The sequence below is a fragment of the Malaclemys terrapin genome, chromosome 6 (assembly GCF_027887155.1).
Source record: "Malaclemys terrapin pileata isolate rMalTer1 chromosome 6, rMalTer1.hap1, whole genome shotgun sequence".
In the NCBI taxonomy this organism is placed as follows: Eukaryota; Metazoa; Chordata; order Testudines; family Emydidae; genus Malaclemys; species Malaclemys terrapin.
The window spans coordinates 91386822-91531000 of NC_071510.1; the positions used below are offsets into that span (position 1 = coordinate 91386822).

Consider the following 144179-nt stretch of genomic DNA (forward strand, 5'->3'; position numbering starts at 1 on the left):
TTATGGTGTCTTTAAAAAGTTTCCATGCAGCGTGCAGGGATTTCACTTTTGGCCCTGTACCTTTTAATTTGTTTAAATAACTTTCTCATTTTTGTGTAGTTCCCCTTTCTGAAATTAAATGCTACCATGGTGGGCTGTTTTGATGTCCCCCCCCTCCCTCATTGGGATGTTAAATTTTATTATGTTATGGTCAGTATTACCAAGCAGTTCAGCTATATTCACCTCCTGGACCAGATCCTGTGCTCCACTTTGAACTAAATCAAGAATTGTCTCTTCTCTTGTGGGTTCCAGGGCTGACTGTTCCAAGAAGCAGTCATTTAAGGTGTTAAGAAACTTTCTCTGCATCCTGTCCTGAGGTGATGTACTCAGTCAATATGGGGATAGTTGAAACCCCCATTATTACTGAGTTTTCTATTTTTATAACCTCCTTAATATCCCTTCACAGTCACTATCACCATCCTGGTCAGGTGGTTGGTAGTATTTCCCTACTGCTATATTCTTATTATTCAAGCATGAATATCCATAGAGATTCTATTGTACAGTTTGGTTCATTTAAGATTTTTACTTCATTTGACTCTACGCTTTCTTTCAAAAGTGTTATAAGAACATTCCCAAATACCCACTGATACATTGCACTATTTACTGCAATGCAATGGATTGTTAAATGAGTCTTTTCTTGCAGGCAACACCATTCAAGATCATGGTAAAATAAAAGTCAAACCTGGAGTTTTTTTAAGAAATTGCCTCTACTCCCCTTTTATTTATGCCACTTTAATAAATATTCATTTTTTTTCAGCCACCCTCACTAGGCCATTATTGATCAGTTTATTTGCTGTTCTACCAGCTAATATGAACTAATTTCCCCAGATTATTTACTGTGTTTTTAAGACTCACATCCCATTTGCTGCACCATTTTTCAATACCTGTTGGCAACATTTTGTACAAGAGCTGTGCAGGAGATCTCACGGTCCCAAAGCCAGGGTACTGATGTCTTTAATCAATTTTTCCTTACTTGCATCTTGGTGCTCAATGAATGCTTTAAGTGATGCTGCACTTGCTGCATAAGGCTAAGGTCAGGTGACCTGGAATGGGGCGTGCAAATTGATAGTTGAGTGATGAGTGGAGGGAGGGTGAGAGGTTGTTTGTTACTAACTCCAAATAAACACTTTCTCAGCCTATACACTGAGACAGCCCTGTACTTGAACTTTTCCTTAACAAACCTTCCCTTCCATCCATCTTCCCAGACCCACAGTTGTTGTGGGGAAAGATTATTATGCTGAAAACTTCAAATAAATACTGCCTTAGCTTGCTCGCTATTGAACTGAGAGTTCAGATTGATCAAGGTAAATTAGAGAGGTTAGAAACATTAAGGGTAATGTAGAGAGACTAGAAACACAGAGAAAGAGAGAGAGAAAGGGAAACCTATCAAGCTGCTTTTACATCCACTAATTCTGCAGAGGCTTTGGCACATTATGTACCTCCCTTCTCAATAAACACAGTGGCTGGAGTATTCTTTGAATTATCATCTACATGTAAATGGAGGGAGTAGGGGCTCAAGGGTGCCCATTCCTAAAAAAGAACTGTGGAACATATTGCTAGGCATCACAGAGTATAAAGCATTAAAATATATTGAAGGTAGATATAGAGGGAATTGGCCTACAGGGGATGATTTTAATGTATATTATAGTGTCTTTAGAAATAGGGTTGAGTAGGTGCACAAAAAGTACAGCAGTTGCCTTAATTATTTTCCCCTCAGAAGTCCTGCTTCACAATCCCTGGAAAATAAGTGAAAAAAGTTTTCCCAAATGCTTCCAATCACATACCAGAAGAAACTCTTGTCCAGGCATCCTCAGCAGTGGCAACTGAGTTGAAAGGACATCCAAGCAGCACTGTTACTAGCAATAATTCCAGCAGCATTGATTCTCCACCCATGTTTAAAAAAGATTAACTCAAACTGGAACGGGTGCAGAGAAGGGCGACTAGGATGATCAGAGGAATGGAAAACCTGTCGTATGAAAGGAGACTAGAGGAGCTTGGGTTGTTTAGTCTGACAAAGCGAAGGCTGAGGGGGGATATGATTGCTATCTTTAAATATATCAGAGGGATAAATACAAGGGAGGGAGAGGAATTATTCCAGCTTAGTACTAATGTGGACACGAGAACAAATGGATATAAACTGGCCGTGGGGAAGTTCAGGCTTGAAATTAGACGAAGGTTTCTGACCGTCAGAGGAAGTTCAGGCTTGAAATTAGACGAAGGTTTCTGACCGTCAGAGGGGTGAAATATTGGAACGGCCTTCCGAGGGAAACGGTGGGGGCGACGGACCTGTCTGGTTTTAAGATTAAGTTAGATAAGTTTATGGAGGGAATGGTTTAATGGTAAAACATAGTAGCCAAAGAAAACCAAGCAATGGTACGTAAATAGTATAATGGCTAACAGGGGTCAGGCTAGAGACTCTTGCCTACATGCTCGGGGTCTTACTGATCGCCATATTTGGGGTCGGGAAGGAATTTTCCTCCAGGGTAGATTGGCTGAGCCTCTGGAGGTTTTTCGCCTTCCTCCGCAGCATGGGGCAGGGATCACTAGCAGGAGGGTCTCTGCCGATTGAAGTCACTAAAACACAGGATTGGGGACTTCAACAGCAGAGTCCAGGGAAGGGGTAGGGATGGTTTTGTGGCCTGCAGCATGCAGGGGGTCAGACCAGATGATCATAATGGTCCCTTCTGACCTTAAAGTCTATGAGTCTATGAATCCATAGGTAAAGCAGATCATATGGTCAGGGCTTTGACATGTGGCCAGTAACCCAGTGTCACATTCCTAGAATCTAAGATATTTCAGGTGTCAAGATAACCTTGAGCACAATCCTTTGATGGACTGTGCACCTCCTGTATGTTTCTCGGTGCCCTGGCTTCGAGTGAAATGGGTGAGAGCCAAAGGCAATCTTCATATAATAGGAAATGGCCTTAAAAAAGCCCTCATTACTAATGATATCTACAACCTAGTGGCAAGACAAGTTAATTTGGATTGCATCTGTGGGATTAAAGGCTGTCCTCTAAATGTCGTGCTAAAGATAATGCATTGAGTTAAGCAAAGAGTGATAAACCTAGCCAACACAGCCTGTCAAAATGTTGTGAAGTAAAGATATTTCATTGAAAAAATGGCCTATTATAAAGATGAAAATAGTCATGAAAACATTGAAATTTTCTCAAAATTTACCAGTTTTGGACAACATTAGTTGTTGATTGGGATTTGGTGGTATTCATTGCCATTTTTGATAGGTTATCTTAGTCACATGGTGGAAATTCCCTGACCCTGGGGGCTCCCTACCAAAAGTACTATGGACACAAGGATAAGGTAATTTCAGCCTCCCCCACCATACGCAGTGGAATTTTTCCAGGGCACTTGCCCAGCAGCATCCGATCTCACCAGCAGGAGCAGCTGGCAGGAGTCTTCACAGCCTTCTGACATCATGATTCACTAAACTCTGCACCTTGGACTCTGGGTGTTCTTTTTTTAGTTGCTCTGCTGCCATTAGTTGTTGGTTCTGCCCATCTTTTACTGCAGCTGCCCACCTTAGAATCCCTGCCAAAATGTGCTCCCTGCCCTGCTTATTACCCTCCTGCCTGCTCTCCTTTCTATCTTCCACTCTCTCATTTCTACTCCAATGAGTACCCCTTGAAACATTCTTAGAATATAAATATACCCAGTGTATAGATACACAAAGAGCACAACTTAGCATTGAACTAACATGATGTGGCCACTGGAAAGCCTAACCGCTTAATTTTTACTTACACACACACACACACCCATTCCTCTGCCCTCCGCCCTTGTCTTTTTAGCCAGAACTGTATGTCCTTTTAGGTTTGCACAGTGTCTAATAGATTGTTGGCACTACCATAAGAATAGTAATAATGAACAGTAATGATGATGACCGTGGTTTTGGATCTAACATGTCACAAGAAAATCAAGTCACGCTGCCATGAACAAAACAAACTGTCATGATTTTGGAACTCTCTGGTAGTTTTGTATCCAAGTCGTTAGTTGATTACAACAACTACAATGACTGAATTATCACAGTCTGTATGCTTTTCAGTGCCTCAGCAGTGGTCCTTTCAAATGGAGCAAATCTATTTTTGCCAGAAGTACGTAAAAGACCTGCCAGGCTTGGTTGGCACACAAATGTCCACTGACTATTTGAGAACATGCATATCGCCCACTGCCACTAATGCAAGCCCTGAAAACACATGCTCACGTGTTCATAAGAGAAGAAGGGAACAAAGATATTTTTGTATCCCCTTTATGAAATACTGTGATGTGCTTTCTCTAAAATCCAATGTCCCCTGTACAGCATTAAGGATGCCAGCTATTCAGTTTGTGCTTATGATCAGTAATAAAAATAAAAATTAGAAAAAAAAAGCTCTTAAGATTTGATTCTGGCCCATGTAACCTCTCTCTTCTCATAGGAATCATCAGCTTTTACATTGTAACAATGAGGTAGGAAACATGGCCTTCTTGCCTCTAAATAGGAAGACTAAGAGGTGAAGGTGCAGGGGACCATCAGGAAAATTACCTTTGAAAGTCAGGTTGCTATCAAGTAGATTTAGGTCCAACATGTAGGTTTTATAAAATCAAGAGATTAGATTAGACTGCTAGATATAGTATGGAGAAGGGCTGGTAACCATGTTAACAGTGTGAGACACCTTGAAAGATTTCAGTCACGGAGGGGAATATCATCAGTGTGCTCAGTGTGGTTTTGAAGGTTATTTTTTCAGTACAATCTTAACCTAAATACACTCTCCCTGCTGTTGTAATCTGTATTTGTTGGCCACAGATTCTTCAGTGAAAGAAGATGGAACACTGTTCTCGCCTGCATTTCACATTTATTAAAAGATTTCATCATCTCCTGTGTAATGTTTGCATCACAACACAAATCATCAGCTTGCTTTGACCCTGACACCATTTTATAGGCTTAATAATAATAAATCTATGTCCTGAAATAGTTTCTGCAGATTACAGCAATCAATCAAAATTCAGGGAGCCTTAAACCATTAATGTCATCGGCAATGATCCAGCACCCTGGGAATCCATCTAAATCAGCCATTATTACTGAAAATGCTCCTTAAGATAAAGATAGTATTTGGGAGCATAAATTGCAGTTCTGTATTTATCAGCCATTAAGGGATGATTTTCAGTTATTTTTTTGTATCTGTTTAGAACAAGATGTTGCTGAAACAATACCTTTTCTTGCTACATGCTGCTATTAATATTGTAAGAGAAAAATACTTTGACTATATGTTGATGCTTGGAATACTTAATCTCATTTTAGTATAAGTATTTTGTACCTAGAATAGTCTGTAGATCTGTTGAAGGAAAGGGATAAGGGCCCCAACTCCAGATCTGGTATACAACAATAACATTTTGAGTTCAAGGCCATGCTCCAAGGAGATGCTGTGCTACTGATGTTTACAGTTTAGAACAGTTTCATGGTTAGGAGTTGTGGATTTGGATAATCATCATACAGGGCCCAGAGCAAATAAAACTTTCACAACTTTTTGCTGAGTGACAAGTTTATAGGGGACCATATCCAACATTTCTCTAATCCATAGAGGTCTCTATCTATTTTAGAGGTTTATACTGCCACCCGTTACGAGCATATCTGAGTGCCTTCCACATTTAAAAAAAAAAAGTCAATAAAAGCTAGCACAGTCCCCCATGGATTTAAAGTCTCTGGCATTTCTCCCCCAAGCCAAGCTTAACCCTGAAAAGGGAGAATTTGTTGATCTGATTTTTTTTTTTTTTTTTTTTTTTTTTTTTTAGGTTTTATTAATTTACTTTGTTTTTTGGTTGATTTGTTTCAGGGGATTTCTGGTTAGTTGTGTCTTTTTGGACAGAAGAGGTGTAAGAGTTGTGAGTGTCATTTGTATGGTGGAAAGTCCTTTTTCAAAGAGAGAGGTTTTGGAGTGTTTCCTAAAGATGGTCAGACTGCATTCACCTGATCTCCTCTGGAAGATTGTTGCATGGCTCCTTGATGGAGAGTGCTTTGAACCTAGCTCTCACATGCATTGTATCAGAGGAGCACATCTGTCATGGTGGTTCGAAGTTCTATCTTTAATGTAAATAGGGCTTGATCCAGTAATTGCTTTGAAGATTAGAATCAAAGACTTAAATGGCTTTGGAAGCTGACTGGGAGCAGGTGGAAGTACTTGAGAAAGGGCTGAGGTGCTCGAGACAGCCTAAACCATGGAGAAGACAGGCAGCTGCATTCTGTACTAGCTGGAGCCTGTACATCACCGTCAGGTACAGTGAATTACAGTAATCCAGTCTGGAGGTGACCAATGCATGCTAGCAAGCTGGAGGTGACATAAGGCAATTTTAGATACTGATGCCACCATGATCCTGATGCCCAGCAGGAAATGTAAACAATTTAATTAATCTATGCACTTCTAATGCATTCACCATTGCATGGAAGTTAGCAATGAAGTTCAACATGAAAAATTGCATCTGTTACCCACAGATGCAATTACAGTCTGCTATTTCTGGTCATGTGTTTTCATAGACAGAGCAAACATGTCATTACTGGCTGAATAAGTTGTCAGATGAAAGGAATCAAAGAAAAGAATACATGCAAAGCTTGTATGAGAGAGCACCGTGTGTGAGACTCCCTGCATAGCAGCAGCTGTCTCAAACTAAATCACTGGCAGACAGGCTATTTTACAAATGAGGGTGGACTACATAGGAAAAGAACGTATGATTCCATAGTAGCATTCTTGTCTTACCTGGTGTTACTATATTTCTGAAGTTGTTATTAGTCCACGAAAAATCTGGCTGGTGTTCTGAGTATTTTTACAGTAAGGCTTGCATAAAAATTGTCTCTTGCATTGTGCTGTGAAGATGACCAGGTTCAGGGTAGGTCTACACTGCAAAAATGTGCTTTATTATTTGGGCTAATTAAAATAGCAGTGAAGAGACAGCAACTTGGCCTTTACCAAAGGAACATTGCTCAAGTTCAAACCCAGGCTCCCCTATAGGTTTTAACTAGAGCTACTAATGCGAAGAATTTCCACAGCTGAGTACCCGCAGAGCTTAGGACTTTCTCACTGCTTCCAGAAGTTTCTTCCTGGGTTCTATCCACACTGATCCATATGTTCACCACCTGAAGATCAGTTTATTGAAACTCACTTAGCATGGGGATGACTGTGAAGACCATACAGAAACTGCATCTGATATAGCATGCAGCATCTCACCTCTTGGACAAGGAAGACCCAAGACAGCTCACCATTCTTTGATTAAATGAAAAAGCAATACCATTTACGGGTGAGAAATGAGCAGGTGCCCCTTTTCTCATTAGTAATGTGATGATAAATAGTTGGCTAAGGGCGTGGTGCTATAAAGAGGGCTTTGGGATGTATGGCCACTGGGAGGCTTTCGGGGACAGACACCTGTTCTCACGGGACGGACTTCACCTGAGTAGGGAAGGAAATAGACTTCTGGGAGGGAGGCTTGCTCATCTCATCAAAAGAGCTTTAAACTAGGAATTTGGGGGAGACGGCTGGGAGATGTCCAGTTAATCTCCACACCAGATTATAACATGGAGAGGGAGGACGATGAGATAAGAACAGATATAGCCGGGGGAAGAGATTGGACATAAGGGGGGGGGATGGATACTAGACTAATAGGTCATACTAGCAGTACGGTGTCCATACCAAATGGGATAACAAATGTGAGAGAGGCCAGACGGCATAAATTAAGATGTTTATACACCAATGCGAGAAGCCTAGGTAACAAAATGGAAGAGTTGGAGCTCCTGGTCCGAGAAATGAAACCGGACATTGTAGGAATAACTGAAACGTGGTGGAATGGTAGTCATGACTGGAGTACAGGTATGGATGGGTATGTGCTGTTTAGGAAAGACCGGATCAAAGGTAAAGGTGGGGGAGTAGCATTGTATGTCAATAATGAGGTAAACTGTAAAGAAATAATAAGTGATGGAATGGATAAGACAGCGTCTGTCTGGGCAATACTCACATTGGGTAAAAGAACTACTAGAGCCTCCCCTGGGATAGTGCTTGGGGTGTGCCGGGATCTAGCCTGGATATGGACAGAGAACTCTTTAACGTTTTTAGGGAAGTAAATACTAATAGGAACTGTGTAATCATGGGAGACTTTAACTTCCCGGATATAGATTGGGGAACAAATGCTAGTAACAATAATAGGGCTCAGATTTTCCTAGACATGATAGCTGATGAATTCCTTCATCAAGAAGTTGCTGAACCAAAGAGGGGGGATGCCATTTTAGATTTGGTTTTGGTGAGTAGTGAGGACCTCGTTGAGGAAATGGTTGTAGGGGACAACCTTGGCTCGAGTGATCATGAGCTAATTCGGTTTAAACTAAATGGAAAGATTATCAATTAAATCGGAGACTGAGGTTTACGATTTCAAAAGGGCTAACTTTAATAAATTAAGGGGACTAGTTAGGGAAGTGGATTGGACTAACATATTTAGGGATCTAAAGGCGGAAGGTGCCTGGGATTATTTCAAGTTGAAGTTGCGGGAGCTGTCGGAGGCCTGTATCCCGAGAAAGGGAAAACGGTTCGTAGGCAGGAGATTTAGAGCAAGCTGGATGAGCAAACGTCTCAGAGGGGTCATTAAGAAAAAACAGAAAGCGTACAGGGAGTGGAAGATGGGAGGGATCAGCAAAGAAACCTACTTATTGAGGTCAGAGCATGATGGAATGAAAAAAGCCAAAAGCCGTGTAGAGTTGGACCTTGCAAGGGGAATTAAAAGATGGAGTGGAGATTAAGGATAATCTAGGCATGGCACAAGATCTAAATGAATATTTTGCATTGGTATTCAATGAGGCTAATGAAGGGCTGAGGAATAGTGGAAGTGAGACGGATGGGAATAAAGGAGTGGGGGTTGACATTACCGTATCCGAGGTAGAAGCCAAACTCGAACAGCTTAATGGGACTAAATCGGGCGGACCGGATGATCTTCATCTGAGAATATTAAACGAACTGGTGCGAGAAATTACAAGACCGTTAGTGATAATTTTTAATGAATCTGTAAACTCGGGGGTGGTACCGTTTGACTGGAGAATAGCTAATGTGGTTCCTATTTTCAAGAAGGGGAAAAAAAGTGACCCGGGGAACTACAGGCATGTTAGTTTAACATCTGTAATATGCAAGGTCTTGGAAAAAATTTTGAAGGGGAAAGTAGTTAAGGAACTTGAGGTCAATGCCAATTGGGACAAATTACAACACGGTTTTACGAAAGATAGATCGTGCCAAACCAACCTGATCTCCTTCTTTGAGAAAGTAACAGATTTTTTAGATAAAGGAAATGCGGTGGATCTAATATACCTCGATTTCAGTAAAGCATTTGATACAGTACCACATGAGGAATTATTGGCTAAATTGGAAAAGATGGGGATCCATGTGAAAATCCAGAGGTGGATAAAGAACTGGTTAAAGGGGAGACTGCAGCAGGTTGTACTGAAAGGTGAACTGTCAGGTTGGAGGGAGGTTACCAGTGGAGTTCCTCAAGGTTCGGTTTTGGGTCAGATTTTATTTAATCTATTCATTACTGACCTCGGAACCAAATGTAGGAGTGGGCTGATAAAGTTTGCGGATGACACAAAGTTGGGAGGTATTGCCAATTCGGAGAAGGATTGGGATATCCTGCAGGGGGATTTGGATGACCTTGTAAACTGGAGTAATAGTAATAGGATGAAATTTAATAGTGAGAAGTGTAAGGTTATGCATTTAGGGATGACTAACAAGAATTTTAGTTATAAGCTGGGGATGCATCAGCTGGAAGTAACGGAAGAGGAGAAGGACCTCGGAGTCCTGGTTGATCGCAGGATGACTATGAGTTGGCAATGTGACGTGACCGTGAAAAAAGCTAATGTGGTCTTGGGATGCATTAGGCGAGGTATTTCTAGTAGGGATAAGGAGGTGCTGGTTCCGTTATACAAGGCACTGGTGAGACCTCATTTGGAGTACTGTGTGCAGTTCTGGTCTCCCATGTTTAAAAAGGATGAAATCAAACTGGAACGGGTACAAAGAAGGGCCACTAGGATGATCCGAGGAATGGAAAATCTGTCGTATGAAAGGAGACTCGAGGAGCTCGGTTTGTTTACCTTAACCAAAAGAAGGCTGAGGGGGGGATATGATTGCTCTCTTTAAATATATCACAGCGATAAATACCAGGGAGGGAGAGGAATTATTTCAGCTCAGTACTAATGTGGACATGAGAACAAATGGATATAAGCTGGCCATTGGGAAGTTTAGGCTTGAAATTAGACGAAGGTTTCTAACCATCAGAGGGGTGAAGTTTTGGAACAGCCTTCCGAGGGAAACAGTGGGGGCGAAAGACCTCTCTGGTTTTAAGATTAAGTTTGATAAGTTTATGGAGGGGATGGTTTGATGGGATAAAGTGATTTTAGTCAATAGGTCAATAACGTGCCATCGCTGGAAATTAGTAACAATGGTGAATGATGGGATATTAAAAGTTACTACAGAGAACTTTTTCCAGAGGGTCTGACTAGAGAATCTTGCCCGAATGCTCGGGGTTCAGCTGATCACCATATTTAGGGTCAGGAAGGAATTTTCCTCCAGGGTAGATTGGCAGAGGCCCTGGAGGTTTTTCGCCTTCCTCCGCAGCATGGGGCAGGGGTCGCTTGCTGGAGGATTCTCAGCGATTTGAAGTCTTTAAATCATGATTTGGGGACTTCAACAGCTGAGTCAAGGGAGAGAATTCTTCCAGGAGTGGGTGGGTCAGCTTTTGTGGCCCGTATCATGCGGGAGGTCAGACTAGATGATCATAATGGTCCCTTCTGACCTTAGAGTCTATGAGTCTATGTGAATTAATACCAGGATAACATATGTAAAATCATAATCAAAGAAACATGCATTTAAATCATTACCTTTTCTCCTCCCTCTCCAGTCTGGCCATTTTCTAAACTGGCACACCTGACCCTTCCTGCCTTTTATATTTGACAACTAGATTGATATCTTTCAAAAAAAGACACGGAGTTGTGACCTCGGCAATGTCAAATCCTTTTATATACCATGAGATGCACTGTCCTACTGCTCTAGCTGAACAATGTGGCTGTTAATGGGGTCTACCGCTGTGATCGGTAGTGCAATAAGCTGTAAATGTACTCTTTTATTTTAGTTTTTACTACGTAAGTAAAACCAGCTACTGTAAAAGCTTAGAGCTGTTTGAGAAAATGGGTGACAAAACCATCTGTGAATGACGTGGGCCTTATTGTGGCTGCAATCTTGCTATCAAAATGACATTTAAAGAATTGCTCAGTTAAGGGGGGTGAAGGGGAAAGCAGACCTAGGACTAGATAACTAGCTCATGTACCGTATGGAGTGGAACGGCAAGGACTAGCAGCAACATTTCTATTAAGCTGTCTTTGTGGAAAGTCTTCCAGACTTGCTGAAGGTGAATTGAATTGAAGAGAGAGCACACACACAAGAAAAGGACTCTCTTGCCATCCACATCTGGTCTGGTTTCATTCTCAAATAATAACAGTATTTTCATTTGGGGGGGTAGCATGGTCCAGTGGGTAGGGTGCTGGACCAGGAGACCTGGATTCTGTTCTGGCCTCTGATGTTGATGTGCTATGTGACCTTGAGCAAGTCACCCGGCCTCTCTGCTTCTTTTCCCCCTCCCATCTATAGTCTGTCTTGTCTATTTAGACTGTAAGCGCTTCAGGAGAAAGACCATCTCACACTGTGCACTTGTGTGGTGTCTAGTGTAAGGAGACCCTGATCTCATTTGGAGGCTTTAGGTGTTATTGAAAAACAAAGAACAATAATAACATTAAAAGCACTATAGTGCCTACTAAGGTGCTTGGGATGTTACAGATAGTTAACCTGCAACATAAAACAGAACAGCTCCCACTATCATAGGAAAATCGGCAGGGAGGGAAGTTTGGTCCTACACAGGCACCAAAAAAAATCAACTAAAATAGAAAATACCTTTGAAAAAAATCAATGCCCAATCCTCTCTTACAAGATGGGCTGAGGTGGAATTCTAGTGGGATCGAGATCCTTATCTGCAGGTCACCACCTCATAGGTTTGGTGCCCTGCTGATCTATGTGCAATCATGAAACCCCTAATATATGGGCAGTTCCAGGGCCAGCTCCAGGCACCAGCGAAGGAAGCAGGTGCCTGGGGCGGCCAAGGGAAAGGGGCGGCACGTCCGGGTCTTCGGCGGCGGGTCCCTCAGTCCCTCTCTTCCTCTTTGAGCTGCTGCCAAAGTGCCACCGAAGAGAGGGATTGAAGGACCCGTCGCCAAATTGCTGTCAAAGAATGGAGTAGCACGATTGAGCTGCTGCCGATCACAGCTTTTTTTTTTTTTTTTTTTGCTTTGCCGCTTGGGGCGGCAAAAAAGCTGGAGCCGGCCCTGCAGTGTCAGAGATCTGCCAGATAAAAACCTAATCCCCAAATATGAATGAGACCAACTTCTTTCCAGGTTCCTTTTTACAGAACAAGAACGGTCAATGAATCTCTGAGTTCTCCCAACAAGATTAGTGGAATTTGAATCCCTGAGAGTTTTTAGGAAGAGGAATACCTGTACTCAGAATAGCTGTGTGCGCCCAAAATCCCTGCTGACAGTAGGTCCCACAGGAGCATTATCTTATCTGCCTGAAAAGATAAATGGTCATTTGCTTTGAGTGGTATTGCTATACAGTCTAAACAGGAAGAATGTATTTCAGTGTTAGGACATATTGGTGTGTGGCCTGTGTGGTGTGTGGACAATTTTGTAGTTATGTACATTTAGGCTACGTCTTCACTGGGGGTAGGGGGTTGATTTAAGATACACAAATTCAGCTACGCGGATAGCGTAGCTGAATTCGACGTATCCGAGCCGATTTACCCCGCTGTGAGGATGGCGGCAAATCGACCTCTGCGGCTCCCCCATCGATGGCGCTTACTCCTACCTGCACTGGTGGAGTACTAGCATCGATTCAGGGATCGATTGTCACGTCCCAACAAGACGTGATAATTCGATCCCCAAAAGATCGATTTCTAAACACCGATTCAGGCAGGTAGTGAAGACGTAGCCTTAGTCTTTCCCTTGACTTCTGACTTCCCTGTTAAGGGTTTTTCCATTTGATCTATGAACTCTCATCTTTCACCTAAGCAGTAGTCTGATACGCTGACATGGACACAGTCGATGAAAGAGGCTCTTCCTGAGTGAAGCCCAAAAGAAACAGCTCCATACAGGGTGTCTATGTAGGAAGGGCACTACAACTGGATGGTGTGGTGCTGGCACATAACTTCAGACGTGATAGAAATAGTTTGTGGTTCCTGTGAGGAGCAGCACAGATTGTGCCACTTTGAATAGACTGAGGCTGCATTCAACTGAAATGATCAGTGGTGGTGGTGTTGTGTCAATGACAAATGTATCACAGTACATATATTAAGCCCCAATCCTTCAAACACTTAAACATGGTCAATAAGGAGTTCCATGGGACTCCTCAGAGGTAGTTAGGCATGTGCACAAATAGCTGCAGGATTGGGGATTTCTTTATAAAATGTGGGTGTAACGCCGACATCAGTGCCGAGATCAAACCTGGAACCTCTGGAGCTTAATACATGAGCTGTAATTGTGTGAGCTAAAGGACAGCTCTCTCTTAGCCAAGGCTGTAGCAGGCTCATCAATCTCTAGCTAGTCTAGCTGCCACCAAGCAGGCATGGGTTACATAGGCACAGTACAACCCCAGAATTACTTATGGTTCATGAGCTCTGGGGCTCCAGTCACTCACTGTAGGAACTACTAGCAATGTCTCAGTTCTCAGAGTGGTGCAAGATTTAAACAGCACAGTAGGTAGGCCCAGCAGAAAGCCTACTGGATTCCACAGCCAATGAGCTGCCTCCAGGGACTGGGAAACAGGACCACATAGATCCCTAAGAATCTACCACTCCTGGAAAATGGAACAATCCAATGATAAGAGGTTGTGGTAGTCCAGAGCCCATTAGAAAAGGTTGTTGGATGGAGGGAGAGACCTGGGCACTGTCAGAAGACTGTGTGGAGAAGGATACCTCGAAAATTTCAGAGAACCAAAGCAAACATCTAGAAGTTTGCTTATCCCTAATCCTAAAACATCAAAAATGACCTCATTGAAATATCACAACCCCTTTTTGAATACAAGAGATTGGATAATGAATACCTGATACATGCAACCATGTACAGTACTATAAAGAAAACATAATAGGGAAGTGAGGAATGTTCAGATCCAACCATGTCCCATACAAGTCACAAGACCCTGCTCCAAAGAACTTAGTCTAAATGTGATAAATTGTGATTATTCAGATAATGTCATGATATTCTCTTGCACTAAGTAAGGAGGGGGAGGGGACCCCTGTTATTCGGAAGAGACAGGTAATAGCAATGGGGGATTGGGTTATTAGAAAGATAGATGGTTGGGTTTGTGATGACAGAGAACCACATGGTGAATTGCCTGCTGGGAGCGAAGGTCGCAGACCTCTCAAGACATCTAGATAGACTTATGTGCAGTGCTGGGGAGGAGCCAGTGGTTGTAGCACGTGTAGATACCAATGACATAGGGAAAGGTAGGAGAGAGGTCCTGGAGGCCAAATTTAGGTTTCTAGGTATGATATTAAAGTCCAAGACCTCCATGGTAGCATTCTCTGAAATGCTTCCAGTTCCACACAGGGTTAGAAAGACAGAACTGTGGGGTCTCAATGTGTGGAAGAGACAATGGTGTTCAGAGGTGGGATCTAGGTTTATTAAGAAATGGGGAACCTTCTGGGAAAGGAAAAGCCAATACAGGAAAGAAGGACTCCACTTAAATCAAAATGGAACCAGATCGCTAGCATGTAAAATTAAAAAAGGTTGTAGAAGATTTTTTAAATGAAGGGCTGGGGAAAGCCGACAGGTGCAGAGGAGCACACAGTTTGGACAGAGACAACCATAGAAGTCGATAAAGTACGGGTAGGAACTGAAGAGAAACAGTCAAATGAAAGAGTATCCCATTCAATCACATCACATGAAGGCAGACAACTAGATATTGACACATTTAATAAGTGCTTGCATCATAATGCCACTATATAAATAAATGGTGTGTCCACACCTTGAATACTGCATGCAGTTCTGGTCGCCTCATCTCAAGATATATTAAAATTAGAAAAAGTACAGAGAAGGGCAACAATAATTATATGGGTGTGGAAGAGCTTCCGTATGAGGAGAGATTAAGAAGACTAGGACTGTTCATCTTAGAAAAGAGACGCCTTAAGAGCGATATGATAGAGCTCTATAAAATCATGAATGGTGTGGAGAAGGTGAATGAGGAAGTGTTATACCCCTGTACTATGCGGTGCTACCCCTGGCAATGAGGAATCTTACCAAATGCTGTATGAAAATTTAACTACTGAACATCCTCTACATTCCCCACTTCTCCCATAGCACTAATTTTTTTTAAAAAGCCGAACAATTTATTTCAAGCCAGTCCATCTCATAATTCCATGTTTCTAATCAAATTATGCTTCTGCTGGCTTTCTTTCAGTAATCCTTATAAATTGTTTCTTAGCTAAGCTGATTTGTAACAAATTCTCCTCCATGGGATCAGTTCTGGGCCCAGAGCTCTCAGTCCCTCCCTTCCAGTTCTGAGCTTTTGAGGGTCTCAACCGTTCCTCTTAACGGGGCAGGGGATTGCTTTGACTCAAATTAGACAGGCATAAATTGTGCCATATTGCTAAGTGATTCCACATGTGAAACCTGCTTCATGTGGTTTCATTGTCAGCTTTACAACAGTACTTGGTTTTCATTTGATTCCAGAGCTCACCAGTAAGGTAACTACTGAGGGAAAGGCAGGCATCCCCTGTCTCGGGCTGAATGTGTTGCTGCCGTATATTCTCAGTTCACATTAGCCCAGGGAATGAGGGACTGGGACTAGGATTCAACCCCAGGTCTCCACATGGTATTACAGTACACTATCATTAGGCCATGGGGATAGCCTTTGCTCTGTCTTTTAATGGTTCCTTCAGTCAAGGCAAAGGAAGGGATCATCATCCCCGGTTGCGGTGGGGTTTGGTAGTATCATGGGTTTGCTGAGCTTTGAGGTCAGGGCTGATGCTACGCTGTTCTTCTACAAGTGCTGTAGTGCTTGGCATGCCCCTCCTGACACCGGGGACCCCTCTAGCTGTAGCTGATATTTTGGAAGTACTGGAGTCGGTGGGAACTGCTCCCATTAACTTTCTCATTTGTAATTTCCCATTATGTACAGACTGAGCATTTCCCTCCTCAAATCAGCCTGTGGCAGTGAGCTGAGGAGATCAGACTTTGCTGAGACAGCAAAAAAGAAGGCATGTGACCAATTGCAGTGACAAGCTTGCACTGGGTAACTTATCAAGTAGTCAGCTGAATTCCCTGCCCACAGCACTAGTCAGCTATTGCAGCCAGACACTGTGCTTGAACCCACAGAAAAATTCCAGGTACAGAAAAACCTTTTAATATCCCCAAGTTTTTACACAACAAACAAAAATAGGCCAAACTCACCACTCCTGTAAGCAGGGATAACTGCATTATTCAACTGAATTGCATCCAATTATGCCAGTAGTGAATTTGTTCCAAGATTTGTGCCGATGTGAGTTGTAGGTACTAAGTCCCTTTTTACCAATCTGTAAGTGACTATTCTAATGATTATATTAAGCACCTGAGCATGCCCAGTGTAAATGGTGTTTTCTAGAAATACATGAAGAGTGTTCTGATCTCAGTTCTCACATGGTTTAACAAAACGGCTGTGCCTTCTCATTAATAATCGCCCTTGAGTCATTACATCTACTGTTTTCTCTCTCTTTCACACACACACACACCAAAATTATTTGAGGCTGTCAAATGAAATTCAGGTAACAGAGTGGAACCTGGAGTTTATCAAATGAAATTAAGTTGAAACACTCCCTTTTGTGATAGATCCTCAATTATAGCTTGAATTAGTTGCCCCGGCTCTCCCCATTCACTATTTATGGGCACTGAAATATTTGACTTAGGCCTTGTCCACACAAACATTTAATTGTCAGCCACCCTGCTTTGAAATGGGACTAGATCAAAGCAAACTAACAAACAGTTAATGCATGTCAGCAAGGTGCACCTGGACAGCTGGCCCATAGCAGGCTAGTGCAGGGTAGAGCAGAGCTTGGGCCCCACTATGCGAGGTGCTGTATGCCTAGTAAGACACAGGCCAGGCCCCAGAGAGCTTAAAATCTAAACAGACAAGATAGAAGAAGGATGGGAGAAAATAAGCACCTATAGTTTGCAGATGAGGAAATGAGGTACAGGGAGATTAAGCGATTTGTCCCCTAAACTCAGACAGGAAATTTGTGACAGAACTGAGCATCCAGTGTTCTAGCCACAAGATTAAACTTCCTTCAATGTTAGTCACGTTGCAAGAGGAACACCACCCTCTTTTCTGTCCCCTCCAGATAGTAATTTGGGCTCTTTCTAAAATTAAGGGGAAAATCCTCTTGAAGTCATGGGAGTTTTAAAGACTGCAGGCTCAAGACCATATTAATTTTAATAGAGAATGTTATTTCCTTTCAGTTTGAGCCTTGCATACATGGGTAGGCAATTACTCATCTATTATAGGCTTCCACAGACTGGATGACAGCTACTGAACTCTTGGCTTCAGATTGTTTAGATAAAGCAATATCTTAATTCTTCTCCCCCATTCTGTTAATGGGAAGAACAGCAGCTGGGAGGAACATTTGCTGTGGGTAGTGTGTAGGCTGCATTAGGGATCAAGCATTTAAGCACACCATTTCAACATTTATGCAGAACCCATTTAGATTTCAGCTGTGAACATGTTTAATCTTGTTTAAAACTGAGCCTCTTAGAATGTAGCTGCAAAAGCTGAGAAATACTAGAAATTAAGCTTGCATTTACCTTTGAAGCAAAAGGTCACTGCAACTCAGTAAAAACACACCCTTATCTGTTTGTGTTGACAAATAGCGCAATCCTAGCACTTGTAGCTATGGTTGAGCTGGTACTTTTATTGTCTGCCCTTACAGTCAAGAACTTGTATCTTTCAGGAAAAAATTATGTATGAGATTGAAATTTCTCATGAGCCAGAGATGGAATTTTGCCAAACAGAAAAAAAGTGTGTAATTTTATTTATTTACTTATTTGTTTAGTGATAGATTTGAACCAAAATCCTAAAAGAAAACAGAACCCCAAAATTTGGAGGATTCAAAGTCTAAACAAGGCCATGAATCTGAATTTTGCAGCTGTCCCTAGACACACAGTGGAATGGTGTCCCTAGCCTCTGTTTGTCAGAGGATGGAGATGGACAGCAGGAGAGAGATCACTTGATCATTGCCTGTTAGGTTCACTCCCTCTGGGGTACCTGGCATTGGCCACTGTCCATAGACAGGATACTGGGCTGGATGGACCTTTGGTATGACCCAGTATGGCCGTTCTTATGTTCTAATGGACTGAACCAAAATCCCCTGGACTCAGGAGGAGTTCAGAATCCAGGTGTGAATTTAGTAGCTTAGACTCATCTCTAGTTTGCCAGAAGCTGGAAGTAGACAGCAGGGGATGGATCACTCGATGATTACCTGTTCTGTTCATTCACTCTGAAGCACCTGGCATTGGCCACTGTCAGAAGACAGGATACTGGAGTAGATGGACCCAATGGTCTGACCCAATATGGCCATTCTTATTTTCCTAGTTGCCACCAGTTTTATTTTTAAATTAGCCATGGACTTAGCTCTCAATGAGCACAAATGCCTTAGCTATATTTGAAGATGTTTGAAACACCTGAAAAATCTCGAATTTCTGAACCAATGTGGGTAATACCTATATGCACACAATCTGGGGCTTCCCACAGGTTTTATGTTTGATAAGACAACACACTCGTCTGAAGCTCCAGAACCAGTGGGCCTGCTTTTCAGATCCTTGGAGGCTGTGAAGCAGTAAGTATGCAATTTTTAGATATTTCCAAAAAATTTAGATCTGTACAAAATAGGTGTGCAGCTGCATGAATTTCAGTTATGTACTGAATTATAAAATACATCCTATCTACATGTAAGAATCTACAATTTGTTCCTTTTTACTAGAGGAAATGGAGACCTCCCTCTGCCCCGACCATCAACAAACCACTTCCTCCACCCACCTAGCTCCGCAAGAAGACTCTTGAGAAAGAGATAACCTTCAGCTGTAAGAAATGTCAACCAACCTTGACTCGGTTGGGGAAAATGTAATTTGGCCACGTGGTACTAGGGCACATAAGTTAAAAACATACGTTACACTAATACAGAATTTTGCATGTGAGCAAGAAGCACTAATAACATTTGAATGAGACCCATAACTTAGGTTTCCTTACTTTCATTCATGTAAAACTTCAAACATACAGTATCAATACATTAGCCAGAGCTAGTTGAAGTACAGAAACACTTGAAAGATTGTCTCTCTCACCAACAGAAGTTGGTCCAATAAAAGATATTACCTCACCCACCTTGGCTCTATAATACAGAAAACATGTCAGTAGAATTAATATTACTGTTACTTGGCAAATACTCTATTGGTTGAATAGTGTTTGAACAGCTGTTGTTCAAATATACCAAAAAGAGTATTAATTGAATAAAGTATTAATCAAAAAATTCATCCATCAAGCACTTTATCTGACGAATACTCTTCAAAACAATTCTACCATCAACCTAGGTTTCTGCATTTAGAGCTCCCATTCAAACAAATGGGAGTCAGATTGAGCCTTTAACATATTGCATGTTTCTTTAAGCCTAGAAGGAAAATCAGTGGTTTCTATTACTTAACAATTAAAAATTGCAAATGCCAAGCAAAAAAACAGAAACTGTAAATATATTTACCCAGCATGTAGACAAGTAGATAAATCATTTTAATTTAACAATAATAAAAACCTTTTGAAACCTGGCTGACATCCAGCCCTGACTATAGGGACTGAAAATGATTCTTATTAGATTGTGATACAGGGATCTAGGTAGATGCAGTAATCCCAGAGAAATTCCTGTCTCTCTCTCTCTCAGCCCCCCAACCCCACTTATAATGCATATTAATCCATTTCCAGAGCATGTGTTCATACCAGAACATATATGATGGGACCATAAGAATCTGGCATTTTGAGTACTGTATTCCAACTAACATCATTAAGGACCTTTGTTTTCAGATCTGGCATCTTTAAATCAGTTTACCACAACCAGTGTTCCACACCACAAAATCCACGATTCCTGGAGCCACTGAGAAAGGCAGGATGGTCCAGAGCCTAGGAATTGTGAAGTCTAGGTTCAGCTACCTGCTCTCGTACAAACTTTCAATGTGACCTAGGGCAAGTCACTTAAGCTCTCCATGCTTCCGTTCCCCATTTGTACAATGAGATAATAGCACTGCCCTATCTCACAGGGTTGTTTGGAGGATAAATCCATTATGGGTTGTGAGATGCTCAGCTAGTAGAGAGAGAAGGGCCATATAAGAGGACCATGCATTCAGTGGCCTGTTTGTTACTGCTGAATTCACCTGCTTTTTATTTCTGATCCAAGAGCTCTAGATATTCAGCTGCTACTTTTTGGCAAATATAAGCCAAAACCAGAACCTTGAATTTTGGTTGGGTCAAGATTCAAAGCCCCCAAGTATAAGTACTCCATTCTAGTTTGGGTTCTGAATTAGATTCCAGTCTGGAAGGGCTTATTTTCCTGTTCTGGGTTGGATGCAGCTGAATTCTCCAGTGAAATCACATGATTTCTGCCATCTTATGTCAAAATCTCATGAGAGAAACTGACAAGGTTATGGTACTTTAGAATTCAAACCTGAACTCAAAACTGAGCCCTAATTAAATTAGATTCAGAGATGCCAGAGCGAGAAGGGACCATTGCAATAATCTAGTCTGATCTCCTGTATAAAACAGGCCACAGAACTTCCCCAAAATAATTCCTTTGAACTAGACCATATCTTTTAGAAAGACATCCAATTTTGATTAAAACATTTCCAGTGATGGAGAATCCCACACAACTCTTGATAAATTGTTCCAATGATTAACTAAACTCACTGTTAAAAAAATTACACCTTATTTAAGGTCTCAGTTTGTCCAGCTTCAACTTCTAGCCACTGGCTCATGTTATATCTTTGCCTACTAGACTGAAGAGCCCATTATCAAATATTTGTTCACCATGTACGTGCTGTAGACTGAACAAGTCACCCCTTAACCGTCTTTCTGTTGAACTAGATAGATTGAGCTCCTGGAGTCTATCACTATAAGGCATGTTTTCTAATCCTTTAATCATTCTCATGGCTCTTCCCTGAACCCTCTCTAATTTAACAACATCCTTGTTGAATTGTGGACATCAGAACTGGATACAGTTCTGCCGCGATCACACCAGTGCCAAGTACAGAGGTAAAATAACCTCACTATTCCTACTCAAGATTTCCAAGGATCACATTAGCCCTTTTGGCTCTAGTGTTGCATTGCAAACTCATGGTCAGCTGATTATCCACCATGGCACCCAAATCTTTTTGAAAGTCTATGTTTCCAAAGGCCTTGAACCTCAGTGCTAACCTAAAACTAATCCAGATGTAGATACAACATCTTCAGCTGTAATGTTATGTAAAGAGCCAAGGAGTCAAGTTGGTTGGAGAAGAGAGTCGCAACACTTTTATTAACTGCATAAGCATACATCTCAGACTGAGCCTGCTTAGGTTTTGCAATCAGTAGGCCCACCCAGGGCACATTCAATGGGTAACAGAGGTACTAGCATTGTCACCCCCAGATTAGTAATAAGTAAGGGTAAAATTTTGTCACAGGGATTTTTAGTAAAAGTCACAGGTCATGGGCAATAAACAATAAATCATGGATGCCTGAACCGTGCTACACGACCTGGAGCTGACAGCCCGAACCTGGCCGCCTGGGCCTTATGTCATGGAGGTCACATAAAATCACAGAATCCGTGACCTCCATGACCAACTCATAGCCTTAGTAATAGGATATGTAACTTTACATCATTTCTATTTATCTCATCTCTATTGTCCAGTGTCCATGATCAGAGCTGAAGTGTATTACAACAAAAGGATAGGAAGTCAGCAACCACCAGTCACTGATTATGCCAAATATCTGACTACAGGAATGTCTAATGTACAGATTCACCTATAACTGTAAACTGATTAAAGATGCTAGTTTGTAAAGCGGATCCTTAATGGAGTGTGTGTAATGCCTGAGATAACTAAAAAAAATCCAAGCTCGGTCTTTGTAAATGATGTGAGCAGAAAAGTAGCAGCCTGGCCTGTGGAGTTTCCATTCTTTGTACTCCCATTCAAGCAGCTCTCACAGTACTTTGAGGTGTAGAAACGGGAGACTTGAACAAAAATTGGAAGTGGAGTGAATTCCAACAGCTCATATTTCAGTGGGGGAGCTTTCTCAAGGCTCTAGAACCTAGAAAGATGGGAGCTGGTGGAGAGCTGGTAGGGCTGAAAAATCTGTAAGGTACTTACAATCTTTCCTCTGCTGGGGAGCCCACAAATGGCCAGTTCAGTCCCAAAAGTAGATGGCCAAGGGATATGCTGATTCAGCAATTTCCAGTGACTAGAGATTAGGGCTGGAATTTTCAAAGGCGCCTGAGGAAGTTAGGTGCTCAACTCCCAATGAAATTCAATGGGAGTTGGTGCCTAGCTCCCTTAGCATTCTTTGAAAACCCAGCCTGAATCTGCCCATCACTGGTGGAAAGATGATGTGGTTGGATAGGGGGAACAGAGGGCACAATGTGGCCTGCAGAACATTACTGATGGTGAGGCACGAGTCAAAGAGAACAGTTTGACTTTTAGATCCCAGACTGAATTTGTGCAGCTGGCAGTAAACTGAGAAGAATCTGAAGTGGAAGTCATAGGCACACCATACACATCGAATCCAGACATGCTGTTTCAGACCGGAACTGTACTTTAAAGTCACTCCAACTAAAATGGCCACGAGTGCGTAGATGCACTGTGCTGCTGAACAGGCCCGCGATTGCCTATTTTGCACATGTAGCTTAATCACTCTTTAAGTGCCCTGCAGTTCTTAGGATTAGAAGGCGCTGGGATCATCAGTTTTCTTCATTAATGTTCAGCCACTTTAAGAGACAAAGTAATTTAAAAAGAAGTGGTGGAAGAAATTTAAAACTTGTTATGGGGCATATTCATCTGGGGAACTTAACGCCAGCTCTACCTTTATGTGCCCAGACCCATGCTCCTGATTCAGGCAACACTCCCCCTTACTTCAAATGCAATGTTTCCAGCTTAGAAAGTGCTGGATCATTCCTAAAGTTGCACTCCTGAAATGAGCTCAGCATGAGCATCAGTGCCAATGTGGTTCTTCAGAGTTACAGGAGGAGTCCGTTTATAATGGAGCCCACTACAAGAAGCAGGACCTACATTTGTTCTTTACTTTGGGGTATACGGTGTGAATGTGATCATGCTGGAGAATAATCAACTCTCAAGCCAACCTGAAAAGGGCAAGGGGCATCTGGAATACACTTGTACTATCTCTTGACACTATTAGTTTTGACAAGATGGGTCTTCTTTCTTCCTGTATATAACATCTGATAGTGATGCCTGGCTTATAAAGGAAAATTGTTTTTGAATTCATGAAGTTGTGGGAGGTCCAAAGGAGTGAAGAATAAATTATAGGCAAATTGGTTATTTGCAAACTTCACCTGGAAAATTGTCCTCTATAGCTATCATAGATTTTAGATCATAAGTATTTTAATATTATTTGATCTTGTACAAACGCTCTTATGGGTTTTCCCCACAGGACAGGACAAGAAGTAATGGGCTTAAATTGCAGAAAGGGAGATTTAGGATAGGCATTAGGAAAAAACTTCTTAACGGTAGGGTTAGTTAAGCACTGGAACAAATTATCTAGGGAGGTTGTGGAAGCTCTGTCAATGGAGGTTTTAAGAATAGGTTGGACAAAAAACCTGTCAGAGATGGTCTAGATCAGTGGTTCAATATTTCCATTGCTAATAACTGAAATTTACAGATACACAAAGCAAGAAAAATGTTCTCAAAGCCGGTCTGCCACTTGTTCAGGGAAAGCCCCTGGCAGGCCGGGCTGGTTTGTTTACCTGCTGCGTCCGCAAGTTCAGCCGATCACGGCTCCCACTGGCTGCGGTTCACCGCTCCAGGCCAATGGGGGCGGTGGGAAGCGGCGGCCAGCACATCCCTTAGACCGCACTGCTTCCTGCTGCCCCCATTGGCCTGGAGCGGTGAACCGCGGCCAGTGGGAGCCGCGATCGGCTGAACCTGCGGATGTGGCAGGTAAACAAACTGGCCCGGCCCGCCAGGGGCTTTCCCTGAACAAGAGGCGGACCAGCTTTGATATCACTGCTTTAGATAATACTTAGTCCTGCCTTTCAGTTCAAGAGACTAGACTAGATGACCTACTGTGGTCCCTTCCAGTCCTACATTTCTGTGATTCTATGAAAATAGAAAGTACTGGGCAAGCAGTGGAAAGTAAACTAGATTGTTAAAGTATTTTCAGTTTTAATAACTTAAGGTGTTATTAATAACACAGCACTGGACATTTAAAACACCAACACAATATAGCATTCCACTTAAGCCAATCTGGATTCTTTTTCTGTTTACCTTGGCTTCCTCTAACACTTCCCCCTCCATGGCCTGCCCCCACAAAGAGTTTTTTGGGTTTATCCACCTGCTGTTGTCTTATAAAATATAGAGAGTGTAAACTTCTAGCACAACAGACTGGTAGCTCTAGGCACTACTGTAATACAAATAATAAAACCTGACTCTTAACATCCATTTTTTTAAAAGCCATTCCCCTTTTAATTTTTTTTTGAAAACCATAGTCAATTCTTTTTTCAAAGTTCAAGTATGAGAGGCCCACTCACTCTTCTAGGCTTTAGGGATTGTTTTTATTTCAAAATTTACATGTTGCCTAGCACAAAACAATGGCAAACAACACATTCCAAGGATCTGCCACCAATAATTAAAGGAATCCTGGGACTCAAAGGTTATTAGATTTCAAGGAGCTTCAGAAAGTTCAAATTTTTCCTGTGTACACTATCCCTTATCAGTATTAGCAACAGCTGCTTGCAAAATAGCTTTGGCCTGTTTGTCTCAAGCCTTCCTAAGGATCTCAATAGATTTTTCACAGTTACCACCCCAACCCCGCAATTCACTCTACCTGCACAGCGCCCTGTTGAAGTCAGTGGGGCTCTACATGGGCACAGCTGTTAATTTCAGGACTGGGGACTTAACTTTCATTTTACTAGCGGTTTCTTGCAAAGTGACACTCTTGCCTAATACAATTTAAAGAGTTTTCTCTACTACAAAGTAGAGTCCTGCAGCAGGACTGGGATCCTGGCGGTACTGCAGGACCCACTGCCATAATAGCAGGAGCAGGATTAACAAAATAGTTCCGCACAGGGCTCTACTACAAAGTTCACTGTAATTGTAGGATGTGTGTAGTACTATATTAAGAAAATGCTACAGGACCTGCTGTCTTCTTGCATTATCTGCATAATGGGTGCATGGGGAATCTCACACTGCCAGGCTGCCTAAGGTAGAGAACAGTCAGGCTGATTGGGGGTTTGACTGCAGAGATTTTCAACATAGGTTTATCTTCAATATCCCCCCACCCTGTATGCCTGGCAATGGACCCTCGTGACAACAAAGAAAAGCTGGAAAAGCAAGCAGCTTAAGTTCCCTTTGGCTAAGGAGGGAAACATAGATATGGTGAGTAGTAAACTGACCTCACTAGAGAAACTCAGCAGTGTGTCTTCTCATTCAGTCATCTTTCCTCAGCTGACCAGGATGACGTGATTTGGCAAGAGGCTATATTATTACTTACAGATAGGCTTGGAAGGGTTACCTTTTTAATCAGTAAATGTTGGTAAAAGTTGATTTCATTGCACACACATACACAAACAGACAAATATTTCCATTGCTAATAACTGAAATTTACAGATACACAAAGCAAGAAAAATGTTGCTTGAGAACTTAGAGTTTGATTTAAGGCTATTTCCTTTGGATATTTTGACATGTGATGTTGACAATTTGTGTTTTAGCAGTTATAAAGCTTTAACTTTTTGAATCTCAGGGTCTACTGTTATAAATAATTGTCGAACTCCCCACATTATCTCCTCCCACAATAATATCCCACAACTATGAAAATTTAAAACAATAAAAATAAAAAATGCTTAAAAATAAACAGATGTTATTTGTCAGTTATAAAAATACAATTGAATTCTGCCAAGCCTACATATAGAGCACCACAGATGTGCATGTACATTACACAACAGACAATGATAGAATCCCTGCCCCTAAAAATGTACAGTCCAAAGCCCTGATCAGACATGCCCACGATAATTCCATGGCTTGTTTTGGAATCAAGAATAGAAACAGAGCAGCAAATTCTCCCCTTACACTATTTATCTCCATTAACTTTAATGGAGTCACAGTGATATAACTATGAGGAAAATATGATCTTGAAAGTTTCAAACATAACCTCCTTCATCAGTGAAAAATGAATACAAGAAACACTGACATGAAACGGGCTGACCTTCATGTCACAAACTAATCATGTCTTATGCTATATTCTTCATTATAATGATATCACACAACATTTGACAGGGTTAAAGAGAAGTTAGTTTCCTATCCACCGCCACATGTCTCTGAAGTTATCCAAATTTACTGTCTTATCGAAACAAGAGAGGGGGAGAAATTTGTATAAGATCAAATATACAGGATTGGATTAAATTCAGACCTTATGTAAGCAAGTGCAACTCCATTTGGCATTAAGAAGAAACCATTACTAAACTATCTTACTTTGCATTTCCAGAATATCTTTCCTCTGAGGATCTATAAGTTCTTTACAACCATTAAGCCTCACAACATGCTAGTGAAGTATGTGAGTGTTGCTATATGCATTATCTAGCTGAGTAATAGCGAGGCCTTATCCACCTCTGATAAGTGACATGTCCAAGATCACACAGCAACTCAGTATTAGTCAGGCACAGACTCTCAGAAGGCCTGATTTCTCATCCCCTACTTTGACTGCTAAATGACACTCCCTTCAGGCATGTCACTGAAACATATGACACTTAGATGATTGAGATGCACTATTTCCATGTGACCACATCTGCAAAAGATATTGGGGGACTTGTAATGCAAAACTATCTTGATAGATGTGATGAACACAAAGTTTACTGCTGTCAGGATCATGAGAAGGGTCGTCAGGACTAAGGGTCAGAGCAGGGTCAAACATAAGGCTAAGAGTAGCATAGGATTTCATAGTCAAGCTCCAGGCTGGGGTTGATACCACGGATCCAAGTCTGAGTCAGGCATCAGGGGCCAGAACAGGAGATGAGGTCCAAATTAAGGCAAGGTGAAAGCCAGGCATTCAAGAGCAGAAATGAATGTGGCAGCTACAGAAGATCCATACTGCTGACTAGAAACGTCCTGGATCACTGCAGCCTGGCACACCCCTTGAGGAGGGACATTCTGTGATTTGTGTTTGCAGCAAGTCATGGAAAGTGGAGCAAAAGCTAATTACAGCTACCTTTGGGTAGCAGCACGCAGCTGTTTGCTGCCTAGTTGCTCTACAGGCCCATGTTTGAGACCCCCTGGCCTTTATGTGTAGTCTCCTTCCCTGAGCACCAGTTGCTGGTCTGGGCTTGTCTAGGCTGTCATGAGGTCAAGGCCATAGTCTTGGAACTCTGGCTCCCAGGATCACTCTCCTGGCCCACAGCCCTCCTCGCCTACAAGGTACCAGAGGGAGCTGCATTTGATTTTTGAGTCCAGCATCTTGTGGACCTCATAATTGTCATGTCCTTGGACCCACATTGGAGGGGGCAGTGGTTGGGCCCAGTGAGTGAAGGGTTTCTCAATGAAGGGTTTTAGCAAGGATATGTGGAACACTAGGTGGATTTTGAGGGATCTGGATCATTGAAGTCTTATGGTCAGTGTGTTGATTACCTGGATGATGGAATATGGTATTGGTAATCCAGTTTACAACATAGCCAGTCGATGCAGGGGTGTTTGACTGAGAGCCCACTTTGCCCAATGGTGAATGCCAGGCCTTCCCAGCGTCAGCAGTCAATGTGCTGCTTGAAATCTTCTTTGGCCTGTCCAGATGTGCCTTGAGTTCGTCTTGGATCTCGTGGATCAGGCGCACCCAGTCGGTGGCTGCAGGATTGGTGGAGTTCACAGGTACAGCCAACTGGAGATGGGGGTGGAAGTCACAGTTTGCATAGAACAGACTCTGCCTGGTGGAGACATGATCAGCACTGTAATAAGCAAACTCTGTGCGGGGTAGGAGGCTTGACCAGTTGTCTTGATGGAAATTCATGAAGCAGTGCGAATATTTTCTAACACTCAATTCGCTCATTTGCATTGACAATCAATTTGTGGGTAAGCATGGACCCTGAGCAATCTTCCTGGGAGCGGGCAGCCCATTATCTCCAGTACCCTCCGGGATATGCTGGGCAGGGAGTGACCCACTGCCTGCCTGGTGCCCCAAGGTAGGCCTTCACCGTAGGCTAGGAAAACTGTCAGGATCCTGACAAGGGCAGTCAGGACCAAAGAGCAGAGTCAAACAGAGGCTGAGAGTAGCAGAAGAGTTCGTAGTCAAGTTCCAGGCTGGAGTTGATACCCTGGATCAGAGTCCAAATCAGGTTTCAGGGTCCAGATCAGGATGCAAAGTCCAGGTGAGGAGTTTAAGTGCAGGAATAGTCACAGCTGGTATAGAAGATCCACAGTGTTGCCTGGACACCCCTGGGATTCATATAGGGCAAGGAGCCATGAGGCTGCTGCCTGTCAGACCCCTTGAGGTGGGACTTCCTGTGGTCTCAGTGTGCAGTGGGTCAGTGAGTAGTGGAGAGGGAGCTGGTTAGAGCTGCCAGAGAAAGAGTAGTGTGCAGGCGTTTGCTGCCTGCTCGCTCTGTAAGCCTGGGTCTGAGATCCACTGGGTCTTGGAACTGCCCCCCGAACTAGCAGCCTAGCTAGAGCATAGCTTTCATAGTGAGAACAGAGTGCTGAGGAAAAGGAAAGTGTCTGGCTAAAATAGGGTGATCACCTGGCTAGTATTTGACCAGCCTGGACAGTTTTTTTTAATGGATTTGCCAGTTGCCAGAAAAATAATTTAATCTGCCTGGATTTTTTTTATGTGGGTCTAAAGATTTTCATTATCATCACAATACACTGGGATATCTAGTGTGAAAAATTTGTGTCCAGTGAAAGATGCTGCAGTGTTCCCATGTCCACAGTTTAAGTGATAACAGATCAAAATAGTTGAAAATACAGCAGCTGTCTGCCCACCAACACCCAAGCGCACCAGCCATGTGTGTGTGTGAGGCTTTGAGTCATGTGAGAGTGAGGAGTTCTTTGATGTTACCAATCTTATCTGTATGTGTTTTCTCACTAGATATGATAAGTGGCTGTTGAAGTGGGGGAGTTGCAGAGTTGCCTTGTGGTTGGGGTTATGGCGGGTTTGCCTTGTGGGGGGTGGGGATGCCAGTTTTTTTGCATTTCAAAGGATAAAACAATAAGCATTTTGCCAGTTCTGAACACATTACCTGTTCTTTCCATTATTCTGCAGCTTCAGACTAAAATTAATGATTAGGAAAAGATACATATTCTAATTAAACCTATGTCCAGTATTATTGTCACTAGCCAGTTACTATGTGTTCAAATGACTACGGGTGGGAGGTTTTAGTGTGCTGCTGTGCGTTAGCCATCAGGTCTTTCTTCTGTACTATTTGCATGTGCTTAAATTAGTGGCCTAAATTCCATCTTTAATAATAGGACAAATGTCATCTCTCCAAAATATAAGGAATGAGTGGTAAGAAGTGGAAGGTTCTCATAATATTGTTCTGGCAATAGACATGGCTGGGCATGCGCATAGTTAATATTCCTAATTTTTCGAGGAAACCTCAGTGCCTTTCTGATCAGTGGGTTGACGACATCAGTATCCAGTAGGAGGTTAAAGTGCTAGTCTCCACAAAGATCGTCCAAAGTTTGAATAGTGGTTGATCAATCAGTACAGCTGTTTACATACTGTAAGAAGTGCCCCTCCACAGCTTCTATTTTTGGCAGTCCATGTATCTGAGGGCATAGGTCCTTTGAAAGATCAAGATTCAGGACTGTTCTGTACAAGAATTTTGTCCTCATCAGGACTCAATTAATGAAATTTTTTTGTTGTGTCAATATCATTAATACAGACCTTCTGTTGCTGGTGTGATTAAAGTCTGATTGGGGCCATGTTTAAGCCCACTCTCCTTGACCAGAGGGAAGGGATGAATATTTATTGTCCTACTTTTAGCCAGAGAAGCTGACAGCACCTTCCTGTATTTACTGATTTCCTTTTCTAGTATCTTAGATTCTAAATAAGCCTCATACGTGGATGGGCCAGTGGCTACAACAGAGCACTGAGAGTCAGGCCATCAGGTTCTAGTCCTGGCTGTGACACTGACATCCCCTCTGGCCTTGGGCAAGGCGTCCAGCCTCATAGACTTCAGAGACTTTCATAGATTCATAGATTCTAGGTCTGGAAGGGACCTCGAGAGGTCATCGAGTCCAGTCCCCTGCCCTCATGGCAGGACCTAATATTGTCTAGACCATCCCTGATAGACATTTATCTAACCTACTCTTAAATATCTCCAGAAATGGAGATTCCACAACCTCCCTAGGCAATTTATTCCAGTGTTTAACCACCCTGACAGGAACTTTTTCCTAATGTCCAACCTAGACCTCCCTTGCTGCAGTTTAAGCACATTGCTTCTTGTTCTATCCTTAGAGACTAAGATGAACAAGTTTTCTCCCTCCTCCCTATGACACCCTTTTAGATACCTGAAAACTGCTATCATGTCCCCTCTCAGTCTTCCCTTTTTCAAACTAAACAAACCCAATTCTTTCAACCTTCCTTCATAGATCATGTTCTCAAGACCTTTAATCATTCTTGTTGCTCTTCTCTGGACCCTCTCCAATTTCTCCACATCTTTCTTGAAATGCGGTGCCCAGAACTGGACACACTACTCCAGTTGAGGCCTAACCAGTGCAGAGTAGAGCAGAAGAATGACTTCTCGTGTCTTGCTCACAACACACCTGTTAATACATCCCAGAATCACGTTTGCTTTTTTTGCAACAGCATCACACTGTTGACTCATATTTAGCTTGTGGTCCACTATAACCCCTAGATCCCTTTCTGCTGTACTCCTTCCTAGACAGTCTCTTTACAAATCCATGCTGGCTATTCCCTATCACCTTACCACCTTCCAAGTGTTTGCAGATGATTTCCTTAATGACTTGCTCCATTATCTTCCCTGGCACAGAAGTTAAACTAACTGGTCTGTAGTTTCCTGGGGTGTTTTTATTTCCCTTTTTATAGATGGGCACGATATTTGCCCTTTTCCAATCTTCTGGAATCTCTCCCGTCTCCCATGATTTTCCAAAGATAATAGCTAGAGGCTCAGATACCTCCTCTATTAGCTCCTTGAGTATTCTAGGATGAAATGCATGGATTTGTAAAGAACAAATCGTGTCAAACCAATCTGATAGCTTTCTTTGATAGGATAATGAGTCTTGTGGATAAGGGAGAAGCTGTGGATGTGGTATACCTAGACTTTAGTAAGGCATTTGATACAGTCTCGCATGATATTCTTATCGATAAACTAGGCAAATACAATTTAGATGAAGCTACTATAACGTGGGTGCATAACTGGCTGGATAACCGTACTCAGAGAGTTGTTATTAATGGTTCCCAATCCCTGCTGGAAAGGCATAACAAGTGGGGTTCCGCAGGGATCTGTTTTGGGACCGGCTCTGTTCAATATCTTCATCAACAACTTAGATATTGGCATAGAAAGTACGCTTCTTAAGTTTGCAGATGATACCAAACTGGGAGGGATTGCAACTGCTTTGGAGGACAGGGTCAAAATTCAAAATGATCTGGACAAATTGGAGAAATGGTCTGAGGTAAACAGGATGAAGTTTAATAAAGACAAATGCAAAGTGCTCCACTTAGGAAGGAAAAATCAGTTTCACACATACAGAATAGGAAGAGACTGTCTAGGAAGGAGTACGGCAGAAAGGGATCTAGGGGTTATAGTGGACTTTAATTCCCTCTGTTCAGTAAAGCAGTTGGAGGGCTCTAAATGTAAAGTTTCGGCAGGGCCGGCGCAACCCATTAGGCGACCTAGGCAGTTGCCTAGGGTGCTACAATTTGGGGGGTGGCGACCGCGGCGGTATTTCGGCGGTGGGACCTTCTGCTGCCTCTGTAGGGGGCAGCATTTCGGGGTGGGACCTTCCGCCGCCTAGGGAGGCAGAAAAGCTGGCGGCGCTCCTGAGTTTTGGAGTAGTACATCATCCTGAGGATGTACTAGCGTACTGTACTATACTATCATAATGGTCTCTTCTAGCCTGAACATCTATGAATCCTTTAAAGGGAACCCCTGCAGTACACCAAAAGCATTCCTCATCCTCACAAAGGAGAGGATCCAGGACAGAAGAGCAAAAGTAAAGTAGTGTCTCCGGCTGAGGCACCTATCAGGCGGCTGCAGTTGTATGGTAGGGCCCACAAGTAGGGGCTGTAGTAGAGCTTCCTCAGGGTTGGCAGTTTAGAATCAGGCAGCTCAGGCTGCGGGCCCCAAAACAGGTTTAATTTACCAGCTGTGACTCGAAGAACCAAACAATCAGGGAGCTAGAAGGAAGGGTGCAGATTGGCCACAAAGAGAATGAAGCTGCTGCGGGACTCGGAGGAGAGGACTCTTCTAACGGGCAAGGAGGATGCTGGGATGGGGACCTCATTCCACCTCATTTTAGTGAACTGTGTCTTGACAAGTGTTTAAAACTGCTCAAAAAGTAGAGCAATAGCATAAAACACAAGCTGCCACTGCTGCTATCTTTTATTGCTTCCTAGCCATTGATTTCACAACACCAATTGGCAGCAGCATGAGGATGAGTCATATGTACCTTCAGTCCAGTGGCTGGCTGACTGCAAGTCAAAGGTCAGATTGACTGGTGATTACTGTACTTGAAATGTGTTTGGGGAAAAGGAAAGGTGGTTAAGGTCTAACTGCTGTTGTGCACATGCAGTACACCACTCCCCCCATGCTTTCTCACATAGTCTCTACCTGTTTTTGGTCCTTTGGCTCCTATAGTTTAATGTGGAGTGTTGCCATTTATCTGCTCCTTGCCTAGTTGGCATAACTTGCACTATGCCTACCACTAGCACTGCTGCTTAATGCCCAGTTGATTAATGTTGGCACTTGAGTTGCTGGGCCTCTGATTTATTGACTTAGAGCAATGTACTGTAGTCCTCTGGTTTTATGAACATCGATCTTATGACGACTAGTTACATGAGCCATTTTCCTGCCACCAAAGTCATCTTTCTTCCCCTGAATGTGACTTCAATCCTTCAGCCAATGTTCAAGCAGGTGTACAGGTTTGAAAAGAGAGATTTGATAGCAAAGAAAAGATGCAGTTCTCTCAAAGAAAAATCAGGCAGACTGTAGACCTTTGTTACCATTCTTTATGTACACTTCCATTGAACAATTTATTAATGGATGCATCGATCTACTGTAATTTTGAGCTGTTCAATTTTATGAACTTTTTGATTTTATGAAGTCCTCAATCCCCAATTAGTTCCTATATAGGGGTTCTATTGTATAGGAAAGAAAATTCACTTAATTGCATCAGTGTTTGAACCAGGGGCATACGCAGGTTAGCTTTAGGGAAGGAAAAATGGACAGGAAGGAGGGTTAAGGGGGAGGGACTAGTCCCACAGTATCATTCTTCAGGGTGCTTTATTGAGCATGTGCAACTTCCAGAAATCACACTGTGTATAATCTTTTAATCTGAAGGTGGCAACAAATGAAGGGTTTACCATTTCTTCCTTTTCTGGGTCCATAAACTCATGGAAAAGGGACTAGTGTGGAGGACTCTCTCATGTACCTTATGTTGCACAAATTAGACATTTTGTGGGAGAGGGAGGTTGGCATTCCACGAGAGAGAGAGAGAGATCAAAATGGAAAGGCAACATCTTTGCAAATTTCCAATGTCTGCCAAGGACCACATCTACACAGTTCAGCAATATGCTTAACCAAAATCATTCCAATAGTTGACAATAAAATATTCTGTGGTTCAAGATAACAGCATATAAGTTTATATCCTGAAGTTGGATCTTGTGGAAGTTCATTGTTTAGAAGAGAAGCTTGTGTTAACGTGTTCTGGTAGAAGAAATGAGAGAAGTTTGCTATGTTTCTAGTTTTAGCAGAAGGCAACTGCAGTGTGTGTGATCAGTTTAAAAACCCAACCAGACTCGATATTGAGTGGAATAAAAATTTAAGAGTAGCCCATAGTAAATATTTTAAATAATAATCTCCAATACATGTTTGCGATGATTTGGGGAGTCTATCTATATACAGCTTCTGAATTCTGGTTGATTTTATGACATTGCCGCATCACTGACTACTTCAAAGAAAATCCACAAACGGGAATAAAAGGAAAGAGGTGACAAAGCAGAGGTTTAAAAAGAATAAGCAGGCTTGGGGCAAGGGAGACGAATAGAGGGGCATGCTTTTATCCTTTTTGATGGTAAGATCAGCTGAAGTAGGACAATGAGAGAGAGAATCTCTCATTCAGAGGAGAAACAATGTGCAGGATGTGGGATCCTGAATACTCTATAGGACTCTGATCAAATCCCAAACAACCTTCAAAAGTGGGGAGGTAATTGGGGCAGGGAATGACATACAGGTGTTTTTGTCTAGATCTGTATATCGCTTGTGCTAACGTAAAGTGTGTTAGAAACCCTTTACAAAGCCTGTTATGTGCTTCAACTAGCACGTGTCTCTGGCGAGAGAAGCTGTAAACCAGAGTGCCCACAAGGTTCGAGTTCTGCTTAAGCTACTGCAGTGTTTTGGGGGATCACCACAAGTCACCTAGGTGCCATGGGCAACTGGATAGCGAGGTCTGACTTCTGAGGAGGAATAACAGTCAGTGTTTATGCCCAGGCAATAGTCCAGAGAAGCCAAAGAAAGAGATGGTTTGGGTAGGCTCCAGGATTAAGGGACGGTTATGAGAACATGGGTCCAGCATCATGGGACCCAAATCATGGGACCCTGGTGAGGGTCCAGTAATGGGAGCTCTACTAGGGCTGTGAAAACATTCATAACTTATTATTTGCATGCTGTGATTTCTGGAGGCCCCAGTATGCAAATATAATTTGCACTATTTGTGCAAATTCTAGAATGGAACATTTACTATGGATAGAACTGTCACCTGACCTCCCCAGATAAGGTTATAAGCCTTCAGACATCTGGATTTTTTGTTTGTTTGTTTTTGTTTGTTTTGAGATGGAAAGAAAATCTTGATTGTTTTTCCCAAGTTCACCCTCTTTTACAAAGTAGAGACAATTAGACATTTCCCACTAGCAAAGTCTGGAAGAAAACAACATTGACTTTTTCCCTCCTTTTTTTCTCATTGTTTTTTTTGTAGATGATTGTGTTCATGCTGCTAGGTTAAATTTGGATACAGGGGATGAAATACTGGCCCCACTGAAGTCAATGGCAAAACCCTCATTGACATCAGTGGAGCCAGGATTACACTGAAGGTATAGGGAACAGGTTTATAACTCATGAACCTTACATTGATTTTGCAGTGTCACTGATCTAAGATAACTACAATTTTTGGTGTCATTATATGCACGATACTACTTCAGAGCTCTTCAGTAGCTATTGTCACTTCACTATGTTAGAAGAATAACTAAGAATGAGTATAAATCATAAGCTAACTAGTTCCCTTCACCAATATGCACTTTCAATTCTCCTCTATAAAGTGGGGAACAAGCACACCGTAGGAGTCAGTGATGTAACTTGTTGAATTAACTTCTCAAAAATTCCTTAGTGAGGCCTCGACAAATAAAATGCAGTTTCAAAACAATCTTTATTCTGTTTGAAGACCTAGTACAATTTTTAAAGCAACTTAAAAACAAGACACAGCTCCATCAAATCTATAGCTTGAACAAAATTTCAAGGAGGCACATTTTTATTATTGCCTTGTAAAGGCAATTTACAACCCATCCTACCTTCCATCTCCTCCAAGACCATTTTTTAACAAAGTAATTTTAATGTTTTAAAGACATTTAACAGAACAGAGCTTTATTTTTTAAAACAAGAATACAAAAAATAGCAGCATCTTGGGCAGCTAATGCAGTCTCATAGGGACAAGTGCAATGTAACTATCAACTCACACACCAGTCCAGTTTAGCCTTCTATGATAGTAATATTTCATATTTTTTTTTGTACAGAATGTTGCATTTTGGAATCTTGTCCCATGGGAGGCATTGTGCATTGAGCTGCCCATTTCTAAAGTGACCCTGAAGAAAAATAATATCAGGATTCACTTTCCCAACTGAATACCATGCATAGCAAAAGCACTGTGTTATAACCGGCAGAAGTTTTCCCAACCAGAAGCATCAGAAGGATTTCCCAAGCATTATGGTTCATTGCCAATTACAAGACAAAGTCACTCCTTTTCTACAGAACAGCTGGCATTAAACAGAAGATTTGGCTTTACAGATTTTTTGATAGATAAGTGAACCATCCGGATGAGTTATTTTTAAAAACAGAACTACACAATCTTCTCACTTTATTTGGAAACAACTTTCACCTAAAAAGTTGTGTGTGTATGTGTGTATTTTTAAACAAAGGAATGAGTGACAGCATGTGCTTGACTGAGCAAAATGACTGTGTTTGGTGAAAGATGCACCTAGATTATGATCCATTCACACACACCCGCCCCCCAAATCCAAGCTTCAGTTTAAAGAAACAATAATTTGCTCTCACTTTTCTTGTGGTCACATGTACATCTACCTTTCAGCAGCCTTGTAAAAAGTACTGCGGCAACTCAGAGACTTAAGTATTCAAAAACTTTAATCATATTAGATGGGAAAATTACCGCTGAAATGACATTAAAAGCACCATGTTTCTTCTGTTATATCAACCTATCTTTGTTTCATGTTCATATGAAGTTTGAGTTTCCAGGTATATTAAAGCTGGTTTAGTTCAACCAAAGTGAGTGGATCATACAATATATGAAGGACATAAACCTCAACAATTAAAAAAGGTGTTTGGCAAAGCTGCAGTACTGTACACCTCACTTTGCAGAGTCCACGCATGGACTAGGCACCACATCAAACCAACTAAAGCCCTATTTTGAGGGTTTAAATGATCCTTAAGTAGTGCATAGACCTTGTGCAGGCTAAATTTCACCTTAAGATGCCTTAATGAAAAAATCTTCTCAGCTTTGTGCTTGTTTGTCCTTGTTTGTGCAAGAGAAGACTGGGCCTGATTCTCACATATACTAGTTTTTCTCCACCGTAAGCACAGATCCTCAGGTAGTGTAAATCGGCCTAGCACCACTGAAGGCAATGGACCAACCCAATGTATCCCAGCTGAGAACTAGGCCCACTGACTTCTGTGGACATGAGAGGAAAGTCAGGTCCCAAATGTCTAATCACTACCTCCTTTCCTGAAAAGTGTTTTAAGGGACACATCAATCCAGGCTATATACATTTTGCCTAAAGAAAATAAATGCAATACTTTTCCTCCAACATGTTTAACATTTTTAATTTTTGTTTATCCTTACAAGGATATTTTGACATACTATGAAGGTTGCTTAACTGCTGTATACTGGATGGATTTGAATTTTGAGCTCTGTTGAATGACATTTAAAGCAGAATAATTGGTGAAGTAAAGGAAAGGCATTACAAAAAACAAATTCAGATTGTCTCACTCTGAGAAGTCTGCCTGGGAAGGAGAGATGAACTGTAGGCTTGTACAACTGGAAAAAAATTCAGAATGATTTTGAAATTTTAATTGTCCTGAGACATTAATGATGGTTGAGCTTTGCTCCCTGATATGTGAAAGATTAGGTTCTGGTAAGATAAAATACATTCCACAGAAAAGCAAAGTCAACAGGTTAAAAAAACAAAAACCAAATAAAAACAAAAACCTCACAACATCAGAAATGAAGAGGTAATGTAGAAATAAACCACAGGTGACAAACTAATTGCCTAACAGTATTTCTAAAAGGTAAAGATTTCTAAATAAGTACTTAATACTTCATTTTAAAAGATGTACATTCTTGAAAGGGGGGCAATAATCAGAGAACTCAATGGGATTTATTTCCACCATTGTGCATGCAACTAACTCCCTTTAACAATAAAGGGCGTTCCACTTGTAGTTCAAAGAAAAACAAATTAATATCTCACCTGGACTAAAAATCTTCAAGATTCCTCTCAGACATCATTGCCCTATTAATCCATAAAAAGCGAAGTAGCAGCATGAATTTATCCAATGTTGTGAGTGGATAACCATGTCAGAAACCCACAGTGAATAACCCTTTACAATTTTGGTAAGTGGGACACTGACATCCTTTGTTTCTTTAACGAATAGAAATCCTGTAACTCTTTGGTACCTGGAATTTTAAATTTGTTGTTTTAGATGACATTACCTTTCAGTAAATAAGTTTGTGAAAATAACAAAAAATCGTAATGTTAAAAAAGCAAGGTTTTCCCATCTGAATTTACTTTATCTTGTACTCTATTGTTCAGAACAAACTTGGGGGTCTTTTTCTACTAATACAAAAAACAAACATTTTAGAGAATCTTCCTTCATATGCAACAAAGAGTCGTGTGGCACCTTATAGACTAACAGACATATCCTATACGTCTGTTAGTCTAAAAGGTGCCACAGGACTCTTAGTTGCTTTTTACAGATCCAGACTAACATGGCTACCCCTCTGTTCCTTCATATGAAATGAAAGGTATCTTGACATGCTGACAAAGTCTACTATGGTAGGTCAAGATGCTGGATTTACTTTTTATGATGGATTTACTATGTGGATTGAGCTTGAAATCCAAACTGACTACTATAGTACCCAGTTTTTCATTTGTTCTTCCATAGTAACACTCAGAAGAGGATGCACATTTTTTTTCTTCCAAATACAAAGACAATCGGGACAGAAGTTCAAAAGGCTTTAAGAAGCAAATATAGCGTGGTACCGTATTCTAAAGGTATCCTTGAAACAATATTGTTAGACTCAGTGATACTTTGTAATGCTCATATATTTTTATTGAATAAAGCAGCTTTGAAGCTTATCAGGCACTGCCCAACAAAATATTTAGTCCAAAAAAAAAAAAAAATAAAAAAAAATAAAAAAACCAACCTTTTTAACCTTCTATACAAGGAAAACTGTAAAATATTCATAGTTTTAATTCTGAAGCCAACTTTTACTGGCATCCTGTACATTTCTTAAAAAAACACAACAAAACAAAAAATCCCGAACAATAAAATGAATATTAACAAAAAATAATACTCAGGAAAAACATTTTCAGGCAACAAAAAACAGAAAAAAAGCTTATCCTGTCGGTATACTTGAAAAAGAAATATAACCAAAAGAAAATTCAGTATTGCATAGCACTGTCTAAGGATTCAGCTTTCAGCAAACAGAAAAGAGAAAATAGAAGCAGTTTGGTATTGATAGTTTCCATTGATGATAGTTAGTCATCCACTATGTACATTTTTATATACCATATGCCATTGAAAGTCCCATTCTCTTCAGTCTTAAATATGTTCTTAACACGGGATTTTAAACATCTAAACAAAACACTTCCTGGCACTTTGCTACTACATCATTTCCTCTGAACAACATACTGTAACCGAAGTCTTTTTAAAGTGTCCCTTATAAGTGAAAGTGCCATTCTGCTACATATCATTCATCAGGAAACGAAAATCCACAATGCTCTGTGCCCGGATCCACTGAGTACAGCAACACCAAATCTGAACCTCGCCATGACTGAGAAATTCCATTAACAGAATTACACAGACCTGTTGCCCCTTGGGTCTGCAGAATCCCACATTCTAGCTGGTAAAGCTTCAAAGAGATCGTAAACAAGCACCATGGTTAAAGGCCTCTATGTTCCTGCAGGGAGATAGGTATAGCATTTCCCTCTCTTGTTGTGTTTTTCTTTTCTCAATAAAAAAGCACTTTAGATTAGAAACATACATTCACAGCTTAATACTGTGATCTCTCCCACTGCAGTTGTCAAGAAAGCTCTAGTCCCATCTGAAGACGGACAGCTTTGATACTGCAGCTGAAATTCACAAATCAGGCTGAAAGGAACCTTCTCTCTCCAGAGGCCTCAGTGTTGTTGATTTTTTTGTTTTAAAACAGAGTATTAAGGTCTTCATCGCCTCTGCTGTGCATATACTGGGTAGGCTAGTGTGACATTGAGAGAGTCATTGTGCTGCACGAGTGATGTGTGTTGGTAATGTAGCACCAGTTCTTTAAGAGAGCTGTACAAGTTATATGGCTCTGCAAATCCATACCCAGTAGGGGTTTTGTTTATGACACAGTGCTTTACTTCTCCATCCACCCTAAAGGGAAAAAAATAGAAAGGTTTTTAATTGGTCAAGAAAGCAGTTTACATTTTAAAAAGCAGGCTAGAGAATAGTGAATTGACAGTGAACATATAAATGTTGGTAAATATACAAAATGACAGTATGCTACATTGGAATAATTCCATTCATCTTAAATCTAACCAAATTCTCAGTGCGTCATGCTTTACACACTGTTTTGATAGGCAGAAGGTACAAAGAACTTAGTGGATTGACAGCCAGTAGTTCTATGCTGTCATTCTCCATCTTCGCTCTAAGGTCCATCTGTGGGAACTTCCCAGGGCTGAACTTTGCAGGAGGGAGAGGAGCAGCAATGAGGGTAGATGATCCTATGCCTAACAGCCCAGTCCCAAGCCTGCTGAAGTCAATGGGATCAGGCCCTAACAGGATATCTGCTCATCAGCCAGGTAAACTTACTAGCAACAATTTTTTTTGACCTCATTGTCACCCCTATGCTTTACAAACAATGCAAAAAATCAGGATACATACACAACAGAGCAGGCGTAGCAGCCCTGTTTGCTGCTCTCCCGAACAAGGAACGTTCCATCCCGTTTTCCCCGCAGCAGATTTTCAGCTTGGCTTCTGTTGATATTTCCCACATTCCACGTTCGCTCATCATGATGGGGCAAATCCTCATCATCTTCCACCATAGAGTATTGGCTGTACAAATATGAAAAGAATAATCATAGAAATGTAACACTCGCAGGACCTCAAGAAGTCATCAAGTCCAGCCTTCAAACACAGACTTTACAAGGGCTTGTCCAAGATTTTTTGAACTCAGGATCTCTCACACCCAAAGCAAGAATCATATGCCTACACCAGCAAGCCACATTCAGTAGTGTTACAGTGAAGAAACTAGGTACAGGCAGCAAGACTTGAAAAACCCACTAGCAGGAAGGTGAGTACAGGGGTCCAAGCCATATAATTCTTCTGACTTTAAGTTTTCATGTAAAAATAAAAACATTATTTCTAGCACTACTGTGCAGATACCCTTGTAAATATGAAAGAAATATAAATGGAGGCAGTGTTATCTTCCTGAGTCTTCAGACAGCGCTTCAGTGCTTCTGCTGCTGCTCCTAATTTTGGCAAACAGCAGGCCCAGCAAACTGAACAGCACTCTGGGTCAATTTCATTGCTGATGGTCAGAACTCTGTGGTCAGCAGTGAAATGGTCAGGAATCATGTCAATTTCATGCTGCTGTTTGGGAAAGTTAAGTGCAACAGCAGAGACAGGCAACTGAATTATTAATTTTGGGAAAGAGACCCAAAAAATATAAAAGGTGTATGGAAAGGGCAGAATAATAGACTTCTCTCTCCTCTCTGCTGCAAATGGGGGGTTCTAAGAAAGGTACAGAATAGAGGCTCTTCCCTCCCCATGCCTTCAAGCACTGAATAAATACGGCTTCTCATTCATCCCCAATTCCTTGATTCTAGTTAGCCTCAATCTGTGCTACAAACATCAGTGTCCACTGTTGGAATTCAGTTTCTTTGGAAGATTCTGGTTTCTCTCACTAATGAACACCATCTACCTTCCTTATCCTGCCACACCCCATTGTCCTCATTTGTATTTCTACCACTCTAACTCCAGCCATCTCCTAGACAGGGATCCCAGTTGTCTGTTTATGCTCATTTTCAATGTTTATTTTGGCTATATTATAACTTCAGAAAACAATCTGAATGGTGTCAGCATAAATTTAGGCAGAAATCAGATGGCTCATTAACAAGGAAAGAAACAAAATAAAAAAAAGCTATTTTTTCAATGTTTCATTTAATATTTGGATCCTATGTTCCCAAACTGTGGCCTTGTCTGCACTAGCCTTATTTTGGAGAAATCTCCAATTGGTTCTAGCGTTAAGAATAAAATCATAGAACCACAGGATTAGAAGGAACTGCAAGGGTCATCTAGTCTAACCCCCCTGCCAAGATGCAGGACTAGTTGTGTCTAAATCATCCAAGACAGATGGCTATCCAGTCTGTCCTTGAAAACCTCCAGTGATGGAGCTTCCACAATTACCCTAGGCAGCTTATTCCATTGTCCTACTCTTCTTACAGTTAGGAAGTATTTCCTGAGATTTAATCTAAATCTGCTATGCTGTAGTTTGAGACCATTGTCTCTTGTCCTCCCCTCTGTGGCAAGAGAGCAAAATTTTTCTCTATTTTTTTTTATGGCAGCCTTTCAAGTATTTGAAGACCTCTAATATGTTCCCCCCCTTAATCTCCTCTTTTCCAAACTGAACATACCAGTTCCTTCAGCCTTTGCTCATATGGCTTGCATTCCATCCCTCTGATCATCTTTGTTGCTTGTCTCTGGATCCTTCCCAGTTTCGCCACACCCCTTCTATACAGCAGTGACCAAAATTGGACACAGTACTCCAACGGAGCCTAACCAGCACTAAGTAGAGTGGTACTATCACCTCCAGTGATTTGTAGCACTTTATTGTCTTTATTGAATTTCATTTTGCTCTCTATCCCTACATCCAGGTCATTAATAAAGATGTTAAAAAACACCCAGAACAGATCCCCATGGAAACCCACTTGAGATCTCCTTTCAATCTGACACCATTCCATTCATAGTTACTTTGTTTGTGGTTGTTTAACCAATTATTTATGTGCACTTTGGTGTATGGTATGACAGAATTCTTGTCATAACAATGATGGGAGGGCCAATGGAGACTGGCTGCCTACATTTTTACCACCTTATCTTCTACCTGTGCTCTGAAAGGTTAAACAACATGGTTGTAAAAATGTCTGTGCCCTGTCTATCCAATACTTCTATGACTGCCAATCCTAGTGGAGCTGCACCAGTTCTATAGCAATAGAAGACAACTAAGAAAAGCCAAACCACTATTTTGGACAAAGCTAGAGTGGAACCATAGAAAAACATACCACTGACCATGCTGCTGCTACCTTTGACCAAGAAAGGCAGTGTAGAAGTTAAGGACAGGAAGCAACACAGGGTGATAATGTTAACATGATATGTATTCCACTGACACCCCTTCTCACATTCAGGTTTTATTTTTTTTTTTAAAACTATTGATTCATGAAGTTACTTTTTGCATTCTTCTGTTGGTTAGATTTGGTTTTAAAGGGAAACTAAAATCCATCACTATAGCCACTTCACATAGCCTGGAATACTCAACAGTTACATGATCAGCACTTTTCACCCATGATCTATGTGTGGTGATGATCCAGTGGCCAAAGCAAGTTAAAAACCTGTACCCAACTCATTTGCTTTAATGACAGAACAATACCTGCCTCCACTCAGAAAAGTCATAAAATGGAATATAAAGGCAGAGCAGATCCACGCTCTGGATGAGCTATTCCATTCTGTCCATTTCTGGTGATGGTTGATACTATACCACCACCAATACTTTGCACTTGTAAAGAGTCTGTCATCAGAATTTCTCAGAGAGTGTTTTATAAATATTAATTCAGCTACATAATACCCCTCTGAGGTATTTATATCATATGATCCCCATTTTACTGACAGGAGCAGCAAGGTTAGAGTTTAAATTCAAGTCTCTTAAGAGGTCAGTGATGGAGTCAAGAGCCAAACCCAGAATCCTAGATTCCAATTCCTCATTATAGTCACCTGATCAGACACGTCTCTTAGGTATTTATAGAAGAACAAAGGATAAGACTGGTGCCCTTGCTAATATTCTCAGTAAAACAGATTGTCAGGTCCAAACCAGTATCAGATATGCTCAGATTCTCTGGCATAGCACAGTGTGTCTTCCTAGAGTCATTGAACTAAACATGCTTAAACTCATTACTGTGTAGAATTATTTGATTTCAGGAATATTCAATTCCTTAAATACTTACTCGTCTGTATTTTCATTGCCCAGCCATTCATTTAACTTCTTTTGCCGAACACCTTTTTGAGTCAACCACCTGGAAAATAATTAAAAACAGGTTTATACATTTTTTTAATTGGCAAAATTTGGACATTATGGGAAAACAATTCTTCATAATTCATACATGTACTTACATCAAGTACTGGTCTCTTGTCTTTCTCAGCTGTATAAGGTCTGGTTTAATGCTGTTCATACGTTTGTCAATCTCTCTATATTCAGCTGCTTGCTTCTTTAAATCCTCTTCTAGTCTACGTCTGCTGTCCACAATTTCACTTATTCGAGACTTCAACTTCTCATAGTTGTGCATTATTCTGAAAAGAAGAATTAGGTTTGTTATACTTTGTTAGATCCTGGTACATAATCCAGGTTTCCTATTTTCACTTGTTAACAGCTAAGACCAGATTTATTTTTCAAGATTCAGTTGCAAAATTTGCAAGCTGTCACCCACTGCATTTCAGATTTATTCCCTTGATGTTCCTTCTCATGTATGGACTTTGTATTTTTTTTACTTTGTCTAAATCACACACATTTTAAATAGATAAGCATTGGTACCAACCTTTGTATTTCTTTTTCATTTCCTTCCCGTTTAAACTTTTCAATATACTCTTTGCTGTATCTTTCTTGTGTCTGGCACTGCTCTTCAAATATTTTTATTGTTTCATTAAACGCTTCAATAGCCGTTCTTTTCATTTGAATTTCCTGAAAATAAAGTAATCATCATTATAGTCCCTATAAAATTGAAGGGATGATTTATTGGCCTATATCTCTGGAAAGGTTTAAGCTATCTTGTAGCAAAATGATTGTACTTTAATATCCCTGAAGCAACATGTGTATTGTTTGTGGACTCATCCAATATCTGAAAAGCAAGCTTTGTACAACTTAGAATCATAGAATATAAATTATAAATAAATTAATGGAGATATCCCATCTCCTAGAACTGGAAGGGACCTTGAAAGGTCATTGAGTCCAGCCCCCTGCCTTCACGAGCAGGACCAAGTACTGATTTTGCCCTAGATCCCTAAGTGGCCCCCTCAAGGATTGAACTCACAACCCTGGGTTTAGCAGGCCAATGCTCAAACCACTGAGCTATCCCTCTCCCCAAATATCAAGGTTGGAAGGGACCTCAGGAGGTCATCTAGTCCAACCTCCTGCTCAAAGCAGGACCAATTCCCAACTAAATCATCCCAGACAGGGCTTTGTCAAGCCTGACCTTAAAAACCTCTAAGGAAGGAGATTCCACCACCTCCCTAGGTAACCCATTCCAGTGCTTCACCACCCTCCTAGTGAAAAAGTTTTTCCTAATATCCAACCTAAACCTCCCCCACTGCAACTTGAGACCGTTACTCCTTGTTCTGTCATCTACAGGGATGCTGCTTTCCAAGAAAGGCAATGACCATACATAGAATTATCTACTACATTTGTTTTATATATTAGTTTTATTTTTGCAATGGGAGCCTTTCAACACTGCCCTCACTTCACCCTTTGTACCCCTACAGATATAGTTGGGACTCTTGAAATACTCAGCTGATCTGAGTGATTTCTTGGGTTTTCACCCACACCTCCAGTATGCTTCAAAATTACCATCTTTTAGGTATGTTTCTTGCAGATTCCAGAAGGCACAGTATTCATTCTGCAACTATAAAATAGTGCCACTCCCTTGGCATTCCCAGGCTCTGTAAATTACTAGTAAATATGAGAGAGGTGGGTTGCTATTCATTCCTGCACTGTGTCTAGTTGTCATACCCATGCTCCATACATTTTGCACATGATACTTTTCTCTCGAAAGAAATTCTAAGGTATTGTGGTAGTTTTAATTCGTGCCTTCAAGGCATGGGGATCCAGACCCTACAAATGGTCAGTATGCAGAGCTGCTGCCAAACCAGTAGGAGTTCCTCATACTGTGTGTTTGCAAGAATGGGTACCAACCTATGGTTATATTGTGCAGAGGGTAACGGCTCAAACATGAGTAAACGATTCCAACTTACTGAACTCTCACATCAAGCAACTTTTGTCTTTTAAAAGAAGAAAAGAAAAAAAGTATCTCAAAGTTAACATTAGCGATTTATATCAGTGTCCTCTTAAAACCAAACAAGAAGTCCCGCACTCTACTAGTCCTGCTTCAAAGATAACTCACCTGAGATGTTCTGGTGTAATCTTCATAGAGTCTGTCATATTCTCGACTCTTTTCTTGGAACTGAGTGTTATATTCATGTAATTTCTTTCCCACTGCTTCAATACTGTCCTCTTTCACAACTTGATCCTGGGAGGATAAGCAGAAGAAACTATATCCAGTAAAAAAACAGTTACACAGTACAAATTTTCATAATAAAATTGGTTACGAAAAAAGTGACCATTGAAAAGAAATACAATATAACTTGACATTTCTCTTACAATATGGAGAAGAGATGTACTGAATGCATATAATATGCACATTTGAAATGGAATTAAGCAAAAAAGACAATTTTGCACTGTCAGCATGATGCTGAAAATGATATATTTCATCATTAAAATTGTCATATTTAACCTGGTAAGTTTATTTCTTACTGAGCTACCTACAGTATTTAAAGTTTGTATTATCTGATGTACAATATGTAAAGTTGCTTTTTTTTTAAGTCTTAGATCCAGTTTATTCTTATCTCAAATATTAATTGAAGTGAGTTTCTCCATATTGAATGGCTCTACATGCTAATAACTTTTCGGTACAAAAGCAGAATAAAAAGAGAATAAAAAATGTTACCTGCTGGTACTTGGATACTGGATAAAGTAATTTTACATCCAGTTTAGGATTATACTGGGCTAGAGACTCATTCCGGTAGTGGTTTATTAGCTCAACCACAGAGTTGAAAGTTAATGGGTCGGAAAAGCCGTACTTCCCATCTCGGTGAAATATTTTGATTAATTTGTTATTTCCCCCTTTCCTGTAAATAAAGTTTGGAAAACAGTCAGCCATACTTCAGATGCTCTTGCCAAAAGAAAGTAGCATTTTTAAATGCAGCTCTGTAAAAATATATTCCAATATCAGAATCTAGCCGAGTATTTTACCTTAGTGTAAGTGTGTAGTCTCCATGCATTTTGGTAGAAGCATCTCGTACCAAAAAGGTACCATCAGCAGTGTCACGAAGCTTCTCATTTACTTCTTCCCTAAAATGAAAGCAAAAGTAACCAATGACTACCTCTTACTCATTTCCTCAATGTAATCTGTCATTTCTCCCTCTATCTTTCTTAAAACAGAAATACATCTTTGCCTTTTTCCATCAGCCTTCTCTATCTCCCTAAGAACATTACATTCATTTAATAGTTCTACTGGTGAAAAAATGGAATATAAAAATGCTGTACCCAATACCCTCCCACTGCTGGAACAGATTTATATTTATGCAAAGTTCTTCCTACTTGTTCATACAAGCCTGCACAATTGGAGCATCCAGTGACACCCTACTGTACCTATATATAGTAAGGTTAAAAATGTTGCTTATATACAACATTTTTTAGTCTGGTTTATTAACACAACAGTATTGTGCCTCAGAGTTCTGGTCTTGGATGCAAGAAGGGGGGAAAATGATGGTTCTCAGGGTTGTCCTTTCATGCTAGTGTTTCATATAGAGGTCTTAAAATAATAGAACTTACAAAGAATTATATTTTTGGACATATTGCATTCTAACTGACTGTCAGTCACTTTTTAGTCATCTTTGCAACAAAACCATCTATGGTATGTTTGTGTTGGAAAATGTTCTGAAAATGGTTCTTAATACTACAATCATTCTTCTGTAGTTAAGTAGAATACAAAGAGAATATAGCAAATACATACATGCCTTTTTCTCTCTTACCTTGAGATATCTCCCCAATACCATTCAGCATCTTGTAAAGACATGTTGTTATTCATACCGTTGTTAATTACAGTATTAGGTTTTGGTGGTTTAGGAGGCAGTGCTGCAGAGGAGGGGGGAAAAAAAGTTGTTTGTAGCCTAGCTGCAAATTAAATAGTACATGCCTCAAAATTTTAATTTGTGCTATGATTTACAACAATCGTTATGTCAAAGCAAAGCTAAAATGATTGCAAAACACACTGTTTCTGTTATTGGCAATCTTTGAAAGATACCAAATAAATCAAGATATTTTACTGGCAACAAACGTAATTACACCATAAGGATGTACTATACCAAAAGATGTATGTTAGTTACTGAAGAATAAATTTCAAGCAAAACACAACCCCCAAAAAAGCATTTTTGGGCAAAATGTTTAAACTGAAGTTTGTTTTCACCTTAGTCCACCTCCTACAACAAATGTCTATCTTGAGATCATTACAAATAATAAAACATGTCAAGCTTCATTTTTATTTTTCCTCCCATTTAATTATCCAAGAGGAATTTTGCTCCTTTCTTGTACAAGAGCTGCTGTGGGTAATAAAAACAGCAAAACCACAGCAATACTGTATGTTTTAGGGGGGAGGAATTGAGTTTCTCTGATCCTCAGCATTTTATACAATGATCTGCTAAAAACCACTTTCAGGAACCCATCTGTGACCCAAATATCCCTAGTGTTAATCTTAGTATTTGACAGGATAAATTGTGTTCCAAATGCCAAGTCTGATTAAAAACCACATCCCCTTTTCTCAATGTCAAAGCTGCATACGTACACCACTGGGTGCCAAAAAAGATACTGCAGCATTTCTGTCTTACTAGCTAGGAGGACAACATTGGAATCAGCATTAAAAATGAAACAAGGTTTTGCGTTCTATAGTAAATTTTACATTCTGTATATGATTGTTTGTATAATATGCTTGACTGCAAAAGACAATGTTTTTATAATAATAAAAAGTGGGTCAGGATAGTATAACAATTCCAATATCAAATGACTAAATGATACGAAGTGAGGAATTAAGTTATTGTTAGATTTTAAAATGTTTTCCCCAAGACAATCCAGCATACTGATGTGTAATCACTGTATCAGGAAATATAAGTGTATTTATAAGATCTCTTGTCAGTCATAATATAGAGCAGAAATAGCAAAAATAAAAATAAAAATGATGCAACATTTTTAGTATATATTAAACAGGACTAAGACTACATATGAGAAAATACAATCAAAACTGAAACACCTGAATTCAATTCAATTCTTTTCTACAGGCTATGATTCTAATTGCTACTTCTATTCATTAAAACCACATTTTAATTCCAATTTATGAAAAAAATAAAATAATTTGCATCAATGACAAAGTAAGTAAATCCTAAACATCTAATGAGGATTTTGCAGCAGCTATCATAAAGACCAAAATGAACTAGGCTTTTACAATAAGACTGCAGTATTACCTGGTGGATCCATTTCTATGTAAAACATCAAGTCTGTGCCACAATTTATATCTGTCTTGGGATATTCTATATCCAGTTCTTCCATATTCCAAACAGTGTTGTACATTTGTATGAGTTTCACTGAGTAAAGCTCAGTTATAAGAAAAAAGAATCAGGCTCTCTTTGTAATGGTGTCTTGGAATTCATTTTAAAACCTATAAGGGGCTGCACTGTAACCTATTACATCATAATCCTCAGCCAATCATGTCAAAATAATGTCACCAGACCACTCCTGTTTCATCATTTTGTTCTACACTAATCTTAAAACAATTTCAGTTTCAGAAAGACTCTACATTTAAACAGAATTGCAATATATGAACGATGTTATACACAAACAGACTGAGTATGTTCTCCTTATGCTGATTTTTCCATTTTATTTTTCTGACTCTTTGCAGCATGGTACATTCCACTGCTGGCAGGTTGACAAAGGCTGATATGCTGCAGCACGTAGCTTTTTTTTTTTTTTTTTAAATACATATAGTGGATCTGTGTTTACAGATAGGCAGGTAACTTCTCAGTTTCAATAGCCCACTAAGTTACCTAAAGATGACCATTCAAGATCCTTTTTAAGCCTTTTGTACCTACTTTACATATTAAAAAAAAAGGGGGGGGGGGAATCATGCACTCCAAATATGTAATAAACAGAAATTGCACTTCTAAGCAGTGCCGAGTTTTCAACTTTTAAATGGTCCCAATGCCCTGATACATTCTATATAATATCAAGTGTCTTGTTTCCTTATCATTCTGTAGTGCAATACAATTGTTAAACATTTTCACTTTAATTTTGAAAGCTAGAAATAAAATATTGCAATCTCATACTAAAGATGTTAATGATTTTTTTTTTTAAACCAGGGCAGTGAACCAAACTAAGCAAAATCTTGAAAAATGACTCTTCTGAACATACAGAGCCTGTCAGTCAGAATACATGATTTAGTCTGCCTTTTCCCATTGTTTCTCTGGCCCGCTTTCATTATTTACCATGCTAGTTATTTTCTGAAAGCCGGAGCCATTGTCATTTTCTTATTTATACATCTGACTTTGTATCAGCAGGAGCCTCCTGCTATTGAAAAGTATTTCTTCTCAACCATACTGAATATGAAAAAAGATTTTTTGACTATTACTCTCTGAGCCTCCTCTAAAGAATACTATTAACGCAGCAGTGGGCTACTATGCATAGCACTTATGAATGCTTTAATATTCACTATCCTCTATCTAGGCAGAAAACTAGATACCAAAAATATAAGTAACTGAAGCAATTCAGTCATCTTAAGAAATCCTTTTGACCGGTGTATAGCTAAAATCTGCACATATTATACTAATACTTGTTATATACTTTAAAATGAACAAAATTATTTGCATCTCCTCAATATTGCACCCACATCCCGACCCTAACTATCCCGTTGTAGTTTTATCCTTTTAGACAAGTACTAGCATGCAAAAAGATGGATACAGTACCAACATAATCAATACTTGTACATGCTGGTTTGCCTACACATGATCATGCTTAAGCTCCTCTTGAAGTAGCCTCCCTCTCTTCCCCATTTAGGTAGACAAGCACCAAAGATTTGTTCTATTTTCAGAGGGTAACAGGATACGTAAGATGCTCCCAGACACAAGTCCAAACATTGAACTTGAGGGTTTAGCCAGCCCACCTACTCCTCAAGCAGTTGAGTTGCCACAGTACATTACTTAAAGTAGGTTATGAGAGATTTCCTACAAAGAATATATTGCTACATTTAGTCTAATAGGAGGTTAGTATGATTTTTATTTAAACTTCCATCAAAAACTGCTATCAGGAAAAAAAAATTCTGCCCACTTTTCTTTTACCATTGGCCAAATTTTAGAGAGCCAACTTGTAAAATCAGGTTACTGCTCAGCCCAAACTAGTCTAGCTTGCTGTGGCACCATATGGCAAACCAGAACAGGCAGGATACAGACAGACAGGTGATTTTCCACTGTCCCAGCTTAACCTGGAACGTTATGACTGGTGATCAATTATAATAAAGTACTGAAAATATATACACCCGTATTTCTATAAGGACTTGGGGGGGAAATGCATACACATTCAAAACCACTTACTTTGTAAATTATGCATTGCAATGCTCCCCCTTGTAATACTTGTATCCAACAACCTGAAAAGTTCAGATAGCAATTCTTTCACATAGAAAAGTCTTTTCAAAAAATTCCTTTGTTAGGACACTTCTCTGAATAAATTAGGTGAACAGTTCTGAAAAGACGCTCTGTGCTTTCCAATTAACACTCCATAAAATCCACTCGAAAGAGCTGTAACATGAAGTCAGAAAATCCAAGCCCCCTCTTCTATTCTAAACAAATTAAACTTCTGTGCTGTGCAACGGGTATCCACACATTTCTGGTTCATCATTAAAAAGTGAACAGGATTTTAGTACTGTAGAAAAAACCTCAGTAGCTTGCCCGGCTCCCTCAGATAAAGATCTCAGTTTCATGATTAACTTGGGCAGGTTCAAATATTTGCTGAGCCAGGGATTTCAGATGGGGGAGGGGGGAGCTAGAGTCAAAGTAAAAGTTGTCATCAGCTAACAAATGGCCAATGCAGGAGTAACTTTCTCATTTCGCCAAGTAAATGAGAAGACCATTGTAAGTGAATTTAAAATAGTCTCTGTAACAGGCTGCTCAATGCAGTATTAAAGTAACCGAGTGTCAAGAAAAGCACTATGAGCAGCCAAATACAGGAAGTGGCTGAGTTAGTTCAGAAAAAAATAGAATCAAAGGCTTCCTTGTAAAGTTCTGTACCTCTCAGAACAGCCCAGTGCAAAAGTAGCTTGTTTGCATGCCCTGCACCACCTCCCACATACTTACAGGACCACAACTACAGGTGTTGATTGAAGACCCTTAGAATGAAGTTCTAAACTGTTTAGTCAGAATAACAGAAAGACAAGGTGGGGGAGGTAATATCTTTTATTGGACCAAATTCTGTTGCTGAGAGAGACAAGCTTTCAAGCTTATACAGACCCGAAGAAGAGCTCTGTGTAAGCTCGAAAGCTTGTCTCTCTCACCAACAGAAGTTGGTCCAATAAAAGACATTACCTCAGCCACCTTGCCTCTCTAATATCCTGGGATCAACATGGCTACAACAACACTGCAGTCAGATTAATATTAGTTTAACCACTAGACAGACACATGTCTATGTCCATGGTGGTTTCCAATACCAGATACATATTCTCTTCATTACTTGGTGAGACAAAGGTTGCTTCATGGGCATGTGGTGCAGGAAGGTGACTGGGACAAACCAATCTTCCAAGTTTTAGTGTCAGGTAAAGTATGCATGCTTGATGAGGGAGGGGAGAGGGAATTAAAGGGTCAGTTTCCCCCTTCACTTACATGGCTTCACTCCTTTATCTTCAGTAGTGAAGACAGTTAAGTAACCACTTCAATTGTTACACCGAAGGAGATCAGGAGTTAGTGAAAGGAGAAACAGGCCTCCAAAGGGCTGGGGCTTAAGACTTCCTGTTTCCTTTACCACACCATAACTAGTATTTCTCCTAATTAGCTGTATTCCTTGGGATCAATTTGGGCTCCTCTACATTTGTCAAAAATGCTACTGCAACACCAACTCCTGTCCCCCAAAACAAAAATACACCCATACACCCAAACTACACAGAAAAAAACCTATACATCAATTTTCCAATTAAGTGGTTTCACCTACAACAGTTCTTTGCTTTTGTTGTTTTTTTCCCTTTGCCTACTAAAGGATAGCCATTTTTACTTGCCCCTTGAAGCAGTCTTGTCTGGAAATAACATGGCATATTTCATTTGGATGGTAATCTGTCTTTCTGTACTAATGATCAAACCGTGAGAGAACAGAAAAACCTAACATTTGGTAGTAATTGATATGCACTCTACTATAGGATTTTTTAAAAAATATCTAGCCAGTATGATTTATTAAACAGTGCTGTGGAAGGCTCAGAGTTTTGGAGCCATCAGAGAAGTCCTGATCTTAGAGCTGGCACAGACCGTTCACCTGCTGGAGATGCCACTTTCCCTTTTCAAGGAGGTGGGAGTACAGCATGCATCACACAACCTCCATCAACCAGCCACAGTACACTATGGTATTCCCTCAGGAGATCTGAGGAGGAGGAACAACAGCCAAACCAGCACTGTAATTAGCACACAAACAAGGCACAACTGTTGAAATTTCACTGTGGAAAAGCGGTACTAAGTCTAATTTTTGTTTAGGCTCCAATGACCCATGCAAAAATGAATTCCCCCTCATCCCCACACATGCGATTCAGGTGTGTGTCTCCACATGAATATATGAACACACATGCATTTGCACACTACAGCTGAATCTGAGACTTTACTTATCTTTACAAGTTACATCACCTCAACTGGTGTGCAGTTTATAGCTTTTACAACTGCTGAAAGATCAGATTTCATACTAATTCTTATTACACGATTGCTGCTACTTAAAGTGGTTTGCATGCAAGACATACAATGTAAGAAGCAGGACTGATAGTTGGGCATGGGGATGAGTTGTGTACAGTTAATTGGTATATACTTGTTATAATAAAGTACATGTGGTTTTACAATAATTACAAGGCATTGAGAAACCTAAGCTCTACATATTGTCAAAATTTAAATAGAACAACCTTGTGTTGCCAAGGCTGGAGATTAGTTAACAATGTATTTTGACTTTGTTAAATTAGGTGTAAACCGCATGATTTTTATTAGCTTAGGAGGGGAGCCCTCTGCTGGATGAAAAAGAGAATGTACAACAGCTATAATTGTGAAAAGTCAAAACATTCTTAGCATAGGCCACAATATTCACAGGACTATTAACATTTACAAAATAATGTTGAATTACAAGAAACATATAGACTAAATCTATGACACTGCATGTAAAGTGCTGACAACTGATAACAGTCTTACTTTTTTTTTTTTTTTTTTTTGGTACCACAACACACTACAATACAGTTATGAACTAGGGGGCAGATTCTGCACCAGTGAAGTCAGTGGAAGCTTTGATACTGATTTCAATGGGAACAGGAGTGAGCCATATATTTTCCTGCTCTGTTTATTATTGTACTAAACTCACCTGAAACAACTAGCATCAGTTACAGAGTCTGTATATTTCATAACATTTAAGCTGGAAATCTCTCTAATGCATTTACAGCTATAAAATCAGAGAATTTGTCTTTCAGCTTTGCCATTGACATTTATGACCACACCACGAACCAACATTTCAGCAAGTGACAGTTTGTGTATAAACCAGAATTGTGAGAGAGTCTCATTACCTCATATGTTCTTTTACCTTGGACCCTATAAAAACAGTAAAATCTGACATTTCACACCAAAGTTTGTAACATTTGTCACAGGAGGCATCTTTCACAAATGTTTGCAAGCCTGGAATAAACTGGGATAATAGCCTAGATAGAAAAGCCAATGTCACTGATGGGGGACAAGGTGGGTGAGGTAATATCTTTTATTGGACCAACTTCAGAGGCAAAATTTCCAGCTTACCCAGAGCTCTTCAGCTGTGTAGCTTGAAAGCTTGTCTCTCTCTCCAACAGAAGTTGGTCCATAATAAATATTACCTCACCCACCTTGTCTTTCTAATATCCTGGGACCAACACAGCCACAACTACACTAACATCTTTCATGACCTGAAAAATCAGCTGGCTTCTTATACTTGTAGGAACTTATAGCCCCAACTCCCAAATACTCTCTTTAAATATGTACATGTAAAAGGACACGCTCCTTGATATTTTTTAAACTGCACTATAGTTAAAATGCTTTTCTCCTAGCACTGTTGTTTCATATGGCACATGTAAGGAACACACACCTTTTTCATGATGCTATAACCGTCATTTCAATGTCAAAATTCCCAGTGCCTTAATCAAGAGTAGAAGCAATCTCTCCCTCTCCCTCCACCACCTTTATATTTTTGTTTAGTTGATCAAATTTGGATGTTAAAAAAAAAAAAAAAAAAAATTGAAAAAATCTGGTAATTCTAGTCAAAAGACTGAATAGCTAAACAGAACTAGAAAGGGACAATGTAATACAGAAAATGGAACTGGTTAATAATTATTTCAGCCACCAGACATTGGGCTGGACATATTGGCAGGGTAAGGTTATGTGATTGTGTTAAAAAAATATCAAAAATGGGCCGACGGAGAAATCCTGTTTTTGCCTTAGGATACTCATCATCATAACTACAGATGAAAAGCTGCACATGGCTCAATTTAATATACAAGTCCTATTTTTCGTACTTCCCATGGCTGCATGGAGAGAAAGAAAGTTTGTATTTAAAAAAAACCAAGCAATTAAAACAGAGGTGGGCAAACTACTGCTTGCGGGCCACATCCGGCCTGCAGGATTGTCCTGCCTGGCCCTTGAGCTCCTGGCCAGGGAGGCTGGCTCCCGGCCCCTCCCCTGCAGATATACCGCCGCGCGAGCAGTGCTCTGGGCGGCAGAGTGGCGCGCTCCTGCAGAGCTGAGCAGCAGCGTGTCTAGCTCTGGCGGGGCAGCACGGCTGCCAGACATGCTGCTCTGAGTGGCATGGTAAGGGGGCTGGGGCTGGGGGGTTGGATAAGGGACGGGGGGTCCCAGAGGGCAGTCAGGGGAGCAGGGGGAGGTTGAATGAGGCAGAGGTTAGGGTGGGGGTGGTGGTCAGGGGACAGGGAACGGGGGGGTTGCATAAGCGTGGGAGTCCTGGGGGGCCTGTCAGGGGGCGGGGGTGTGGATAGGGGTCGGGGCAGTCAGGGGACTGGGAGCAAGGGGCTTGGATAGGGGGTAGGGTCCTGGGGGGCGGTTAGAGGCAGGGGGTCCCGGGAAGGCGTGGTTAGGGGACAAAGAGCGGGGGGGTTGGATGGGTGAGGTTCTGAGGGGGGCAGTTAGGGGGCGGGAAGTGGGAGGAGCAGATAGGGGCGGGGTCCAGGCTGTTTGTGGGAGGCACAGCCTTCCCTATCCAGCCCTCCATACAGTTTTGCAACCCCAATGTGGCCCTTGGGCCAAAAAGTTTGCCCACCCCTGAATTAAAACATCTGCATCGTGTACATGACACAACTAAAATTCACACACAACTCATTTTAGACGGACGTATATCTTGCCAGGTTAAAAGGCAACAGGAAAGAAAGACAAACAGAAAGGCAAAACCAAATCACTTTATGAAGAAGTCTTAATCTTTTTTAAAAGTAAGATTTTTTTTTAAAAAGTCCTTCCATTTCTCATCTTTGAAATTCTTTTCACTAGGTGTTGGCACAAACTGCTCATGACCAGGAAAAAGATTGCTGAAAGTTGCCTTTCACTTTTTTAGGAATCTTTCTTTAATTTTAACATCTTGCAACATCCCTGGTTGAAGCTCAAGCCAGAGATGTTAAAAGGCCTGATTCATAACTATATTGCACATGAATATTCTGCAACATACCAGATATTAGAAATGAACTTTGACAGTGGGTTTTGCATATTTTTACATACGCTTAAGGTGTTCAATTTTTAGACTTCAGTTATGATGCAATGCATCATAACTATCTAGAAATGACAGCTTTTCCATCCAGGAGGAAAAATGTCCAGCAAATTAAAGATATACAAGAGAAGGAGATACTTTCTTAGAGACAGTCAGAAGCACATGGATGCATTTTTATAAGTGTCATCTCAAAATATAACACATATAAACCCCAGTTTATTGTACTTTTGTCTGGTAGAACATTTACATTGTTTAGGGTTTATAGGGCACTGGGAGCCAGCATTGTCAAATAAAGATGTCAACAGTAAACCCCTACCTTGGTAAATTGCAAATTCCCCTTCCCCACGTATAACCATTACAATTCAGCTAGTGTCAAGATGTTTGTAAAGCAATTCAAGTCAAAATTCTCTACTTTAGCTGCCTAAATTATATGAAGGGCCAAATTTTCATAAGCGCTCAGCTCCCATGTAGGAACTTAAATGCAGCGTCAACTGAGAACAATAAGGAACTGCTGGGGGTTGGGCACTTTTGAAAATCTGTCCCTAAATCTTCAAAGTGAGCTGTGGGGACTCTGCACTTCTAAACAGATGACTCGATTTTTCAGGAGCCCAAGCAGAGATTTGGATCCTAGACCTGCAAAGATTTACTCATATGCTTCTGAAAAATATTCAGGCATGCAAAGTTAAGCACAAGAGAGAGTGTTTTCAGGAGCAGGATTGAAAGGAACTAACCAGAGACTGCCAAGTTTGAAAATTTTGGCCTAAATCTTTTGGCTACATATTAATGAATGGGCAGATATTATATTTAACAGAAGAATAATGTACAGTATGGTAATTACTACACAGATTGTCCTTTTGCCAAGTATGGACTTTGAAATATAAAGATAAGAATGGAAGTTGTTATAACAAATCCTATCAAAATGCAGAGTTAAAACCTAGTAGCTAGGGTTACCATATTTCAACAATCAAAAAAGAGGACGGGAGGAGCCCCGCCCCCGTCCTGTCCTAGCCCCGCCCCTGCCCCTTCCACTCCCTCCCACTTCCTGCCCCCTCAGAACCCCCAACCCTCCCCCCCACTCCTTGTCCCCTGACTGCCCCCTCCTGGGACCCCTGCTCCTAACTGCCCCCCAGAACCCCACCCCCTACCTAAGCCTCCCTGTTTCTTGTCCCCTAACTGCCCCCTCCTGAGACCCCCCCCACCTGTACCCTGACTGCCCAAAACCTTACACCCCCAACCCCCAGACAGCCCCCCCCAGAACTCCCAAACACCCCCCTGTTCCTTGTCCCCTAACTGCCCCCTCCTGAGACCCCCCCACCTGTACCCTGACTACCCAAAACCTTACACCCCCAACCCCCAGACAGCTCCCCCCCGAACTCCCTGACCCATTCAACCCTCCCCCCTGCTCCCTGTCTCTTGACTACCCCCACCCCCCGGAACCTCCCTGCCGCTTCTCTGACCCCCGGCCCCCTTACTGTGCTGCAGAGTACAGCGGGGGAGGGCAGCAGGGTCGGAGCTCCAGACAAACAGCCGGTGATCTGTGAGTGCAGGGAGGGGGAGGGAGAGAGAGGAGGGGAGTGGTGTCAAGTTTCAGGAGAAAGTGCAGGAAGGGCTCTGGCTCTGGCTGTCGGAGCCCCGGCTGCTCTGTAAGCCGCGCGCATGCTCTGCATGGAGGGGGGGAGGAGGGGAAGTCCGGACACTGACAAATTCCCCCCGGACGCTATTTTTAACCCGAAAAAGCCGGACATGTCCGGGGGAATCCGGACGAATGGTAACCCTACTAGTAGCCAGGGCTGGATTAATGGAGAGGCCAATTAGGCATGTGCCTAGGGCCCATATTCATGGGGAGACCAAAAATCATAGGCCACAATCCTTCACCTGCTTCTCTTTGCCCTAACGAGGGGACACAGACCACTTGTAGAGCACCCTTTGCCCTGACACGGCAACCCTAATCCTGGCCCAGTGTTGAGGGGAGGCACAGGGAGGAAGTTGGAAAGCAAGCCCACCGCGCAGTCACCCTGCAGATTGGGGCTGGGCCTGGCTCCCCGCTCTTGTCACAGCGTGGGTCTGGTTTGGCCTCGGTGCCCCTGCAGCATAAAGGTGCTGCAACCCTGCATGTCAGGTTGCAACATCACTCGCTCAAATCAATGTACGGTGGGGTTGGAAGATTCCTTGTTCCAACACTCAGAGAAGTCTGTACCAGCTCTTCCAGTTCTTACCCAATCCTGCAAAACCTTACTGCTGTGATCTCTTTACTGTACTTTGGAAGCAGAGAAGGAGGAACACTAAAAAATGTTCTGTTCATCGTGGTAATTTCTTTTTTAAAGTACCCTTTGCTAATATTACTGTAAGCCAAGGCTTTCAGCTTCTCTATATCAACACGTGCTTGCTTTGCTTAACTGAGAAAGTCGCGCTGCACAGCAGCACAATTTCCTTTGCACAAGTCTAGCAACACTGCCTCGCCCATACTAGGAAAAGGAGGAACACTTGATTTCAAATACAATCTGTTGCATAAAGTTTGCTAACCTTTGCTCTTGGTTGTTTGAACTGAGTGCTAGCACAGACAGTGAAAAAGTGTCAACTAGCTATCCTGAACCAGTTTTGATTCTGCCTGCACTAATAAGAATGTGGATTTTAACAGACAAATCTTTCCACGTACCTGGCTGAAAAATGCACAAAGCTAAACAGAGGTCCAAATTTGAGGTCTTTAATCAGTCCTCATTGGGCACAGTTCTTTTGAGGAAATATGCCTAGAAAGGCTTGAGTGAGAGCTGAGAAAGGACTTCAGAATTTGCCCGCTTTTAATAGTAAGGAATGCAAAAGTAAATATATACTGCTTCTCAAGTATCTCACATTCTTGATTTTTCATACAGTGTTCAGTAAGAGGTAATACAAATTCTAAGGCTATGAAAAAATCTGCACAAATTATTCAATGCAAAATGATTTCAGAGTAAAGGATAGTTCCTTGAAAACAAAAATTAACTTCTTCTGCATATCTACTTACTTCCATAATTTTATTACTTTAATACATTTGTTCAATGAGCTTACTTAATTTGAAAAAAATAATAATAATGGACATTTAACGGCCATCAAACTGATTTTTGAACTATTTAAAAATCATCCATAACCAATTACTTTTTAAAATCCAAACTGTTTTTACCTGGTACAGGCTGTCTCTCATTCCATTCACTTGTGATTAAAACTTCTAGGATTTTTACGAGGTGTTCAGCATTATCAGAACTGTAAAATGTAATGGAAAAAATGTAAAGGCTTACATAAATGCCTTTAGAAAAGTAATGCAAAGATAACAGCATGAGCATGATTCCTATACATGAATTTATTAACTATTTTGTATAACAAAGCCACATATCATGGTTACAATATACTAGATAATTAAGATGTCTCACATACCTTCCTAACTGGAATTTGAAAAGCAGAGGGCTGAAAATTTCAGCTAAGGATCTTGCATTCAAGAGATTTTTGCTGGAGGTTTGACAAAGTCTGAAGAAATGTCTAAGCAAATATTGGAGAGTGAGCCAATACTGGTGAGGTATATTTGGAGACCTGATGAGTTTCTTCAGCAACTGAGCATATTCGTCCGAGCTCTGAACTTCTGCAAGCAAATAGAAAGTAAAATGAAACCATTAAATGGTTCCCTGGTAAGTATCAATTTTACAGAAAAAATATTCTGTCCTTCAATAGAACCCAGATTCTTGTTTCTTCTTTTTCAAAAGTGAAAAACTCAAGTGACAGAAGAAAACAACTGAATAAATGTAAAATGGAAACAGAACATTCGTTTGGTAAAAACCACAGTATGTGCAGTGCGTACTGGTAGAAGTCTGTCTTGTGTTTAGCGTCACACATGATTGGGTAATTCTGAGATGCAGTAGATAAGAATCACAGGTGCTTTTCTAACTTTGAAGGTTACCAACCACAATGTCCTGCCTGTAGAACATGCAACAGTACTAGGCCCACATACTGAAAGTTGTCAACTGTACTGTCTGAAATGACCACTGCCAAAGATATACCTTATATTCATGTAATTATTACTTTGTATTCCATAACTGCCAATGGACCTCAGAACACTGTGTTCTCTAATACATTTACTTTGTCAGCACTGATAAAAGGTTAACGATTAGCTCTTTCTGCACACAGATAAGTCCTTGATTTTTTTTAACCAGTACATGCACAATTATTCGTACTTACTAAATGCATCAAGCGGTGTAATATCTTACAATTTTCATTTACATTTATATTGTCAGGTAATTTCAGCAGCTTTTATCAAAACCAGCTAATGTATAATAAGTGAGGAAAAGACTTATTTTTGTTTTATGAGCACCACCTGTTGTGGTGTGCAAAAATCTTCCCGCACATTTTATGTAGGCTGAGACAGTATCAGCCCCTTCATGCTGGGTACTGACAATCCTAATAAACCTTCCTCCCCCTCCCCCTGTGAGTGGAAATATTTTCACATTCATACCTTGAGCTCCTGAAGTCATTTCACTGTAAACAGATGCTGGAATGACAGAATTTGGCAGGTCCAGGAGATACCTCTTGAGAGCATCTGATAAGATCTGCACATCAATTGGCTCAAAATCCACTGATGAGGCATCTGAAAAAAAAAAAAACCCAGACATATGCAATTTAAAAATTTCTGAGGACCTTAAAATTGTCATTTCATACCAAACCAGAACAGATAACCCAAATCTGACATATGAAGAACAATTTGTAAGAAATCTCTGAAAACATCTAATCAAGTCTTTGCTAAAATGTTTTATTTACAATGTGCAGTGAATTCCCACAGTAGATACCAAAATTGTTCAGCAATACACTGTAAAGTTAAGGGGTCAGAGCCTTCTTCAATCATTAAGAGATTCTGACTAATAAATGATAAGATGTAAATTATGCATGGGAGTCAATATCCAATCCAGGAAAATATTTATGTTAAAATGTTATAAGTAACACAAATTCTATTACCCAAGAAATGGCTTTATAACATGCTTGAAAATTGTCTCATGTCCCTTCTAGTGGCTAATCTACATACAGACTAACAGCATACTATAGCTGTCACTTGATAAAATTACTACTATAGCTATAGTAGTGGTGGTTTATATATTGGTGACGAAGGTCCTACGTTCAAACTCTGTAGATGGCCCATAGTGAAGGTTGTTATACCTTCACTGGTATTATTTTTGAAGTGACCAATGTTTAAAAACACCTTTCTTTCTTTATATACCAACCTTGTAAATTATATAAGGAAGACCCTGGATTCTGCATACTTTTCAAATGTTACTATAAAGTTACAAATTATGCTTGTGGCAATATTTGTAATATTGTTATAAGGCTGCAAGGTTACGAGACACCTGGATATTTTTAACAGGTTTATGTTTTACTTGTAAATATTTTGTGTAAACACTACTAGCAATCCATACTTAGGGCTGGGTACAAATGCAGTATTTCTATTGATAGCTGATTAGCAATTCAGGCCCTGAACCTGGAAACATTTATGTGAATAAACTGAAGCACATGTAGATATATTTGCAGAATTGGGTCCTTGGTTTCTTAAATAGCAGTTAGAATTTACACACTTGTAATGACCCCTGGCCTGCTAGTGTAATTGCGACTTGGGATAGAATATTCTATTGAACTTTATCACTTATAGGATTGTCTGTTAACACTGGTTTAGTGAATGCAAGAAGTGAAAATAAAAAACAAAATTTTAGAAGTGTTTATTACAAGCCAGACAGGTTTCCTGTCAGACATGAAGCTCTCACAAAAGTTCCCAAATGCTCCCAAATCCAGAAAGTTCCAAAGGGCCCAATAATTTGGGGTGGGGAATAGGGGAAGAAAGGAAAATAATTTTTTAAAAAGCCCAGTCTATCGGAGCAAGAACTCAAACTACATTAGTCACTGTGGCTTTTATTCTCTATGCTGGATCAAGTCTGGGTTCCACTGGTCCAGTGTCTGTAAGAAATATCTCAAATTACTGGAACGAGAGCTTTAGTAAGAGCTGGACCTATTTGCTATACAGCAAGCTATTTGTTGTTGCTGTTGTTGTGACCTTTCTATTTTTGATCACCTTTACTGGCTTGATCCTGGAAGATTATGAGCTCTGCTCAACAGGAATGAAGGACAGTCAGTTCCTCAAAGGCTAAAGCCTTATTTTCCTGTTTTCCAACCAAATTAAATTTTGAAGAAGAATACAGGCAAACCCCAGTTTTACAGTGGTCTCAGGATACAGGTAGATCTTGCAGATATGAGATTCTATATGGATTTTGAATAAATTAAGAAATTCAGGTATTTGTGGTTTGGAAAGTCAGTGCTGAAAACAAAAATATTAAGAATAAAGCTTCTGTTGCTAACCCCACAATTCCATACCTTTCTCTACCATCATTTGAGATCATAATGCCAGCTAGATTTAAAACATAGTGAACTCAAAAATCATTTCCTCCTCAATTTTAATCTTTAATTACTTTTAATTACTAAAATTGAAAGAGTAGAAAAATTACTTCCTTTTTTAGAGTTTGCATATTTTGTGCCTTTGATAACATGGCGTGTAATCAGTTTCACTTCCAAGCCTCATGCAGTGGTATGATGCCCTTGTACCCTCATGCACTGCTCTGAAAGGGGAAGTTCATACAGCTTGCAGAAGCTTGGGTAACACTCCCGCCACAACAGTAGAGCTCCTGCTCTTCCACAGTTTGACTGGCTGTTGCTCTGGAACTATTTCTCATTTAGATGGTTAGGTTTTATTAAATTTTTAAGAATCACAATTTATCTGTGCTAAAGGAGACTGGAGGCAAGGGTGCTGGGACAATTAGTATAATGGGGGTGTTGAGAGCCATTGAACCAAACTGTAAACCGTGTATATAATGGAAACCACTTCAAGCCAGGGGGTGCTGCTAAACCCCTAGTTCCATGTATGTCTTGAGGTGAGAGGACAAGTACCCAGGTGGGTATCTCCCCACCCCACTAGGCTACTGCAGGGGCCAGAGAAGGGAGAAGCCAGATGAATATCTGAAACCCCAGGACTCTGGCACAGGGGAGGAGAAGAGAGAGATAGGAGTTGGGGAAGCATGTTGTACTTAAAGGGGAAATGGAGGAATTCTACTGCCCTGATACGTAGATCCCTGCACAGAGTAGCATTATCAGGTAGGTTCTCTTCCCTCACTCTCCAGCATCTTAAAATATCAATATCCCATCTCCTAGAACTGGAAGGGACCTTGAAAAGGTCCAGCCCCCTGCTTTCACTAGCAGGACCAAGTACTGATTTTGCCCCAGATTCCTAAGTGGCCCCCTCAAGGATTGAACTCACAACCCTGGGTTTAGCAGGCCAATGCTCAAACCACTGAGCTATCCCTCCCTCCCATCACCACAGAACCAGGCAGGGAACATGCAGCAGAGCCAGTAGGCTTCCCTCCAACTCCTTCTATTGGGCCAAAGGAAGCAGAAGGCTGAATGTATTAATGTATGCACAACATTGTGTGCAGCTGTACATGCATAAATAAAATTTAGCCCACAGCATTATTGGGACAGTGCATCTTTATCTTGCTTCTGAATGAGACTCCTTTCCTCTCCCAAAGCCCTGCTTTTTTTGTCCTCAACAGTTAAATTACTAATCAACATTAAACTGATTATTCTTGGACAAAATACCAGTATAATGGGGACTTGGAGAAAAATATTTATTCCATGAAAGTGGAAAGGTTAATATTACGGCAAATGCAATGGAATAAAAACTAATATCAACTAAGCATCAAATTATATAGTTTGAATAGGGGGCATAAAAAAACCCCCGTTCAATCTTAATACAAAAACTATTTTGTACTTTAAGAACAGTTGTACCTACCACACTCAAAAATTTGTCTTAGTTCTGCAATACTGCTTGACCCTTGTGTTCTGTACAAAGTTGAACATTCCAGACCTTAAAAACACAATAGATTGGATACATGAACTTAATATCCCTTGTGCCTTTATATAGGAAACAACATATTTCTATTGTCCTCAAATAATCATTTACAGTATAAGTTAGTATCATTCTTATACATCATGACAAAATACTGTATGCTATTGATTTTATAGGGCAACAATATAGCACACAGGAAAATATATCATGCCTGCAAACTGCTGGGCCAGCAGAAGCTGCCAGCCAAGAAACAGTAGAAATACAGTCAACCCTCATTTCCCCCACTCCCCCTCAGCCACTCAAACAAATCGCTGTGCGCTGGCTTTAGGAGACCAACACCAGCAGAAGGAGAAGTGTGTGCTAGCCAAGGTAAAGGTTTGCCTGCAGTGGAGCAGAGTGCAGTTCAGTAGGAAACACCGAGCCCTTCCCTGCCACTCTACGTACCTTTCCAGCTAAGGAACAGCTGGCCCTAAACCCTCTAGGAACTACTGCTCCCTTGTGCATGTTCTATTGCCCCATCTCTCCCAAGTGCCTTCATAAGGCGAGAAGAGATGGGATGCAGGGAGACCGAGAAAATGAAGTGGAGTTGTCCTACCAAAAGCGGAGAGACACTCAGGGCCTGCCACCCCAGCAATACAACTTGAGCAGAGACAACAAACACGGCCTGCCTCAAGGGGAAAAGAACAGTTGAAAAACTGCTCGAGAATAAATAATTCCTTACACTGTGATAGTGTGTGTAATCCAGAGCCAAAGGGCTATTTTTCTTTTTGGGGGGATACTTTACTGTTCTTACCCTAAAGCCAATCGGTATCTGGTTTTCTGCATATTTATTTTATTGACTTCAGACATACAGAGCACACACAGTATGTAAGCTGTCAGTACTGGGCGGTGTTGCTGCAGATATGTTAAACAGTTGCCCTGTATTAGCACCATTTCAGTGGTGGAGGGAGGGATTCCTAGGTATACTCTGTAAAGCGCAGACATCCTTCCAAATAAAAGCCACCATAATAAATGTACAATTTTTTGCTCTATATTTTATATTAAAGAGCATGCCCAGGGATACAGGTCATGTATGATTTAATAACATTCAGTATGGTCTCCTAGAAACAGTAACTGACTATGCTGGTTGCCATTAAACTCTGGCTCTCAGTACTGGCATCAGCAGCCCCTGATCCACCCATCAAACGTTTGTGTCTTCCCAACCCTCAAAGTGTTGACACTGGTAGTAACCAGGCCACAAATCCTGTCTTGCCCTCCCACTCCCAGCTAAATGGCCATTAGGAGAGCAGGGAACAGGGGGCATCTCCTGGCCACATAAGGTTGATGAAGGTGACATCAGCATCAGAAGCTGGGGAAAGAGACAAGGGGATTAGGAAGCAAGAGATGGACGGAGAATAGGTTATTTAAACAGGAGGGAAGAGAAGCAAAGGACTGAGAAGGCCAGCAAGGATAGGGAGGAAGGGAACAGGACAGAGGGGGACAGCTGGAAGTATGGGAAGGGAGAAAAGTCAAAGGGCATACAACAAATACGGGCTGATTGAACAGACAGTAGCAATAAAGGACTGCCTTTTGGAGGGCAAAAAATACCTCCCCAAACTTAGCATTTTGAGATATTTTCCCCTGCTATCTCATGGCAATGCGTTTCTGCAATTACTCTTGCTGCCAGTTGATATTTGTATTATATTATTCAAAACCTCAAAAATCTCTCTTTTTGCTCTGTAGCAGGTTACCAGGTGTCAGGTGGTATAAGCTATGTTATTACCTCTATAACCCAAGTAACCTCTGTTGAGCACATACCAACAAGATAAGGCTCTGACTAGATTTGCTTGAATACCAATTGAGCAATGTGATACATTACAAACCCTTGGTAGGAAATGTACAAACTCTGGGCCTGATCCTGCAGTCCCCATTCACAAACATCACTAAAACACTGGCAGACTGTTCATCAGCATACCTTTCTTTTCAATAGCCTCCACTATCTTGATAAGAATTGGTGGAGCGACGTCAGGAGGCAAAAATTGCTCTGTAAGATCTGGAAGTGTAAAAGCTGTTAAAAAAAATCAGTTAAGCTACAATTAGATGCAATTTCAGTTTATGAAAGTCATGAGATATAATGCAACTGGTTAATTTTTAAACACTGAACAAATTCATTTTATCAGCTGTGAAAGTCCATGTAGACATTTTGCTCGTCTGTTCTGCATGCAAATTAGAACACTACATAATTACTTACCAGTAATTTAAAAAAAACAACCCTCACATGCTAAATATCACTGTTATATTTACACTAAAGACAAACATCCAGTACATAATTAGCAAAATCCTAGTAACTGTTCCCTAATTTGTTTATCTTATTTTTTTTCTTTTTTAATTAAGCAAAGACGTCCACTTCATGACATTTTGTACCTCCAATATTCCAACCCCGCACCTTTTGTATTTACACAAATCCATTTTCCAAGACTGAATAGTGATGATAAACAATAACAATAAGGAAAATGCATTTTTATGACACCTTCATTCAGAGAATATAAAAAATGCGTTATAAATCACTAATAAATTTTTACTACTGCTGTGAGGAAGGTAAGTAAAAAAAGTAAAAAGTGTAGAATCCACACAGAAGCCATATAGAATCCATATAAAATTCTTAAAGGTGGATAAAAAAAGAACAGTTCTCCTATGGTGCACCAGATGAGGGAGCTATATACATATCTCCTTGCAACTGCTAATCTACTGAATGAAACACATTTCTATTGGTATGAACTCTCTGCAGGAACAACCAACATGTCATATTAATGCGAAAGCTCAATAACAGTTGCAGTTTGTTTTAATTTTTATAGGTTCACAATATTGACAATATATGCCCCGTGGTGCAGAGAGAGCCTCCTGTTTTGTACAATGATCAATAAAGAATAAAAATAAGATATTCTAAAATGAATCTTTTGCAAACTGAAACAAAGCTGCATACTGATTTTATCCAAAGTCAAAAGCAACAGAGGGTCCTGTGGCACCTTTGAGACTAACAGAAGTACTGGGAGCATAAGCTTTCGTGGGTAAGAACCTCACTTCTTCAGATGCAAGAACCTCACTTGCATCTGAAGAAGTGAGGTTCTTACCCACGAAAGCTTATGCTCCCAGTACTTCTGTTAGTCTCAAAGGTGCCACAGGACCCTCTGTTGCTTTTTACAGATTCAGACTAACACGGCTACCCCTCTGATACTATCCAAAGTCAGTTCACACACAATGCAGTTTCTTTACTGAAAGAACAAACTGAATAAAAGAACGTTCTCGCTCTGTGATAAATGCAAAGTTTAAAAGTTTAAAAGCAGTTGTGTTTAATTTTTGGAAAGCTTGGACGTTTACAGAAAGATATTCTTATTAAACAGCTGCCAGCAACAGATTATGACAGATTATGATGGATAAAGATGAATTAATCACTGGATTAGAAATTGGTGGTTGCCTAGGGACCAGTGATCATGACCTGATTAAATTCAATATGGGCAAACAGAGGACAGTCCCAAGCAGTAATATACATATCTTATGCTTTAAAAGGGTTAATTTCACAATGCTGAAAAATATTATGAACAAAATTTATTGGGAAGAAAAATTAAGACAGAAAAATGTGAATGAAAATTGAGAATTATTTCAGAAGAGTTTATTAGATGGCTAAAAAGCCATGATTCCACAAGCCATGATTCCACAGAAAGGACTATTTTGGTTAAAAGTCCATCCTGGTTCAGTGGTGAAGTGAATACAGAAATTAGAAATAAATGAGTAATATATAACAAATGGAAAAAACAGGGAAAACAGATACCAATTGATAGAATTTAGACATTATGAAGTATAGAATATTGATAAGAGAAGCATACATTAAATGGATTAAGAACTGGCTGACAGAGCTCAAAAAATAGAAGGGTGGTGGAACAATTTGTATCATGGGGGTGCTGAAAGCCATTGAACCAAACTGTAAACCTTGTATATAATGGAAGCCACTTCAAGCCAGGGGGTGCGGTAGCACCCTTCACATTCTTAGTTCTAGCACCTATGAAAAGTAGTTTTCAATGGGAAATCATTATCAAATGGGGGTGTTTCTAGTGGAGTTCCACAGGGAACAGCACCAGGCCTGACACTATTCAACACTTTCATCAGTGACCTGAAAGTAAATATAAAATCACTGTTGATAAAAATTTGCAGCTAATACATAGACTGGCCGAGGGGTAAATAATAACAAGGATAAAGCAGCCAAACAGAGTGATCTGGTTCACTTGGTAAGCTGGGCCCATTCAAGCAAAATGCATTTTAATGTAGCCAAATGCAAAGTTTTATATCTAGCAACAAAGAATGCCGATCATATTTACAGAATGGGGGACTGGATCCTTGAAAGCAGTGACTCGGAAAAAGATGTAGGGCTCATAGTGGACAAGCAACTGAACATGAGCTTTCATTGTGATGCTGTGGCATAAAGGGCCAACACAGTCCTTGGATATATAAACAGGGGAGTAGTGAGTAGAGGGAGATGATTTACCTCTGTATACAGCATTGGTTAGACCAATACTGCATACAGTTCTAGTGTTCACATTTTAAAAAGGATGTTGAAAAATTGGAAAGAGTGCAAAAAAGAGTCCCAAGAATTATTTGAAGGCTGGAGAAAATGACTTACAATGAGACTTAAAGAGCTTCCTCTGTTTAGCTTATCAAAAAGAAGATTGAGAGGTGGCTTGATTGCAGTGTGTAAGTACCTTCACGGGGAGAAAATACCAGTTACTAAAATGCTGTTTGATGTAGTGGAAAAAGGCATATGAAGAACCAAATTAGAAACTAGGCACAACTTTTAACGGTGAGGGTAGTTAATCACTGGAACAAACTACCAAATGAAGTGGCGGATTCTCCATTTCTTGATGTCTTCAAATAAAATTTACGTCTTTTGGGAAGATATGATTTAGCCAGACAACTAAAAGTGCAGGGCTCAGTGCAGGAGTAAATGGGTGAAATGTAATGGTCTGTATATAGCAGAGGTCAGACTAGATGATCTAATGGTCACTTCTGGCCTTAGAATTTATGAATCTGCTATAATAAATGTACATTTATTCAAAGAATATGACAGTGTCAAATCAAAGGCTCTGCCAAGAAAATCCTCAAATTACAAAATACCAATTGCAAGATATAATCTAACACTACTACTACTATTAATAAGTCTCATTCTGATGTTTGGAAAGTCAAAGGCATAAAATCCCTCCCAATATCAAGGTGAGAATGTGTTTTAAAAATAGAGATTACATTTTTTCCATGATGAAAATAACTTTTTGCCCCCTTAGGCAGTTAGTTGCATTAATTACTACTCTCCCACCTCCCTTCTGCCAAGTCATGAAATGGCATGAGCTCGGAGCAGAGATGCTCACCTCATTCTTCTAACTGAAGGCAAGATGCAGAGCTATTACACAAAACTGAAAGGAAGGGGAGAGGAAAAAGTGGATGGTAGGGGTAAATGACATCCAGGATGAAAGGCTTGAGGAGAGAGCAGGGCAGGGAGGGTCCAGTTACAGATCTTAACCCACAATATACTCTTTGGTTCATACAACAGAAGGAATTAGAGTGTTACACTACGTCAAATTAAGCGAGCAGTGCCAAGAGACTATGATAATAGGCACATTACAAATGCCTATTTAGAAAAATTAAGTTGTCTTTAGGAAAAGGAACACCCTTTCAACTAATTTCTAACTTGATTTTTGTTTCTGAAAGTTAAAGGTCTAGTTTAGGCAGACCAAAAATGAAAACCTATGCTTCTGGTGTCCTCTGAAGGCTTCATGTCATGGGAGGAAGCCACTGGGAAGGCAGAGAACTCTCTCAGAACACATGGTTTCTTTTCAAAAGGGCAAAGATGGAGGGACACAGCCTCCAACCTACTTCAAAACTGAAAGCTTCTCCAGACCCTATCTTACTTCCTTTGCTTTTCACTTACATTTTAAGCAGGTGACTTATGGCAACATATGTAAGCATCCATGAGGTGACAGCAAAATGTAAACAGAGTCCTCTGTCATGTCATTCTTATGGAAACAGAAGCAGACATTAGGTCTACTACCCATTTCCAAAAATACCCTGAAATGCTAAAGGCTTTATATCAATGATGTAAAAACCTGTCTGAGACATAAAACCATTCTCTTCCAAAACAAAAGAAACACTACCCCCTCGCCCCATCTTTTGATCTTGAAATCTGCCCTGCTACAACAAAGCTGATTTTTCAATGGGACTTGTGCTCCCAATTCATTTAGACACTTTTGAAAATTCCACCCAAATTCTTGGGTTGGTCACCTAAATCCATCTTAAGGCACTTAAGTAGCTTAATTTTTTCCCACAGATCTTAGCTACTGGTGATGTTCTCAATCAGGGGGAGGTGCTGGTGCTTAGCACCTCTGAAAATCAGGTCATGGATTTTCCAGTGCCCATGTAAAAGTGCTGATGATGACCTTTCAACACACATGCAGTATCTGAAGCATATGCCTAATTTACAAGCTATTTGACCTGTGCTCAAATCCTCTTTTGATACATCAGTATTGGATTATAAAGACTTCAATGAAAAGGAAACACCATACATATTTACATATATAATATACACATTTAGAGCAACTTTAATCTTTTTGAAAATTAACACCCCTCCCCCCCATACTCCTTCTCAAATGAAAATGTTTGTTTTAAAGAGAAAAAAAACATAATATAATAAAATATAGAGAGCTTGGAGGATTTTGGTTTCATTTTTTCCCACAGCTACAGATAACTATTACATTGGAGAAACTGATAATTTTGCAAATACTTAGAATATTTTTGAAACCACAATAATACTGTTTCATAATTGCATAAGTGATCAAATATTTTTGAATTCGTGACTATTTGGGCTACAAATCCCCATTTCAATAATAATACACAACAGAAATAAGGAGTTTATAACAAAAGGCTATAAATATAAAGGAAGTTTTTTAAAATGTTAAGTTGTCTTTTAATACGCTGATAAAAGGGAAATTTAACTGAACAACATAGACGCACAAGTCATCAACATTGACAAAATGTCACAATATAAAAGTTTAAGAGATACCATTTAAAAAAAAATTTTTTTTTTAAACAATTCTACAATTTTCTATTCTCTGCTGCTACATATGCTATTCAATGTATTTCCTTTATAAAATTCCCATAGCATTATATTGTCACTGGTAATTTAGTCTTTCTACGTTTGGCACAAGACAGAAAATTATAGTCATTTCAAGATGAAAGACCTCAGAAAACATATGTCTGCCAGAATAGAGACTTTACACCACTCTCAGAACTAAATGCCAGTTCATAACAGTTACACAGAAGAAAGCCAAATGTATGCACAGTGCCCTTCACTTTTAAAATACTGAAAGGAAATGGCAGTAATTGAATTGGAAAAAATATGACCAACTCTGGAAAAAAAGTCTCTGCTTCAACTTCTGAAGCCATAAAACAAGTTATCATTAAAGGACGTCCTGAACATGGATTAGATGTTCTAGAGCAAAACACAGTACACATCAGGAAATTTACTGTGGGAGGGAAAAACCCTTTTAAGCATGCCATTTTCAGTGAAAGTACAAAGAATCAAACCCTCATGCAACCTGCATTTAGTACCTGATTTTAAAATTATCTTTTGTTTTGAAGCATGCTGTAGCACAGCACAGAGGTTTGGAGAACCAAATCCACTCTTAAGAATCTGAGCAACTTTGTAGATTCCTTTGCTACAATCCAATATCAGTTTTTCACTTAAAGTAATCATTTTGCTTTTCACAAAACAAATTCCGTAACTTTTTTTTAAAAATCCCACTGTCTCCAAAATATCAAGACTCTCACAAGTCGTTATAAACTACTACTGCCTTCTTTGCTAGCCATTAAGTCTGGGGAGTAGTACGTATCTCAGATAGTAGTAAGCCTTCTGATGACACATCATAAATGCTGAATTTTCCACTAGTTCTATTTTTACCTTGCCATAGTGATAACCAATCAGATGAAACAGAAGTCAGGATTCCCTCCAATCTGAGAGCTCTTCTCTCTCTCACCAATACAGGCAGGGCTGAACAGCTCTAAGGCAAAAGCAATGGGAGGGAGACGATAGCATACCTTACATTTAAGCGCTGCCAACATAGCTGCAAAGTGCAAGATGAAACCAGCACACAGCTGCACCTTTTGGAGGAGTTCTCAGTAAAAAGAGATATTTTAGAGTTAGTACCTGGCAAAGCCAAATGGAAATTTAAAGGTGGAATATTGGATCCACAAGTCTCTGAGCCAAATCTTTCATTATTGCTGGAAGAAGCATGAAAGTGGATAGAAAAAATTAAAGCCTGCCCTTTAAAATGTAATAAGATACACTATGGAAAAAAGGTTTATTTACAAGTCTTTTATAGAGGAGACCATACATAAACAATTGAATTTGGATCGGAACCAAAATGATTCCACGCAATTTTTTGAGATTTTTAGACATGGGTATGTGCAATTGTGAACACAAACTACACATGCAAATATCAGAGTGGTGCATGAAAGTCTGGTATATGAAAGTATATAGGTCCTATTATGTTCATAGCTAGTTGTGTGAGCAAAGATGTCCATTTTGTCCACTCAACTGTATCATTCTCCATATGTCTAACACACACACACACACACACCAGTTTTGAAAATCAAACTCTTCACATTTGAGCAAGAAAAAGTCTGCCTAGTTAGAAGGAGATCCTGATGAATACTAAACTTAAATATATAACAGTAAACGGAGTTATCAAGCAAATTGGGTAATGCTTTCAACATGATTAGCTAGGCAAATGATTAGGAAATAGTGGATGTCAGGAGCCACTCAACACATTTTCAAACAATATCCTCAAATTAAATTGATGCCCTCAGTATAATTTATGACATTAGAAGAACCTCCAGATAATTTAGCACCCATACTAAGTATTTCAAGTATTGAAAATTGATGGGAAATAAATGATCTTTCTTAGCTGCTTCACATATAGTTAAATCCAGGAAATAAACAGATATGTACAATACCTGGTAGGGGGAAAAATGAAAAAAAATTCATTTTACCATCCATAGTCCCCAAGTAGCTTCTAAATTTAAATTTAGAATTCATAATGATTGAGTGCAAATGCTTGTGCAGTATATTATTTAAAAGTTAAATGAAGGTACAAATTAAAGATGACGCAATCTTTGCACACCTGACTGTCAAAGGCAGCAAAATAGACTGCTTGACAGTTTACAAAACAAACACCACAACCCAACCACAGACAAACAAAAACAAACAAACAACCCCACCAACACATTACTTTGATTGTGTGGACTTGTTTATCTCCAGACATGTACACAAATCCAGACTCCAAAATACAGAGAAGGTGGGATTCAAGAAGGCAGAAGCACTATACTCTCTCTACTGATACAAAGGTACAGTTCCACAAAGCCTGGTGTGGAAGCGCAGAGTAACTCTTAGTCTTATCATGAAGGCTTCCCTTCTCACTAACCATCAGTTGGCAGTTGCCATTAAATGTATCCTAGTTGCTACCTTAATACTGGCTTTCACCAATTTTGGGGTAATACCCTTGGAGGCTTTAAAACTCTTCATTAGTGCAAATAACTGCCTATCAATACAAAATATGGAGGTTACTTACCTGTAACTGCGGGTTCTTCAAGATGTTGGTCCTTTTCTGTATTACATATGTGGGTATATATGTGCACCATGCGCCTAAGTCTAGAAATTTTTACTAAGCAGTGTCCATTGGTGTGCACATGCACAATAGATCTCATTGTGCTCTGAACCAACCGTATAAAGGGCAGTGCGGACAGACCCCTCTCCAGTTCCTATTCTTACCATGAATATGGTCATGATCCACAGTAGAGGGGACAGAGGTTGGGTAGTGGAATACACATATGGACCATACATTTAGAAGACCCTCCAGTTATAGATGAGTACACTCAAAGAAGAAATGAAGCATGTTCCCTTATGTTCATTCAACATGTGGGAGATTAGTAAGCAGTAGTCAAACAGGAGGCAGATGCAAGGATGTAGATAGTATAGCTATCCATATTACTGCTGTGTCCATAGCTGCATCTTTGGTAGAAGTCTGGACCAATGAGTAACGTCTCGTAAATATGTGTATGGAGCTCCAGGTCACCGGCCTACATATATCTAGTGAAGGTATATCTCACAGAGATGCCATAGGGGCTGCTTAAACTCTGGTGGAATGGGCTCTCTTGGTAACAAAGGAGGATGCAGCTTGAAATCCACTTAGAAAGTCTCTGCACAGATAGAACTTGACCATTTGATTGCTCCATTATTGTGATAAAAAGTTTGGGGGTTTTTCTAATTGCTTTTGTTCTCTGTCGATAAAAGGCCAGTGCCCATCAGACGTCTAGAAAATGAAGCCTTCTCTCCTCATCAGAGGCAAGCGATTTTGGAAAAAATACCAGTAAGTGGATGGTTTAATTCATGTAAAATTCCAAAATTACTTTAGAGATGAATTTCAGGTGGGGGCAAAGAGAGACCTTCTTTTTATGACAGATGGTATATGATGGATATGTCATAAGTGCTCCCAACTTGCTCATGATCCTAGCTGATGTGATGGCAACTAGCAAGGCAACTTTTATTGAGAAATGGGCTAATGGTTCAAAAGGAGGTTTGGTGAGAACTGAAAGTACAAGGTTGATGTCCCACTGAGGTGCTGGCTTCGCCATTGGTGGAAAACTTCTAATAAGTCCCATCAGAAATCTAGTCATTGTGGGATGAATAAGAGTGGTATGGTCATTAGTTAGGGGAACTGTTGCAAGATAGACCTGCAGGAAACTGACGAGAGGCTTGATATCTTAGGGGTAAGTAGGTATTCTAGAACAATAGGGATCCTAGTGGATTCTGGAGATGGTCACAAGAATGCCAGCTAAGAGGAGAAGCACTTCCATGGGCGCAAACAGCATCTCCTGCTTTGGTTGGAGAACTCCCACTGAACATGAGGGCTCTACATCTGATGCTGATCCAGATATCAGGCCTTGAGTTGTAGCTGTCCTTGGTTGGCATGCCTCACTGTACCATCAGCAGATCTGGAAATGGTCAGATGGGTTCAAATCCTCAGGAGTTCTGAGATTCAGAACTTTGTCAGTCAGTTGGGCATCAGGATGTCCCAAGCCCTGTCATGGCAGATTTTTTGCAAGACTTGTGGTATTAGTGAGATTGGAGGGAAGGCATATCTGAGGTGATCCGTCCAGGGTAGCAGCAAGGTATTGTCCTTTGAGCCCTGGCCCAGAGCTTCCCTGGAGCAGTATTGGGGTAGTTTCTTGTTTCCTTGTGAGGCAAAGAGATCCCAGGGTGGTGTTTCCCACTGTTGAAGATTTGGTTCAGAACAGAATAATAAATTTCGCATTCATGGTCTGTGGACAAATGTCTGCTGAGACTGTCTGCTAGGGAGTCCTGTACCCCTGGTTGTTATACTGCTAAGAAGGTTATGTGGTTTCTGATACAATTTTTAACTGAGAGAATTAATCAATCATTGGAACAATTTAACCAAAGATTGTGGTAGATTCTCTATCACTGACAATTTTTAAATCAAGATTGGATGGTTTTCTAAAAGTTATGTTCTAGTAATTATTTTAGGAATGTTCTATGCCCTTTGTTATATGTGAGGTCAGACTACATGATCATAAGGCTCCCTTCTGGCCTTGGAACCTATGATCACAATTTAGCTTTGGGATTAGTAATGGTAAAGAGTTTAATGGTATTAGCTAAAGGAGCAAGCAAGCCAGGTTCTGTTAACCAAGGCTTTAACTGCATTATGTATATAAAGAAGAAAGTTGTGGGTAAAGAAAGAGAGAGAGGTTAAGTAACAATGCACAGTACTTGACTAATTTATGACAGACTATAATTGAGAGTAGAAAGTCAAGCTGTTGGGAGGGAAGAAGCAGGCTCTTTCTTAAGGCCCTCATTAACCAAGGAGGCTGGGTTGGCTATATGAAGAATGAAAGTGCCACTCAGCATGGGAGAGAGATCTGTTCAAGGCTCTGGAGACTATTAGGACAGAGCTATCCAGCACCTCATTAAGAAGATATTTTAAAAGTCAACATAGTTCCTGGGAAAAAGAGAGGGCTCAAACATCTCTAATCTTGACATGTGTGATTACTGGTGGCTTAATAGGCCTGTTTACTAAATTTGGCTTTTTATTTTTATCTGATGTTGTCAACCTGGCAGACGGTGCAGATTCAGGTCACCAGGAAAGCCTTGGCAGTAAGGGAGAAATGCAGAATGTCGCTGAGCTAGATACAGAAGCAATTTGGCCTACCTGGGCTAAAAGCCTTTTTGTCTGAGCAGAGAGAGGTTTGCAAGTCAAGATTTATTGGGCTGTGAACGATACGAAAGGCACAAACAATTCTGATAGGAAAAGGAGTGGGAGAAAGAACCACTGCCATTCACCTGGGGTGAAGTAAAGTACAACTGGGAAACCTGGGAGCAATGGAGTTGTGCCTAGAGCCACATCAGAAATTTCTTCACAATATGCTGCAAATGAGATTTTCTCCAAAGTTGTCCCCTTACTGCAACCAAAACAGTAGGCTGTGCTATGATTTGGAGGATGAGAATGACAACTCCATTTAGATGTTCCTTTTTAATGCTACTACAGAATATTTTAGCCACAATCAGAGAGGGAGGATTTTTATTGGCAGGAGAATTTACCACAACAGCCTGTCCTCTCCTTCCCCAGTTGGCATGGAGAGAGCTGAATGACCCAGCAGTACCTTTCCTATGACATCTCTCTCAACAATGCCAATGACCTCTCATATCCTACAGAGCACTCTGCTAAGTGCCTTTTTGTTTTTTAAGAAAAAAGGCAAATAAACAAAAAACCTCTTTCGGTCCTATACCAGTGCATAGAATAATGGTAAGAATGCTTTCAAGGAAAAAATAATGCTCTTTCCTAAGAGGGACTGTGAAGTCAAGGGGAGGGGCACCCTTATTAACTTGAACTTCTGAACTTCAATCAATCCATAATATTGCTCAGAATGTTTAGTGAACAAATGTAGAATCCCGTAAATGAGGTAGGTACTTATGACAAAAATGTTCAAGGGAAGGTGTAAAAATATTTTTGTATAGCTGTGGAGAGAAAATAACACACAATATTTCATAGAATAAACCCACAACAATACAACTGATTTTCAAGTGGGCAAATAAAAGTACAATAAAACTACAATCCAATTGGACCATCCATCTTATCAACACAATATATAAAGGACATAGTGAAAACTGAATGTACCCTCTTTTTTACCCTGCCTACTCATTATAAAGGGAAATAAGTTTGCTACAAGTCATACAGTCGCTTCTAGAAATTAATGCTATAAGTGAGCTGAGTCAAATACTTTGCCCGGATATTTTCAGGACATACCAGTAAAGCAAAGATCTGGTTAAGCAAGTGTCAAGCTTCATGTGATGGGGTGGAGGGGATGGGGTGAGATGAAGAGAGAAAAGCAGAAAACAATCCCTGCCCCAGTCAGCATGTACAACACTGAATGAGACTTGGGGCAATTTTTGGGGGGAGGGGGAAGCGGGTAGCAAGAGGTGGTTGCAGAAATCAGGGGAGCATGCATGGATGAAAATTAGCTTGCTATAAAAACTAATGTAGTAGTCACTCCTAGATGATGGACAGGCCAATGTTCTGATCTGGTATGGCAAGTCATACATTCCTATATATTCATCTTCTGCCCCACCAAAGGAGGGGAACTATTTATCTGTGTTCCCACAAACAAATTTTTGACACAGACACAACAGAGCATGCTAGAGCTCCAGCATTAATAATGGAAAAATCCCTCCACAACAAACTTTAGAAAAAAAGCATCTGACTGGAAAAGATTGGTGTGATGCGCAAACAAAATAAATCTTAGTGACACTGTGCCATTGGCTTAAAGCCAACTGATGATATTTTGGGATACTATTTTTCTTCATTAAGATGTAATACTTAACTGCTGCAAGTTAGGTCCTGCACCTATTAATTTAATGTTTCATAAAGCCTTGTTTCTATCTTCTGTTGAAAAGGAAGTGATATTGTCTATGGTGGGGAGGAGTCGTGTACATAATGTTCTATCAGATTAGGCCTCAGTAACTTTATGAATTATGAGCTGTCATCCACTTTTTTCATCTGCTATATAATATACTTCTTAGAAATAGGAGCTATAAATAATCCAACAGATGTTTTTTGTTGGCTTCAATTGGAGCATAGATAATTTTAAAAAAGCAGCAGCCTGAAGTTAAGAGCATGTTGTAAAGATTGTATTCTGCTTCCCCCTGTGGGTCAGTTTTTGCAGTACCCCTTAAAGGTCTAATTGCATTTATGGAAGCAGCGTTGTTTTAGCCATGTAGATCTCTCTCACCAACAGAAGTTGGTCCAATAAAAGATACTGCCTCATCCACCTCGTCTCTCTAATTTCATTTAGTTATTGAAATCACTGCATTACATTACTAATCAGCACTTTCTACAGAAATATATGCACATCATATAATTAAAGAAAAGAGATAAGAAGTTGCACTCTGGGGAAAAAAAAAAAAAAAAAAAAAACAACCACAACCACCCATGGAAGGCTAACAAGAAAGTTACCAGATCTATACAACATATATTCCGTCACAAAGCTACATGCCTTGCTTGTATGAATTTTAATCTGTTGTAAAAAGATTCAAAATGAGTGGAGGAGGTAGAAAGAAAAGAAATAGTTGTCAAGCAGAAGGTGTGACAAGTAGAAACACTAAAATAAAAAGTAATTCCTGCTTTTACCTCATTCTGGTTTTCAAGCTACCTGTCTGCTCCAAGGATGGGAATGAACCCAGCAGGAAGAGCTGGCAAGAATAGGCGCACTCTCTTATAGGAGACTCTTGCCTATATGCTCGGGGTATTACTGATCGCCATATTTGGGGTCGGGAAGGAATTTTCCTCCAGGGTAGATTGGCTGAGCCTCTGGAGGTTTTTCGCCTTCCTCCGCAGCATGGGGCAGGGATCACTAGCAGGAGGGTCTAAGCCGATTGAAGTCACTAAAACACAGGATTGGGGACTTCAACGGTAGAGTCCAGGGAAGGGTCTTGCGGCCTGCAGCATGCAGAGGGTCAGACCAGATGATCATAATGGTCCCTTCTGACCTTAATGTCTATGAGTCTATGAGTCTCTAACAGGACATTTTCAACCCTGCAATGGGAGCAGAATTGGGCTACAGATTTGTACTACTGCCTGTCTGGATCAAAGGTGGGTCTCATTCTTTCATTCCCAATTGTTAATAGTATGTATGTATAAAACTGGTTGTTCAGTAGTTCCCACGCTTTTCTAACCGATATGCCAGTATGAGCCAATACATATTTCTACATCTAGGTTTGTATACCAGGCCCCTCACCCTAAATATCTGAGTGACTACAGGAGCACAGTATATACCAAGGCTTCCCCAAGTCAATCATTTATTTAAATGACTAATCAGGAAAACTGCTCTCTGAGCTGAAGCAGCCTACGTGATCATCAGGGTGAAAATTTATGACATATTTGGTGGAGGATTGTTTCCTGACCACCCCAGTCCTTTGGTTTTGTTATTTTATTTTGTACACAGAAGCTGCGCTCTTCATTTTCTGTTGTCATGCGCATGCTCTGAGGCACACTCTCCCCTTCTCTTTCTTGTTCAGGACGGCAGCTCCAGAATTACAGCAGTGCCGTACTCCTAAGTGTGAATCCTATCCAGCTTCCCTCACAGCAAACGCTGTGATTAAGAACTTTGTTGCCACAGAGTGGCTATAACAATGTTACAGCTTGTGGCAGTGGTTTTATAGCTAAAAGAAGGTGTGTGGGGGTGGGGCGAGGACGCTGAGAGAAGGTGCTCCACTGAATATTAACGTGTATCCTGGATAGGCTGTGAGCGCTACCAGTGTGTTGTATTGAGGATAACGTCTGGTGACCTACCAGATCCTTGCATAACTTTATATTGCAGAAATCCCTAGTCAAAGCACCATTGTAGAAGGCACAGTCCAAACACAGTCCTTGCCCCAATGACCTTTCAGTTAAGCATGTGACTTGTCAGAATGTTAACGTTCCTTACATTTAAAACCATGCAGTTATTTCTAACACTACTTCTGCATTCCGTAGTCCCATTTAAAAATACACTGTCCAACTTCAATAAGAACACACTTTATTTTAAACATACCAGATGTAGGGAGAGAATATCATTTTAGCTATTTACACAGGATTTCACTTACTGTGAACATATTGAGGGGAGTGTTAGGAGGAGCAGGGCTCCCTCCGGCTGACTTGTGGTACACTACAAGGGATACAATAAATACAAATTACTCACACACACAAAAATACCCTACCATAAAAGAATATTAAGGTTGCCAAGCCAAGCACTCAGAAATGAGGAAATGACAGAATTAAGGTTGCCTGTGAAATCTTAATTTGCCCACCTTGTGCATGTGCATTATGGTAAGTCTTTAATTACATAGACTATTTTTCCCCCACAGGATCCCTGATTCCTTCAGTGCACAGAAAGGAGAGTGCTCTAGGGATTACTTGGGGTTAAGAAGCAGAAGAGACTGTTTTCTTGGGTTCCATTCAGGTTCTGGAACGGGAGTATCCTCTAGTGGGCATAGACCGTTCTGCCCCTGTTCCCCTTCAAGCTTGTCCCTATGCTAGTCCTCACTTTCCTCCACCCAGCTCTTCACCCTGGAGGTGTTGGGAGAATTTTGTCATACAACTTGTGTTTTGGATCCATATTCTTAGCCATATCCTGGCGAGTGAGGAAGCACTGGGTCACTTGTTTGCAGAGACTGCTAATGCCTTTCTAAGAGAGGGCAGGCTGCCTACTTTTCAGAAGGAAGCAATAGTGGAGCCTTTGTTCAAGAAAGCATTTCTTGGAGTTGACAAACTTGCTAATTACTGACCAGTATCACACCTTCCCTGCTTGGGTAAGATTGTGGAGAAAGTGATAGGTCAGCTTTCACTTAACTAGAGACCTTCAGTCTCCTTGGCCCTTCTCAGTCTGGGTATAGACCTGGCTATGGCATAGAAACCAGACTGGTTGACAATCTCCTCCTGGCAATGGATGAAGACCAGGTGTCCAGGCTGGTATTATTAGATCTATTAGCAACCTTCAATACCACTGATCACAAGACATTGCTGACTCACCTGTAGACCCTCACAGGAGTGAACGGGGCTGCTCTGCAGGCAGTCCTCAGCAAGATAACTACCTTATCTTTACTCTCTGAAAATGACAATGCCCCAGCAAAGAGGATGACCACCATCTCCTATTGTTTCCAGTGGGGCTGAAGTCAGGCTGCCATTAGGGACAATGGTGGCCCCTAAGTCACAAACTGTGAACAAGGGGTTCTAAATTTGTGCATGTGCACATTTTGTCCCTGAGACAAGTTTGGGGTACCATCATTCTCAAAATGTGCAGAAAAACCCAAAAGCAGACCCCTCCAAAAAAGATTTTAAAACTAATTTTTTTTGGGGGGGAGAGGGGGTTCTGACTCATGATTTTTCAATGTTTGGAGCTGGTATTGCTGATAATCTAATAAATATTTTGCATATTTAACTTCTTAGGCTATGCTAACAATACAACTTAGGGGTGTGAATCCCAGCTCACGTAGACATACTTGTGCTAGCTCTCATTTGAGTTTGCGCACTAAAAACAGTAGTGCAGCCACAGTAGCACAGGCAGTGGCACGAGGGGCTAGCTGACCCCAGTACAAACCCACCCGGACCCCCGAGGGCACATACTGGTGCAGCTGGCCTGGGCCATCCCTGCTGCTGCCTGTGCTATCATCGCTACTACCTATATTTAGCATGCTAGCTCAGAGGAGAGCTACCATGAGTGTGTCTACACAAGCTGGGAATCACAGCCCTAGCTCATAGTGTAGCCATAGTTTTTGATTAACAATTTAAGGCCCCACTTCAGCAAAGCACCTATCATATGCGAAGAGTTTAATCACAGGCTTGACTTAAACACATCTGAATTCCTAGTCACCTAAGTGGGACTTAAGTTCATGCTGAAGTGTTTTGCTGAATCAGACACAAGGTCATAGTAAGTGTCTCTTAGGCCATGATGTGCCGCTGAAGGACAAACAGGCTCACAAGGGCTGGAGAGAAAGGGTTCAAATCTCAGAGAACCTTAACAAAATTAAACTAGAGAAAATATAAATAATTTTATATAGTAGAGAAACAGGAGCCACAACTTCTTTCCTACTGTTTCTTTATTTGCTACTAAGTACCATTTTTCATAGTAGAAGTATAGATCACATACAAATTCCTCCATAATTATTTTTGCTGGGGAAAAATTTTAAAATGGACTACTACTTTAACAACACAAACCTCAATTTATCTCACACTCACCGCAGGATCTGCCTTACTACGAGTGTTGTGAATATGCTATTTTGGCTTGTTTCGGTATTGTATCAAACTGAATATGCACCAACTAATATTGCTGGCGAGCTAATCATTAGTTACTAGGTCCTCATCAGAGTCACTGAGTTTAAGGCCAGGAAGGACCACCAGCTTGTGCTAGTGTTCTGCTCTAGAGACGTCTTTTAAAGGATTCTGTTTATTCAATAATTTGAGTGAAAATATGCAACTTTGAGGTAATAAGATGTTTTGTGCACATAAAATGAAATTCTGTTTTATCAAGTGACCGTACATGAATGTGGAAGTGAAGGAAAAATCAAGTCACTCTCACAGTATCCAGCCAGGCGATTTAAAGAAGTAGAACAAAATCTTCGCCTTTGCAATAGAAAAATACTGTGTGCAATTGCGTTTGAGAAGTTAAATTGTTTAGATTTGGAAGATTTACATAAAAATCCTGGCAAAAGCTGATGACAGACAAAAGCCAAAACAACTACTTCATCTTGGGAATGATGGAAAGCATTTATAAGTATCCTTCCAGAGAAATGAGAAAGTTAAAAATAATTAGTGTACAGCAGTCACCCATCAAAAAAAAAATCCCAGCATTAGGATGGCTTTTTTCATTCTGTAAGTCAACATGTTTCAACTCAGGTCTCTTTCTGTACCTTACCCTGAAAGAAAAGGGGAAATGCATCTCTTATTCTAAGAATTTGAAAGAGCAGAGCAATGCTAAAAGTATGATGATAAATCAGTTAAATGTGAAATAAATTTTTATTAATTCATGCTGTGGTGAACTCACCATAAACTAAATATGGGCTAATTGTACCTTAGAGCCATTAAACTACAGCCTGGCCTCACATGAATATATTACTGGTAAGGAACAATAAAAGTCAGTATCAGGAGACTTCCAAAACTCAGATTGCCTCTTAATTCACAAACTGGTCCTGTAGAACAGCAATGGCAAATCTAATAATGATAATTATAATATTTTATTTAAGATACAGAAGATGATGATTCTTAGTCTGGATATAAGAAGATCCTGGAATCCTGCCACCCAGCCACCTAGATTCCTTTATGCATCAGTATCAGGGTATGTCTACGCTGGAATTAAGAACCTGTGGCTGGCCTGTACCAGCTGACTCAGGCTTGCGGGGCGTGAGCTGTTTAATTGATATGTAGGCTCAGGCTGTAAGTTGTTAGGGTCCTAGAGCTCAGAGCTAGAATGTCTACACTACAATTAAACAGCCCCTTAGCCTGAGCCAGAATCAGCTGGCACAGGCCAGCCATGGGTTTTTAATTACAGTGTAGACATGTGTTTGATTTCTCATTTTAATATGCTTCATGTTCCTCACATACCATACCGGGTGCTGTCCAAATGTCCTTCTGAAGAATATGAAGTACTGGCATGTATTGCACAGGAGTTCAAAGTAATCTATTCTAGCACCTTCCTAATCCATTGTAAATTTGTTCAAACCTTACTGTCTGAATGACTGCTAGAAGCTTGACTTATTTTATTCAGGCTTATTTGCTAAGTTAGCAATTGGATTAATTCAAAGCAGTAAGTCTCTGAATTGTACTGTCCCTTTAATCTAAACTGGGACAACAACTTGTCTTTCTCTATATATTGCAGAGTAGTGCTCAGTTTAGACACAAACAACACAAAGTTTATTTTTGGTAAGAGAGAAAAGATGGAGAACTGGAAAGAATAGCTAGGTTGGAGCTACTGAAAAGCTCGAAGTTTCATACTTTAGCAGATATTAGTGTATGTCTGTGCTCACAGGTGAAATCCTGACCCTCCTGAATTTTCCAATTGATTTTAACGGGGCCAGGATTTCACCCTGTATGTTTTGGTGCTGCTAAGTTGAGGTGACAATGGGAATACCATGAAGATGCTTTCTCTTTAAGGAAATCCAAATTTTAAACAATTGAGCTTCTGGGAAAAGGCTTGACTTCCACTCCATGCAACCCTGATGGGCTCAATGGGCTTCCCTAGGATATAAATTAAGATAGAATTTGGCCCTCTATAAGTAATGTAATATTTTTAAAAGGTCAGACTATAGATCAAACATAACATGTTAAACAAAAGCAGCAAGGTTCAATTGCAGGGACAGAATATTTCATTTTCATTTCAACCACTTATCACATGAAGTAACCAAAGATCACATGAAGGACCCTGGCGGTGCTGAACTGGAGTGCTTGAGGGTGGTTGTGATTAAAAAACAAACAAACAAACACACCGCCACCTGTATTTGATTAGGAACTGAAGAGGTGTTCCCTGCTAAGTTGATTTCAAGTGTTTGAATCAGCCTTGTTGCTACAGGGAGGAGGTAGGGGGCACTGCTTCTCACTGCTACTCCTGCATTGCCAGGGCAGGTGTTAGTGGGATAGGGGAGCACTCTGAGCATCTGCTGCAGCTGATCAGCAGCTCCTCTGCTAGCATATTGCAGGGGATGGCAGAGGGAGTAGCTGTGGTGGCTCCGGTGCTTCCCTACCAGACTGAGAGAACCTCAGAGGAGCAGGATAGGAGCTTGAGTCAACTGGCTCCATCTGAGCCTACGGGAGCACTAAGCGTACAACTCAGTGTGCCAAAAAATACAAATCTGCCATACATTTGTTTAAAGTGTTGCAAGCATAAGGCAGATTCCTTCCCCATCTCCACAGATCACGGTGGAAAGTCTGACAGCTGCCTCCCCACTTATGTTATCCACTACCTTGACCAGCCCACTCACCTCTTCAAACATAATTAAAAAATACTCTATAATTAATAAATAGAGGAAGGGCAAAATATTCTAGCTGCTTCTTCAAATATATGATTAATGACTAGTAAAATATCCACAGTTGCACAAGCTATGATAAAAATGTACACGAAAAGGTCTTCCAGCTATGACTCAACAAGACGCAGCCATAAAACGGGTGGAGGTTTGCTGAGTTGAGAGGCTTCTGGCTGGAGAGAGCTTGCCTTCTTCCATGCTGGCTAGTGAGGATTTGGCTCTGGCTGCTCTTATGTTAAGAGGCCAGACACTTTCTACTTGTTTTTTGCTACCCTGTGAAAAACGGAACTTTGTTTTTGCTTTTGTGCCCAAGAGGAAATCCCTTGGCTTTCTTCTTGCCAAAAGACAGAACCAAAGTTGACTTTCTTTGACCCTGCTAAAAGGGGACCTCCCCCCCTTTATTTTCCCTACTTACAAGGAGGAATAAAGGGAGCTGCTTATTTGGACCCTGCTGAGGCAGGAACAGAACTTCCTTCCTGCTTGCCAAAATTAATTCATTGCAAAAACTGTACCCTGCCCAAAGAAGAGGAAGAACCTGTCTTTTAAGTAGACTTCATTTTTCTTTAATGGGCTAATGATCCCTTATTCCTAAGGATATTGCAGATGTCCCCATGCAGCTCCAGAACACTCTGTAATCTTTGTATCCATATCCATTTAGTTTTACCTTATTGAACGTGAACATGCAGCTGGAACTAACTTGTACCCTTTCATTTTTAGGGGTTTCTATAAAGTTGTATGAAGTTGAGCTACTTTAAAAACTGTTGATACTGCAGATGCTTATATAAACTACATTATCCACATATCACCACCACCAGAACTGTGGTTCTTTCAGGATTCAGTCATTTTTTGTAACATAGTACAAAAATGGGTTTTTTGTTGTTGTATTTCATACTACACTATTGACTGTCTCAATGAAGAGACACTAAACGGAACTCACTTAAGACTACAGCCTTGTTTTAAACAGAAACACTGGATTTCTTAAACCAAGAATTAGATTGTTTCTCAGAGGAGTCATCCAGTTCTTTTGCTTCTTTTCCTCGCACTTTAGTCAGCTTTGCACTTCATCTCCACCAATGCTTAAATCAGAGGACACTTGGGAGACAAAGCCTAAGGCAGGTATGCAGGACTGTTTGTTATATAAACCTGCAACCTTAACATCACACCCTAGGGTTTGTACTTGGTCCAATGCACAGAAGTGGGTAAATGATGGCTGTGTTGATGACATCCAGTTAAGAGAAAATAGTGAAAGGGAATATGATGCTTCTTACCTATGCTGCCTGAAGTTGCTGTGCAAAGTTTTCCAGCAATAGACCAGAATGAGAAAATGTGGTAAAAGGTGGAGATGTAAAAATTCAACCTGTTTGGCTTCTGTCTCCATGTCAGCTTTAAAGGGGACCAATCCTGTTCTAAACTGGTGTGATTGAATAGGGACCAATTTACCTGTATAAATTTAAGACATATTGGGAGTTGATATCATCACTTCTTACAAACCAGTAAAATAGAATCAGAACAAAAACTTAAGGGACTGTTCCAAAGTCCATTTAAGTCAATGACAGCCTTTCCACTGACTGCAGTGGGTCTGGATCAGGCCCAAAGTGAGTTTCCTACTCTTATTTGAGAGAAGACAACACAGCCTTCTTTGCAGCCTCAAACAAGAAGTTAAATCACACTAACAGTTAATAGAATAGAGAGTTCTAGATTTTCCAGTATATTAACTTGATCTTGAAATAAGAAAGTTTCATCATTTACTGCTGAACTGCTATCATCTTGAACACAGTAGAACAGACTGAAACCACATTTAATTATACTTTTTCCTGTTCACTTTATAGCTTCCCCATGCTTTAAACACACTACATACTCTTCCTCCTTCCTTGGCATTATTTGGTCCATTTATTTTTCTTTTGGCATTCTGTAATCTTGCCAGCAGACAAGCTTTGCTTTTAATAAGTAGATCTGCCAATTTAAACACCAGTCTCCTACGGCAATCAAATAATGAAACACACATGTATGTACTCGCACGTAATCTGTCAGATGCCTTTACAGCCTAACACAACGATTCCTGTAATTTGGGTTTCTCATAAGGACGTATATTCATTATCCCTTGGTTTTCAAAAGTGGAAATATTGTGGTTCTTCGTAAGTCCTGTGCCCGCGCCACCCCTCCCCACAGACATTTTCATTTGCACGCACTCTTTCTTTACATGCCAAAGATCCAGCAAAACATGAGACGTCAAAGGAATGACAACTAGGAGGATTGTGCAAACAATCTCAGAAAGAGAACATGCACACAGTACTTCCCTGCACCTTGTGTTTGCAGAGATCATGTGTCACCAGCCCCACTCACTCAACTGCCAGGAGTGTGGGAGCCATCCCCAGGCAGGAACTGTTCAGCAGCAGGGTGACCTCCCCCGCAGCCAGAGATTTGTCCTCCCCCTTTCAATCCTGGCAGGGAGGTGGGGGAGGGGGTGTCTCTGCTCTGCCGGGCCAGCCTGACTGAAGCCTCCCCACACCCGAACGGGTGTCACCTGTCCTTTGGCTGTGAGGGAGCCCTCTGCAGCTCCGCTGTCACAGCCCTGCTCCCACACTCCTGCTACACTGGGACTGTAGAACAGGGCTTGGTGCACAGCCACACTGCTGGCATAAAGTGCAGGGACAGTTGTATTCCTAGTGCGGCAGAGCAGAGACCCCTAGCACTCCCATGTAGTGAGTGAGAGGGTCTGTGACAGCAGGGTTGCAAAGAACTCACTGCACCTACACCACAGGCAGTGGGGTGGCCTCCCCCATGGCCAGGGGCTCATTTTCCTCCTCCTTGCAGTCCTGGCCAGGGGTCTTTGCTCTGCCCTGCGAGAACCACAGCCTCCCTCCCTCCACCCCACACCTTGCGTCCGCAGGGATCGGGTGTCTCTTACCCTGAAGCAGTTCATGGAGCCCTCTGCAGCTCCACTGTGACAGATCTGCTCCCTCACTCCTGTGACAGCAGGGCTGCAGAAGGCTCCCTGCACTACCACAGGGGTGGCGACACCCAGTCTCTGCAGGCACGACAACTGTTACCAACTAATATTTTTTCCCCATTGATTTTAGTGTCAGCTGAAATCGACGTTTACCAACAGTTATCAATTAATACCGAATCCTACCAAGCCCAATCGCAATGCATACACTCAACAGGGCTAAATTAAGATTGCAGGCAACCTTAGTTCTGGCATTTCTTGACTTTTCAACCTTAATGTTCTTTTAAACATAGTTGTCTGTGTGTAATACATTCTATGTACAGTACGCACCTACATCAAAATTGTAAAACTCCATGTTTACTCTAGTACAGTAATGTTATTGCTACAGAGTATTAAATTTAAACTGTGGCCATTTCATTTCCTCACTTATGAGAAACCATAGTTACTGCCATACTAGTTACTCAATTGTAACCTAAGAAACCAAGTGTGCTTGCCAGATTATCTAGTTTTATGGATCTCTCTTATTTACATTAGTTAGTGAAGATACTGGAATACAAAGAGACAGCAATTTGGCTAAACAGCATCTACTTATAAAGTGCCATGTTTTAAGCACCAGCTGCAATTAAGTTAAGTTTGTGGACCATAATTGGTGGCAATAGTACCATGACTCCAGTAAATCTTTATTTGTACAGGAAATATGCATGGTGAAAAAGTTAAACCAACTTCATTAAATGTGTACCAGCAAGAGGGGACAGAGGTGACTACGGGTATGTGTAAACTGCAAATAAAAACCTATGCCAGCTGACTTGGACTCACAGGGCGTGGGCTAAGGGCTGCTTCACTGCAGTGTAGACATTCAGGCTTGCCTGGAGTCCGGGCTCCAGGACCCTGCAAGGTGGGAGGGACCAGAGCTCAGGCTGAGGTCCAAGTCCAAACATCTACACCACAATTAAATAGCCTCTTAGTCTGAGCCCAAATCAGCTGGCACAGGCCAGGTACGGGTGTCTAATTGCAATGTACACATACCCTGAGAGAGAGAGAGAGAGAGAGAGACTCTATCTCAACCAGAAGTTATGGGCTTGATACAGGAATTATTGGGTGAAATTCTGTGCCCTCTGCTATGATCATAATGGTCCCATAATGGTTTTAAAGTCTCAGAAAGGACAAAGAATAATTGTTTTCTTTTAAATTATTGTATATAGTGTATTACTCACTAATTTGGTGTACTGTAAATATGGTGGTTCTACACCACAGAGCTGGCATAATTATGTCTTTGGTGGTCCAAATCCCATAGTACTTCTCAGGCAAAATGTCCATTGACCAAATTAAAGGACTGCAGGATGTGTCCCAGTGCTGCTAATCCTTGACTATAAATTGGGTGCTAGTCCCAATGAAATGAAAGGAGGTTTTGCCGCTGATCTAGGCAGGAGTAGGATCAGGGCCTCCTCTATCTTATATTACTATTCCTTTAAACAAGCAAAGAACCCCACCCCCTACTTATGTGCAACATTTACAAGCACTCTAGTACTAAAAAGAACTTCTCATTGCATCTGATAGGCTTTTGAATAAAATATTTTATTTCTTCATTTAGAAGAGAACTGCTCACATCTTTTTAACAAGCACATGTATGTTCCATCTGAATGTTTTGACATACATTGTTTACCACTGTGTTTGACTGACTGGATATTTACAACAGTAAGATAAGAATCTTCTTTGCTTTCCATTATTTGGTTGGTGCGCCCTTACCGTGTCATAATAAAACCCTAGATATTTGTCTTGGAGGAAACATCTGGAGAAAAACCATACCAGCCTATAACTGTCTTCCCCTTTTCACTAAGCTATAAAAGCTAGTCAAAGTTTCTTATCTTCAGTCATCATCGAGATATCAATTTGTTTTTCACCGTGAGATTTAACATGAGTTTGAAAAACACATCTGGTATTTGCAGATCTGATTGTTAAACTAGCATAGTCCAGGACAATAATTAATATTCTATACAACAGATGGGTGAAAAATGTTCCTTTAGCTCTGCAGAGCAACAGAATTCTACAGTCAGCTAATAACCAGCTCAAAAGAAGCCGGGGATCTTAAAACGTTCTGTGGTAAATGCTATTAACCCAGTGATTTACTATACCAAAAAGAAAGTATCCTGCTAAGAATAAGATTAGGAAAATGTAGCAGTTTAAATTTGGGACTGCAAGTTACACAGATTAAACAACAACGGGGTTAGTAGATGTCAGCCCTAAATTTGAACCCAAGAGGAAGTTAGAAACACATAAAAGCAGTAGGGAATGCAGGCTAATCCTTCAACTAATGGTAATAAATTACAAATACAGCAGAGCAAAAAGAATTCAGCACAACTCCCAGTGCCCTCGAGGACCCCTTACTAAATGAACAGAGGTCCTTTATTTCCAGATATTTGATACAAAGCAAGCTTTTGCTACTTACCATTGTGTAACTGAATATGTATTCCTCAACACTTTCTCTTGCTAACAGGCCAGAAAGTGAAGACCACAAAGAGAATTTAAGTTTCAGAACAGGCTTATACTGGAAAAAACCCTCGCTAAGGCTTGCTTTTCATAAGAAAATTGCTTATGTAGGCTAATGAGTAACTATGTTATTCTGGCTTTAGAACAATTGACTAGATTTGGATTGGCAGGAACATAGTTTAAATTAAATTCAAACCATTGTACAGAATCCACTCCAAACTACTCAAAATAACTTGCCTCAAAAATGTCAAGAGATGACATTTTCTGAAGTTTCTCTCCAGGGAAAAAGTACACTGCAAACAAGTAAAATAAACATGAAGTGAAAAAGGAATGGCCAGATCTTGCCTGTACTGCTGTGAGAGGCACAACGGGGCTGAAAAGCAACCACATCTGGCTAGCTAAGAATTCCCCCAGTGTGGTGGAGCTCTCAATTGCTGCAAAGTCAACATAGCTGACCCTTGCATCACCCCCTATATCTGGCTTGCATATGAGGCTGGTTGGGACAGGGAGAGGACATGGCTGCAACGCAGTGCACTCTGCCCCTCCCCAGACAGTTTACAGTACCTGGGAGACCTCCAACCCACATTAGCTGGCACTGAAGCCTGGAGGGCCAGCACCAACCAGTTCAGAGAATCAGGGAGTGATAATGCACTCTCCGACAACCATTCCCAAGCTGGAGGCAATCTGGGCCTAACTCTTTAAATAATGTAGACATTTTTACTCCTCCATCTAACACCATCAGGTAGCAACAGAAACCAAAACCTAGCAATGGAGCATTGGGATGCACTATTGACAGTGCTGTAGGCAATATGAAAATGGAAAAGTCTGCAAGAATCTTTCACCTTAGATTCTTATTTCAGAGTTTTTAAGGTTTTTGGGGTATTGTCATGTGATGCAACCTTAACTGTCACTATATGTAGTTTTTCTTTGTTAATTTACTAGTATTTTTATACAAGTTTGGTGAACCTCCAGGGGACAGCTCCCTAGTGTGAGGGAGTAGAGCTCTGTGTTCACTGGCCTAACCAAAAACCCAGTGACAGAAGATATCAGGCTGTGACACGCTGCAGTAAGGTCTGTATGTCTAACATTTTATCCATTTAAAAGTTACTGGAAGTAAGTGCATCAAGAGCAACCCTCCCTATTTAGCACCAATGACATAACCTGTTAGCTGAGGGGAACCTCTGAAGGAGTTCATATCATCACGAGAACTTAAGTTTAAAAAAAAAAAAAAAAAAGTCCATTTTCCCCCTGAAAATTTTGAGTTTTTACCAAAATATAAAAAAAATTAAGTATTTCCACTGAAAGTGGGCAAGGGTGTCTCATGGCGTGGGTGATGTAGTTTGGGGGCATTTTTTGCTTCCCTTCTCCTCTATGGGCCATGCTCTCCAGCTGAACTATAAATCCTGTGATTTACCACCTTTTCCCTTCGTGGTGAGGTGTGTCTCATAGGAGTCCCTGGTTGTGCCGCATCATGGCAGATGTAGCCTGGCCAGAAAAGCTGGCCAATAGAGGAGAAAGGGCACATAAGCCATCAAAATTACAAGTCCTATGAGGTACTGCATGCCATTTTCAACTGAAATATTTTGGTTGTCAACCACGAAGTTTTATGGCAAAATATTAGAATTTTCCTCGGAGAGCAAAAAACTTTCCATGATAATTTTTTTAGGTCAAAAACCCAATTTGATGTCAAAACACATTTTTGATAGAAATTTTTCAACCATCCCAAGTCATCACTCCATGGCCAATCAGACTTCTGAATCCCGGATGCAGCCAGAAGCAGCTGCATCCCAGCAGCAGCTCTAACCACTGCAGGAAGGCTCCTGTCCCTGCCCCTATGAAGCATACCCCTCAACACGTCATGTGTGACGGCCACCATCAGCGACTGAACCAGGGAGCCCCAGAGCTCTCACATTAAGGAGCTGCCACAAACTCATATCCTCTTTGGATCAAATGGGTCCCAAAAAGGAGGCATAACACACAATGACGGTCAATTACACAAGTAGAATGCTTGACAAATTACTGAAATGTGAAACACATTTTGGTGATTCACACAATAGTTTACAGATTAGTTTTTAATGTACCAAATATGTTTTAGAGAGGTTCTCCCACTGTGTGAATCACATGCAGTCAAATCATCCCCCACAGTAAGTCAGCAATAGGTTTTGAACACCCTTACCTTTAGCTCTCTAGTTTAGAACCTAACTACTTGAGTTACAGTATTCATTACCAGCCCCTGGAGCTGGACTTCACACACACTTTCCAGGGGGTTACACAACTATTACTAGTCAGCAGTAGAATACTGGTGATCAAGAATCCTGGATTCCACCCTTGTTTCCGGGAGAGGACTGTGCTTAGAGACAGGCTGTCCAAAATTGGTATAATCATACTGATAGCTAATATGGTGCAGAGAATAAGACTGAGGTTTGTCACATTAGACACCTGTCTGGGTTCTATTCCTGACTGCATGAAATGACTTAACATAAGCTCTTTACCTTCATTTATTTAAATGTTAGCAGAGATTCAGCAGCTCTTCGCCAGCACTTTCCAGGGTTGGAATTCATGGCCTTAGTCAACGGTAAGGGAAGTAAAGTGCATGGAAATATCAACATTAGCTAGAAAAGATGAGATTTGAACCCCAGGACTCACCATTCCTAGCGCAGGAACTTTCTCCTAGGCTATAGAGGTAGGAGTTTGGTCTTTTTCCCTCCCGCTAAAGTGAGTCAGTGACGGTACCCTCATCAAATACATTGGTTTGTCTTAGTGCTCCCATTTGTCATTATTAACCCCCTCCCAAAAAAGAGAGATAATAAATGTAGCACTTGTCCATACCGTGTAACTGATATGGACATAATCGAAAACAGAAGGAGCAACAATGGAGACAAATGATAGATCCCAGAGTGTTTTAGATTTCTTGTAAAAGGGATAAAAAATAATCTAATAAAAGACTGCCAAAGAGGGTGATTTTTAAACTCATTCTCCCTCAATCACTTGATGAAAAATTAAGCTTCTGTTCATTCAAATTTCATTCAAAGTTTACATTTTTATGTCTTGGTTTTTGCCATTTTAGATTTTTTTAAAAACAAAATAAAGGTTTAAATCTCCAGTGAAGCTTGCATTTCAGTTTAACTATTCAAGAGTTTAAATACTTATATCAAGCCTGTGCTCCTACTTATATTAAACACTTATTACCATCATCATTAATAACTTCTGATACCATCCAATTGTAAATGATTTTGTAATAATCAAACTATGAAACTGCAGACTAACATATCGGTGCACTTACTCCAGACTGCACTATGGAATCTAAACATCAGTTGTGACAAAGGGAAGTTGAGTTGGTACAAGCAGTTGTACCTCCTTGTAATTCATCACAAGACTTCAGGTGATAAGTTATAGACATAGCACCTTTCCTCAACTACGTCAATTAAGGTGAAAAAAGTATTTTAACTTTGAAAACAAACAGCAATGATATAGGAAGACAAATTTAGTAGGTACATATGAAGTTACAGTTAAAAAAGCATTTTGTAAGTTATGACAGAGTTTTAATAGTTCTTTTTAAAGTAAAATGTGCAAACAGAAATCAGTCTTACTAACCAAACAGTGGGATATTGATTTCAATTACATTACTAAATAAAATCTAAGATTACATTTTTTTCTTCCCTTTGGTGTTAAGATAATGTAACTAAGTTCTCAAGTTTAGGGTGATTTCAATCTAATGTCCAAAGTATTGCAAGTGCTCTGAATACATAAGGCCTCATTATTCTTAAGTACTTATCATGCAATTGTTCTAGCTATTAAAATAATGTAATTCATCAGATTTCAGCCTTTAGGCTGATTTCATGGTAGTTTATCATGGAAACCAGCTTGGAAGAAAGATATACATGTGAAGGATTTGATGGCCAGCTGTATTGCTAACATCTGTGTTCTTTCACACAAGAAAATGCGGATGTGTAATTGGCACCATGCAACTATTTAAGAGGGTATGGTCATTTGCTGGTGGTACAGAATTATTCTTTCTTGGCAAGTACTCAACAGCTGTAAGACACCATGTGTTGCAGAATCTCAAAGTTTTAATTTTCTCATGTACAACCTAAATGAAAAGCATTTACTAGTCTAGTGTCTGTTTCAGACAGCCATGAGTTATAGATGCTAGAACAGATTACGATGATCCTGATTAAGATGTGGAGGCCACTTGGTATTTGCCAAAGTTTGAATCTGCTGTGCGTGTGTAACATACGGAGCTATTAAAAGTGGCGAATGTGTAGTATAAAAGACTGAAAGTCACTTAAAGATTAGTCAAAATGATTGTTTTGTACTTTTAAAACACAAATATAATGAGCTAAATAACAGATTTGACTAAAATACCATCATTAAAATAACTGCAGAACCAAACTAACAGGTGAGTATTCCTTACAGCGTAAAACAGGTAGTTTCTTTGTCAATCTGCGTTTTTGCAATACTAGCATGTTTACTTCCCTCTACCAGCCAGTGGGGTCAGGCAACAATCATGCACCTCCTCATGTCTTAGTGTTTAACATACAATTTAAGCTAAATTTTACAGATATACCACTATACTTTGTGCAATGCAAATACAACTTGAAAACTAACCAGTTCAGTATAAAATCTCTGATCATTGAACAATTACCAGCTGCACTGGCATGCACAAACATAAAAATGTATAGATTACTGGATTTAAGGAGTCATTTTTCTTGTTTTGAATCAAACAAGAACATGGTTAGGATTTTTTATCCTTACAAGTCTACTAAGGACACAATTTCCATATTCTTTTAAAAAATATCTAGGCTGTTTGTGAAAAGTGAAGCATGATTACTCTTTGAGCTAATTAAAAAGGGCACTTAAAGACAATGTCCTTTGACAACTATCTGTTCAGCATTTCACATTAACTGCAAGAATAGGTCAGACAGACAGACTAGCTTCCCTCATGCTAGACATTTGTCTTTATGGTTTTTATTACATTACAGAGCTCATGGCATGTGAAATAGAGGGCAATTATTCAACAGTATCCACAAAGAAAGTCATAAAGAAGAAAAATCTGCCTTGACTTTAGTGACTTACACCCAATGCAACTGATTGCACACAGAGTGTAAGCCAAGGCAGAATTTGGCACAAGAGATCATTTATCATCATCATGTAGGCCAAATGCCTTGATCCTATGGAGAAAAAGGCTCACAAAAATGCCCATAACTATGGAAAAACCTGACATTTCCCCCAGTATGTTGTTGTTTAAAACATTTTGTATAGTAAGGCAACACATTTTTGAGGAACAAACAAACAAGATTCACAAGAGCACTTCAGACTTGGAGGTGGGGAAAACACACACACACACACACACACACACACGTGAAAAGCTTTTTTTGAGACCAGAAGCCAGCAATCCAATATGAAAAGTGGCTTTTCAGAAGTTGAACTTTGATGCTGATCTTTTTTAATCTTTACCATAATGGCCAACTGCTTGGCCTTGTTGCTATGCTGCAAGGACCTGACAACTACACTAGCCTTTCTAACTTGCAGATGATTCTGACCAAATATAAAGCACCTAAGAGAAACCTCTCACAATTTTCAGAGTAGAACTGTTCTGCAAAATATATAGCTATTTTGCATACTCAGTTTGCATATTTTGTACATTTTGTTTTTAGCAACTCCATCTAAAAATCAACAGCCCAACAAGTGTATCTCACAACAGGTACCATCTGCAGATAGAGCTCCCCTCTTAATAATTTTCTAATGTAATGGAGAGGATATTTTCACATTTTTTTTTTTTAAACAGAGGAAGAAGCAAAGAAAAGCAAGAAGATATAAAAGATTCATTGCTATGAAGTTTCAAGGGCCCATATAATTTAATAGTTCAGAAACTAGGCACTTGGCAAGGCAACTTTCTTCAACTATTAAATGCAGTTTTAGAAAACATTAAATTACAACTAACCAAATCTAAATGTGGGTTAATAGTCAAAAGCCATGGTCAATAAAGTGACACCTTCCTACTCAGGGCCAGCCATTTCCTGTTGTTTTAACTACAGTTAGCACCATAGAGCCACTATAGCTGTGAAAGTAAGCCGTGTTCTGTTCTGCCTCCGCTAGGTGGCAGTAGACTGGAGAACTTTCATTCCTGTTCATGATGTAACAGGTAGTGAACTTGATTTTCAGATACATTGGCTGATCTGACAGTTAGAAAATATTTAGATTTGTAAATTAATGAAGTCACCAATGCACTACCACATTATCGTTTTACTGTCATGTTTCTGTTTACAGCAGCACTGTAGGTCAAACATTTAGTCCTGGGGGAATTCTGCACCAAAAAATTAAAGTCTAGACACAATATTTTAAAGTTCTGCAAACTTTGTCAAAATAACCCTATATAATCAGGCCAGTTTCAATTATTTTGTAATTTATTTCAAAATACTTAACAACTGTGTCTATAACAATACAGACAAAAAAATTCCCTCAGCAGTAGAGCACTACGGAAACCCCTATGACAACCCAGTGTCTGCTTCTCTGTCCCGCCCCCCAGCCCAGCAGGGGAGCCAGACAACCACACCCCCTGCCCCAAGAACCCAGCTGTAGGCCCCCCCCCCCAGCCCAGACACTTGCACATACCCCCTATCTCCCAGAGCCTAGCTGTGCCTCCCCAGTCCTGACTCACCCCCCCCACCCCCGCCTCCCGCCCTGCCCCGCACACACACACACAGAGCCCAGGATCCAGAAGGAGAAACAGCCTGATGCTGGGTCCTAGTTTTGTATGGCGTTTCCAGCATGCCGCCTCCTTCCTTCAGGGCAGGCTGGGTACTGTAGCTGCTGGGAACCGTCCAGCTTCTTCCCCCTCCCCTAGGCAGTGTCTTCTATTTGTGAGCTAGGCTCTGTCAGGTCCAGCGCCCCATAGCGGTGGCCAACAACTCTGCAGACCATTTTTGTGGGAAGAAAAGGAAATTCTGCACATAACATTAATTTCTGCGCAAAGTGTGCATTGCGCAGTGGTGCAGAATTCCCCCATGAGTAAACATTTCAAAAATGAAGTTCACAACTCTAAGGTTGTTATGACCAGTATTAAGGCACTAGGAGCAAGCCTGACAACTTCCTAGAAGCCTTCAAATACTTTAACTGAATGAGATAAAGACTCTTCCCTTCTCCTGACAATTTCCTTCTTTTTCCACCCGCATGGTAGGGCTGCTAGGTGTCCAGTTTTCAACCAAACTCTCGGTCGAAAAGGGTCCCTCCTTACCCCGGTGAAAATGAGCGAGTGAGTGAGGATGGGGGAGAGCAACCGATGGAGAGAGTGGGGATGAAGTGAGCAAGGCGGGGCCTCGGAGAAGGGGCGGGGCAAGGGTTTTCGGTTTTGTTCAGCCAGAAAGTTGGCAACCCATGATGGGTTGGGAGGAACATGATCTATTTCCTCCACACCTTGCAGAGGAGGATGGAGACTCATCCTCAAAGAGTGTGTTTGTGTAGGGAAAAAGGAAGGAAGGAAATAATGAGCCCTTGGCATCTCCTCTCCCCACACCACTAGGGTTTATCTGCCAGCAGAAAGTGCTGATGTAGTGTTCCCCTCAGCTTTCCAGTGCAGCAACGCAAGTGGAGCACCAAATCAACATTATTTCTGGATAGAGGAACCTTAGAACTATGCAGTCTCACAGCTCATACAACATTAAGATCTGTATACCTGAGTTTGCAGGTCATCAGATAGCCATCACTTCTCTAGGAAGTGGTGCTCCAGGCATACTTCTCAAATGCCCCTTACTTTGAAGGACATTACTCATTTTAGTCCCCAAATTACCTATATTCCACACAAAGTGTCTCCCTCATTGCTATTATTGAACATTATTTATATTGGATAGAAATAATTGCATTGAGGTTAATTACAATAAAGGAATGAATCCTACAGCATTTTAACTTTCAGGCATAAATAAAGTTTTTAGTCTCCCTCCATTTCGGTCTTTGCCACACACTGCATCCCACAATTGGTCATCGACAGGTTAAGGAGTATGGGGAAAGGGAGTCCCAACACTTCGTGCCATGCGCAAACTTTAACTCAGGCCCTGAAGGGCTTAATGTGTGCTTGAGAGGCCAATTATAGTATCTGGCTGCACCTGGAGGGAATACCAGGCTTAACTGAACATGAAGCCCAGGTAGGCAGGAGCAGGCCGGTTAGCTTAAAGTCAGGAACTTGAGAACAGAAGGCGGCTGCAAAGAGGGAGTGTGCCGTCACTCTCTGGGACCAGAGAGAGGGGAGGAGAAAACCTAGAGGGAGAATAAGCCCTGGGATCCTAGCCCTGGAAGAAAGGTCAATCCCAGAGGAATTGTGGGGAAAGAATGCCTGAGAGGGCTGAGTAGGAAGAGTCTAGGTAAACAGAAAAAAGGAGTAAAACTGAGCAGATCTTGGCTGCTCATTATTGGGTTCCAGCCCAGGGACCCTGTGTAGAGAGCAGGCTTGGGTTCCCCTACCAGCTCCTGGGAAATGGCAAAGAATTGTTGGAGATGCCAGCTAGTCTGGAGGCACTGTGTTATCCTGGGAGGACTATATAATGTCCTGGCCGGATGACTAAGTCACAAAGAGGGAGCACCCTGAATCAAAGAGAGAGAAGGGTCACAGCCTGAATAGCCAATGGAAGAGGGCACCACATCACGCAGGAGCTGGTCTCCAGAGGAAGGCACAAGGAGGTGCCCCCTATAATGAGTGTACCCCATCACAGCCATCGTGTTTGACTTGCTGATTTTTATCTATATAGCAGGATAGAGAACGAAGGGTTTAAAAAATTATGCTGAATTTCTGTGATGACGCTGAATAGCCTCTCGTGATTATTAATGCTTTGCATACCCTTTGAGCGAGTTCATTGTTAACAGATGTGACCATTTTAAATTGAACAGGAAGTAACCAAGCTTTCTAGAATAGTAAAAGTGAAACAAATGGCTAAGGTGAAATTCTGGTCTGATTGAGTTTGCAGAATAAGGTGGGCAATTTTAAAAAATGAGAACAACTTAGCATATAAAATGCAATCTGAAAAACATTTCTGTAATTTAATGAAACTTCAGACCCCAGAGTCTAAGATCCACTTTCAGCAAACTGATTCAGATATGCATAAATTATATTCTATGAATACATTTGGTCAGATGAGAGCTGAGTCAAAAAACCAGGGAACCTAACAGGGCTACAAGTAACCTGTTAATTTTGGAATTAGAGAAGGATTTGTAGGGCAGAGGAAGGGAATCGCTCACCTAAGCTGTAAAACATGAACTTATTATGTCCATTGAAGTCATAGGGATGGATTCTCCTGCCTGATAAGGCTATATTGCAATGTGTAAACTTCAAGAGGCTACAGAAGGCTGAGAGAGAATCCACACTGTGCTGGGGAATGCTCCCCTGGTGGAAGTGGCTCTGCTATCTACAGTGCCAGCATCCCTATGCCTCCCTTTTTCCTCCGTACACCAGGTGCATGTCAGGGCAGGAACTTTGTACCAGTGACATAAGGTAAGGTTGGCTCTGTGCAGCATAGCCCTGACCAGCACTGAAATCAGTGCCCTGTAGCTCCTCCTCCCACCCTCCCCCCCAACCATGATCCCACCCAGATGCAGTAGAAAAATCAACCCCATGCAAACCAAACATGTTCTGAATTCAGAGAAATTGGAAGGAGGAGAGAAGATACATGAAATTTTAGGACTTTTTTAATTTTGAGTAACTAACCAGAATTCCAGCCCTCCCCATTCTCCTATAAATAACTTAAATGGGACAGTCAGTTCAAATGGTGCCCAAAATTATAGTTTAAGTTTAGTAAAAACTGCTTTTACAGAATTTAAGATAGAATATTTGTCAAATAGCTTATAATTTTGAAAAATAAAGATTTCTATGCAGTTTATAAACAAAGGCTTTGATACTGCAAATGTTAGGAATAATTTTAATTTTACTCATGCCATTAAATTTAATAGGACTACTAACATGTGCAGTTATTCATCTGGGCCAAAAATGGTGGCTATGGTCTAGTTCAGGGGTCGGCAGCCTTTCACAAATGGTGTACCAAGTCTTCATTTATTCACTCTAATTTAAGGTTTCGTGTGCCAGTAATACATTTTAACGTTTTTAGAAGGTCTCTTTAAAAACCTTATTTGCTTTACATACAACAATAGTTTCATTATAGACTCATAGAAAATGTTTAAGAAGTTTCATTTAAAATTAAATTAAAATGCAGAGCCCCCTAGACCGGTGGCCAGGACCCGGGCAGTGTGAGTGTCACTGAAAAAATCAGCTCGCGTGTCGCCTTTGGCACGCATGCCATAGGTTGCCTACCCCCGGTCTAGTGCATGGAAACCTGAAAGTGAAGTTGACTAAAATGAGAAAAATACAAAAAAAACATAAAATGTTAATAGTCAAACATTAGATTATTAAAAATTCTCCCAACTTTAGACACTGACAGATTAAAATTAATTTTAAGGAACTGGTATGGTATAAAGAACTGTCTTTCTGATAAGCTCACTAAAACGACTATCATTGTGTCGATATACACACACAGTTGGCTCAAATTACAGAACAAATAAAAAGGACACAAACTATAGACAGACTGTTGCAGTGAAGAAAGATATCATTATTTCCAATTCCCCCACCAGTCTGTCGCTTTGATTTACAGCAGTTTCAAATTGTTAAGCGATGAAAATATAAACTTGACCAAATACAGTCAAGCAAGTTTCTCAGCAAGCATTAATATATTCAAAATGCATTTAGGGGTGTGCAGAGCAATACTTTATCATCCTGGGAAGAATCTCATTGGCTTGCTGCCATGTTAGTTTGGCTTGTAGACAATACTAACTATTCCATTCCCTGCAGCAATTTTTAAACCAGACCTAGCCATCTGAAAATCAAATGCATTTTTAACTACTCTTATTTTCGTCTGTTACTGTAACTAGACTGTATCTCCCCTTTCACCTACAGGTCTCATTCCAGTGACACCCTTTGCCCCCCTTTTTTTGTGGGGGGGTCCAAATGACTTTTTTCTTGTGTTTATATTTAACATTGGTTTCTATCCCCTCCTTTCAGTTTGATTTCCCCCTTCCCCTCAACCCATCCTCTTTTGTCTCCAGTATTTGGTGCACATACTCATACCTTACTTCTTTAAGAAGTTTGTATGGTGTATTTTATTTAACAAAAAAACAGATCCCTTTTCAATCTTTACTTTTTTCAAATTTTTCTCAAGTGAACATACAAACTTAACTCTTCACACTGCCACTTGGAGTTCAAAGTTTTGTGTTTCCCTCACAACTGTGCAGAGAACACCATTCACTCATCTTTACGTGCTAACTGTATAGTCAACTGTTACAAGATACACAGAAACCCCTGAATTCAAAGAAGTCTTGGAGAAATAAAAGATTTTTACCAGGAAGTTACAGGTCTAGGACTGCAAAAATGATTTTTAAAAGTTTCTGCAAAAGCTCACTCTGGCTGTTGGCCAATCTCCTTTCAAATTATTAAATTCTCTGTTAAATTTGGCAGTTCTAAGTCACCAGAGCTCCAAGGTAATCAAAGAAGGCTAATCTCACATTTAATAAATACTCTGGATTGAGGCAAGAGCTAGGGGAGATTCTGCCACTGGAGCTCTGGGCACTGTCCTACTCAAAAAGGAGATACTTATTTTCGTCTGGGATTTTTACCAGCACAGTGCACTCATATACAAGCCAACAATGGGCTCTAAGGCAATGGCAGAATTTCACTGAAGAGCCAGAGTCATAGCTTGCAGAAGTACCCATAATGAGCACATTCCATATGGGGCTCCAAAGCATCAACATTAGCTGTGTGACTTCTCTGAAAAGTTTGACAGTCACTATACAGCTCTGAGGGTAGCTTTCTAAATTGCCCTAAAGTAAATGGGGAGGAGACATGTGGAGCTCAGGCAAGTTACTGCGCACCACCTAAATTTCTGACTCAGCAATCACTGCCCGTTAATGGTGACTGCCTCAGCACTTAAGGCAATAGATGTATTCCACTCCTAGCCTGCTGTATTTTCAAACGAACACTGCCTGCTACCTGTGTTCCGAGTGCTCACTTCTTGTTTTAACTGCCCACCCAAGTAAGTTATTCTGCAGGTAACAAGTTTAGAGCAGAAATAACCAATCTTTACCAGACTTGGTAGTCGCATCAAAATCAGCATGTTCCAGTTGCCAAAAAGACAATGAAAGGTTGGGACTTTGAAAAGTACCTAGTTGAGTCAGGAGCTTAAATCCCATTGAAAGCCAATGGGATTTAGGAGGCTGGAGCAGATTAAATATTAAATAAAGATACAGATATGGTGCCTAATGGGATTTTCAAAAGTGTTTAGACACCCAACTCCCATTGAAATCACTGGGAGTTAGGGCCCAAATCCTTAAAGATATGTTGGCATTTATCTGCCTCTTAGGTGCCCACATTCACCATTTAGGCACCACTGACATTTTCATAGGCACCAGCATCTAAGTTCCCAAGGCACCTAAGTCAACCTCTGTAAAGCCACCTGAGTGCTGATGCTGTTCTATAGCCAAAGAGGGGCTTGGAGCCATAGCTCTAAGCCCCGGAGACACCAAAATAGGATTCTTAAAGTAGGCAGGGGAACACTTATCTCACCAGTGGGGCCCAATCCTGTAGGTATGCTCAGAGTCTAATACCTGTTACCCATCAACCCCTGCATCAGGAGGGTCAGAGGCAGACTACCAATAGGTGCAGGGGCAGCAAAGCACATGCAGAAAAGGCAACGAGTGCACATGGCAAGCATAAGACAGGCTTCAAGCATAAGCAGGAGATACAGTTCTGGATGCTAGGGCATGGGCTACCTAAAAGCTGACGTGGCTTAGGTACCTAACTCCAGAAGAGTCACAGCTGATGATCTTGAGTGGAGAGGTGACTATCTCTGGCCTATCAGCCATGTGCCCCAGGTCAGCCACTTAGATGCCTAAGCCCTTGTTCCCACCACTTCACTTCTGAATAGTTTAGGAAAGTTCATGCCCAGTTGGTCAGGTTCTGAAAATCCCTTTCTAGGTGCCTAAATTCTCTACATGTATTGTACGGGAAGCTGGGTGCCTAGTCTGGGGCAGGCCACCTAGGGATTAGGCATTACAACAATGAGCAGAGCAAAGCATAAGTAGTTTTAAAGACTTGGGCCTGGGTGCTTTTGAAAATCCCACTAGGCGACTAAATACTTTGAATGATTTAGGCACTTCGGGCCAGAATTTAAAAATGGGATATAGATGCTTTTAAAATTTTTACCCGGGGTCTAAGTACCTATGATCAAAACACTAAGAGTTACAAGTAATTCATAAATATTTGAGGATGAGTTACTGTGAAGAATAAGTCACGTGAGTTCTTTATTAAGCCTCCACCACATTTTAAGAGTGTGTTTTAGAAATTCCAATTTAGTTGTATACGATTTTCTGAATTCCCTTTCTGGTCATTGTAGATTATCAAAGCAGCTACGTATAAACAGAACCTCTCATAACCAGCTTCCATCCCCACTCCATCTGATTAACTGAGGTCACGATTCCGAGTAACACTGCCACCACCACGTCCATGGTAGCACAATGTGATGTCATTGTATAGGAGGATTGTGCCACCATACAAATCATGGTGATCTAAACAAAAATGCTACTACATGTAGTTAATTACTGGTAAAAACAAATAAAATAGAATAAAAGGAAACTGTTGCAGAAATGCTTTAAAACAAACAAAAAAAATCCACTTAAGTAATTGTTCTGTATTTGAAATAAGGACTAATGCAAGGGTGTCCTTCAATTTAAATATCAAAATACTGTCTGCTGGGCTTGCCTGGTTTCTTTTGGTTTAAGGCAAATATTTAAGAGCTCTCCTGCCTGCATAATTAAGCCACCCCCAATGAGCGATGGTTGCTATGTAGGCAAGAGAGACACTCTCCCGCCAACATAGCACTGTTGACACCGACGCTTTTATGGGTGAGTCTTTTGTTGGTAAGGGGTGTGTTTTTTTCCCACATCCCTGACCAACAAAAAGGTTTTGCCGACAAAAGTGTTAGTGTAAACATAGTCTAAAAGTCTGAATCTTAGGGTACATCTACACTACAGGGGGGAGTCGATTTAAGATACGCAAATTCAGCTACGTGAATAGCGTAGCTGAATTCGACGTATCACAGCCGACTTACCCCACTGTGAGGACGGCGGCAAAATCGACTTCTGCGGCTTTCTGTCGACAGCGCTTACTCCCACCTCTGCTGGTGGAGTAAGAGCGCCGATTCGGGGATCGATTGTCGCGTCCCAACGGGACGCGACAAATCGACCCCCGCGAGGTCGATTTCTACCCGCCGATTCAGGCGGGTAGTGTAGACCTAGCCTTAGTAGGTAGATTAGACAAATCACCCTGACACAGATATTTACTTACAATTTTTAATTAAAACTCCTTCCAATGTCAGCTACAGACCATAGGCCAAATCCTACTTTCATTCTGACCACCATATTGCAGAAGTTAGGGAAGTATGTGCTTAAACGAAGGAAGTTCTTTCTGCTTTATACAGAACTAAACTAGATGCTTTCTGGACAGGGGACACGGTAAAAACTGGAGTTTCTTCTATGATCATTCTATTACTTATTTTATAAATATCTGATCTTACTGTAACAGAAAATGTTAGAAATATTTTCACCCAGGGTTATATCTGTCTTTTTAAGCCATTAACAAAATAATTTTACAGTGGGAATGCAATATTTGCAGAGAACTCCTGTTAGTGAATTGGATGCACCAAAAATGGAAAAACTGCCTTCAGCTTTTTAAAACTTAAACAACAATATCTGCTCATTCTCCATATGAAATCTTTATAGGATTTCTATAAATTGCTGACTACAGTACATTTGCCAGTTTGTCCTATACACAAACTTATATTTAAATGAAAACTACGGAATAGAGAGAAATCTGATAAGAGAAAAAACTCACAAGAAAAACAATTACTGAGCTAACAGCACTAACCTTGCTGCTCACTGTCTGCTTCAACTTTTGCAGAACTTGGTGCTACAGGAAGGGGTCGAGGAGGACGAGGCTTCGGAGTCGGGGGAGATATTTTTTTTCTTCCAATATATTCTACGTAAGTTCCTGGAAAATCCCCCCTCTCCCCTGTGGTTTCATTACAGCCGTTCAACCAACCAATTTCCTCAGGCTTCGCTTCTTCCCCTTCACTAAATCCAAGTGCTACTAAGGTACCTTTATTCACAGTTAATATATCCCCTAAGTGCAAGTCAATGTCTTCTTCTCGCTCTTTTTTGTAGTCATATAAAGCTCTGTACTGGTATCCTTCTGCACTCATCTTGGCAAATATTTTAACATTCAATAACGTAATTAAACAATAACAAAACTCAAGTTGTCCAGATTAATCTTTATGTACAAACAGATTAAAAATGTACTAAATGGGATAGTTAAAATGTCAATAGGAATTCCTAAAGAATACAATCCTCCAAAGATTCAAAAAGCACCAGGATTTGGTATTATGTTGCTGATGTGTTCCACTTCTTCAAGTCTAGATCAATATTCTTCCAATTAATTCCTTTTCTGAGTTTCCTGGCACTCCTGGGACCAAGAATTCAAGTTTAGCTGAATTTTACAGCCTGTTACACCTTCTTCTGATGTACTTGCCATAGAACATGGGGGAGGGATAGCTCAGTGGTTTGAGCATTGGCCTGTTAAACCCAGGTTGTGAGTTCAATCCTTTAGGGGGCCATTTAGGGATCTAGGGCAAAAATCAGTACTTGGTCCTCCTAGTGAAGGCAGTGGATTGGACTTGATGACCTTTCAAGGTCCCTTCCAGTTCTATGAGATAGGTATATCTCCATATATTTAACATCCGTTATTGAGCTCTGCACACATGCTGTACCTATAAAAAGAAAAAAAAAAAAAGATTAATGACATTGTTTCAGACTTCATTAACTTTGCAAGAATTCAACTATGTTACATTTAAGTTATATGCAAGACATACTTCTCAAAACATGGGATAGGTCATACATTCCCATGGAAAGGCCAAAAAGAGGGTCAAAGTCACATCAAAACTATGGCCATTTACACATGCTAATTTTCCAAAGTCTTACCTGGTCAGAAGAGACCAATTTAAATCCTTCAGTCAAATAGGAGGTATGTCCCTCTGAACCTCCATGTCTCAAGACACATGGCATACACTATGGATATTGGGGCACATGTAGAGGGCTAGCTGCTCCACGCTTCTTCCCTCAGCACACTGTCTAACCTGGCAGCAGGACTCCATCTAATGCCTTTCTGCTAGCACATGACCCCAACCTTTCACAGGAGATATGCCAGGACAGAATGGTAACCCACTAGAATTAGTGATGACATGGTCAGAATTCATGTCCAGGGTATTCCCCCGAGGTTTTAATAGAAAATGAGGATGTGCAGAATTGTTTTCCTGTAACCACAGGGACCTCCATGCATGCTTGCATAGAGGAGCTTACTTGCTGTTTGAGAAACAGCTAGGGGAGGAAGGGGGAGGTGATGAATGATGCTACTTTGACTAAGATTCCCTCCCTCCAACAAATTGTTTGGGCCCTTTTAGCACCATTTCCTTTAATTTTCATGCTCTGTGCAATAGAAGTCAGAAGTAATCCTTCCCTCTCTCAATTTTTCTTAAATTATACTACTTTGTGTTTTTGGTTAGGTGAGGGTCTTCCTCCTCAATTTTTAATTTGTTTTTCCAGTGGTAAAGTATGTTACTCAGCAACTGAAAATGACATACACAGACCACCTAAGAAGGAGCAGTTGAGCAGCGTTGAGAGGTTGGGTGCTTAAATTACTTAATACAAGAAACTCCAGGTCTGAAAGTTCAATCAAGTCTAACTAGAAAGCAATGAGTAAAAAACACTGTTGAAAAATAACCTTTTAATATACAGTAAGAAGACAGAACAGAATCCTTTTAAACTTTATTATTTCAACTGTTATTCCTTTGCATCTACTTACATCCAATCGTAATTTGAACGGCTGTGTTAGGATAACAAAGAGTGCAAACTATTCAGTGTCACAATGAAAAACTTTTAGAACGCAGCAGAAAAAAAGTCTTAAGAATTATGTAATATGAGTAGGCAATAGTTTTACTGTATATTGAAGTGCTGTGCAAGTGTAAGAAATGGTTATAAACCAGTTTAATGTAGTAGAAAAAAAATCAAGACTGGATAGTCCCATAACAGAACAAAGGGCCCAATTCACTGTTATGTTAGAAAAATTTTGCCCTGCTCAGGTACCATGAAGTTGCCCTAAACCCAATTTAACTGGGCACTGCTGGATTCATCCTGTATAGTAGAATTCTCAAGAGACACAGAACTGCCATAGTGGCTGCTGCATCACCCTCCATCCCACTTACCAAGGGAGGGGGAACATAAAATCCTTGCTCCTGGTAATTTCTGGCTGCTATAATGGCACCTGGAGACTAGCACACCATTGCAATTGGACCGGGAAGGAGTTATTGAAGCCACACTTGCACATAACTAGTAGCCCAAACAATGACACAGAAGTTGCAGATAGCATGCTGGAGTAGAAGTGGCGTCTGCCAGGAATAACGGTTTCCACAAGGTTAGACCACAACATCAGTCAATTTTGGATGGGGGGACAGCAGCCATTTTGTCCTGCTACCAAAGTTCCTCACATAAAGCCCAGTCAGTCTTTATACACTGATGTGCAAATGTGGTTAAAGAGTTTAAAAAAAACAGCAATAAATGAATCTTCGATGCTGTACAGCAACACTTTCTTTAGAAAAATCAACGGTGTCACTAGTTCTTTATTTTGTCCTGTTAAGATGTTACATAAATAGACTATCTTTATTCCAAATGGAGTTATATTGTCTCTATCTTCAGACATTTGAGTTAAAAATAAATAGCTAAGAGACTGCCTTAATTGTTATTCAGCAACGGGAGTTTTAAAGGAGAAAAAAAGACATACCATTGGCAAGAAACATTGTTGTATTTAGGGAGGAAATATGAATGAATAGTCAGGTGGCAGACGGAGTGGAGTAGGGTGCGATGGGGTAGAAGGATTGTAAACATACCAAATGCTAATTTGTTCTATTTGCAGCCTAAGGGCTTGATCCTGAGGAGATAGGAGTACTTGTAACCCTTATCAATCCCTAATTCTGGGCAGAATTCCACTCACTCTATGATATGCCTTGTGTTGTGCTAACAACACTTACTTAAAATTCAACTCTAGATTGCTAGAGGTTCCTACACATCATCCTCCACTCAGATTTTTAAACTATTTTTCCCCATATCCAAAAAATAATGTTCTGGCACCCACACTTGTGGTACCAAAGCATTTCCTCCCACAGCAGCATTCCTCTGTTGACTAACTAAAAAGAAAATGTATCTGCCTTCCACCCCCATGAATAAATGCTGCTTTCAATCTTTGCCACGCTGGAGGGCGACTTGCTTCAATTTGCTCATGTTCACATGTATCCACAAAATACTTCTATATCATCAGGGTAACAAAAATCCATCCCCTCCCTGACCCGATAGACTACACACACGATACAATTGTTCCTATCATACATACATTCATCTGACATTTCTTTCCAAAGATTCCCTAATCCACTGTGGGGAAAAAGAAAATTCCTAGAAAAAAAAATCTGCCTAGCATAAAAACTTTCCTTCTTTAATTATCACATGAGCTTTGTCAACAGACCAGATCAACAAATGTAGCAAGGCAGTGCAATGCACTGAAAGAACTGAAATAGAAGTTTAACAATGGATATTTGCTTGACTAACTTCTCCCCACTAGGTGTCTACAAGGTACAATTCAAATTTCAGTTATCTCTACCATGAGAGTGTGATGCTACCATTCTCTAAATAAAAATAAGCAAGATAAGTAGCTTGTTTGGATGTTATTTCGCTAAAGAAAGTAAAGTTAATATAATAAACCAATGAAGTATCATAAAATGTATTGTGTATGATTTATCACACCATTTATAATGCCTTATCCTTAGATGAAGCAGTTTAAGCATCTGTGGTTTCCTGCACTGAATTAATTCAAATATTTCTACACAGACAAACTACGTTGATCAATCCCAGATTCCAGCAAGGAATGCCATTCTGAAATTTAAGCAGACATTCCATCAAATATTATATATACACTGACTGCAAGGCCATGCTGGAGATAAATGACAGCGTCTTGGATTTTTTAATGATTTTTTTTTTTTTTTTGTATTTTTACCAACTTATAATGCAGCCAGACCTAAGTGTCTTTCCATCCTATTAAGAGGAAGGATAAGTAATCCCCTCTAGAATCCTCCTCTGACAGGCAGTTAAGAGGTCACCCATAGACTGAAATCACTTCTGCAAGGAAATCAGCTTTCCATCAGCCAGAGGGACAGAATTCTGTCCCTACAGGTGTAGGATTGGGAGACAAACTAATAACGGTCAGCACAACATACTGCAAGTACAGCCATTGCTTGGAGGCAGGGATTTGGCAACCAAGTGTACTTTTTCCTCCCACTTATGGACCAGAATCCTTGAACCATAAGATTGTTTCTACAAATCAGACAGGAAAGTCGCAATACACTTAACAAAAGCTATTCTTTCTTCAAATAAGATTCATTAAGATTCAGAAAGCAATGCAGTTTCTCAAAGTAGTATAAAATATTCCCATACCAAGCTGCTAAATGTCTCCAGTGAAAGAAGTTTGTTGTAGAAATCTGTAAATAAACCTGCTAAATTGAGGACATTAGTTATATTAGTAAGTAACTCTGAAAGGGTTTTGTGTTTTGTTTTTTAAATATAAGGGGAAAGTTTTGAGAGATCACAGAGAAAGAAAGGCAAAGCATAGTTCTTACCATAAATCTCTCAACATAAATGCAAGTAAATATTAATTTCTTTTTAAAAAGTTTCTAAACACAGTTCATTTAAAAAAAAAAACAGGAATAAATGCATTATGTACATATACCCCAGAGCTCTAATGAGAAGAAACGGGGCAATATTTCATGTGAAGTTGTAGGGATTGCTCATATTGGCCACGAATAAGAGATTGAATACTGACATTTAAATCTAAAGTTGCAATGCCATAAAATCTTTTCAACAATATAAAAATTTAACATCTTGCTATGCTCATACACCACACACTGTATCATTGAAGTAGGAAGTGTCGTCCACTCTTTGGTTTTCTAAATCAGCCAATTCCTTTATTGAAAAAGAATCACTAGTACAGTTTGGGGATATCATGCCTGCTTTGGTTCCAAGTTAATAAACTTAGAAGTTTAAAAGTTGGGAGCGTCCTGCGATCCCCTCTCCCGTCCCCAAGCTCCGGGGCAGGTCGCGGCACGGTCTAACAGGGGAGCAGGCTCCCCCAGCAACTGCACAAGCCGCTGCACACAAAGAGCCAGGCTGACTGCACAGGGCAAACCCGGAGCACTCTCTCGCCATCTCGGCCACGGGCAGGGCTAAGAGCTAAGCCAGGTTTTAACAGCCCAACGCCCCTCGCTGCGGGGACACAGGCCGCCTGCAGCACAGTCCCACCGCGCTGCACGGGGCAGCGCTTCCTGCCCTGTCTGACACCACCCCGGGGTCGCGGGGCTCCGCTCCTGCCCCGCTCCGAGAGGCCCCGGCCGTGCAGGAAGGAGCCCAGCGCCCGGCTCGCTCTTCCCCGGGGCTGCGGCTGGCAGGCGGGGCCGGGCGCGTACAGCCCTTACCGTCCGCAGCGGCTCCGCGCCGTCCCTCGCTCCCTGCGGCCGGGAGCCCGCTCTAGCCCCTGCACCCGGCACAGCCGTCGCGTCGCGTCCCGCTCGGCTCCTGCAGCTCCACTCGCCGCCCCAGCGCCCCTCCGCTCGCTGCCCCCTCCCGGCCCGGCGTGCGCCCCGCCTCCCCACGCCCGACCAACCCGCTGCGGCTGCGAGGGCCGGGCACCGCCCACCCGGCCGCGCTGTCATGCGGCGGGCAGCCTCTGCGCTGGCCGCCGCCCTGGGCGCCTGCTTGGTGCGGCAAAGGTCCTTCCGCCGCCGCGCTTCCACCCGGGGGCTTCTCCCGGCCGGCCGGGCGCCGCTTTCAGCGGGAGGCCGCCCCCCCGGAACCGCTCTCCCCGCCTGCCCAGAGACCCTCTGCAGCCCCGAGAGGGCGGAAATTGGGGCCCTCCTTTGCCCCCGCCCCCAGCAAGTCAGCAGAAGGAAATCAAGGCCCGCAGCTGCCACTCGGTTACCCCGCAGGGACCCCGGGGCCCGTTGGCTTTTCCTGTCCGTAGGGACAAAGCAGGTTAGGGTGCGGGGGGCTGGCGGGGCAGCCTAGTTGTGACTGTTGTGCCTGCCGCCCCGCAGTGTGCGTGGCGCTGTACACACAGCCGCGGCCCCCAAGGCAGGCCAGTGGCAGTGTGAATCCGACTCAGCGCAGCAAAGGACGCCAAGGCACAAAGGAGGAGGAAGGATAACGGGGGACGAGAGTTGGGACAGTGAGAGATCACCGTCCTCTCAGCATCCTGATCCTCTTTGGGTGTGTTTTTTTATAATGTAATATATGAGGGTCGGGTTGAGAGTGTCCAGAAGACAGGCCTGGCTGTACCTGTGTGTATTATGGGTACCCACTGCAACGCAGTGCTTCTTCATTGGTGTCTACACCAACAGCATGGTGTTGTGTCAAAACATCATCCTGTCACAATGTGATGAAATTTCCCAAGTTCTCAAACTTGACTATGGGACAGTCCAGTTTAAAAAAACAAGGTTAGCCTGCAAAATCTGGGACAGATGATAATGAACCCTTGTGCACTGCTCACCTCTATCCCGTGGTACATACTTTAAGCTGTAATGAACCCAGAGCTGCGAGGGACCTAAGTGTCACTACTATGAACAGCCCTGGCATGGGGTGAGGGGAGGATAAAGCAAGAAGCACAGTAAAATGGGAAGCAGTAGGAGCCAAAATACTAGGCAGGTATAATTAATTATAATTTTACAGTGCCAAAGTATGCTAGGCTCCACCCAGTACAGATTAAAAAGACGTAGTCCCTGCTCTGAAAGAATTTACACTCTAAATTGTATGTGACAACAAGCACATGGGTTGCGGCAACAGGATCATGCAGTTAAGGCATGTACACATCATGCTAGAACAGGTAGTTGATTGTAAATAATAAATAGGTATACAAATGTTATGATTCACTTGTGGGTATCAGTGTGAAAGTGGGTCTTGAGAGATTTCAGTGAGAGAGTGGCTTGGCAGGTCAGTTCTGGGAGGACAGGTAATGCTTAGAGGCCAGCAGCATGGAAAATCATACAGAGACAGCCATGCAAAAAGCAAACAGGTAATCAAGGCCATGTCATGGGGGGAGGGAGGAGGGTATGAGTGGACACAGTCATGAGATAAGGGACTAGGCTGGATGTGTAGGCATGGGTGGAGTTATGCAGAATCTTGAAAGCAAGGACAAGAAATATAAGCTTGATGTGGTGGAACAGGGAGAGCCAGTGGAAGGATTCAGAAGGGCGGGATATTGTCAGGTTGACTAGCTAAAAAGATGATTTTAGCAGCTGTGCTTTGTATGGATTGAAGAAAGTGATGTGAGTGTGGAGGAGGTCAGAGAAAAAGCAGTTGCAGTAATCAAGACAGGACATAAGGGCATGGATAAGAGTTTTGCCTATCTGGACAGAGGGAAAAGGTCAGATCTTTGAAATGTGGTAGAAGAAACAGCAAGACTAAAACTGATAAAGTGATGCAGATGCCCAAAAAGGTATATGGTGTGGAGCCTGATGATTAAAACAAAAGTACATTTTTATAGGAAACTGTCCTGTTTTTAGTGGTTCATTCCTTAAAAAATTAATCTGTTCATCGACTGATTGTAGCCACTTTTGGTAGGGAGCAAAACAGATTCACTTCAGTACAATCTAATTAGTTTTCACTCTTTCTAAAAGGTTAGTGGACATGGAGGAAACTAAATATTTTTTGAGTTCTGGCTTACTTTTGACCCTATATTTTTCTTTTTAATCAATGAATTTTTAATCATAAAACTCTGGAAAATCCTGAACTTTATTATTAAATGTTACATTTCTCTTTGGTATGTTAAATTAGTTACTACTGTTATGTAGGCCCAGTATTAAACAAATGAGTTTTAGGCTGGGGTGTATTTTGTAGCAGGAGCATTTTTTCACTAATCTGACACCACACGTTTCTAATTAGAACATAAAATCAAACTATTTTTTTTTTAAAGATGTTCTCCTGAGACAAGTTTTCCCATGATTTCATTCTAGGGTTCTGTGGATTATTTAAAAATTTTTCCTCCTCTCTGAATCCCCAACCTCATTGCAACCTCTGCCTTTGCATCCAAGGATAACTGAATGGACTCCCTTTGAACACCATTAGCACCACTTCATCAGTTCTTTAGGCTGACTTATCTCAGCACTGGTGCTTTCTGTTTCTGTGTACATCAACAAGCACAGCAGGGCTCCAATTGTGATAGGGACCTGCCTGAACATTACTGTAATTTATATATGAAATACAATAAATTGAGGGATATTGAAGGAACTGCCAGGCCTATCCATCATACATTTGTTGAGGGCTTAAAAATGCAGCATTAAAGGCAAAGGTAGAGTAAAGAAAGAAAAGAAAGGTACATCTCTTCTGTCCAGACTGCTACCTCTGGCATTTTCTGTAGCCGAGGGCAGAAACCACATGAATTTTGAAGAGGGTTAGAAGGCTGGTTGGAAAGCCAATTCCAGGCATTGGTCAGTTAATTAAGGATTTAAAGAGACGTCAAAAGCCTCTGCAGTTTGGGGCCTTGAAATGTGAGCGCAGAGGTGGGGAAAATTCTATTTGTGGGTGCTTCTCCTCTGAACAGCTGCTTGGAAAGAAATACATGACCCAGTCCTGCAAGCCCTCTGCATGTAAAGCTTGCATGAATTTCAGTGGGAGTTACATTTGTGGAGGACTTGCTTGATAAGGCCCAAAGTTTCTCCTGAAAAAATTCATTAACCAACTGAAAGGCAAAGCCACAATGTAACATAACAAGCAAGGAAAATTGTCAAACCAGGCGATTGGGGAAAAGAAGTCAAGACAGAAGTGGGGGAAGGGTGAAATAAAAGAGAACTCAATTTACCAAAACTGGATTAGCAAGGTGCAAGCCACATTCACAAGAGGTGTTTGCTGTAAAGGACATCTTTAATCTTCATTCATCAGGGGCTCCACAGAAGGACTGCTGGCAAAGGCTGCCTAAGGGGGTGCAATAAATCAGCAGAATTTCCATCTACCGTAAGCATACCATTCTCTAGAGCTGGTGCTGATTACTTTGAGGTTTGTGCTTGCTGTCTGTTAGCAACTAGCTGAGTTGAGCCATTACACCTTTGGGTAGACTTTCTGCTTACAAAAGCCCTGCCTATGCAGTACTTGATTGAAATTAGCCCAGGGAGCATATTTCCTTGTAGCAAAGAGGTTCAGCCTGATCTCAAGTTGGAAATTCAAAAAAACAAAAACTGAGGTGAGAGAAAGGAAACCAGAGTTGTATTTGTTTAAAAGATCTGAGATGAGGGGAGTAGCATCTACCAAGCAGGATCCATGGGGAAGCCAGAGCTCCCACAGCATCAAGTCCCTCACTTCAGTTTCCCCTGAGAAATCCCTTTTGTGTATTCACTGTCCGATTACTTTTTGGGGGCAGGGAAGTTTCAAAATTCTTCTTCTGCTTTTAAAATCTTTTATATTTTAAGTCAGATTCATTTCCGGGTAATTCCATTGACTTCAGTGGATTTGCAGTGGGGATGAATTTGGCCCATGGGGGCAGATTGTAAGGGGTGTCTGTGTGTAGGGAAGTTCTGCTGGAAAGTGCTTTGGGAGGAGTGAAGTGTCTGCATCACTTGTCATCAACTGACTGAGTCCTGTGGACACTTGAGATGATATATTATTCTGGAATAGATTTCAACCAGCAGATTTAAATGCAGTTGAGAAGTGCTGGTTGAAAGTGAGTCCATGTATGAACTGTAAAAGAGACTGTTTATTCATTGTTCCATATATATATGTATGTGTGTTTATCCTGACTCCACATACTTCTCCTTAATCCTTTGGGGTTTTACATAAGTAACTTAGCAAAGACAATGTGAACTGTGCTGGTACAGCCACAGACTTACTATATACACCTCTACCCCGATATAACACTGTCCTAGGGAGCCAAAAAACCTTACCGCATTATAGGTGAAACCATGTTATATTGAACTTGCTTTGATCTGCCGGAGTGCGCAGCCCTCCTCCCCGCCCCTCCCCCCCAGCACTGCTTTACCGCGTTATATCTGAATTCGTGTTATATCAGGTCATGTTATATCGGGGTAGAGGTGTATATAGTAAGTCTGTGGCTGTACCAGCACAGTTCACATTGTCTTTGCTAAGTTACTTATGTAAAACCCCAAAGGATTAAGGAGAAGTATGTGGAGTCAGGATAAACACAGAAAACCAAGCCAAGTTCATTGCAAACATGAAAGAAGGGAGAAAAAATCACAATGAAGAGAAGGAATTAAAGGCTGTGAACTGTGATGTATTCCTGTCATAGCTTGGACAAAGGGCATATAATATTCCAAAGAATCAAGCTTAATGGACAGCCTTTGGAAGGCAAAACAGTAACATGAAAAGCAAGCTGCTTCTTTGCTTAAAAGTGTTTTTAACACCAATACATTGCCACCCACGACCTACAGAGATGGAGGGGATGCTAAAAATTACACAGGAATGTATAAAAGAAAAAGCCCAAGCTTGCTATCATATTGAGATGCATGGAAGCAAACCCAGCCAAATACATATTAAATAGACTGTAAAGAAGCTGAACTGGCACATGAGTAACAGTCATGCTGCAAGTAAAAGAGGTGAAGAATGGACTAGTTTTATGACTCATACTGATATTAAAGAGAGCAAAGGCTAGCTGCTAGTTGTATATCTTTACAATTCCATGTAAGATAACAAAGTCATATGTACTTATAGTCCCTACATATTGCAAATGGAGAGCTTTTGCAGTACCTACTTGCTTTGTTTGATTAAAAGCAAGAATGTTTAGAGAGGTAAGTATGAGACTTTTGTTCTGCAGTCGACAGAATATGGCTGTGATGACAATATCTCCGAAGCTCCCAAGATTTTTCCTCAGTCCACCAAGATAACCCCAACCTGACCAGGCCAGGCACATAGAAAAAGCACATGAATATCACTCATCTGAAGGAGCCAAAAATCCTGACCAGTCATACTGCTAGACCTTCCTTTTTGGTTAAACTTTTCCACAATAATTAGAATAATTCAGAATGACTCTTAGAGCAATTACCCAAGTTCAATACACCCAAAAAAACCCTTACCCCATGAGCAGTTTTTTACAATCAGTAAAAGGAGAAAAGCCAAAGAATTTTTTACATTCACTAGGGACCTTGATAGGCTAATCTATTAACTAGAAGGTGTTCCAATATTATGGTGATGAGCAAACTTACAAAACACTAGAATGGGCTGGGAAACTATTTTGTTCCTGCAAAAAATGTCAATTGAAATTAATTGTTTTGTTTTTGTCAACAAAATTCTTTGAAATTTTTTAGGTTTTATGTCAAAACCCAAACATTGTGGGGGGTTTTCATTTCTCAGCCACTGAACACTGAATTTTTTAATTTTTTCTACAAAACCCTAGAAATTGTCAACAAAAACATTTTTCGCAAAAATTTCATTTTGTCAAAAAGCTATTTTCTGTTAAAAACAAAACGTCAGTGGAATGTTTTTGACCAGCACTACAACGCACTGAGAGAGATATTTAATGGTTCTCTTAGCTGCGACATCGCAGAAAGTGGTAAAATAATGTATTACAAACAACATATCTGCAACTGTGACATCTGTGTTTATTTTTCAGCCAAGTAAAATGATATAAACATAGATTCTGCCTCTTATTAAATATGAGTAATTCTTTTTCTGTTGCTGAAGTTCCATTACAACACCTCCCACTGTCCTGTACAGATTATTTCATGTTCATGAAAGGTATAGGTTAGATAGCTCTGCAGACTAAAGTGTTCTGTGTAGACAGCAAATACATCAAGAGTAGGAGTCTTACAAGTTTTTACAACTACCATATAACTGATACACCCAATATAAGTCAACACTGTCTTAGAGGGACTCCCCTAGGAATTAGAAAATGTAATTAAATTTCTATAGCCATCAAATTTATATCTTTTCTTTTGAGACTGTTAATAGAGGTGACAGTTGTGAGATGGGTTTTAATACAGACAGCTGACCTTGGGGGGATTCAAATTCCATGATGATGGGCACTATGCAAGAAACAGATAGATTTGCATAACAGGGTGGTGGTGTGTCCCCTTTAAGAAGTAGTGGGGGAGAAGAACAGCCAACCCCAGTTCCATGATGTGTCCCCTTTAAGGAAACAGGTGTTCAAGGGAGCAGCAGACAAGATAGGGGATGGGGACCAGGTCTTAATCAGGTAGCCATCTCCTGAATATGATAAAACCCAGCTGCTAAGTGACTCTCAGAAGGGGAGAGAGGGCAGACAGCCTGGAGAAGAGAATTGCAGGGCATATCGAGTCAGGAGAGAAAGTTCCCTGGGATGGGAACCAGAAGAGAGACTGGTGACCTGGGGAAGTCATCTTGAATCACAGGACAGCCCCAAGAAGAAGAGCTGCGGGGCTCCTGAACCAATGGGAAGGACCAACAGAGACCAGGGCAGGAGGAGATCTGTGGAAAAGATGCTCTAGAGAGGCCAGAGGCCGCAGTGAGACCGGCAGAGCTCCCTGACTCAGGATGAACTGCATCAGAACTGGGAACTTGAAGCCTTGGAATAAGGGTGATATGGAACAACAAGAGGGAAGGGTTGGGCCTGAAAGGGCCAAAGGAAACTGATTTTTGTAAAGACATCATAGCCCCAAAAGGGGTCACTTGAAGTACTCAGGACTATGAATAAGTTACTCGGAGAACCAGGAGGGAAAAGAGGACAGGTGCCTGCAGGATCACATTGGTCCATGAGAGGTTGTGCTCTGGGATGCCACCTTGCCAGTTAGATTTAAATGAACTACAACTCATTTTGTGTAAACTCTTATATGGTAAAGGCTCTCCAGTTTATTCTATGGACTCCAGTCATCTGAGGCACCCAGTTCCCCGTAAAACAATTATTCATAGCAGTCAGTGATCACTTTAAATAGTGATACACCTAGCAGATAGGCAGCACCTTCATGTCTTCAAAGCATGCAAGGCACAATGCCCTACCGTGCAATATTTTCAGCTTGATGTTGAAAGTTTTGGGGTAGGTTGATCTTTCAATTTAAACAGAATTATTTTTGGAGGGGGGTGAAGATATTTCAATATAAATATGAATGATCCAAATTCTGCATGACAGTAATATGTACATAAAATGTTCATGCATAAAATGCCTCCTTGAGAGATATCAGTAGCTTGAAGCTAACATGAAATTAGGGCCCCATCCTGTGAAATCAGTGGGAGTTTAAAGTTCAGGAAGAATGCAGGATCTAATCAGTTTCATTCTGCTGCTTGGGCTGGGGAAATATCCTGTGCTGAAGCACCAGACAAGAATGATTCTTTGCTGTTACCTTTTTTTTGACAACATTAGGGTTGTTTCATAAAACTGAGATAGTAATGGATGTAAGGGAGTGGAAGAGTGTCTCTCACCTTCACATATGATACTAAATTACAAACGCAGTGCCTCTGTTGTTCCTCCACATAACTGTTTCTGACAGGAGTAGCAGAGTGAAACATACAATGATTGTGTTAGTTCCACCCCACTGTTGCAGCCAGAGCCATTGGACAAGTGCCCTAACCACAAGAATCCTCACGGGTAGGTTGTTATTTTTTTTTACACAAATGAAAATAGCAAAACATGTCCTCTGACATAAGCATTTTCATGTCTAAAGTTGCACACCCACATTTGAGACATCAATAAAGGATACTTTTAAAAATTGGGACCATAATATAAACATATATACCACTGTTCTCACTGCAATTGTCCTTTTGTGTAGTGTGTTTCTGCTGTTTATAGCTGCTATAAAAATTCTATATTATGAAATAATATGCATTACAATAAAATGTTTTTAAGAAAAAAAATAATAAATGTCAGTGTAAAACAAACATAATAAAATGAGTGGTTGCTGTTTGATATACAATCCTTTTGGGGGGAAAATTCATTTCAGTTGGCATTGGCAACTTTAAAAAAAATGTTTGCCAGATATAATAAATTTTTACAGAAAGATTTTTTGTAGTACTAATGTGTTTAATCACCAAAAATGTGATCAAATAAATTTTAGTTAGTATTTTTAAATATAAACAGAATTGTTGTCTACAAGTTATTTTCTTACAAAAGTGAAAAAGAAAAGGTATCAGCTGTCCAACCTAAAGGAATACTGCAGAGAAGTGTTGTTTTGATATGTCGTTCTTAAACAGCTACCCATAACTATTTTTTCAAAACAAGTATGCCCAGGACTTTGCTAAATTGGAAATAAAATCCATCTGTTACTAATAGAATGAGAGCAATACTATCCACATGCTTCAGTTGTCATCTCCCTATTATCAGTGAGCCTCAGAATAACAGAATAATTTAATGTTTTTACTTGCAGCTGAAATGGTGCAACTCCCTCCCAATTCTCATTTTAACTGTTAAACCACAAAAAAAAAAAAAAACAACAACCCTATACTAAAATGAAGTTGAGAGTTCTGAGGAAAGCATGTAAGTTCAAAGATAAGGCTGCTGATACGCAGCTCCTTACTGTTAGAATTGTTCCTTGTTAGTGCCCATCTCATGTGAGATGATGATCCTGGGTTTTTGTACAACTCCCGCAATTCCAGAGCTTTATTTTAAATGTTGTTTGGAATATAGGCTATCGATGTGTAATGGGTAGGGAAAGAATGCCTGGAACAGAGTTAGTTAATCTTTTCAATTCAAGTAATATTTGTTTCAAATTTAGTCATTCTTGGATAACAAAGGAGGGAGGGGGGTTGGCTAATAGATACTTACAGTATCAGCCCCTCAAAGCCATGTGGAAAATACAAAACTGAGTTAATGCAGCCTGGAACTGCATTAGCTTTTCATCAGCCAGTGTCAGTAGCAGATAGCCTGAAACAAAAGCGCCAAAAGTTGTGACTTGTCCCATCCAACTTAATTCTGCAATCTGTGGCTCAGGGAAAGCCTTCACCACTATCATTCCAGCAGAGAACTCTATGGGGGTGCAGGTACTAGTGTGGCTTAGTTTCATCTCATCATAGTTCTTCTAGGGAAGCCAACCCCTTTAAGAGAAGGTGTCCTCAGATGGCCTGATACTGAGGAATCACTCGCTAAGGAAAAGGAATTCTGGGAATTGTAGTTCCTCAGGAAGAGTCATGTGTCTCAGGGATCACATGACTGCCTGTGGGGGAGCCATATAAGAAGTAGCCTGTGCTCAACACAGAGAGACCAGGGTTGGGAAGGGACCTTACTGGGACTGTGCTACACTGCCACTGTGGAAAGCCTGGGATAAGAGACCTGGATGGGGGGAGAGGGGGTTGTGATTCTCTAGAAAGAGGAGCAGCTGATGGAGCCTGGTCATCTTCTTTTGCATGGCATAAAAACATCAATGTTGGATGTCCAAGTCTAGACTAGTGACTCAATTGTGATGCACATTGGATGGAAGAGATACCACCAGGATATGATTGTGTGAGACATTGGTTGGTGAGGTGTTCCAAGGTTTGAAGTCACAAATAGGATTGTGTCTCAGTCCCCATTTATGAAGGAGGTAGATGCATCTGCCTTGTGATGTGGAGTGGTGGTTCAAAGTGGACCATATTTTCTATGGGAGTGAAAAGCCAATGGGTTCTTTGGTTGGGCCCTTAATCAGATGTTTGTTTGGGGTAGTGCCATCCATCCATCTTGCTCACCATTGATCTTCAGGACAAAACCCTGAGTCTTCAAGCTCTTGAACTGAAAGTTAAAGGTTTTCTGGATTTGTGTCAGAATCTCGATATTATTTAGGTCTTCACATATTGGAAAACTCTTGTTCCCTCGAATATGATGGGATTCCCAAAGGATTTTCACATTGTGATGAATGTGGGATGGGTGGATGTGTGCTAATACAAGAGCCATGGTTGTGGCATTAATTTTACTGTGAGTTGAGCCTAGGGCTCTAGACTTCTTAATCCAGTTGTGTTTATAACTAGTTCTCTGGCTGCCATTGTTTCCCCAAAAGAGAGAACACTTAGGAATGGCATTTCAGACACTGGGCTGTTGAGCTCTAACTTGAAAAACATGCTTTTTAGGGAACAGACTATTTTTAAAAAGGGCGTATACTTTGTGAAGATTCTGCCCTATAGACTAAAACTCCTACACGATTGTCATCTGGAGAGGACCATCTATGCGGGACCTTTTAATAAAAGAGGATGTCTCACCTTAATCCTTAAAAGACGTCCTGTACTGCAGTCTGTTGAAAAGTGACTGTTTTCAACGATTTATTGTGGGAACAGGATCAGAAGGGCACCATTTATTCTCAGGTTGGATGGATGCCCACTCTATGTAGCTAGGCAGGGCTCAGGTGGGATTTTAGTGAGGCATTGGCTTACTGCTGGTTCCCTGCACAGGGGTAAATATTACCTTGTATCTTTAGGGTGTCATTGTAAGCTTTGAAAACAAACAGCTGTTTTTTATTTTTGAGGTGTATAAACAAAAATACTTTATTTTGCACCCAAATCTCCTTTATGAGACTATAACATGTATTGAAGATTCCCTCCTGCTCTCAATGAAGACAGCAGAATTGCGAGGCTTAGGCAAAACCTAGTGGGTAGATCACTAGAGTAGTACGCAGGAGACCTTAGTTCTAGTCCTGACACTGCTACTGGTTGGCCTTGGGCAAATCACTTTCTCTCACTGTGCCTGTTTTCCCAGAGATAATATTTACCTCCCTTTGTAAAGCACTTTGAGATCTACTGATGGAAAATGCTATATAACAGCTAAGTGGGTTTCTCTCTTCCTCACCACCCCAACTATGAGCACCTGTTTTGAAGGGCAAAAGAGAGGGCAGGGTAGAATTCTTAGATAAGGCCTTCATTTCCCCAGATGGAAACCTTTTTAAGTTACATCACTTTTTTTATATTGCCCTTTTAAAATCTATTTCCTGTCTGATTCTTTCAGCCACCCAAAGAAGAAGCCACCCCCATGTTAAGACCTCATAAGGGATGTATGTGTATGGCATTCGGCAGGCCAAGGTGATTCCAAGGAAGGGGCAGGTTCACTTCTGTTATCTAGTTGCTTCTGAGAGAGAAGCATCCCCTCAGTTGCTCAGCAGAATGGGTTGCCTTCAGAAATGTAGTTGCAGATGTGGCCCACTGCTCTCACCCTTCACAGGCTTGTGCCCAGAGGATCTGTGTTGTGCATGGACCCATATGCCACAGTCTTGTTTCCTCTCATCATAGCCATGGTAACATAGGGCCACTATGGAGATCTGTTTGCTATGAAGTATAGACATTATGTGGGCCTGATACTTCTCTTGTGTATGCTGGTATGTAACTCCATTGATTTCAACAGATACTCTTGGTTACCCTGTCTTAAATAAGAGGAAAATCAGGTTCCTTTTGTGTGCCTTCACACTACACAGTCTCCGGCCTACTGGAAATACGGCTTTGCTGTTGCTTCTGGGACCTCATGTTCCCATGTAAGTGTCAATGGTATTTGCAATAACGAATTTGATGTACCCTCACCAATGCAGGCAGTTGCAGTTTGTGACTGTAGAGGAGCGCACAGCCCTCAGAGGGCTGGACTGCTGCTAGAGGTGCAAATGTCAGCTTGTGTAGTCTAGCTAGCTCACTAAAAATAGCAGTGAGGATGTGGTGGCATGGCCTTTGGTTTGGGCCAGTGGTTTTCAACCTTTTTTCATTTGCGGACCCCTAAAATATTTCGAATGGAGGTGCATTCCCTTTGGAAATCTTAGACATAGTTTACGGATCCGTAGCCCACAGGTTGAAAGCCACTGGGTTTGAGCTTTACAAGCAAGTATGCACCCAGGGGGCTAGATGGGCCACTTTGTCCTCACTTCTATTTTTAATGAGCTAGCTAGAGTACCTCTACAAGAGCTACCATTCGCATGCCCAGCTGCACTGTAGATGTACTCTAAGAGAGGACAGGCAATATTTGTATGATGGTAGCCAAGATGGTGGTCCTACTGAGTGAGGACCTCCAAAGCTAAAAGTGAGTCTCAACAGCTTGAGCTAAAGAGTCAGACTTTAGGTAGGGACTGTAACAGATGCATCCTCTGCATGTGACACAGAGGGAGACAAGTAACCCATTAGTCAGTATGGGTTACATGTGCACCCTGACTGTCCTCCAGAAGTTTTACTGTAAGAAAGCAGCTTCAAGGTTACTGGCCTCACTGAACCTACTCCAGCAAAGGCTGCAGGCCACCACGTAGACCAAAATATTGCACAAACATGGTTGTACATATGCTCACTCTTTGCATGCTGTCCCCATCCTCCACCTGCTGACAATCAGGCCTATGATAACATCAGTGCAGGGTTACTTAATTGAAGCTCTGCCCCTCCCATACATGCCCATGGGGGATGGACCTTGGCTGTTGGATTCACAATAGTTGCAACTCCAACAGCCCTGCCTTCACCCCACCCTCTGTTTCACCCATTGTTCTGGGTGGTTGGAGCCATTGTAGGGCAGATTCCATGCATATGCTCCCTGCATTCTTGCCCACCTCCCCACCACACATATCGAAGTCCATGTGTTCTGCTGCCCATCAGGATTTTATACCTACAAAGATTCTGATGCAATGCTGTGATGGCTCCATTACTCCATCAGTTGGGTTATTTTCATGTAGAAGGAAAATACATGGGGGGGGGCGAGGAGGGTGTACAGTTTTTTTCTGTTTAATGTCTTGCTGCAGAGTTGCCTAGTAATATTTCATTGAAATGCTTAGATTAGTTTTGTTCATAACATTAGATATGATATTCTGCTAAACTTTCCTTATGGCATCAGGACCCACACTATTTGAGTCCTCAGCAAAAGTAAATTGGCATATATCTATTTATACCAGCTGAAGATCTGGGTTCAGTGCAGGTACAAAGGTCTGCATTGGCCACCTCTTTTGTAGAACTGGACCTTAACTTTGTCCTGTCCTGTAAAAGTATTAATTATTCATGTAATAGATAAGATTTGATTGAACTTTGCCATCAGGGTACCAAGCAGGATTGTTAAACACTTGCAAAATTATATAATTATACTCCCTCGTGTCAGCTGTCAAGTCTCCAAATATAGGAAAAATGAAAATATACTTTTAGCTGGTGAGCCATGTACAGTGCAGAAACATTATTAAATATCTCTGTCTCTCTCTTTATCACAATATTTGGTGAAATTCCTTATTTGCCCACTCTGTGTGAAGAGTTGCACACTCTAAATCTCTGTACCAAGTACTAATATTATGCTTGCTGGAATCCACTTTTGGTTTCAATATGACCAAAATGTACACTACACTTTCGTTTGTTTTTAAGTCATGCTCAAACTAGCAACTAACTAAAATAGTTGCTTTTGTAAGGAATATAAGAATAGTAAATAATTTATGTTCTTTGATTCTGAAGTGCAACAATGTGAAAACGAATGAGTAATTTGTTGGTATGGAATGGAATTTTAATCTTTTATGAGAACATCTTGGCTGTGTGTATGTTTATCTCTGAAGAAAGGAGCTGTAATTCTGCACTGGACAATGGATGAATGTTATCTAATGCAATGTGAGAAGGTGAAAATAATTAAGCAAGGAGCCAGTTACAGACTTCTCTCCTAGATCAAGGATTTTGATCATTAGCTTTCCAAGAAAATAGTTTCCCCGTAAGGGACAGAGGTATCAGCTGCGAGCAGCAGCACCGGAGGCAGCAAACAGGGCGGCTAACAGGGGAGTTTGAGAGGGAGTCCTCATTGGAGGAGAAGGTATCTGTGTTTGTGTCTGTCCTTGTGTGTTTGTAGAGGCCTGCAGGGGCAGGGTGCTGGGAGGGACGCCGAGCCCTGATTAGGGGGCGGGGCTTAGCCGAGTAGGGGGCCCATAAAAGCGGCCACCCAGCCAGGCAGCGGCACAGCTGCGAGCAGCAGCACCGGAGGCAGCAAACAGGGCGGCTAACAGGGGAGTTTGAGAGGGAGTTTGCAGGGGGAGGTAAAGGGGGAGGCAGGAGGGCGCGGTGCGGTGTGTGTTCTCTTTCCCCAGCTATTGTGGGCAGAGATTACAGCAACCATGAGCCAAGCAGCAGCAGCAGACAGAATGCAGATGGCTGCATGTGGAAGCTGTGGTATGTATATGGTCCTAGCAGGGGAGCTGGAAAACAGGTATGTGTGTATGAAGTGTCGCCTGATAGTGTTACTGGAGGAAAAGATTAAGGGGCTGGAGATGCAGGTAGAGACTCTGGTGGAGTTTAGGCGGGGGTTTGAGCAGCTGATGGAGGACAGGCAAGGGGGGGCGGTAGTAGAATGCCCTGTGGTGCAGGAGGAGGCAGTAGTAGAGGACGGTGAGAGGGGAATGGAAGAGGGAGAACAAGGGAGGTGGAAGCATGTGACTGTGAGAAGCAGGCCAAGGAAAAGAAGAGCCAGTGAGGGGGGAATAGAACTCAGGAATAGGTTCGAGTGTTTGGATAGCGAGGTGGAGGGGCAGCAGGTGGCGACTGAAGGTGGGAGGGTGAGGAAGAAGAGAAGAGCAGCTAGTCCAAGAGAGAGAGGGGAGGAGTTGATGGAGACAGCACCAATTCTGGGCCCCGGGAGGATTCAGGAAGGCATAAGGTGGAGCATAAGGGAAGATAGGAACAGACACAGGTCAGGACTAGAGGGATCAGAGACTAGATTACTAGATCGCACTGTTGCCAGGCGACGGCAGGTGTATGTAATTGGAGACTCTTTACTGAGGAGATTGGACAGGCTTGTGACCAGGGCAGACCCGGAGAACAGAAGGGTGTGCTGTCTACCGGGCGCAAAGATACGCGATGTGGACCTGCGGTTGAAAAGGATCCTAAAAGGAGCAGGTAAGAACCCCTTGATAATCCTTCATGTAGGAACAAATGACACAGCTAGGTTCTCGCTAGAGAGAATCAAGGGAGATTATGCCAGGCTGGGGAAGACGCTCAAAGAGATAGAGGCTCAGATTATCTTTAGTGGGATTCTGCCTGTTCCGAGGGAAGGGCAGCAGAGGGCTGATAGGATTGTGAGAATAAATAGTTGGCTAAGGGAGTGGTGCTATAAGGAGGGCTTTGGGATGTATGGCCACTGGGAGGCTTTCGGGGACAGACACCTGTTCTCGCGGGATGGGCTTCACCTGAGTAAGGAAGGAAATAGACTTCTGGGAGGGAGGCTGGCTCATCTTATCAAAAGAGCTTTAAACTAGGAAGTTTGGGGAGACGGTTGGGAGATGCACAGTTAATCTCCACGCCAGATTCCAGTATGGAAAAGATGAGTAAAATGAGAGGAGACCTAGCCGGGGAGATGAGATTGGACATAGGAAGGACAGGGGGGACGGACACAAGGAGGCCCGCATCATATAGTGCTACTAAGGGGAGACAGGCTAAACGACATACATTAGGGTGTTTATACACCAATGCCAGAAGCCTAGGTAATAAAATGGAGGAATTGGAGCTCTTGGTCCGAGAATTGAAACCGGATATCGTAGGAATAACTGAAACATGGTGGAATGGCAGTCACGACTGGAACACAGGTATGGAGGGGTATGCGCTGTTTAGGAAAGACCGGGACAAAGGTAAAGGTGGGGGGGTGGCATTGTATGTCAATAGTGAAATAAGCTGTAAAGAAATAATAGTTGATGGAATAGATAACACAGAGTCCGTCTGGGCAATACTCACACTGGGTAAAAGGACTACTAGAGCCTCTCCTGGGATAGTGCTTGGGGTGTGCTATAGACCGCCGGGATCGACCCAGGATATGGATAAGGAACTATTTAATGTGTTTAGAGAAGTAATTACTAATAGAAACTGTGTAATTATGGGGGACTTTAACTTCCCGGAAATAGATTGGGGAACAAACGCTAGTAGCAATAATAGGGCTCAGATGTTCCTAGATGTGCTTGCTGATCAGTTCCTCCATCAAGTGGTAGCTGAACCGACAAGGGGGGAGGCCATTTTAGATTTGATTCTGGTAAGTAGTGAGGACCTCGTTGAGGAAGTGGTAGTAGGGGACAATTTGGGCTCCAGTGATCATGAGCTAATTCGGTTTAAACTACATGGAAGGAGTAACAGAATTAAGTCAAAGACTAGGGTTTATAATTTTAAAAAGGCCAATTTTAACAAATTAAGGGGACTGGTAAGGGAAGTGGATTGGGCAATCATATTAAAGGATCTAAAGGCAGAAGCAGCCTGGGATTACTTCAAGTTAAAGATGCATGAGCTGTCGGAGGCCTGTATTCCAAAAAAGGGGAAAAGATTACTAAGCAAGAGATTTAGACCGAGTTGGATGAGCGACCAACTCAAAGGGGCGATTAGGAAAAAACAGAAAGTGTACAAAGAGTGGAAGAGGGGAGGGATCAGTAAGGAAATGTACCTAAGTGAAGTTAGAGAATGTAGAGATAGAGTGAGAAAGGCCAAAGGCCGTGTAGAGTTGGACCTAGCGAGGGGAATTAAAAGCAATAGTAAGAGGTTTTACAGCCACATAAATAGGAAGAAAGCAAAGAAAGAAGAAGTGGGACCGCTGAAGACTATTGCTGGAGAGGAGATTAAAGACAATCTAGGCATGGCGCAATATCTCAATGAATATTTTGCATCGGTGTTTAATGAGGCCAATGAAGGTATTAGGGATACTAGCACCACTACAGAGGGGCATTCAGGATGGGGGATTACCGTATCCGAAGTAGAAATAAAACTTGAACACCTTAATGGGGCTAAGTCGGGAGGACCAGACTATCTTCATCCGAGAATATTGAAGGAATTGGCGCGGGAAATAGCAGGCCCATTAGCGATAATATTTAATGAATCTGTAAACTCAGGGGTGGTCCCGTTAGACTGGAGAATAGCTAATGTGGTTCCTATTTTTAAGAAAGGGAAAAAAAGTGATCCGGGTAACTACAGGCCTGTTAGTTTAACATCTGTAGTGTGCAAGGTGTTAGAGAAAATTCTGAAAGAGAAACTAGTTGAGGACTTGGAGGTTAATGGCAATTGCGATAAATTACAACATGGTTTTACGAAGGGCAGATCGTGCCAAACGAATCTGATCTCCTTCTTTGAGAAAGTAACGGACTTATTAGATAAGGGAAATGCGGTGGACCTAATATACCTGGATTTCAGTAAAGCATTTGATACTGTACCCCATGAGGAATTATTGGTTAAACTGAAAAACATGGGGATCGATATGAAAATCCAGAGGTGGATAAGGAATTGGTTAATGGGGAGAATGCAGCGGGTCGTATTAAAGGGTGAACTGTCGGGTTGGAGGGAGGTTACTAGTGGAGTGCCTCAAGGTTCGGTTTTGGGACCCATTTTATTTAATCTATTTATAACTGACCTCGGAACCGATTGCAGGAGTGGGCTGATAAAGTTTGCGGATGATACGAAGGTGGGAGGCGTTGTAAATTCGGAGGAGGATAGGGATATTCTGCAGGGAGACTTGAATGAGCTTGTGAATTGGAGTATCAGAAATAGGATGAAATTTAATAGTGAAAAGTGTAAGGTGATGCATTTGGGGATAACTAATAACAATTTTAGATACAAGATGGGGACGCATTGGTTAGAAGTAACGGAAGAGGAGAAGGACCTAGGGGTCCTTGTAGACCGCAGGATGACTATGAGTCGGCAATGTGACGTGGCAGTGAAAAAAGCCAATGCTGTCTTGGGATGCATTAGGAGAGGTATATCTAGTAGGGATAAGGAGGTCCTGCTTCCGTTGTACAAGGCGCTGGTGAGACCCCATTTGGAGTACTGTGTGCAGTTCTGGTCTCCCATGTTTAAAAAAGATGAACTCAAACTGGAACGGGTGCAGAGAAGGGCCACTAGGATGATCAGAGGAATGGAAAACCTGTCGTATGAAAGGAGACTAGAGGAGCTTGGGTTGTTTAGTCTGACAAAGCGAAGGCTGAGGGGGGATATGATTGCTATCTTTAAATATATTAGAGGGATTAATACAAGGGAGGGAGAGGAATTATTCCAGCTTAGTACTAATGTGGATACGAGAACGAATGGATATAAACTGGCCGTGGGGAAGTTCAGGCTTGAAATTAGACGAAGGTTTCTGACCGTCAGAGGGGTGAAATATTGGAACGGCCTTCCGAGGGAAACGGTGGGGGCGACGGACCTGTCTGGTTTTAAGATTAAGTTAGATAAGTTTATGGAGGGAATGGTTTAATGGTAAAACATAGTGGTCAAGGAAAACCAAGCAATGGTAGGTAAATAGTAAAATGGCTAACAGGGGTCAGGCTGGAAACTCTTGCCTATATGCTCGGGGTCTTACTGATCGCCATATTTGGGGTCGGGAAGGAATTTTCCTCCAGGGCAGATTGGCTGAGCCTCTGGAGGTTTTTCGCCTTCCTCCGCAGCATGGGGCAGGGATCGCTAGCAGGAGGGTCTCTGCCGATTGAAGTCACTAAAAACAGGATTGGGGACTTCAACAGCAGAGTCCAGGGAAGAGGTAGGGACGGTTTTATGGCCTGCAGCATGCAGGGGGTCAGACCAGATGATCATAATGGTCCCTTCTGACCTTAAAGTCTATGAGTCTATGAGTCTATATCAGATGCTTGGCTGTTCATTTCATAATCTGTCATTATTATAAGATTCAAAATGGCATTGATATGAAGAAAGGAAAATGGGAATTTGGCTTATCCCTCTTTAACTACTTAGTGAATTTAGTCTCTAAAAGGACTAAGGAAGAGATTTCATAATCAACAAACAGTCCCACTCTCTCACCAGTATTAAGACCTTGTATAAGAATTTTAAAGGGCACAGCTCCAAGGTAGGGTTTAAAAAGGGCCAAACATGCTTTCCCACTCTAGGGAACAAACTTTCTAAACAGTAACCTCAACCTGCACCTGCTTTTGACTTTATGCTCCCATTTAAAGGTCAGCAGGATGATTAGGGATGAAAATCTGGTAGCTGATGGTACGAGTACTCTAATTTACACTTACAGTTCATTTTGAAAGAGCTAATATGCAGTTCCATGGAGATGGATAAATAAATAAATCTATCTTCCCTTTTTGTCATGTGCCATTTGTACATGTAACACTGGAAGTGTAATGCTTCAGATGACTTGGGTCTTCATTAGTCAGCAGTGCATCCCAAAGCACATCCTATCACATGCCTTGATCAGTTTTAAAAGACAAACAAGAACAAGCCAGCTTGATATGGGATCTACAGACAAACTTGTCAGCTAGATCTCATCCCGAGGCTGTAAACTAAGACTCTGTATTGAACCTGCTGAGTCTGCACTTACATGTTACCCACAAAGCCTTGAGATAGTATCTCTGATAAACTGCTGATCAGTACAGATGTTTAATGGTTAGCAAGGGCCCCCTCCCAACACAACAAAGTACGAGTTCTTTTTTCTTGGCAGGTGGATGGGCCCTTTGGCTGTGCCCACACAGATTGTTTTAATGTCTGAGTTACATATTCATTAAATCATTACATCTTAATTTGTCAGGTGCAGCACTGACATAAGACTTTAATTAATTCTTTATAATAAAAACAAGATCAACACTACCATAAAAATATAAAACAAACTTCCCCCAAAATGTGAAATGTAGCTTCTTAGTCAGACATCCCAAGCCTCTGTTCCGATGTTAGCTCTTCTGATATGTGAGAGATCTAGTCAGCTTCCCGTTTGATTCTGGAGTTTCGCAATCCAGATTATCTCCTGCTCATATGTCGCTTTTTTGGCCAAGCGAGGAGGTGAGATGACTAAAGCTATTAGCTGACTAAGCAGGTGGCCAATATCTATTACTGTTATGAAATATTCTGTATTCATTTAAATCTTAAATAAAAAAGGACTTGAAACCTGCTAATTCTGTAGTTGTCTAGTCTATGTAACATGTATTTCTATTGCTCATCCTCTTTCCCCGAGCCCTCCCCAGTTGTCAGTTACTAGATCCTCAGCACCCTCCTCTTGTCTTAGGGTATGTCTCTGTAACCCACACACCTCCTGGGTGTGGTGTTGTGTCCCATCTGGTGGCTTCGAGACCACTTAGAGAAATAAAATGAATCTGCTCTACAGCCTTAGCTAAGAGCCAGGTGGCTTTTTGCTCATGCGGTAGAGGCTCATGCACTAAGCTCCAGAGGTCCCCAGTTTGATCCTGCCCGCCAACGACTGGGGTCTGTTGGTGTTGCATCTCCACTGCAATCAGAGGTGTGGCAGGAGCATGGGAGGTCATACCCTGCGCTAGGTTTGATTAGCTTGAATAACAGCAGTGAAGCCGTGGCAGCACAGGGTAGGCGCTGAAGTACATACACGTGGTTCCAAGCAGACTTGTACAGCCTGTGCTGCTGGTATTGTTATTTGAGCATGTCTAGGCATGCTGCAGTCACACCTGTGATTGCAGTGGAGACATACCCTTGGACTGTAAACTCTTTAGAACAGGGGTCTACAACTTCAGCATGTGGCCCCTCAGGGTAGTCCTCTGGCGGGCCACGAGAGATTTTGTTTACGCTGACCGTCTGCAGTCACGGCCCTCCACAGCCTCCTGTGGCTGTGATTCACCATTCCTGGCCAATGGCAGCTGCGGGAATGGCAAACCGTGGCCACTGGGAGCTGGGGGGAGGGGCCCGTGCCTGTGGATGGTCAACGTAAACAAAATGTCTTGTGGCCCGCCAGCAGATTACCCTGATGGGCCACGTGCCAAAGGTTGCCGAACCCTGCTTTAGAACATGGATTGTATGTTACTATGGGTTTTTCCAGTACTCAGGACAATAGGGCTTCATTCCAGACTGGGGCCTCTCAGTGCTATTGTAATACAAATAATCAATTACTGCTACCTTGTTGAGTCATTGGACTTACTCCAGTAGTTGAGATGGACTTCTTCTTTGTCCGCTCTGCATTCCTGCTACAGTGACAAAACCAAGCCGAGGTTATTAATCCCTGGCTTTCTTATGTGATTCTAACATTGGATCTCCCTGCCTACAGTAACTATGAAAAGTCATTTCTTGGCTCTGGTCTTCATAGTTTTATCCTTTCTCTCGGAAATTGAGAGGTGTCTGAGATTCTTCTTGGATTGCTTGGCCTCTCATAACAAGGTTATTCTCAGATCCAGGTGTGGTGCTCTTCCTATTTGTAACTAGCCCCCTTTCATCTTAGTCCAGGAGCTCTTGTCATTCTTACATAACTGCTATATGAAACAACGCTGAGACCTGGAGATAAGAACCATTTTAGAGACAGAAAATCAGGGGCCTAAGGATCTGCAAGGTAAAGGGTGATTCCCAAGCCCATGTAAACTTCAAAGGTGACCCATGTTTCCCCTCTTCCGGCAATGTAACATCCTTCTTTCTATATTTGCTTGCATTGCCATAACTGTTCACAGCCAGGAGATCCAAGTGTGACGGATGGACCCCCTTTTCTGGGATGCCACCTGATGTGCTGGGGTTTAACTAAGCCTCCCCCCCGCTCAATCAGCCTGCGTTCCCTCTTACTGGTTTGCTGGATTAGGCTCTCCAGCCTCTTGCAGCACACACAGGTAGAGCCACACCCCTCTGCAGACACAGACTGAAGTCAGCTCTGTGTGAGAGCGCTCCCCCAGCACTCACGTGCCCACTCCCTTTAAGGGGTACAAACCCAAAGGTTTTATGAAATTCGCCACCTCCCTCAATGTGGAGGGAGATATGCACAACTTCTTACCCCCCCCCCCCCAGTTAGAAATTACATACATTGGGTTATATTATAAACAAACAATAAGTTTATTAACTACAAAAGGTGAATTTTAAGTGACTATAAGAGATAACAGACAGAACAAAGCAGATTATTGACCAAATAAAGCAAAATACGCAAGCTAAGCTCAATATACTTGAGAAACAGGTTACAAAATGTAAATTCTTACCCTAAATGTTATTTTATGCAGGTTGCAAAGTTTCTGTGCTTCAGAGTTCCAGTTATATTCCTTTTCAGACTGGACCCCTGTCTCAGTCTGGACTTCCCCCTTGCCTTCCCTTCAGGTGGCTTAAGCAGTCTTTCTTCTTGAGCAGACAGGCCATGGAGAGGAGGAGCCATGTTTGCCTTTCTCTCCACCCTTAAATAGGGTTTCCATAAGGCGGGAATCTTTTGTTTCCCAAATTTGACCCCCTCCTTCCCTTTCAGTGGAAAGTTACAAAAAGTCCCAGGTAATGTTTAGTTTCAGGTGACAAGACCACCTGACCTAGTAGTGTCACAGTTACGTCCTGGGATGCCGCTCAGGAGGAAGCGAGATTAGTATCTTCATGGTTTTGTTGTTCCTTCCTGATGGTTCATCAAATTTGATGACCTGTCGTGTGGTGGGTGTCTTCCCAATACACACCCAGTTGTAATTGTTACATAGTCCATATTTCTAACTCTAGATACAGAAATGGTACGTGCATACAAATTGGAAATTCACATTCAGAAAATCATAACCTTTCCAATAATACCTTACAAGACCCATCTTGCATAAAGTATATCTCAGTTATGTCATATCCATTTTATAAGCATATTTCCATAAAGAGTACAGAGTGCAACCTCACACCAAGAACCTGGTTTCTTTTGGTGCTTAGCTAGTGCTTCTCCTTAGCTGGCCAGCAGGGATTTTACAGCACTTCCCTTCCTGCATGAAAACTGAGAGTACCAACCCTGCAGCCTTCTGAGCCATTACTAAAGGCTACTCTTCAATCTCGGTTTCCCACTTGGTACCAAGAAACATTACCAGCACCTCTAGGCCACCAGGCTGACTCATCATAAAGGTCTCATTGTACTTAACTTCTGTTTTTTTCCCCTCTCTTCTCCTGGGGGAAGGTTTATGGCCTTTACTAGAACATCCTTCTTTGGCTTTGACAAATGCAATCTTGCCCCATGTATATTCATTCTCAATGCTGCTGCAAAGATCATTTTCCTAGCCTGTCATTTTGACCACATTGCCCCCCTCTCTCTGCATCCCTCTGCTGGCTCTCCCTTCTCTTTAACATCAAACACAAGCTGCTTGTCTTCATTTTCAGACCCCCCCTTAATGGTCTAGCCTCACTCTACCTATCAGCTTTTACTCGCTATCAAAATGTCGACTGTTGCCTTCAAGAAGCCATGGTGCCAGCCTCTATTGCCCACTTGTTAAATTTGCAAACAGGCACCTTTATGCTTTCTGTCTTGCTCCCCACACACTTGGGAGGTGCTCCCTGTAAGTATCCACAAAGCTGCCTCATTATCCTCCTTAAAACTGTCCTTTTCCATGATGCCTACAAAAAAACCTGACAGTGGTTAGGCTGCAGGTGTGCTGAGAGCACTACTTATCCTGTTCACAAGTATATCATTGTTTCTTTGTACTCCTGCATCTGTCTGTCAGTGTCCATCTGTTGTCTCTTGTCTTATGCCTATATTGTAAGCTCTCTGAGGTAGGGGCTGTCCTGTTGGTCTGTACAGCACCTAGCAGAGTAGGGTCCTGGTCCATGACTAGGGCTCCTAGGGGCTACAATAAGACAAATAATAAGATTATTAGGTCCTCTATCGGTATTGAAATTCAATCGGGTTTGGGTGTCTAACTCCCATAGGATCCTTTGAAAATTCAACATACCTGTATTTAATCTACGTGTCAATGCAAGTGCTGTAAAACCAGAAAACTGTTGGATAATTGACTGGTTGTTTAAGTCCTTTTTGCAGTTTTCATAGTAATTCTGCTTCAATGAGTTTAAAATAATAAAAATCTGAGATGGAAAGGGCTTATTAAGTTTTCTTGTTCATGCATACACATCTCCAATGCAGATTTGTTCCATACAAGCTATTCTCAAATGCTTTGACCAATTTCTATATAAGTGACTGACACTTTTGATCTTTCACCATTCCCCTTGGGATATTATTTCACATTCTGATAGTCTTTGCTATTAGAAAACTTTTCCAGATATTCAGCTTTAATTTTCCCTTGTCCGGCTTTAGTCAGAACTAGTCACATCCCTTTTTGATCACAGTAAACAATTTCTCTCACTCCTTGAGGTTAAAAGAAAACATTCTTGTGATTAGCTTAGCTGGTGCATAATATTGTGCCAAACTAATGCATACAGGTAGCTGTCAGTTCGACATCTGTGATCTGAAGCAAACCTGAATTCAGACATTAAAAAATTGCTGGAAAACCAAAAGAAGTGGTTACATCAGTTGTGGCAGAATAACCAGCTATTTCTGAATATTCATTCAGCAGCATGAAGTCTGCCTACTGACTTCAGAGGTCACTGAAGAGTTTTTATAGGACCTGATCTTTGTAATTTCTTTTGCCGCATCATCTCTTCCCAGCTGGACTTCCAGAACAAGAAAGATGGGGGAAGATGAGACACAAGTGGAGGGGAGAAAAGATCAAAGGGAAGAGAAGGCCCGTTAAGAAAAAAATGATGGGGGAAAACTTTTTCATATGGTGAATTGTAATTGTTTCCTCCTCTTCTTTCCCTTCCTCTCCTGCTCCTTAATTCCATCCTCATATGAGGCTGTTTCAGGGTATTGAAGGGCTCCTCCCTGAGGCATGGAAAGGGGCTTTACGCTTTATTTTTTCCTATTGTACTGTGGTGGCCATTCCATTGGAAATATCCAAAGTGTTCATTTTCCCTTTTCACCTTGTTTCTCTTGATACCTGAGAAGCAGCTGTGTACTTGTACTGTATCAATTTTCATGGGCTTGTAGCGTATATGTTAATATCGTCACTTCCCTTGCTCGTTTTGCATTTCTTGAGTGTGTGCTATTGTTGACTATGTATTCATATGCCATCTGGGTTTGGAGTCTTCCAGTTTATGATGTCATCTCTGCAAACACTGAATTTCAGAAGTCTGTTTATATTCTCTGTAAACTGAACTGCTCAGTCTAAAATATTTTCAGATGCTAAATTATAATCAAAACATCATATGGTTGAATTATGCAGGGTTCTACAGTTATGAACAAATCCTATTTAGGCTAAGAATATTAACATTTGATTTAATATACATCTGAAGTTTACGTTCTTCCTGGACCCAGACTAGCCAACCACATTCAGAGACCAGAGAATAAGAATAGTGAAGATACACACACTATTTTTTTCTGGAAAAAGACAAACAAAATTCCACTATTGGCCATTGCCATTTCCCTGATAGGCTTGAATTGGAGGAATTGTTAGTTGCTTGTTAATTCAATTGCCAACTACATTTTTGTAAATCCCTTGAGAGGTAATGTGATGGAGGACTTTATAAATCCCAAAATAAGTAAGTGCCATTGTTCACGATTACACTATAGTAAGGATCAGCCACCTATTGAAGTGTATCAATGGAAGCAACAGGTGACATGGTGAAACGGTTCTGCCCTGTTAGGGACCGATCCAACTCCTACTGAAGTGAATGGAAAGACCTCCATTGACTTAACTGGGAACTGGATTGGGCTCTAGCTTTCAATAAAATCAAAGACATCTCTCAGTGCATCAGCCCATTTGGCACACTTTGAAAAAAACGATTGTAAATTTTGAAAATGAGTCCTCTTGCAAAGTAGGCCAATTGGTCAGCTGCAAACTTGGCACAGCTGTGAAGAATGTGTCCTGGGCAGTCCATAGGAACACGATGTTCTTTTTCACTTCTGAGAGCTGTGGTGACTGAACTAAGGGCTTAACCCAAGACAGAGATGGCTCAGCGCTGAAATAAAGGAGCTAAATAAAAAACAAAGAAATAAACAAATAGTATTCAAAAGTGAAGCTCAGCTTGGAAGAAAAAAAAAGTAAGAAAACACCACAATCTAAAAAGTTAAACATTTTTAGAACAAATGTTCTGGTTTATTGTGTGTCTTGGAACAAAACCCAGCAAAATTCAGAGAATTCTCTGGCAGAAGCTTATGGAACTTGACCTTTATATCAATACAGTGCAGAATTGATGCAAAATTCCTGAAAAAAATACTGTGAAGTATTTAATTTTTATGCTGTAATCATGTCAAGGGTGTAAAACTAATCAGAAAAAGGAAGAACCTAGTAACCCCTGCATATTCGAAGTGCTACACGGAATTTTTGTTACATGACTCCCAACCGAGCTAGAAGTCTGTGCTGTGAATTTACCTCTACCCAAACGTATAAAGCCTGCTGCAATGGATGCATCCACAAAACTGTAGGTCCAGTCTTAGCATCTGCATCATTAACACACATTTAACCTATTCAAATGGGTGTTGCGTGCAAGCAGAAAACAACACATGCGCACACTGGGGCAGGTCCACAGCTGGGGTCAACTGTCATGGCTCCATTTATTTCAATGGAGCTATGATATTTAGCTGAGAACACCAGCTGAGGATCTCACCCATTGTCTTTTTAGTGGCTCACATGTTTCACTGAGTTCTGAAAACTTGGTACTCAATGATTTTGCACAGTAACTTATTTAGACAAGGCTAGGGGTATGTCTACACTAGAGCTGAAAGGTGTAAATTCCATTTCCAGAAGACATAATGCATTAGCTCTGATCACGTTAGCGTACTAAAAATGGAAGTGCAGCCACTGTGACATGAGTGGCAGGACAGGATAGCTGCCCTGCATGCATATTTAAAGTCTTGAATGGGATCACACTTAGGGTGGCTCACTTCTGTTGTTTCCCCCACCGTGACTACTCTTTTATATTTAGTGCAGAAGCTCAATCAGAATTAGTGTATGAATGTCTCCTTGAGATGCTAATTACAACTTCCAGCTCTAATGTAGACATAGTCTAGCTCTGCTCACTCATTATTGCAAGTATGTTGACAAGAATATTGCCTCTGCTTTTTTCTTCTCTTCAGGGTCTGTGTTTCAAACATCCATAAAGTAAGAGAAACTGTATGATCAGCAGAGTAGTGTCAAAGGGATTCACTATACATTTACAATATTTTGAAAAATATCTCAAAACTGGGCTTTCATTTCTATGGTTTCTTACAAAAGAAACTCCTCTCAGTTATAAAAATCAGGAGTAACACCATTAAAATCAATGGCACTACACCAATATACAAGTAACAGGAGGGGAGAAGGAGGCTATGTTTCTGCAACATATCTTTGCCAAAAATTCAGAGCCAATGCCCTTGAGTTCTCTTAACTCAATACTCTAGAACAAGGGAGGGCAAAATACGGCCCATGGGCTGGATCCGGCCTGCCAGCTGTTTTAATCCGGCCCTTGAGCTCTCACTGGGGAGTGGGGTCTGGGGCTTGCCCCGCTCCGACACTCCAGCTGGGAAGCGGGGTCAGGGGCCACTCCATGCAGCTCCCGGAAGCAGTGGCATGGCCCTCCTCTGGCTCCTATGCGTAGGGGCAGCTAGAGGGCTCTGCTTTGCACACTGTCGCAGCCCCAAGCACCGCTCCCGCAGCTCCCATTGGCCGGGAACTGTAGTCAGTGGGAGCTGCAGGGGCAATGCCTGTGGATGGGGCAATATGCAGAGCTGCCTGGCTGCACCTCCACATAGGAGCTGGAGAAGGGACCTGCCACTGCTTCTGGGAGTCGCTTGAGGTATGCGCCGCCTGCACCCCTGAGCCTCTCCCCACGCCCAACCCTCTGCCCCAACCCTGATCTCCCTCCCGCCCTCCAAAATCCTCAATCCTGGCCTGGAGCACCCTCCTGCACCCCAAACCTCTCATCCCCAGCCCCACCCTAGAGTCTGCACCCCCAGCTGGAGCCCTCACTCCTCACGTCCCAAACCCCTACGCCAGCCCTGATTCCCCCTCCCGCCCTCCAAACCCCTCGGTTCCAGCCAGAGCACCTTCCTACATCCCAAATCCTCATTTCCAGCCCCACCCCAAAGCCCCCACCCCCAGCTGGAGCCCTCACCCCACATCCCACCCCCCTGCCCCCAGTGCCCCCTCCCGCATTCTGAATTCCTCATTTCTGGCCCAACCCTGGAGCCCGCACCTCCAACCAGAGCCCTCACCCCCTCCCGTACACCAACCCAAATTTTGTGAGCATTCATGGCCTGCCATACAATTTCTATTCCCAGATGACCACGTTGGGCCAAAAAGTTTGCCCACCCCTGCTCTAGAATTTTATGTCAAGAATTATATGGACACTTTAGACTTGCATCTATTGGACGTAATGGATGGACTGCAGTGAGAAAATAATGTATCACAAAATGTATGGTTATATACCAAATGCCTTGGGTGCTTTCCACCACCCAAGAAGTGCAGCAATCTAAAGTAAATGCATTTCTTGAAGCACGTTGTTACCTTTATAAAATGGCTTCCAGAACATGTTTTTAAAACAGATATAAAAAGTCATTGTCTTCAAGAATTTTTAAAACATTTTTAATTAATGTTTTTATGAATGCTTAAAAATATTACAGACTTCAGGAGCCCAGAGCTTCAGCTGCTTTTCATAAACCAGCACTTACATCTTTCTGTTGAAATCTATAAGTGAAAGTTCTCATTCTCAGCTGCTGGCTCCCTGCTGGCCTCCCTGACTCTGGTTCCAAGAGACTGAGCTTGGGTCAGTAAAAATAAGTTAAAAGCTATTTCTAGAGAGCATTTAAAGGCTCTTGTTTTCACTGATCCAAGGTCCTTTTTCAGTTGTGGAAATCAACTGAGAGTAGCTGAAATTGATTCACAGAGGCTAGTGGCAGACTTCCACTTCTGTTTCTGTGGAAATGAAGTGTAGATTGGGGGAGGGGCAGATGGTTTTAAATACATACTTTATAAAAACGGTCACCTATCTGATCTTTCTTTCTCCTCAAACCTGATTGAAGAGGCTGCTGGTAGCTACAGCCAGCCAAGTCGCTTGTAGACTTCAGCTGTTAGTAGAGGCCTGGGAGCTACAAGCGCAGTTTGCAAACAAACAAGAAAATACACCTACAGCATGATTTTTCATTGTCCTGCCCCTTGTGTAGTAATTTACAATAGTATAAAGGGGTGTAAAATGCTACCAAAGTGTAATGGAAGTGTTCTACTCCTGCCACTTTTTGTATTATTGTAAATAACTGTGCAAGGAGTGGAACAATGGCAAAGTGGACCATTAGTGTCTCATAAAGAGTCATGGACTTAAGGGGGTAGCCGTGTTAGTCTGTATCTAAAGAAGTGGGTTTTTTACCCATGAAAGCTTATGCCCAAATAAATCTGTTTGTCTTTAAGGTGCCACCGGACTCCTTGTTGCTTTTGTAGTCATGGACTTTATCAGTCAGGGCTGGTCTACACTGGAAACTTACATCAGCATGGCTACATCTCTCAGGGTGCGAAAAATCCACACCCCCAGGAGACATAGCTATGCCGATCTAACCCCCAGTGTAGACAGTGCTAGGTCTTGGAAAGAATTCATCCATCGACTTAGCTACCGCCTCTCAGGGAGGTGGATTAACTACAGCAACTGGAGAACCCCTCCTGTCGCTGTAGTGAGTGTCTACACTGAAGTGCTGCAGCACTGCAGCTGTCCCACTGTAGCAATTGAAGTATAGACATAGCCTCATTCTAGCCCTCAAAATACATCTTAAAAGAAAGTACAATCCACTGCAGCATTCCCAGCAAATGGGCGTGCATGTGGGGGTTTGCAGCAGGAGTTAGTGGGACTAATTCTGTACTCCAGGGGTCGGCAACATTCGGCACACGTCAGGTTTGGCCAATCGTGGCCCCCACTGACCGCGGTTCGCCATCCCGGGCCAATGGGGGCGACAAGAAGCGGCGTGGGCGAGCGATGTGCTGGCTGCGGCTTCTCACCACCCCCATTGGCCCGGGACGGCTAACCACGGCCAGTGGAGGCCGCGATCAGCCGAACCTGCCAGGTCAGCAGGTAAATAAAACTGGCCCGGCCCGCCAGGGTGCTTACCCTGGCGAGCCGCGTGCCGAACGTTGCCGACCCCTGCTGTGCTCAGTTACATGGTTACAACTACCTTTGACTTAAAGGGCAGTTGTACCCATAACTGAGAACAGAATTTGGCCCAATGTATGCAGCTAAAGTTCAGAAGGCATTCTAAATTCTCACTCGAAATTCCTATTTTCAGTTAATCGAACTTCCCTTCTGTGATAAAACTTAATCCTTGTGTTCAGCCATGCTGTTCTCAGCACAGAGCCTGAGGAGAAAGGGCAAAGGTGACATTATGCCCTCTGCCCCTCAGAAAAGCACTTGAGAGACCACAGAGGTTTGGTCAACTTCATTGCTTCAGTTGCCCACGGAATACACTTCTTCAGCTGTCACTTCGTGAATGATTATGTAAGACAACATGTTGGGATTTCCCACACAGTCTATGGAAATGCTGGCAATTCTGCAACTGTAAGGAAAAAATGGACCATTGGATGAATCAAGTCCTGTGGCATATGTCTAGATTCCTCTGTATCATACTGGGCTGCAGAAGTTTTGAGAAGTCTATTTGTCATAGCTGCAACACCCTTAGGTGAGCCTACAATGTAAAAGCCAAGCCTATTTGTTTTTACAGAAGTCAGCTGTCACTATTCAATCACTTGCCTCTGGAAAAGGGTTTGCAGACATAAAGTATATTTAATTCATTTTGGAATGGTGGCTTATTTAAAAACACTCTATGGCAACTTTAATGTTGTACTTTTTATTTAAGATAACTTCTCATCCAAACAGATGGGGAATCTTGTTTCATTTTCTGATTAAACATAGTGACTACTTAATATCAACTCTTTCAGTCCATTTATCACTTGGCATAGATTTCTCAACAGGAAAAGCCAAGCTTGATGTAAAATATGTGAGATTCAATATATGTCATACTCATCCCAAAAACAGTTTAATTGGGACTCCACACAATAACTTGGTTATACCCTAGATAGCTGCACATCTTTATCAAGTAGACTACAAATTTGTTAATGGAACATGCTTCAAATGTCATTGTTAAAAGTTTTATATTAACACTACCTCAACTTTAATGAGGGTGGAGATGGAGTAAAGTTACAGTCTGATTTATTACAAGGAGCATCAGTTCCTGGAATAGTGCAACTGGGATGAATAACATATGATGAAGAAATTCTCTTTTGTCTGACTAATTTAATTTAGTGTTTCTATTTCAATGTAAAATGCTGTTTTAATAAATAGCCTTTTATCTGTCCCAGAGCATCATATTTAATGCCTTCTGAATGTAATGTGAAATTGTATGCACAGAACATATCACTTTCAGTTTTAACTAAATGAATTATTTACATTCAGACTTGCTTCAGAGTTCTTGGCCCTTTCTAACTACTCAGTTCGCTGTGAATTATCTCTTCAGTTGCCAGCTGTATGACACTGTTTGTGTTAACAAAGGTGAAATAAAGTTCATGGAAAGTATTAATTTTCAAATAAACAGCTTAATAGGTCTCTGCCAGTCAATTCATGTTACACATAGGGACTTGTCATGACACACTGTTATTTTCCTAAGTAGAAGTAAACTTTACCATAAGAACTATCCAACTATTATAGCAGGGCCTATAGCAACATTGTAGTTAGAGAACATATATTAATATAATTATAATAGGGGTTTTCAGAAGTTTTGTAGATCATCTATTTAAAACTGCTTTGAGTTGTAACATAGTGTAGCAGATAAGTTGTCAGATGAGATCATTTAAAAACATAAATAATTTAAAACAATTGTAAATCAAAAGATGCAAATGGCCTAAAGCAACTTTACTTTGGCTTCTGTAGGAGCAGGACTAGGTCTCTTAGCCTCTTTATGATTTAT

General features: G+C 41.2%; 1 protein-coding gene across 4 annotated transcripts; it reads right to left on the reverse strand.

The window, feature by feature from the left end:
• Positions 1-35913: 35913 nt before the first annotated feature.
• PIK3R1 (phosphoinositide-3-kinase regulatory subunit 1) lies at positions 35914-112338 on the reverse strand. Of its 4 annotated transcripts, XM_054033077.1 has the most exons (16): positions 112216-112338; positions 106518-107415; positions 66946-67038; positions 64935-65009; positions 61569-61700; positions 60500-60701; positions 60249-60328; positions 48127-48229; positions 47345-47443; positions 47040-47220; positions 46437-46562; positions 44859-45001; positions 44437-44613; positions 44271-44339; positions 40939-41109; positions 35914-40428 (listed from the first exon to the last, which is right to left on the reverse strand). In XM_054033077.1, exons 2-16 carry the CDS (start codon positions 106849-106851, stop codon positions 40239-40241), a joined length of 2175 nt encoding a protein of 724 aa, XP_053889052.1. In that variant the 5' UTR covers positions 106852-107415; positions 112216-112338; the 3' UTR covers positions 35914-40238. The 4 variants fall into 4 exon arrangements, with proteins under 4 accessions (XP_053889052.1, XP_053889053.1, XP_053889055.1 ...); XM_054033078.1 differs by lacking the exons at positions 106518-107415; positions 112216-112338 and adding an exon at positions 72621-72788; XM_054033080.1 differs by lacking the exons at positions 60249-60328; positions 60500-60701; positions 61569-61700; ... (2 more) ...; positions 106518-107415; positions 112216-112338 and adding an exon at positions 51727-52244.
• Positions 112339-144179: the final 31841 nt, after the last annotated feature.

Excerpts from the sequence above, each read along its gene's own strand:
- PIK3R1 (XM_054033077.1), bottom strand. The coding sequence starts at position 106,851 with ATGAGTGCAGAAGGATACCAGTACAGAGCTTTATATGACTACAAAAAA. Across the intron at positions 65,010-66,945 it reads GGAGGCTATTGAAAAGAAAG|GTCTGGAATGTTCAACTTTG; the intron begins GTATGCTGATGA and ends TGTGTTTTTAAG. Across the intron at positions 45,002-46,436 it reads ATTACACCAGAACATCTCAG|GAAATTCAAATGAAAAGAAC; the intron begins GTGAGTTATCTT and ends CTTTATTTTCAG.